This window comes from Sciurus vulgaris (assembly GCF_902686455.1).
Source record: "Sciurus vulgaris genome assembly, chromosome: 5".
In the NCBI taxonomy this organism is placed as follows: domain Eukaryota; kingdom Metazoa; phylum Chordata; class Mammalia; order Rodentia; family Sciuridae; genus Sciurus; species Sciurus vulgaris.
In genome coordinates, this window is record NC_136465.1 from 133351290 (window position 1) to 133483544 (window position 132255).

The 132255-nt window shown below is 35.3% G+C and overlaps 3 protein-coding genes across 5 annotated transcripts; 2 read left to right on the top strand and 1 right to left on the bottom strand.

Moving 5' to 3' along the window:
• Positions 1 to 8426: 8426 nt before the first annotated feature.
• Positions 8427 to 60559, bottom strand: ZFC3H1 (zinc finger C3H1-type containing). Of its 2 annotated transcripts, none has more exons than XM_079142403.1 (35): positions 59684 to 60559; positions 54717 to 55133; positions 50235 to 50299; positions 48241 to 48436; positions 47795 to 48018; positions 45933 to 46056; positions 44208 to 44305; positions 42011 to 42220; positions 41653 to 41817; positions 40993 to 41130; positions 40300 to 40421; positions 39775 to 39924; positions 37205 to 37379; positions 36883 to 37014; positions 35977 to 36519; positions 35780 to 35889; positions 34829 to 34960; positions 34608 to 34729; positions 33094 to 33195; positions 32737 to 32856; positions 31199 to 31382; positions 29862 to 30048; positions 28104 to 28292; positions 27265 to 27502; positions 18142 to 18247; positions 17861 to 18059; positions 17250 to 17344; positions 13884 to 13994; positions 13519 to 13623; positions 13239 to 13404; positions 12042 to 12142; positions 10499 to 10600; positions 9809 to 9848; positions 9478 to 9540; positions 8427 to 9348 (listed from the first exon to the last, which is right to left on the bottom strand). In XM_079142403.1, exons 1-35 carry the CDS (start codon positions 60279 to 60281, stop codon positions 9211 to 9213), a joined length of 5967 nt encoding a protein of 1988 aa, XP_078998529.1. In that variant the 5' UTR covers positions 60282 to 60559; the 3' UTR covers positions 8427 to 9210. The 2 variants fall into 2 exon arrangements, with proteins under 2 accessions (XP_078998529.1, XP_078998528.1); XM_079142402.1 differs by having other exon boundaries at positions 48241 to 48439; positions 59684 to 60557.
• A 209-nt stretch (positions 60560 to 60768) lies between these two features.
• Positions 60769 to 76878, top strand: THAP2 (THAP domain containing 2). 2 transcript variants are annotated; one of them, XR_013764149.1, is made up of 4 exons: positions 60769 to 61207; positions 67383 to 67578; positions 69768 to 70225; positions 76746 to 76878. XR_013764149.1 is itself a non-coding variant. In XM_079142414.1 (3 exons), the coding sequence occupies exons 1-3, from the start codon at positions 61137 to 61139 to the stop codon at positions 70155 to 70157; spliced, it is 657 nt and encodes a 218-aa protein (XP_078998540.1). In that variant the 5' UTR covers positions 60769 to 61136; the 3' UTR covers positions 70158 to 72795. The 2 variants fall into 2 exon arrangements, 1 of the variants encoding a protein (XP_078998540.1); XM_079142414.1 differs by lacking the exon at positions 76746 to 76878 and having other exon boundaries at positions 69768 to 72795.
• TMEM19 (transmembrane protein 19) lies at positions 76763 to 92689 on the top strand. The gene is given in 11 exon segments (XM_079142415.1): positions 76763 to 76896; positions 79541 to 79654; positions 85411 to 85434; positions 85437 to 85471; positions 85473 to 85548; positions 85934 to 85966; positions 85969 to 86187; positions 87759 to 87941; positions 87944 to 87966; positions 89908 to 89974; positions 89977 to 92689. Coding segments are annotated over 11 exon segments (999 nt in total). The 5' UTR covers positions 76763 to 76766; the 3' UTR covers positions 90072 to 92689.
• Positions 92690 to 132255: the final 39566 nt, after the last annotated feature.

A 132255-nucleotide genomic window follows, 5' to 3' on the forward strand; every position in this document is an offset into this window, starting at 1 on the left:
AAATATGTGACTTGAGCTGGGCATGGTGTTGCATGCCTGGAATCCCAGCCGCTTGGTAGGCTGAGACAAAAGAACTCTCAGGAGTTCAAAGCCAGCCTCAGCAACTTATAGAGGCCTGCGGCAACTTAATGAGACTATCTCAAAATAAAATATAAAAAGGGCTGGGGATGTGGCTTAGTGGTTAAGAACCTCTGGGTACAATCCCCAGTACCCCACCCCCCAAAAAAGAAAACTATGTGACTTGTAGCTATTGCATTTCAGACATTAAAATAGATGTCCAGTGATTTAGGACACTTCTTCATTCTTTTCTAGTTTAAATGATGGAATCCATGCATTTATCACTAGCCTACAACAGTGTTTTTGAAACTTTAATGTGTGTAAAATCACATGGGGTACTTATTAAAATATAATTCTAATTCAGTAGGTCAGTGTAGGGCCTAAGATTATGTATTTCTAGCAAATTCCCAGAAGTCCCTGTAGATACAAAAGATAAGCAACAAAGGCCTAGATTACTGTAATCTTTTCCCTTAGCACATTCCCTACACTGAGGTATCTTCAATGGAAAAAACTTGTATTCTCTTTTCATCTCTTTGCATCCTCCTCCTCCATCAACACAACATTGTTTCCAAAGTTTTCTTAGAACTTTCATTTGCCAGATAAATATTGGTTCAAATGAAATTTACTTGATTAATTTTCTGTCTCTACTTGTTCTTCAGGTCTTCATCTAATGAAGTTTTATCAAGTAATCAGACTCTGCCATCCTATCTTTTCTTATTATACCAAAATACTCCCCTAACCCACATTTTCGAGTCATCCTTCTTCAAACAGCTTCTATAATCACACATCCAGTATGGCCAATTATAGCTGTTATTTATCATGTTCCAGTTAGATACTGTGCTAAGTCCTTTACCTGTATGCTATTATGTCCTCAAAACTCCAAGTGAGACAAGGACTAGTATTAACCCATTATTAGAAATTAAGAGTTGTTAAGTGAACTTTTTCATGATCATGTAATCCAAGGGGAACCTGAAGTAAAAGAATTTAGGCACAATAAAAAATCTTCTCAGCTCTACCCACTGTGTATCTAAATATACAACTCTTTCCTTGCCCATTCTTCCACATTTCTCACCTTCAACAGAAAATTATTACTTCAATTTCCTAATTAATGTAGCTGTAAGAACATATTCCTTTTTTGTCCTCAGCAACGTTATTCCTTAGGCATAGACCCACAGGTGTTTAGCTGAATTAACTTAGTGTTTCACAGGACAAGAACCTCTACTGAATTTCAGAGGCTCAATTTTTAAGAAGGGAGGTAGTTGATGAGAATGTTAAATATCTGAAAAACCCAGGGGTATCTGATTTCAGACACAGTGAGTCCAGCTGTTTCCACAAATATGTCTCTTTTCAACTCTTAACTCTGCTTTCCTCTTGGGTCTCTCTCAGAAGGGGTCTAACAGCACTGTGGAGGCACCACTGTCCTAACAGTATATAAGCTCCAGGCTTACATACTATTAGTTTGATAATAAAGAGTGAGTCCCTTTATCAATAATTCCCTCAAAGGTCTTATTTATTGAACCAATTTTACTCTAGGGGTTTTAAGTTACCAATTAAGGGCACACATTCAGGACTCAGGGTTTGTCACTTACTATCTTTGTGACTTGGTTACTTAACTTCTTGTGACTCTATTTACGTCTGTAAAACGAATTCAAAACAACATCTTGTTGGGTTGTGAAAATTTAAATGTTAGCAAACCTCAAGCACTTGGAACAGTGTTCCATATGCTGTGAAATCTCAACAGTGTTGGTTCTTAAATGCCCATTCTTGAGTCTGTCTGACCAGCTAAGTCTAGGAAATGTGCTTCCAGCTTTACTATTCCAAACTAAAGAACTGGAAACTTACAGAATGGAAGGGATTTTAATGGTTCACCATTTTTTTTTTTTTTTTTCTGATCTAGAGCTCAGAACAAGCTAGGCTCAAGTTGTTAACTTCACTGTATAGTCTGTTTACCTGATGATGGCATGGCAGATATTTAGTTGACCCACAAATATGTATTCTTTTACATACTTCAATTATTATTGTCTACATAGCACCTAAGACAAAGACTACATTTCCAAATTGTAACCAAGTCTTTGTTCTGAGCAACAGAACAAAAGCCCATGTGGCATATCAAGCTTCTGAAAGCACTTATGTGTATAAACCCAGGGCTTCACATATGCAAGGCAAGTATTCTATCACTGAGCTACATCCCCAGGCCCTAAAATACTCTTGAGATGGGGGTGGTGTGTTTTCATTTTCCCTTCCATAGAATGTACCAAAAGGACTGGCCCTGGAGAACCTCCTAGAATCATGACTACCAACCCATATGGAGCTGTTATGCCTTTGAGAAAAGGGCCCACCCCTACCACAGAACTTGAGAGTTCAAGCAGCCACTTTGTGCACTCAGAAAATGTCCTTTTTCTGCCATGTTCATTTTTCCAGTGCCCAAGAGTGCCTGATGAGCTGATCAAGGGCTTAATTTCAGTTCCATTTTAACCTTTCGGCTACGTAACCTTGGGTAGAATTCTTGTGACTGGTGCAACCATATGTAGCAGCCCTTTTGGGAATGGAGGTCACATAGGACAGAGCAAGAATCTAGGTCTTTCATCATGGAATGCCACAGCAGGCAGCCCTGGTCCACTGACTTGGGGCATTCATTTCATGACAGAAACTGTTGAACCACTGTTATTTTCATTTTTTTTAGTCTAATATAGAAGGCTCCTTTACAGGAAGCCCTGGATTTATTCTAGGCCAGTTTGATTCATATTCCACCCCCAGGTAGATCATACTGCTTTTATTGAGAACCACATTAATCAAGTAAATACTACAAATTACCCTTTGCTCTCTGCATTCTGTGATTTTTATCGTTTTCCATCACTGGAATCACAGCTTCCGCCAGGTTTGGCCTAATTACAATAAAAATCATAGTTTAAATTAGGAAACAAAAGGCAATTTTTTTCAAAGTATGCTCCTAGGACGTTATCTTAAATATAAACTTTATGCAAGTCCTCTTGTCTGATGAGGTCATTTTATGACTTCTGCCTGCAAGAATAAGTAAGTTTAAAATGGTCAATACTGCCATGCCCTTTGACAACTCCAATAAAGTGTTGAGAACAGCTTGGGTGATTGGTTGCTCTTTTGAGTACTGTATTAAAGGGTTGCTTTTATCCTTTATTACATGCAAAAAGAGTATAGCTAGCTCAGAATTCTCAGAATTGAAAACAGGGACAAGATTTTCATAGATCCTTTGTCTTAAAAATCTAAGGTCAAAAGTATCTTTTAATAGATAATTTACACTGTTATATTTTGGGGAGTAATATAAGAAACAAGCCACTGAATTTAGATGGCAATTTTGTCTTGTTTAAGATGCTGGAAGTCAAACCCAGGGCCTTACCCAGGGCTAGTCAAGTGCTCTACCACTGAACTATATCCCCAGTTCCTGTTCTTTCCTGTACCCCTCTCCAGCCCCAGTACTGGATATTGAAACTGGTGTGGGGGTGGGATGTTCTACCATTGAGCTATATGCCCAGCCCTTTTAGTTAGTTGGTTTTGTTTTGTGTGTATATGTGTAGTGCTGGGGATTGAACCCAGGGTCACATACACACTAGGGAAGTACTTTACTGCTGAATTACACCCAGTCCTTTTATTCAATTTTGAGACAGGGTCTCACAAAGTTGCCCAGGCTGAGGCAAGCCTCAGCAGCCAGAGCAGTTGAATTATAGGTGTGTACCACCATACTCAGAACTTAGGCTTCTTAGAGATAGCAGCTAACTCATGCATGAACATTGGTAGGATCAACTGACAAGTGATGAAAATATATCCAGAGGAAGTAAACTGTTATTTTGTATCAACTCTGCCATTTTGGAAAATGATCCTGAACTCAAAACTTTTTTGATTTCTATTATATGATCTCTTAACATCCCTGAGGTTAAGTGCACATATTTCCATATTTTATAGATTTGGAGGTGGAAAAAGAGACAAGCAGCAAAGAAATGGCCTGTCATGATTATACAGTTAGGTAATGTAGAGCTAAATCAAACACCTATATCCTTGAGATGTACTTTTTCACCACATTGGTTGACTCTCCTGTATTTCCTGAAAGTATTTCTTTGTAGCTCCATTTCAACCAACATAAAATAAATGCCAAACCTATCCTCAGGCAGACTCTTAAATTTGACTGATGTGCCAAGTTGAATGTATGTTTTGGCCTTGGTAGTGGATACCCCAATTATTTCCAACAATGTAAACAGATTGCCAGTCCTCTATTGCTCAGTTCCTTTAGGCTGCTGGCTATGATTCTATTTCATATGGCTTACTTCACTAGGAAGAACATTTACATGTGTCAAAATGCATTCTACTGTCATGTATAACCAATTAGAACAAATAAATCTTTTTTAAAAGAACATTTACAAGATTTAATTTGCCCTTAATTTTGGCTAACCTGGTATTATTGAAGCTTCTGGATTACCCATTCAAGGGCAAAAGCAGTGTATGTTCTTTTAGAATGGATGTGATAGTAATTTTCACATTTGTATTTAGGTTTTAATTCATAGAAGTCATATTTATTTATATTTAGGATGGCTTTCACAATTTATTAGTCTTTCAAAATATACTGTTACTATGGCATTTAGAATACAATCGACTCATTCTGAATATTCTAATCCATTTCCCATGTAAAAAAATTTTGTCTTTAAACTAGATAAACAATGCAGACCCAGTAGCACTAATCAATCATATCACTTAAGACCAATCATACTGGGCTCAGATATTCTGGAACCTCTGCTTTCTTGATGACACCAGGAGGGCACATATTCCAAGCTGTGCACATTTTTTTGTTCCTCAACTGAACCATTTTATTCCTGGCTTTACTTAGATTCCAGTTAGTTGCAAACATTTCTGGTACTGTAAAACAGACCATTTGGAGAAATCAGTTTGAAACACTGAAGACACTGGGCAATCTCCAGGCAGTTCTTCATATAAATAGAAAAATAACCATGACTCTTCAGAAGAGTAATGGAAAACAACTGTGTAGCTTTCACAAAGCACTGAAATAGTGCTCTGTAAGTTGTAGATATTACTAAATGATGAAAACAACATATTATTCATGGATTATTCAAGAAGTCAGAGGGGAAAAAAAGTAAAGGCAGTAGCAGCAGTTGTAATTGCAATCAGACTTTCCATATCAGAGCTCTTTAAGCTGGGTCTAAGATTCCTCCTGAATGCATGGGGATTTCCAAGCACAAGTTGCCTCCAAGAGGACTCATTTCTAGACAGGCTGCTATGTGAGTTTTATTCATCTTACCTGTTATTGTATCTAACCAATTGTCAGTTGAGTGAAATCTGCAAAAAGTTTTTTAGAAAAAATTTTAAAACATGCACAAGTTTCTAAACGTGCAAATTCTTCTACAATACTCAGGTAGCAATGGTATGTAATTTTTAAAAGTAACATTATTGGCTTCAATTTTTCCTCCTTCATCATTTGGCCAATAATTCACTTGTTTTCAGGAAACCTTTCCCAACTTCCAACTCAAGTTAAGATACCCTTTGGCTGCTTCCTTGGCATATACTCTTCTGTTTCTGTTAGTCTGCAAGAACCTTGGGAAGCTCTTTATTCACCTCTGCATTTAGTGCCTAGCACACAGCTCATATGGACTTTGCGGAGAGGGAAATAATATGATTCTCTTCTCTGAGGACTCTGAAAAACATGTTATGAGGCCCCTCTTTTGACTAAATGAAAAGTAGAGATAAATGTTATGGCCATTTTACCACCTGTGGAAGAAGGACATAGCTTCCTGTTATCTACCTCAAAGGAGTCACACAGAAAAAGCTGAAAAATGTTTTCACATCTTTTGCAGGTATCTCCACCAAGCAGCATTCAAAAAACTCTGCATAACCATTACCGAAGAGGGTTATGTGAATGGTGGTGTAAGATGCAAGAGAGGGAGGGCAGGGCAACAAGCCCTCAGGTAGTCATTCACTGCCCCTCACTCTCAGTGAAATACAAGTGAGGAACACCTGCTGAAAGTAAGTGGACATACTTTTTGGTCGCCTATAGAACAGTCATAAAGAAGGACCACCACCCCCCCCCCGCCCCCCCCAGATCTGCTCTACCACCTACATTAAGGAGCACCAGTGCTTGGAAAGCTAAAGACCCAACTGTGAAATTGTGAGGGACAAAAAACAAAACAAAACTACAGCATCAGATTTTTTCCTTAGAAATCTAACATTTTGTTCCAAAATGTTCTGCATAATAATTACTGTTAATTTCTATGAGTGGCAATGATTAAATTGCAGGTATAATCCCAAAACATGAAAGATCATTAAAATTTTATTTGCCCCTTCTTTCCCTGAACTAATGTTAACACAAATATGAAAGCAGACTTAAGGAAATTATGACTTATCTGTGAACATAAGACAGCTTTAACTGAGAATATTGGCCCTGCTTTTCATTCTAATGACATGTTCCTACTTTTTCAATAACCCTGGAAAATAAATATTTGAACTACAATCTCCAATAAAGTCCCTCTATATTTGTTGTTAGTCTTAATCACCTTTTGCTTGTCTGCTTAGTGCCTTTAACTCTTAGATGTTGCACCTGGAAGATTGCAGCTTATTTTATGATGTAGGTTTATATGCCCTTTAATTGAAAGCAAACCGCCTTAGATAATCCTGTGACAACAATGTTACAAGGTCCACTTTCCGTTAAAAGGCAAATAGAAATATTAGGTCGTTTTCTAAAATGAAAAAAGAACACATAAAAATACACCATAATCTACTACTCCATTTCCTTCATCAGAGATAAAACCCCACAGCCTAAATGCTTCTTTTGTGTGTCTTTTTCCTCCAGTGAGGGCTGAGGGGTGCAAGGAAAGGAAATTATAATTCTCAATGACTATTGTTTTTCTCCCTGTACAACAGTTCTCTGCCCGAAGTTTTCAGTCATACAGTATGTTAAATGTTTTTATATTCAAGTTACTGTAATAATATCAACTTTAACCCAAAATTCTGCTTAATATTTTAATTATTACATATGAAAGCACTTCATTAAGAAACAAAACTAAATATGGAAAGATAACAGGAACATAATATTTACTCTTAAACAGTGTTTGCTATCTGTACATGGAGGTTAGAGTGTAAAATGACAGGGAAGAAAGGTGATAAAAGAGGATTTTTTAAGGCAATATAATTTTTATAAGATATCTTTACAGTTTTAAATAGCAACAAGACAACTACTGAAAATGAAACTGGACCTATTTCTGCATGACTGTGTATGACATGTGACTATCAAACCCTGGAATTCTTACAAGGTACAGCCTGCATGGATGGACTCTGGAATTTCACGCACCAATTCAAAGGACTCTTTATATAAGAAACAAAAAAACTCAGGCCAAGTAGTTATTGCTGATGGAACTGTTAGTGCAACAAAAGCTCAAAGCTTGGCACTATCTTCTAAAAACTAACACATTCCAGTTAATATCACAACTATTAAACCATGGGGAGACAGACTGCAAATATCTTTCTAAGCACCTAACTACAATTTTCAAACAGAAAGTTTAGAAACAGAGTAGAAAGAGCTATTAAGACTAAATATTTAAATACATACAATCCATTCCTCTGGGATTCCACCCAAATTTCTTCAATTTGAGAAAGATCAGTAAGTCTCCATGTCTTTTTCTGTTTAAACGAAAGACACTAGAAAAATAGTTTCCATTCTTAACCCCACCAAACAGCACTTACTAGACAAATTTCTACTGCTTGGTAAACATATGGTAATGCCTCAAAACCTGGTTTTATTTTAAGCATTATACAAATGAGAAGATGTGCAAGTTTGTCTGTCATGGGCTGCTACTCTGCCTCTAACAGACTACATGTAGCTAGCCGTATCAGATCTTAATAGTGTGTATTATTCTATTTTTCTGCCAAAGTTTAAACAACTCAATATACACTGAACAAAAGAAAAAGCAAGGTCTCCTTCACATCTGGCCATACCAATATTTAACACAAGATAGCATGTCCCTGAGCAAATCATTCAGACTATAGTTGGGAGATACTTTGTAAGCACAGATTTTGAGAGCAAGGGTTTAATGGTAGTCTAATCTAAACCTATCTATTCTGTCCTCAAACCAGAACAGGACCCATCCTCCCATTAATTAAAAAGTCACTGGAATTTTTTTTTTAAATGGGAAGTAGTTTCAGAGTTAAAGTATTGGTAGTTTCATTATGGTGAATGTCCATATCTCCTACTTTTAACCCATTCCCACCAGTATGAAAAGTGAATAAAGACAGCAACATGTTTTAAAAAGTTAACTTATATTAAAAATATTTTGTATATAAACAACTTTAATACTACAAAGTAGTATTTCAATACAAAGCAGTTCAAATATTAACTGTTCTTTAAACTGTTAAACTTTATTATAAATTAAAATTTCTTTACAAAAAAATTGCACATAATATTTGACCACTCTTAGGTTCTGATGCACTGGCATTTGCAATAGTTTCTTTAATCTTCAAGTTAAACAGTCTCGGCAAGGAGTCCAGAACGTAGAAAGGGCAATAAACAACCCTGTTAGAACATTCAAGTGCAACTAGCAGACTGTGGCCATGGAAGTTACACTTTCCTTAAGATGAACTGCTTAAGTTTTAAATCCTGAAATGAAGAATCTCAAAAGATTTAAAAAGGAAGAACTAAAAGGGACTGCCTGCTTTTTAACTGTAAACACAGCCCTGGAAATTAAATCCCAAACAAGAATCTCTCAGGCATCAGAGAGTGTCAAGTGAATCAGGAATAGCACAACATAAAGGGAGAAATTAAGAAAAAAAAAAAAAACAAAAAACAAAAAAACAAAAAAAAAACAAAAAAAACAAAAAAACAAAAAACAAAGTAAAATTAAAATAAATGTCAGTCACTTTGAGGAGCTATACTTACGTACATGATGTTATGAGAATCTGGAAGGGCCTAGAAGCAGGCCAAACAGGAAGTTCATTTATCCAACTGAAGAGGATCATGTTCATTGCTTCCGATTTTGAGGATAGGATATTTTATGGGACTTGAAATGATCAATAATGCTTGTCTGCCTTACACAGACCTTAGCCAGGGATCAGCCTAATCTTGAAGAATCATTCAAATAATTTTGGCAATTATTATAAGGACTTAGAACTGACTGCACCCAGTGTTCAGTGATTCTTGCTTTCTGTTTTGTTACTGTTTAAATTTAAGAGCTCATTTAGGCTGACTCCAATCTCTTGGCACTTGGAAACTAGTTTTCTCAGGTTATCAGTTTTACCTCCTTCTGATGCTTCAAACAAGAGTTGCTGTAAGAGACAGGGAAGTATAGAAGTAAGACAGAGCTAGAGTTTGGGCATTACCACATCAATGGATATGGCACATGCAGAAAATTTATAGGAAAACATCAAGGTAAAATAAAAGATAAAAAGTATTACATCTTTCCATAGTGATGCACAAAGAGGTAACTTCTGTAAGGCTCTCTGATATAAACGGTGGACCTATAAGATAGATACACACACAATTCCATCAGAAGACATAATGAAAAACTCCTTCATAATCCTATCTGTTTAAAAAGAGTGGTACTTAACAAAATACTAACACTCAAGACAAAATGGTTGTGTTGGGTTTGGGAGTTTCCAAACATTTAAGAGTTCTTGAAATGTTAATTTCTATGCCTTAATCCTTTTAAATTGAGAAGTCAGTAAAAGGGGCAGAACAGCTATAAGGAAAAAAGAGTGACCCATCTGATATTCAATTATAACTTACCTCTCTTTGCCCCTTTAGAACAATCTCAGCAGCAATGGCTCTAAGGAAAAAAAAAGGAATATAGAAAAAGGAAAAGAAAAATTTATATATCTTTGCACAAAATGAAACACCACTGGCAGAATACTGACTGTGGGAATCTGAGTACAAAACTTCCTGAAAGTAACAGGCTACACTTCCAAGGAGGGTAACCTACAGTGAAAAGAAAAATTCAACAATTTTTATCAACTTTACAAGAATAGAGCAGACCAAGTGTTTTGAACATCAATAACGTTCATGAAGAAAAAAGTATATATTCCTAATTACTAGTGAAAAAAAATCCCTGGCTCTAACACCTTTAAAAGAAAGAAGAAATCAGACAATAACAGGGGGAAACCCCCACAGTTGAAAGGAGATGGTCTTACAGTGTCTGTAATAGACTTATTCATTTGATAACAGTATTATTATCTAAATGTTCTCCCTCAAGGAAAATTGTTAAAAATATATCCTCCTTTTGCTTTTAGAAGCAGCTATCAATGAGCACTCACTCTCAGCATTAAATCATAGCAAGTGCCCAAAAACAATCTAAATTAGAGATCTGTCCAGGAAAAAAAAAAAAAAAATAGATGTCATTTCAAATGATTTACCTGTCTGGAGCAAACCTTATAAATAAAAGCAATAGCTATAAAAACATGTACATGATTGTTGCATTACATTTTCCAGGTGGCCAGGCATGTTGGGATATTATATGTAAACATCTTGGCTTGAAGTTTCAGAATCTGAACATTGCTTTCTTCCCATTCATGTTGAAGTAGCCTGTAAAGTATATTCAGGAAAATGAACAAAGCATTGAAAATGTAGGGAATCCTGTATGTGCTCTATGAGCAGAATTTCTGATGAGGTATAAAGTCTGGTTAAATTCCATCAAGGCATTAAGCAAATATTTGTAGAAGGCTTCTTATTACTCCAGGGACAGGAATGTGTCTAGGCTCATCTTAAACTAAAATGAGGGTGAGGGTGAACCACAGATGACCACAGAAAATAAGTACCAAAACACAAAAGTGGGAAGTTATCAACAAAACCAACAATCACCTGTATTCTAAAATGCCTACCATACTAAAAAGGTCAAAATAAAACCACATTTTGTTTCACATTTCATCAAAGATATTTCATAATTCAAATGTCTATTATTAGCTTCTGCAGATTAGCATGTTTGCTAAAAAATTTAATTACAAACACTGTAATTACTTCTGTCACAACTCAAGGCCTCTGAGTTTTTTTTTTTTTCAAACTCATACCATTTCTCCAACATATGTGCTAAGTGGTAGGCAAATACTTTAAAATATAAGGGAATATTTGGTAAATACTTTAAGTATATTATGAACCATAATAAACAAACTTATAAGATACAACTGACACAGTGGGAATTAGTGCACAAATAGAAGTTGAAGCATTAGCATGTTAAAGTTCCTTTTCAGAATTAAAAACAGTTGTTGAGGGTGAAAATAGGTTTACTCTATCAGGGCAGAAAAACTACAAAGAAATGCTCAGAAACCTTCTTATTTTAATTAAATGTATGAATCCCTAGATCAATGTTTCTCAAATGTGGTTTGAAGGTTCAAGTTTTGGAATTCACATTTTAAATGAGAATCCCAGAATTCCAGTGCATGCTAATATTTGAGATCAACTGACCTATGAAAATGTGAAAATATCCTAAGCTATTCCCTCTGCCACGTGAAACATGTTTATTGTTATAACACACATGTGAGGACAGGTTGGTGTGTGCTTGAAGAACACAGATGAACTTTCCTTAAATTATTTGTCCCCTTACAAACTGCAGTTTTCTGGTGAACAGGTTTTTACACTGGATTTTTTTTTTTTTTTTTTTTTTTTGCAAGGGAGTGTGGAGGGGGTGGGGAAGACCAGGGATTGAACCCAGAGGTGCTTAACCACTAAGTCACATCTCAATTCCTTTTTATTTTTTATTTTAAGACAGGGTCTTGCTAAGTTGCTGAGGCTGGCTTTCAATCTATGCTCCTCCTGCCTAAGCCTCCTGAGCCACTGGGATCACAAAAGCACACCACCACAACAAGCTACTTTGGATTTTGTATGTATAGATAAGATGGCTTAACAGGTCTGAAATTAAAGTAGTATATATCCATGACAAAACAAGTGGAAGTAAAGACTGTTTTATAAAGTTTTCAGGAATCATTTTAAAAGATGAGCTGAGGACCAAAAGAATTTTCTTTCTTCTTACCTCAGTGCAAGTCCAGAATTAGTTGGCATAACTGAGCAAAACCGTTCCAAGGTTTTGGAATGCTGGGTCTTTGGAACACAGCTCAAATAAAAGAAAATAACCTGTAAAGGTTGAGGGGGAGAAAAAAATGAACACAACCAAACTGTGAAATCCAATTACCTATGTGTTTTTTAATGAGAAACCAAAATGGTCTTTAAGACATGAATGTATAAATTATAATAATGTATGATGCTGTTACAGTTCCTACCATTAATTATATTAGTGACTTTCCAAATATGAATTAGGAAATATGGTCTAGTGATGAGAGCCATGGACAGAACACTGACAAGAAGCCAGGAGTCCGGGTTTTCATCCCTGAGTCTACCTTTACTTGTGGTATAGCTGGGCAAGTCATAGGGCTATTAATACCTGCCACATCTTGCTCATGGAATGCCCGAGTGTAAATGACTTAATGTCCATAAAGTGGTTTGAGATCCTGGGATAAAGAATGGCATAGAAGTACAAAGCATAATAATTGGTTATCCTGATTAGCAACAGAACCACCCCATAAAAAACAAAAACAAAAAAACACATATGTTCTAGTGTACACTGAGCTTTAGCAGGATCATCTGGTTTACATACACTGCACTACCTGAAAGGGATCTGTGAAAATAAGCAAAAAATCCTTGCTTCATTACCTACAGTAAGATACCCTTTTATAAATATATTATTAGTCAAATTCTCCTAAAATTTTAAACCACTTGATTTCAGCTTTCTTATGCTCTGTGTACAGTTATCTTTGCTTGACAAAATATTAACAGAAAGAGCAACTATAACAGATAAGCCCATTCTTATTTATTTTGAAGTTTCAAAATTTTTCATTCAGTAAAATTTTCATCTACTCAAGCAAAACATTAAGATATTATCACCACAGAATCCTTGGTTTGATCTTTCAAATGTTAGCATCCTTCAATTTTGCTTCAATGTTAAATTTTCTTCAATACAAGACAATCATTATGCACATTTATCTTAAGTGAATCTTAAAGGACACTGTTCCTAAATTTTGAAGAAATAAGAATCATAGTCAAGAGCAGTAATTGCTAGGAAAGTGGTCCTAAGAAAAGCTCTCTTAATATAAAATGGTAGTCATTTTTAATTTTTAAAGTCCCTTGGCTCTGTACAAACATCTAGAGAAAAAAAAAAGTTTCAAGTTCTTACCCTATTATGAAATTCATAGTTGGACCAGTAATCAGCACTGCTAAAAGGAATAGGGTATCGGGCAGGGACTGTAACCAAACATCTATTCACTAAATCAGTAAAAAATTTGAATTCTTGGACTTTATTTCTGGATCCAGCAGCTCTATTATTGGCAAATACAAGATAACTGCCAAAAGAAAAATATAAATTTAGAAAAATTAAGCCAAAAAAAGCTAATCACCCTTTCCCCCACCCTATCCCCTTATTCCAAAATCCCAGTCTTAAGAGGAAAAAAACTTACTCCATCCAAATCTTCTGTACGATATCAGATCTCATGGCCACCCCTAAGGCTGCCTCATATGCTTCCACTGTCTCTTTAATACTTGATTGAAGAGGATGACAAAGGCTGTTTAAGAAAGGAAGGAAAATATATGTCTACAGGTCAATTCTATTAAGCTAAAGAAATAACAAAGTATATTTTAAATATTACTACAATGGAATCCTTCTTTTGCTCTTTCTTATTTAGTATGTAATAAACCATAGCATCTCTTCAATTGTGCTTCAGTGACTAACACCAGGTTAGTTCTAACCCAGTGTAATTTGGTAGTAAACGGCAAATGCAGGCCTAGAATGCAACATTTTTCTCCACAGTGGATAATGGCTCACCAGTAAATCAGCCACAAATAAGGAACTTGGTGGTTAAATATGTCATCATCAAAATTCCCTTTACATAAACGGGCTGGAATGTCAAGTGGTCCTGGGATATTTAAGAGATAGCTGAGAAAAAAACAAGAAAAACAAAAACCCAAATATTGTTTGAAATTATGCCTATGCAAACAAAGATTACAAATACTTTTTTTTAAACCCTAGGATTCAACTTAAATTAAACTGAAATATTTGAATAAAGGTATGAGACTTTCTTTTCATGCATATACCGTATCTCTTTGGTTACATCTCTAGGATCATATATTAACTCAGAATTTTACTGTTTTACACCTACATGAATAACTCCACCCCTAAAATGAAATTATTATTCTATCCTCAATATCAATATACCACCATAATCTAATTAAGCCTAAATTAAAATACAAAAGAACAAATGAAACTAGCTAGTATCCAAAATTTTCTCACAAAAATTTATGCTCTCTTGTGGAAAAAAAACTTAAGTATTTTAAAAGTTATAAAACGTGGTATATAAAAAAGGTCTCACACACACACACACACCCACGTAGGTTTAATTTTAGATACATCAAAGTATACTCTACAACATATTGATAAGGCACTTGTCAAAGAGAGGTCCATGAGCAAATAAAGTTAGAAAATGTTGTGCCTTATAGTCCCCTTTGGAAAACCACAATACATAACAGGATATTCAAGTTTCTAAGAAGCTGACTGGTTAAAAAAAAAAATCTGTTGGACTGATGAATTCAGCTTTACTCCCAATGTATATGAATCTGTGTATATGTAATACTTACCAGCATCTTCAATAACAATGTTTTTAAATGAAATACACTGGTCTTGAAAATAGAAATAAAGTACAATGATTTACCATGGATTTTTAAAAGACTGAAGGTAATGAGTTGTAATAGATTAGGCTGGGCTATGGGGGGGGGGGGCAATCACAAGAAACAGGACAGTAGAAGTCAGGTTGTCATCCTTACTTTATCATAACCAGTTATACTACCCTGGGTTAACCACTTGACTTCTATGGATTTTAGTTTCCTCAACTAAAAACTGAGTGAGTCAAAAGAAACAACTTCAAATCCAATTTATGAAAGACTAAATCTATTTCGTAGGCTAACTTTAGTAACATGAATTGATTTCAAGTTAATTTTTCTAGCTATTCTCTTAATCTTTAAATTGATTTGAAATACATGAAAATTACCCCATCCAGTTCTTTCTGCCTGTCATCTTTATACTACATGTCATATAGAAATAGTTGACAGAATTCAACTCCAGATAAATATTATAGTGCTAAGTATTTAGCTCTACAATTTCTACTCATAAAATTAAATATTTTAAGGGCTGGGAGGACAGTTCAGTGATACAGCACTTGCCTAGCATGTGTGAAACTCTGACTTTGATCCCCAGCACCTCCCCACAGAATAAAACTTAAAAAGTTTTTCAAATATTTTGAACCTCTTAAGAGCACTGACTTCTCCTATTATAAAAAGTAATTATATTTATACATTTTAAATATATATATGGACAAAAAGGCAATACCAAATAATATTTCCTCTATTGCCATTCTCCTCATATCTAATTCAAAAGACATCCCAAATTAATTGAAATGCACTATTTTTGTATGGACAAGAGCTAGAGTATTGCCTAAATAAACTAAGCATTGGCTTTTTCTAACTCTTAGTGAATTATGAATTATACTATTTTACAAAAGAATGACTTAGTAATGATAAATTATTAATAAACAATGTTTGGAGGTAATCTATTTTCAAATCATTATTGACACCATTATTTACTCTGCCTAATTAAGCTGACATCAAGAAGATCTGAAGATCTTTGATTAGTTACCAAAGCAGAAATTGGCAGCATCTTCTTTTAAGCTAAACCAATTACCTCCATGCCCAAGGGAAAACCAGAACCAGCAAGTCTGTGAAGAGTTTGGTTCAGCCTTGAATTAGTCCTTTGCCTAAATTTCAGAAGTTAAAGCAATCTAATTTAAACAAGGGAGAAACTGGGTATCAGAAAGGTGAACAATCTCTAAATTCCTTATAGAATAGTTTAATTCTTTCCCATTAATTTGCATTTAAAATCATCTTTTTTGTAACATGTTAATCTGGATGTAGAGCAGAATTTCAAGAAGAACAACTAAAATCACTGTCAATTAAACTGGTTACCAAAAGAGGACAGATATAGAGATTTGAGTCCAAAAAGTAACACTGACCTCAAATCTCAAAATAAAATTTCCACATTCACAAAAAAAATCTAGGGTAGAATGACCACTTAACAAAATCTGGGTAATTTTTTACATCTGCTTTTACCTAACACAGCTATACAGGGTAGGGTATGGTGGGGAGGGAAGGCTAGGAAGGTAGAAGGACCTAAGAAAAATGTTTGCAAGCATCAGACTTGCTAAGGTTTTATTTTTACTCATCAGGAATTTCATTAAGAAAAAAAAAATTTAGGAGACAGCCAGTTTAGATGTTCCCTGTTTCAGTTCTTCCTAACATAAAGTAGTAGAATAAATCATAACAACATATTTTCCTTTTGATGCATTTTACTTTAAGAGTAATGAACTATGCCTATTTTTGTAAATCAAATTTTACTGGAACATAGCCATGCCTGTCATTTACATATTACCTGTGGCTGCTTACTCACTACAACAGCATGGCTGAGTAATGCTGAAAAACCACAGGGCCTTACGCTTAAAAACTTACTTTCTGGCTCTTAAGGATGTTTGCTGACCCCTACAGAGAGAAGAGGAAGGAAAGAGAACTTTAAGAACCTCTCCTAAAAATCATTCTTTGTGATCTTTTGTGGCCTCTTAATGTTGGAACAAGAACTCTCAGCAAAGCAAAGACAGTAAATACAAAGTTCTATAATGAGATACTGAGAAACTGATGGTTGAGAAAAGAATTCTCTAAAACTTCTTACTCAATATTTCCAGAGGCTAAAGCAGTTCTTTTTAGAATTAAAAAGAAAGAAAAGGTATATATATTATTTAAATCCACTTTAGATTGTCAAATAAATTATACCTCATTTTTTCAAAAATCAGAGATCGTTCAGGATAATTAGTTGCTATACACTAGAGTATTAAGTGCTAAAATTAACAATAACAAGTTACCTTAAGCCTTACTTTGTACAGTGCCTTTATTCTGAAGAATGTAGAAATACTTTACATCTCATCTCAATTTTATTATTCTATTTATTCTAATGCCCTCATATTAGTTGTGTAAGTGGGTGTTTAAGTATAAAAATCAGTCTAATATATAATCTGTTCACACACAAAAAAATCACCTTTCCACTGAGCTATAATCTCTCATTTATCTACAAAACAAGAGTTCTACAACTTACCGAAACAGATCCAAGTTACTATACTTCTCAAAACCAGGCTTAAAGAAGGATGCAATAAATTTCCGCAAAAATGGAAGAAGATTATCGCCTCGATTCTATTTAAAAAAGAGGGAGGGGGATATAGATCAGGTTTACAGTGTTTAATTAAAATGTTTCAAAGGAGAAGAAGGCCTTTAAAAAAATCACTAAGTTTCTTCTTGAATTGATAGGGGTAGAGTTAAGTTTGGGATACATTCAGCTAACTTGTATATTCTAATCTCTGAATTAAATTAAACTAACCATTAAGTAGTATATCATCCAATACTACCAGAGGGTCAAATCTCTTCTGCCAAAAATCTATTGAAGAGATTATCACGTTTGACAGATGTTAGGGCTATAAATATGAATAAGACATAGTTCTTGCCCTCAACGAGTTCTTAGCGTAGTATATAAATCAGCTATAAACAAAATTACAAAGCACTGTAGTAAGTGCAATGGAAGAACTATGGGAAAGACAATGAATACCTGATACAACTTGCAAAGGGCAAGAGGAACAGGAAATGCTTCCTGGAGAAGTTATTGATAAAGAAATTTCAAAAAACACACTTTAAGAATTATGAGTCATTTTTTACCTGCAAGATGAAGAATTTGCACATATGATAAAAAATCTCTGCATTCTGAGGAAATTTTTCAAATGCAGTAAGCCACACTGTTCTGGCTCTGTCATGCTGATCTGTTTGCAAATATAAAGCAGCAAGGGCTTCTAATAACTGGCAGTTCGTGGGACATGATTCCAATAAACATTTACAAAGCTCCATTGCAGCCTCATACCTTAACAACAAAAAAAAATGTCTAAACACATGAAAAGATTAATTTTTAACATAGGGTTAACTGCCTTTCAATTAAGTTTTACCTCTCTAGGAGCTGGTGCAGAGCAATCATGTTTGTGTAAAGTGGAAGGCAGACTTCTATTCTTTCCTCAATGGTAAGGCTCTCATCTGTACAAGCTTTCACCGCATCTACCCAAAAACATCATAACATGAATCAAATACAAAATCAGTTTTACTGTTATTTTTAACTCTAAGAGACCAAAGGGAGAAGATGTCCCATCTCTTTGCTTGCCCATTTTCTTTTACATCAAAACTGCCGCCTTTTATCTGAAGTATTTCAGATTATCTCCAAACTCTTAAAATTCAATACATTACCCTTACGTTCCTGGTAAGAATAGAACCTTCCACATGAACTCTTGCTCATATGTTTTCACTTAAACAAGTATCTCTGCAATTACCCTAAATTTCTTAAAATTCATCTCAAAGGGAAAAAAACAAAACCCAACACATAATGACTTTTCATCTTTCCCTGATCACTTCAAAGGAAGTCTTTCTCTGCTGTTCCACAGCCATTAAATATCTTCCCTAACTTAGATTTTTCCTTTACTCCATCAAAACACACTTTTCCCTTTTAAGAGTTCCTTACTTACAACTTCTTATAAAATACTACAATGTTTTACTTTTGACAGTTGTCACCATTTCCTCCTTCCCCAATGGTGATATAACTTCTTCGATTTGCAGAGTTAAGTGAACATCATTATTCAATATCTGAGCTCTTGAAATTCACATATAAAGATTCGCATCTAACCAAACCTTTAAAACATCACCATATCTACTCTTTGATAAACACGTGACAATATTCTTCTTCTCCTTCTAATTTCTTCTTGCCTTTGCTTTAAAGAGATTGATTATATTTCTTGTTAAGTCTCATTCACTGACTTTATTCTCCCTTTTACTCCTTACTGCTATGCTCTTAAATCTTGTATCCTCAGAAAAAAATATCTCATAGCTTCAGCTCCAGGTTGAGTATCCCGAAGTATCACAAGTGTTTTAAATTTGGATTTTGGGGGGTTTTAGAATATTTGCAAGTATATAATGAGAAACCTTGGGGATGGGACCTTTGTTTAATCATGAAATTCATTTATGTTTCATATACATATTATACACATAACCTGAAGTTAATTTTATACAGTATTTTTTTAATGCTCCTGCATTTTGACTATGACCCATCACATAAAATCAGTTGTGAAATTTTCCATTTGTGCTGTCTTCTTGGTGCTCAAAGCACTTTGGATTTTGGAACATTTCATATTTTGATCAAATCAGGGCTGCTCTATCAGTACTGAATAATTTATTTTAAGAGCACATTAAAAACTGCCACGTACTTTTTAATACAAAAAATTCTGTACTAATAGCTCTCACATCCATTTATCTATCCATAAGTGTCCTTCTGAAGTCAACTTTCTCATTTCCATCTGCCAAGAATCATTTCCACTTGGATGACCAATTACTATTCACAACTGCTAATACACATACTTAGTAGTTGTCTATTAATGTCACTTTTATATTCTCAGTCATTTTTAAATTTACATTTAATTTTGTGTGCATGTGTTCTTTTCTTCTTCTTTTCCAGATTTTCTTATTGGTGCATTATAAATTATGTGTAATAGAATTCATTTTTACTTATTTCTACATGCATATGATAGCTTTTCTAAGTCTTAAAACGTTTTAAATCATCTGGGATTGTTCCTTTTCTCCTCTTCTCTGACATTTATTCTCTCTCCCACATCTCTGTGATAACTTAAAATGTCTCTAACAAATACTTTGGTTTTGAATGTTACTTTTCTTCTCAGTTACAGCCACCAGTTTCTGGTGAGTTTTCCTACCTGTAGTAAAATTTCTCTTCAGTCACATTCCCTCTTCCTTCAAGAACCAATACTGCCAATTATATCTACAACACTTTCAAAGTCATCTGATACCATTTCACTTACCAAGATTAATCCCTCTACTGTCTAGCACAAAATTCTCACTTTATAGGAACTCTATTCTTCAAATTTCTCTTCAAATCCACTACACAAATTGCTATTTACTTGTTATATTTATTTAGCTCCTCTAACATAAATGTTCTTTCTTTTCTCTTTTTTCACTGGGCTATTCAACAAGAATTTACAAAACTTACAAATATATCATAGGGGCTTAATAAATAGGGATTCATCATAGGTCCCTAGAAAATACAGATATAAATAAGACAACCATCTTTGAGAAGGCCCACTATGTCCAATTCTTCTGTAAAGTTTTTCTGATCATATTAACTTACAACAATCTCTTCTCTTTCCTTGTATCAAATAATTCTATAAATCACAGATCCTAGTTTCTTTGGCAGCACACAATTTATACTATAAACTAATACAGAGCTAGATGGCAATGTATATTTAATAATTATGGCAAACGTATGGCTTTTATCTTCTGATCAAAAACTGTTTAGGAAGAAAAGGCTCTATGCCCTATATCTGTTCAACAGCAGATACATCATTTAGAATACAATGGCAATGAAACTCTTTGATTGATGGTGGAAATATGAATTAGTTGAAAAGAAGAGACCTATCTTTTAAAACTTTCACCTTAATAAACTGCTTTTAAAAAAAGCACCTAGGTTCTCTTAGGCAATCAATGCATCAAACCTATGTAATCTATACTACCTATATACTTAACTCATCTCCTTCACCATATTCAGAAATGTGAAGTTTAAGATGCCAGTGCCTGTGGGACTAGGGTTGCGTGGCTCAGTGGCAGAGCACTTGTCTAGCATGTGTGAGGCACTGGGTTCAATTCTAGTACCACATATAAATAAATGAATAAAATAAAGGACTATCAACATGTAAAAAATATTTTTAAAAAAAGATGCCGAGCCAGACCACCAATCCCCAGCCAAAGTAGGATACCATCGCACAGAGCGAGCCAGCCCACCTGCCCCAAACCGAGGTAGGACTCCATCGCGCAGAGCTACTCAGCCCCCCGACCCCTACACCAAGGTTGGACACTATTGCTGAGCCTGCCTGCCTGCCCCCCTACTGCTGAGGGACACTGCACTTGCCTCTGTGCTGACTCAGCGCACCCTCGCTGGGGCTCCCCAGAAGCTGGGGCTTCTTTGGAGGCTGGTGCAGGCATTTGGAATTATTCCTGAGGGCATGGTCATCATCATCGGAAGGGTGGCTCCCTTCCTGAGACACCTACAGGTGACTGGAGGCCCTAGACAGGACTCAGGATTCAAGAAGAGGAGGTATTGAAAGACTCAGGACCAACTCAGAGCCATCGGGTGAGTCTCTCCCACTGGGCGAGGCTCCCTAGACGGGTCAGTAGTCCCGGAATGCAGGGAACTTCGCGGAGTACAGTTGCCCAGTGAGACTCCTCCACTGGAGCCCTGAACCTGGACAACCAGGAGCACTGTAGAGGAGGACCACACAGTAGGAGACTTCAGTGCAGAGTGAGAGTCCCAGGCCTGGGCAGTAGGTCCGGTACCCAGGGAATGTCGCAGAGGAGGGTCCCTCAGAGAGAAAGTCCCTGGCAGGGCCAGGCCCCACAGGCCCAGCGGTAGTTCTGGGCCCCAGGAACATGGTAGAGGAGGGCTGCCCAGCCCAGGTGGTAGTTCTGGACCAAAGGGATCTTCTTGGAGGAGAGCTGCTTGGTGAGACATCCCCACTGGGTTAGTCTTCCCCACAGGGTGCGGCTTTCCCACGAGGGCAATAGAACCAGAGACACAGGCCCAGACCAGCAATGCCCCAGCCCGCAGTGTAGTCCCCCTTTTGAATGACCATTGGTCAGCAAGTGGAGGTGCCTCTGCCCACCAACAAGAAATATACCCCACCTGAAGGCCACCATCCCTAGAGGGGCAGCTTCCTTGTGGAGCACTGCATTATCAAGTTCCTCCAAGACTTCAGGCTACTGAAGGGGAGGAGGTGAATTATTGGAAATCTACAGGGACACTATAAATCAACAGAGGAAATCTGTAATATCTCAGTTTCACTACTAGAGAAGTAGATACCTGACCAATATGAGAAAAAAAGGGAAGAAAATGCCCCAAACAAACCTAGATGCTACATCAAGAAAATCCAAAGACAGCATGGCAGAAGAAATGTCAGAAAGTGAATTCAGAATGTACATAACTAAAATGATCAGAGAAGCAAATGAAAAGATGAAAGAGCAAATGCAGGCTTTGAATGATCACACAAATCAACAGTTAAAAGAGCAAATAAGGGAAGCAAAAGATCATTTAAATAAAAAGAGATACTGAAAAAAAAAAAAAAACCAGAAATCCTAGAAATGAAGGGAACAATAAACCAAATTAAAAACTCCATAGAAAGCATAACCAATAGGATAGAACAACTGGAAGTCAGAACCTCAGACATTGAAGACAAAAAATTTAATCTTAAAAACAAAGTTGTCCAAACAGAGAAGATGGTAAGAAATCATGAACAGAATCTACAAGAATTATGGGATATCATGAACATGCCAAATTTAAGAATTATTGGGATTGAAGAAGGCACAGAGAAACAAACGAAAGGAATGAACAATCTATTCAATGAAATAATACAAAAAAATTTCCCAAATCTGAAGAATGAAATGGAAAATCAAGGAAAAGAGGCTTACAGAACTCCAAATATACAAAATTTTAATAAACCCACACCAACGCACATTGTAATGAAAATATCTAACATACAAAATAAACACAGAATTTTAAAGGCTGTGAGAGAAAAAAATCAAATTACATTCAGGGGAAAACCAATATGGATATCAGCAGATTTTTCAACCCAGACCCTATAAGCTAAAGGGCCTGGAATAACATTTTTCAAGCTCTGAAAGAAAATGGGTGCCAACCAAGAATCTTATACCCAGCAAAACTTACCTTCAGATTTGATGACAAAATAAAATCTTTCCATGATAAACAAAAGCTAAAAGAATTTACAAAAAGAAAGCCAGCACTACAGAACATTCTCAGCAAAATATTCCATGAGGAAAAGATGAAAAACAATGATGTAAATCAGCAAAGGGAGAAACTACCCTAAAGGAATAGCCAAATAAACGAGAAACCAAGTCATGTCAAAAACAAAAATGAGACAAATGACCGGGAATACAAATCATATCTCAATAATAACCCTGAATGTTAAAGGCCTGAATTCATCAATCAAAAGACACAGACTGGCAGATTGGATTAAAAAGAAAGATCCAACAATATGCTGTCTGCAAGAGACTCATCTCATAGAAAGAGATATCCACAGACTAAAGGTGAAAGGATGGGAAAAAACATACCATGCACATGGACTCAGCAAAAAAGCCAGAGTATCCATCCTCATATCAGATAATGAGGACTTCAAGTCAAAGTTAGTCAGAAGGGATAAAGAAGGACATTTCATACTGCTTAAGGGAAGCATAAATCAGCAAGACATAACAATCATAAATATTTATGTCCCAAACATTGGCTCATCCATGAATATCAAACAAATCCTTCTCAATTCCAGGAATCAAATAGACCATAACACAATACTAGGTGACTATAACACACCTCTCTCCCCACTGGACAGATCTTCCAAACAAAAATTAAATAAAGAAACCACAGATCTCAATAACACTATCAATAATTTAGACTTAACAGACATATATAGAATATACCATACAAGAAAAAGCAAATACACTTTCTTCTCAGTAGCACATGGATCCTTCTCTAAAATAGACCATATTCTATGCCACAAAGCTACTCTTAGCAAATACAAGAAGATAGAGATACTACCTTGTATTATATCAGATCATAATGGATTGAAATTAGAAATAAATGACAATAAAAAACAGAAACTACTCCAACACCTGGAGAGTAAATAATATGCTATTGTATGATGAATGGATGACAGAAGACATCAGGAGGGAAATAAAAAAGTGCTTAGAGGTAAACGAGAACAAAGATACATCATATCAAAATCTCTGGGACACTATGAACGTTTTTTTTTTTTTTTTTTTGGTGGTGTTGGGGATCAAACCCAGGGCCTTGTGCTTGCAAGTCAAGCACTCTACTGACTGAGCTATCTCCTCAGCCCTCTGGGACACTATGAAAGCAGTACATAGAGGAAAATTTATTTCATGGAGCACATTCAATAAAAGAAGAAAAAAATCAAATAAATGACCTAACAGTACAGCTCAAAGCCCTAGAAAAAGAACAACAGAGCAACACCAAAAGTAGTAGAAGACAGGAAATAGTTAAAATCAGGGCTGAAATCAATGAAATTGAAACAAGAAACAATCAAAAATATTGACAAAATAGTGGCTGGTTCTTTGAAAAATTAAACAAAATTGATAAACCCTTAGACACACTAACAAGAAAAGGAGAGAAAACTCAAATTACTAAAATTCGGAATGAACAAAGAAATATTACAACAGACACAAGTGAAATACAAAACATAATTAGAAGCTATTTTGAAAATCTATACTCCAACAAAATAGAAAATCTCGAAGATATCAACAGGTCTCTAGAGACATATGAATTACCGAAACTGAACCACAATTTAAATAGATCTATTTCAAGTAATGAAATAGAAGAAGTCATCAAAAGCCTACCGGGACCAGATGGGTTCTCAGCCAAGTTCTACAAAACCTTTAAAGAAGAGGTCATTCCAATACTCCTCAAAGTATTCCATGAAATGAGGAGGGAACTCTTCTAAACTCATTCTATGAAGTCAGTATCACCCTGATAACTAAACCACACAGAGACACATTGAGGAAAGAAAATTTCAGATCAATATCCTTAATGAACATTGATGTAAAAATTCCCAACAAAATTTTAGCAAATCGCATACAAAAATATATTAAAAAGGTAGTGCACCACGATATAGTGGGTTTTATCCCAGGGATGCAAGGTTGGTTCAACATCCGGAAATCAATAAATGTAATTCACCATATCAACAGATTTAAAGTCAAGAATCACATGATTATTTTGATAGATGCAGAAAAAGCATTTGATATAATACACCATCCCTTCATGCTCAAAACACTAGAAAAAATAGGGATAGTGGGAACATTCCTTAACATTGTAAAGGCCATCTATGCTAAGCTCATGGCTAATATCATTCTAAATGGTGAGAACCTGAAAGCATTTCCCCTAAAAACTGGAATAAGGCAGGGATGCCCTCTTTCACCACTTCTATTCAACATTGTCCTCGAAACTCTAGCCAGAACAATTAGACAGGCCTAAGAAATTAAAGGGATACGAATAGGAAAAGAAGAACTCAAAATATCCCTATTTGCTGATGACATGATTAAATATTTAGAGGAAATGGGAAATACCACCAGAAAACTTTTAGAACTCTAAGTGAATTCAGTAAAGTAGCAGGATATAAAAGCAATGCTTATAAACTAATTCATTTTTATACATAAGTGATGAATCTTCAGAAAGAGAAGTTAGGAAAACTACCCCATTCACAATAGCCTCAAAAAAAAAAAAAAAAACAAAACTTGGGAATCAATCTAACAAAAGAGGTGAAAGACCTCTATAATGAAAACTACAGAACACTAAAGAAAGAAATTAAAGACAACCATGGAAGATGGAAAGAGCTCCCATGTTCTTGGATAGGCAGAGTCAATATTGTAAAATGGCCATACTACCAAAAGTGCTATACAGATTAAATGAAATTCCAATTAAAAATCCCAATGACATAGCTCTCAGAAATAGAGCAAGCAATCATGAAATTCATCTGGAAGATTAAGAAACCCAGAATAGCTAAAGCAATCCTTAGCAGGAAGAGTGAAGCAGTGGGTATCAAAATACCAGAACTTCAACTAAACTACAAAGCAATAGTGACAAAAACCGCATGGTATTGGCACCAGAATGGGTAGACCAATGGTACTAATAGAAGACACAGAGACAAACATATGAATACAGTTATTTCGTACTAGAAAGAGGTGCCAGAAACATACAATGGAGAAAGATAGCCTTTTCAACAAATGGTGCTGGGAAAACTGGAAATCCATATGCAGCAAAATGGAAATAAACCCCTATCTCTCATCCTGCACAAAACTCAACTCTAAATAGATCAAGGACCTTGGAATCAGACCACAGACCCTGCATCTTATAGAAGAAAAAGTAGGTCCAAATCTTCAACATGTCAGCTTAGGATCAGACTTCCTTAACAGGACTCCCATACACAAGAAATAAAAGCAAGAATCAACAACTGGGATAGATTCAAACTAAAAAGTTTTCTCTCAGCAAAGGAAACTATCAGTAATGTGAAGAGAGAGCCTACAGAGTGGGAGAAAATCTTTGCCACTCATACTTCAGACAGAGCACTAATTTCCAAAATCTATAAAGAACTCGAAAAACTCTACATGAAGAATGCAAATAACCCAATCGACAAATGGGCTAAGGAAATGAATAGACACTTCACAGAAGAAGATCTACAAGCAATCAACAGATATATGAAAAAATGTTCAACATCTCTAGTAATAAGAGAAATGCAAATCAAAACTACCCTAAGATTCCATCTCACCCCAATTAGAATGGCAATTATCAAGAATACAAGCAACAATAGGTGTTGGTGAGGATGTGGGGGAAAAGGTACATTCATATATTGCTAGTGGGGTTGCAAATTAGTGCAGCCACTCTGGAAAGCAGTATGGAGATTCCTTAGAAAACTTGGAATGGAACCACCATTTGACCCAGCTATCCCACTCCTTGGACTATACCCAAATGACTTAAAATCAGCATACTACAGAGATACAGCCATATCAATGTTCATAGTTGCTCAACTCAGAATAGCCAGATTATGGAACCAACCTAAATGTCCCTCAATTGATGAATGGATAAAGAAACTGTGGTATATATATACAATGGAATATTAGTCATAAAGAATAATAAAATTATGGCATTTACAGGAAAATGGATGAAACTGGAGACAAATGGTATGCCTCTACTTCATGTACAGAGAAACAAGATGTATTCCATTTGTTTACACTAAAAATAAATTTAAAAAAAAAAGATGCCAATGTTCATCTTATCCAATTCAATCTTTTTAGAAATTAACATAATAAATTTTGAAACTAAAACTTAAAATATGCAAATTTATTCTATTTAATTTTTGAAGAATCACGAGTAAATTGATATTCTAAAGATTGATGTTCTAAATTTATAACAGCTGATATTATAACTTTTAAACATTTATACTTACCTTCAAAAACTGCTAACAACAGGTCTGGATTAGTCTTTACATCTTCAACTGCTTGCCATGGCATTACAAATGGTTCTGTGTTAACAATTCTTGAAGGATTTGCATTACATGGATCATAAAATTTTGAAGGGAGAATGTTGAATTCAATAAGATGTATGTAGGCCAACCACGCCAAACATCGATCACTTGTTTTAAGGTATTCAGCTACTATTTCATCATTAGCCAATTTTAATGCATTCTAGGTTAAAAAAAAAAAAATTGAATGTACTTTTTTTAATTACTCCAATTTACTATAAGATTCAAATGCAAAGAATAAAACAGTTAATTTTTTTGAAGGCATTCTTAAATACCTAAACATTTTGATAATCACCAAATTTTTGATGAAAAATCTCTTTTGAGATATCAATACTAGATAAACATAATTTTTACTATCTTAAAGTTTATGGCATAATGAATGATAAAAGATCAAATTTATCTGTACAATTTTAAGTGCTTAATACTTAAAATCTAGTAAGATAAAGACAAAACAGTAAAAGTACATCCCAAAACACATATGCATATAGATGATTTTCATTATGGATTGATTTTTCTCTTACGACTTGAATTCTGAAATTTATCTGGTGGGTATCTAACATACAATCTTTCCATTTGCACATTATGAACACTATATAGAGAAACTATTCTCATCAAATCCAGTTGTACAACTTACTAGTAAAAAGCAAAACAAAGATTCAAATCCAAAGCCTGTCCTCCCACCATTAGAGAAAGCTACCCATAATGTGTCAGATCTTTAAAAAATTGTCTCCAAAATGAAATTAAATACGATAATAAATGTTTACCTGTAAAATTGCAAGTGCACTTTGGCATCTTCCAGTAAATATGTGCAGCTGAACTCTAAACAAAAGAGCCTCTAAAAGCTGAAAGGACAGAATATCTGATGTTTCACGCTTGGCTGCTCCCATCAGAAACTCCACCATTCTCTCACACACGTAATCTTTTTCTTCGAAGGTGTTTTCTAGGTGTAGAAACTGCCCAAAGGGGTTTCATATAATTAATCCTACTTTATAGAAATAAACTAAACCTACAGATTTTTCACATTTCATTAAGAAACTGTTTCATATCAAATCTTCAATTTCTGCAAAAGGAAAATTATAAAAATGTATAAACCATCTTCCAGTACTATTACCCAGATTTCCCCTTCTATCACATCTTGGAAAGTAAACTGAGTTAAAAATTAAAACAATATGGATGTACTCTCAGAGTCAGCACTGAAACAATTTCATCTCTTTCCTAAATCAATAAGTAAATTGCAGTAAAGCCAGTGATTGATATTCAAAAGCTCACATTTATGATCACATACAATGTGCATTGCTTAGTTGTGTTTAACTGTCTCTGAGAATAGCATCTGTATTAGAAATGCATGGCAAAACAAAATAAAGATCACACAATTTCAAAAAAAAAATCGCATCTTTAGAATACTCCACACTGTATAAAATCTTGTGGTGATCAACAGCATCAATTGTGGTTAGAAGCCTCCAGGACAAAAATCAAGCGTCTTTATTGTGTAAATATGTAATGAAGAATCCCACCATAAGTCATAATTATAATACACCAATAAAAATTTTTAATAAGTAAAAATGGAACACAAAAATTTTTTAAAATAATAAATACAAAATAAAATCAAGAAACCTTAACTATGCAACTCTACTTCAGTACCTGAACTCGGAGAGTAAAAGCAGTTCATTCCTTGAAGAGTACCATGATTACCTTTGTGGGTGTCAATTCCAGTTAGAAAGTAAATAACAAATCTGGGCCACGGTGATGCCTGACTATAGCCCCAGCTACTTGGGAGGCTGCTTGAGTCCAGGAGTTTAAAGCTAGCCTAGGCCACATATTAAGACCCCATAAGGAAACTAGCAAATAGTAATACTGTGGGACTAAGGAAGTAGCTCAGGGATAAAGTGTGTACTTAGCATATGCAAGCCCCTGGTGTCAATCTCCAGCACATTAAAAATAAACAAACATATAAATGAATAGACCTGATACCAAAAGATCTATCTGGAAAGGTATATGAATCTGAGTTCAGCTGATAAAAGTTCAGATATTACTAAATACATTTTCATTTTGCAAATGGATTAATATCATTTAAAGTCTGGATAAGAAAAATCTCATTCTCTAAGAGAAAGAAAGAAAAGTATAAAATGCTTCCTGACATTCATGACAACTTTACAGATGCCTTGAAATTTAAAAGAAAAAAAAAATTGAGATGCTTTGCAAAAACTGCACATAACTTTGCTCAAACCAAAACTGGAATAGATAGTAATAGATAGTTGCAAAATATTTAATAATTTTATATTTCTTCCTTACCAACAAACAACAAGTCACATCTTCATTAAATATTTTCTTCTTATGTGGTCTAAATCAATCCTGTCCCATAAGAAGTTGCTTTGAGATTACTAGAAACTGAAAGTAAGGTTATTTTATCTATATCCAGATAAAGCATATAATCTATTAAACTATATAGCAATTTTTAAGATTCCCAAAAGAATTATGAACACACAAACATACCATACAACTATGTTATCTTTTCTACTCACAGTCCAAAAGCTCTGATAATCAGGAGCATATTCAACAGCTGTTTCACACATTTCCTGCACCTCCTCCTTGGTTCCTCTTTTTGAGAACAATCTGAGGTAATGGCACCAAATTTCTGGATTGTCTTTGTTGTTTTCCAATGCTCGAGCCAGTACATTTAAAGCAGAATCCAAAGATTCGGAACACAGTCTATATGTTTAAAAGAAGAGTGTTTTTAGAAAAATGCCTGAAATTTTAAATAGGCTTGAGTCAATTTTTAATTCCACTTCCTATCAGAACCTACCAAGAAGCCAGAATCACTACAACAGAGAGTAATACATTAGGATTTTAAATCGCATCTGTTAAAAGTACTGATTTCCCACAGACAATTCCTTTTTAAGTGGATGTTCAGTTTACCAGATAAAAACAAAGTGTTATAAAACCACTAAGATTATCAAGTTCAAATGTCCTCTACATCCATATTCAGCAATACCTTTTATGATTTACACTGTTTGGGAACAGGAAAAGTTAAACAATTCTCTCTCAAGGCCAGCTACTGCAAGCACAAAATATCAAAGTATTTTTAACTTTGATTTTATAGTTCTTTACAACAGTCAAGGGCTTGCTATCTCTTGGAGATGATAATTCTCTCTCATGATCCTATTCATAAAATACTGTACAGTTCTTTTGGCCTTCACTCAGTAAATGAGTCAGAAAAGAAAACATGGTAACTTATGCCACAAGCATGGAAACAACACACAAGGGAAGTTAAATAAGCACCATATTCAGGCACCTGTTTAGGGGCACTCTGCAGTGATGCTTTATTAAAAGCTTTTATATTAAATTTTAGGATTAGGATAATCTATTTTAAAAATCCTGAATTATTCTAGTCTACAATTATAGTTATAGTGCTGGGGATGTAGTTCAGTGATAGAGCACTTGCCAAACACGTGCAAAGTACTGGGTTCAATACTCAGCACTGCAAAAAAATTAATCTAAAAAAATTTACAATAATATAGAATTCAAGCTGTTTTAGTTACTTTAACATAATTTAAGAAATTATGAATACTTGACTTCTAAAATTTCTTTCACCATTCAGAATTTACTCTTTTAACCTAAACCCACTTTGAAGTAACATTCTAAAAACTTTAGAATAATTTATTACCTATACATAAATGTAAGACCTAAATCTTAAGCTTTCTGTAATGACTTTTAAAAACAAAATACTTTTTGTCATGGTCAAAAAACAAAGACTCCTATGACACTAGGAAAACCTGATTACCATAGGTGAAATAAACCTCAAACATAAAAATATACATGTGAAACACTTTAAATTAATAAAGATTTGAAGCTGACCTACCCCTCATTTTGATTCAAGTACTTGTATGCAAGCTTGAGCCAAAGTTGTACATGAGAAGGATTTTCAAGTACACTTGCTTCTAAATTAGCAATGTCATCAGTTTCATTCGTAAAATATCTGACATCATCTGGAGTGACAACCGTATCCAAAGCTGGAACATTTATTTGGTTCTCTGGCCGGAAGGCTATGAGGAAAAGTGTCATTCATTAGCTTCATACTCTATTTTATCTACATACCCAAGAAAACAACCAGTTTCATTTTTTTAAATAATATAAAATCCTAAAGAATCTAATAACATGTAATGGGGAACAATATTAACTGAATTAATTGCTATATTGTGCGCATGTACAATTATATAAAAACAAATTCCAATATTATGTACAATTATAATGTAGCAATAAAAATTATAGGAAAAAATTCTAATGACATTTAATAAAACATAGCTTTAGAGTGGAGTTCTAGAGTGGAGTTCTCATATAATGTATCTTCAAAAGGTGGACATCTCTGAGAGTGAAAAAATGGTGCTATTAAAAATTACATCAGAAAAACAGAATAAATTAGGACTCTGCTGGTAAACTAGAATTATGGCTCCCATTTTTAATGGTAAATGGTAACTGATAATTCATTAACTGTAAATCATAATTAAGAAACTAACAAGTTAAAATTTATAAAGATGACTTCTACCATATCTAGGGAAGTATTGCATTAACTCAAATAAGTACATGAGAGTATACTTGGGAATATACTTGGATAGGATATTTGCTAATCCGCAAATAGTAAATAAATCATCCAAACCTGAAATAAGAATGTAAGATATGCTTGACAATAAGGTACCATTCATATGTTATTTTGTTCATTTATTCATTTTGTGAGTCTATTAGATGTCAAAATACAGACTGAAAGGAAAACAGAATACCTGTCTTCTAGGAAGGATACCAGCCAGGCAGTGGTTCTCAAATGAGAGCAATACTATTACCCTCACCCCACTCAAGTATTTTTGGAAATACATGTAGAGTCATGTTTACTAAGGAGCACTCCTTACATTTACTGGACAGAGGCCATGGATATAAAATATCCTTCAGCCAGGCATGGGGGCACATGCCTGTAATCCCAGCAACTCAGGAGGCTGAGGCAGAGGATTCCAAGTTCAAGGCCAGCCTCAGCAACTCAGCAAGGTCCTAAGCAACTTAGTGAGATCCTGTCTTAAAATAAAAAATTAAAAGGACTGGCTGGGGATGTGAATCAGTGGTTGAGTGCTTCTGGGTTTAATCCCTGGTACCAAAAAAAAAACAAAGAAAGAAAGAAACCCTTCAACCTTCAATATCAGGAACAATTCACAATGAATAACTACACTGCAAACACCAATGGCATTGATATTTTTAAAAAACTTAAGAACACCAATGGCCTCAGTTTTAAGAAAATTAACTAAAAAAAAAAAAAAACAAGGCTAACAGATACACTGAAAGATTAGCCAAGTGTTTGAACAAAGATGCACCACAGTTTAGAAATTCTGGATCTTAAATTACATGACTTCTTACCATACTTAATTGGTCCTGTAGACTGTTCGTCATCACTACTAAAGCTATTCTCTGAAATAGGTTTTCTCCAAAACTTTGGCTTCCATTTTCTTTTATCTTTGTAGGTTGTAAATGGAGGTGCTAAAGTAGACAGGAGAAGACTGTTAACTGACATGACTAGGTTTTTCTTAAAAAATGTTTTGAAGGCTACTCAAACAATACTTGAGAAGTACTCCTGCACATACTCTATTGTTAGAAATGACCTTCATTTTATATTAACATAATGCCAAAAACTTTGCTGTCATATGGAAACTAAAAGGTCTCTTTTAGATACACACACCTACACACACACACACACACAAACACATATATACTTACTATGACCTTTACTTTCATTGATATTGCTAACAAGGAGAACAGCCATCTGGTCCATTGACATTCGATCTTTGTTTACTCCAAAAAGTTTCTCAACGTATTTTTCTGAAATAAGAGCAATGTTACTTTCATGAAAGAAAAAACATGGATTGCAACAACTACACTAATTAAAGAGTACGAAACAAAGAACAACTTAAGAATTAAATACATAAAGTACTAGTCAATAACACCAATGACCTTTGAGAGGGCAAAGCCCACATTAGCTTAACTACTATGGCAAATTCTACCACATTATATACCCAATTTGGACTAAGAAAAAAGGTATTTCCTAAAATGAACTTTATTTAGATAATTAAATAAAATCTTAAGTCCCAAACTAGGAATAAATAAAAGTTTAAGTCCCAAACTAGGAATGATAATTCACTGTGTTTATCAGCATTAGAACTATTGTGACAACACTAAATTTAGTACATATCAATTAATTCCCTATGATTTATTAGTTGGCACCAAAATCTGTAGAAAAGCTTAACAAAGCATACTTACTCACAATGACTGACAGTAATCTATACTTTCTACAATGTTAAAGATGATTCTATTAAATTATAGAATTTGAAACTATAGCCATCTTAACTTCTAGTCTGCTTCTATTTTTATTTTTCTCCTTTTTTAAAATTAGTGCTTTATAGTTATACATTGCCCCTATTTTTTTTTTTTTTTTTAAATTTAATTTCTGGTACCAGGGACTGAACCTAGGGGTGCTTAACCACTGAGCCACATCCGTTTTTATATTTTATTTAGAGAGAGGATCTCACGGAGTTGGTGAGTGCCTTGCTAATCTGTTCAGGCTGGCTTTAAAAACTCTTAATCCTTCTGCCTGTCTCAGAGCTGCTGGGATTACAGAAGTGCAACACATGCCCAGTTATACATTGTCCCTATTTATTTTTTAATATTTTTTAGTTGTAGATGAATACAATACCTTTATTATATTTATTTATTTTTATGTGGTGCTGAAGATCGAACCCAGTGCCTCACATGTGCTAAGCAAGTGCTCTACCACTGAGCTACAACCTCAGACCCACTGCCCCTATTTTTAATAAATAAAAAAAAATAGGGTTCTAAGTTAAAAATCTTTAGTAAAATGTCTATACAAGTAGGTCAATATTTTCTTCTAAATAAACTGAACTACTTAGATGACCTCTGTCCAAAGATCTCTCTGTAATGATGGAAATGTCTTAAATCTCTGTTGTTCTATTGGTAAACACTTACCACACATGGTTGCTGAAATGTGGCTAGTGTGACTAAGGAAGTAAATTTTATTTTTATTTAATTTTAATTAATATAAACTTAAAGAGCAACATGTGGTTAGTAGTTACTATATTGCACACAGAAAATCTAGGGAAGGGGTCATAAATGAATGTACTGAATTATTAGTTAAAGAGATCAACAACAACTATATATAAAAGTTTATATTTTCTAAACTCAAATTTTCACTTGGGGAAGAAGAAGTCTTTAAAAACCTGCTGCAGAAGAAATTTCTTCATCAGTGCTTGTCTCTGAACAACCAATTAAAGACAGATTATATGACAGAATGTCCTGGAATAGCTGTTTTCGGCTAAGAGTGTAGTCTTGTGTATGCTGCCTAAAATAAAATAACAGAAAGATATGATATATATCTCAAAGTTCAGCAATCAAGACTTTCTTTTGAATTATTAAATGTTCACAAATAAAAACTACTCACCACTGACAATCATCATCATTACATGTTCCCGTTAAGTCAAATCGGCAGAAACACTGATCTGGTTCAATCATATTACTGTAAGATACTGAGCTTAGAGGAAGTTTTTCCTTTGTTCGATAATATGGGCTAAATCTAAGAAGAAAATGAACAGGTGCATTATGCTCCATGAAGTTCTTTGGAAAACTAGAAAATTTGTCTTTCTGAATTAAAATTTCTGAACTTTGAGCATACTATTTTGCTAATTAAATTAATACCAAAACTAATTCTAAAAACAAAATACAAAGTGGTAGGAATAAGATACTTTTATACTGAAAGCATAACAAGATTTGAAATAAAAGATAAAAAACCAAAATATTCTAAAAGTACTGTTTGTTTACCACATGTTAAAATACTACAGGACACTGGTATTTCTTGTACACATAACTAGTCAAACTATAAAACCAGGAAAAGAGTCTATACTACCTAATTTGTGCTCTAAAAATGTACCATTAAAAAAAAAAAAAAAAAAAGATCACACCCATTAACAGTTACACAACTTCGAGTAGTGTGAAACATTTTGGGACAACCTCCCACAGAGTTAACCATCTGAGAATGCCAATCAATTTAATGAAGCCTAACTAATGCACTACTTGGATTAAAGAGTAGTATAATTCAAAACTCAAAATTTAAAAACCTGTAGAAGACCCCAATTATTTTTTCCAAAAATCCTTAAATGACAGAAATCCAGAATCTACATTCTACCAGTAGTCAGAAACTGGACTAAGAACTGAGAAGCCAAAGAGTGAGCTAGGCATCACTTCCTAATATGGTTTAAACACAAGACTTTCCTAAAAGGACAAGTCCATTTTTCAGTGGCCATGATTCAATTGCTTTTTACATTATCATTAAAGGTATAATATTATAAGAACCAAGAAAATTGAAACTTAAGCTTATTGACTCTTTCCTTTATACCTGTAGGACTTAAAAACTAGAAGAGGGCTATGGTAGGGACTAAAAGGACATGGTTTTACTTCTGTTGTTTTACTCTGTGCTGTGACAAAATCCACATCCAAAGAAATCTCCTACAAAACAAATAAAAACAATTCTATTAAGGCAAATAAGGGTAGGTTAATTCTAGATTTTATAAAGAATATGAGATGTTCACTTACCTGACCACACAAATGTTTTTCTGTAATGCCTGTGGTGGTTTTTAAAATCAATTGCTTTAAGCTGTCAGCTTTTGAATACAGTTTTTGCAATTCACCAATTTTTAACCCTAGAAAAAGTTCTGGCTTTTCAACAGTATTTTTAGTAAGTTTATTTATACATTCTTTGTTAGGTGTATCAGTGTGCTTAAGGTTAGGTTTAGTAAAAGCATTAGATTCTAGGAAGGATCTTCTTCGTTCTCTGTTTGAGCCAGACAAGATTTCATCATCACCATCATTTTCTTCAGTGTCCAGGGTTAACTTATCTTGTGTCAAATCATGAAGCGAGGGCTGAGGTAAAGAAAATTCAGGTTCTTCTTCCACAACTGATGCAATATTTTGTTGTTCCTTTGCTTTAAGGGCTCGGGCTTCTTTTAATTTTTGAATTTTCAGAGCATATTCATACTCTAGCTTTTGTAATCGTCTTTTTTCCATAGCAATTAGTTCTGCTGAATGCTTCCTTGGACTTGATATGGGAGAATTGTCCAGTCTCATCATTTTGTTTGGCTGAGGGAGAAAAATGATATAAATAGTTTATACTGCTGTGATTTTATAAACAATTTTTGGCAAGATAACTATCCCATCCCAATAATACAATGCCAACATTACAAAGCTAAGTTAATAAGAGAATAAAACAGTTTACTATTAAGTTTTCAACAGTTTTGCTAGCTAATTTATGATCTACAAAAAACTAGTCAAGACAAAATAAATGAAAAGTAAGCACCCAAAAATGTTTATGTCATTTAAAAACAGCTTTAATATTATCTCTGAATTTTCAGGAAAAAGTTTGAATTACTTTATATATCTTTTAGCCTCAGAAGCATCATAAAAACCTTCTGTTTTCCAAAAACATTTCTACAAGCAACTTACTCCAAGGCGATCTTGTTCCAGTTTACGTTTTCCTATTTCTTTACTAGCAACTGCCTTTGCCCGAGCAAGCTCTTCTCCATATTTCAGAGTCAAAGCTTTCTTAATTGTAACACGTTGCTGAACTTTGTGAATCTGAAAATACAAAAAAATTTCAAGATATAAATAAAAATCCTGGGAGAGGAAATACTTTCTCAAACACAGAAGCTTTAGAGTATTAAACTGAAAATAAAAATATTCCAAAATTATGTCTCAATGGAAAACTAAAGGTTACACATATTTTGATAGCTTTATTAAAAAGGAGGGGCAGGGGAGGGACCATTACTTGTTCCTGAAGTTTCTTCAAAAACATTTTGTTAACACTGAGAATTTTCTCAGTTGCCTGAAGCTGTTCTGTAAGTTTTGTGATTTTTGTTTCAGCATTTCGAACAGATTCTTTCTTCTTGGCTTCTTGTTGTACTAGATTCTTTAAAACAGATTCGTCTTTCATCAAGAGAATCCTAAGTGGAGAATAACAAAATTCTTACCAATGGTTTCTAAACTGGCATACTAACCATCAAAACAAAAATTTCAAAGTAGCATATTTTAAAAAACGTTATCTATGACGCCTAACTGAAAACATACAGGGATATTTTTATTTTCATCAATAACACAGGTATTCAAATAGGTAGTTTCATTTTATGAAAACCACAGAGTGATCTTTTAAGAAATCATTTAAGACAGAGTTAATGTGAATTACAACTGAAAAGCTTATACTAAATGTTCAATGTTGGCTGAATCTGACTCTATAAAGAACCTCATGAGGACTTGAGAAAGTAACTATGTTTAGCTTCATTAATACTCCTCATATACACATACCACAACATCTAATAAACATAATTAAGTACATTTAATAAACTAATAAATCTCTAATGCATTTTATCTAAAGCAAGGATGTGAAGAAGGGATGTCTAATCTTTAAAGGATCATACAGATACATAGAAATTTCAAACTAAAAAAGTAAAACCAGAACAAAAAAAATTCATGGCTATGAATAAATTTAGAATAGACTTTGAACCTTTTAAACTACTGAACATCATGTTTAAAATTAAAAAAAAGGAGTATCTTCCCATAAAGACCAAATTCAACAGTCACAACTACTGACATTAGAATGAATCATACAGAGACTATTAACAGAGAGGATGGGGGTAGAAGGAAAGATGCATGCGCATAAAGTTTTAAAAACACTTTTCATTTATAAAAGTCATCACAGTCTAGAAAGATTTTTTCTTTTAGTTCTACATAAAATGGTGGCACATCTTAGATGTAATGACATACAGTACCGCAAGAATATAACCAAAACTGAGTGTATTTATAAATACTTTTTAAATGCATTTTATTTTGTTCTGAATACTTAATATCTAATGTCTTGCTCAAAAATGGAAAACACACCTGTATACTTAATAAAACCTTATATAGTCACTATCTCCTTGAGATGTCTACGTTGCCTTATAAAAACATCCCAAATTACCTTCTTTCATGATTTAAGAAAAACCACTGTGGTGGCTATAATATTAGAAATGAGGCCCTAAATTCTACTCCTTTTTATTAATTAACTACCCATGAACAAATTTCTAAAGATTATTTTACAAGTTATTGAACTGCTTAAATATAAACTGTATTAACATTAAAGTTAATCCATCACTGCACTTTTTGCTATCATAGTTTAAAATTCAAGAACTGGTTGGCAGTCAGTTACTAAAAAGTCCTACTATTTTTGCATAAAACTTCACTATTATATTTGCAAACCTAAAAGTGAACTGACAGAACAAAGTTCAGAAATACTGAAGGTAATTAAAACAATTCTGCTGTTCATCAACTGATGATTTCAGGGTAGTTAAAGCAGAAAAAATACATACCCATAGGAAGATACAATTATTTCTATCAAAAACATGCTAATTAATTCAAAATGTACTTTTTTATTTTAGGGTTTTGTTTGAAGTTTTTTTTTTTTTTTTTTTTAATTGTTCCTTTAAAAAAAATTTTTTTTAGTTGTAGATGAACACAATACCTTTATTTATTTATTTATTTTTATGTGGTACTGAGGATCAAACCCAGTGCCTCACATGTGCAAGGCAAGTGCTCCCTGCCTGAATTACAACCCCAGCCCTGTTTTGGAGTTTTTATTTTGTTTTGTTTTGCAGTACTGGGAATAGAACTCAGGGACACATTACCACTGAATTACATCCCCATCTGTTGTTTAAAAATTCTGAGTCAGGGTCATGCAAGTCACTGAGGCTGGACTCAAACTTGGCAATCCTCCTGCCTCATCCTCCCCAATAGCTAGGATTACAGGTATGCATCACCACACATGGCCATTCAAGTGAATTCTACCCACAACATGTTACTCCTGAGAGGTTTTACACATATTCTCAGCAACAAGCAATTTCACTAAACATATAAGAAATTTGTGATCATAACTTCATATTCACAATTCATAAAAACACCACAATTTGACCCTATATCTTACTGATCAGACTAGACCATGACTATTTCCAACAATCAAAGCTTATCTTTAATAATTAAAATGCACTTTCAATGAAGTATTTTAAAAAATATGACAGAGGTTTTAAAGAAAACTTCCAAAACAAGAGTTTTATAAATGCTTTTAGCAATGACTAAGCCATGTGTAAATTCAAAAGGGATAATTTTCCTTTGAGGACATGGTATTTTTATTTAAATGTTAATTCTATTATTTTATGTATAATTAAATGATATACTGTTATAATTCTACCAAGCATAAGAATTTGTAATTCTATAGTATGCTTATTAATGACATACACATCACAAAATATATTCCTCTTAATATAGGAACATTTTAGATAATGAAGTATTTAATCAGATAATGAGACTCACCTGTGTTTTTTAAGTTTTGCCTCTGCATCTGTAACCTGCTTAGTTACCATTGCTATTCTGCCAATTCCGTCAATTTCCACATCAGAGTTTGCTGGTGAAGATGAACTTGTTTTCAGCTGATCTGATTTAATCAAACGCTGCTTCTCACGACTAAAATAATATAGATGCATTATACCAAAGACTGAAGCTATTTTTCTTTAAATTATGTTTCAAAAAATAAAAATATTAATCACATTAATTATAATGATGACCAATATGTAGGCTCCAAGTTTGCATTCAAGAATAGTATAGTTCTTTGTTGACTGCTTTTATCTTTTCCTAAGATATCTCAGTGGCTCACTGCATTTAACTCTAAAGATGATTATCTGGCTCCCCCATCTGTGCAAGTTACAAAACCATTTAACTTTTTTAATGGATGAAAATTACCATCACTAATTTCCCAGCACCAATAAAGTTTATATAGACAAAAGGAAGTTTGATTAACAGCATGTACTTTAAAGCTGAATTACATAAAATGCTACTTACTTGGCAATCTCTTCCTTTAACAATCTATATTCAATCTTTTTTTCTTCAGGCAAAGCTTCAGGTGTTCGCAAAGGATCATTTTCTTTTTCAGATTTTGGAGGTACTTTCGGTTTTGAAGCTTGCTAAAACATTTGAAGTCAACCAGATCAATAGTTTTCAAAGATTCATGCAAGATTTATATTTTGCACTGCAATTCAGTGTATACTAACGTATTTAGGAATAACTTAAGATCTTCACCATTTTCTATTCATTTTTTGAGAAACAATGCTGGTTATTAACTAACCAATTAAATTATAATTTGTCAAATACTCAAGACCTTTAGTTTGAAAATCATTTAATTAAATCACATTTAAATAACTGTTGCAGCAGAAAAAATGATAAACATTGTATTTAGAACATAAACCTTAATAAAAATTGTTTGGATAACATAATTAAATTCGTGAACAAGTCTCCTTAGTACGCAGGATAATTACTCAATTTTACTCTACTGAATAGGGACTTGTTAATTGGAAACACACATAAAGGGGATTTACACATGATTCATTTTATAAAGCACACATAAAGAGCACAAATTTTTTTTTCTCAAATAAGTATATTAAAATTCCTTAACTCTAAGATCTAATTTTCAGGAAAAAAATAAATTTTAATGACTATGAACAAATTCTTTCTTTTCTCCTTTCATTATGAACTTACCTCAGCAGTTCGTCTTGCTTCTTTAATCATGGACTCTAATCCACCAAAAACACTATTTGTTGACTTGGAAGTCTCTCCATCAGATTCACTATCATCTGAATCATTTAGTGTTACAACCACTGACTTATGTTTTGGAAGCTACAAAGACAATGAATTTATTACTTTAGATAATAAAAGTCTATTCTTCCAACAAGTAGACATGTGGCCTTAAACAATTCATTTAATTTCTTTGGATTTAAATACACAAAAATAACTAATGACACCAGGTAGATAGTCTTTTCAGTTATATTAAAAAATTTCTGTGTCCCAGTCTACCAGTACTGGCTATATGCCAAAAAACATAAAACATAAAATATTCTATATTTTTAGTCTTTCCAGACTTTACTATGATCACCTTCCTCACTAACTTTTATCTTTCTCTAAAGAAGCATAATGTAGGGCTGGTGAAGCAGCTCAGCGGTAGAGCACTTCCCTATTGTGATAAGGCCCTGGGTTCAATTCTAAACACTACAAATAAAATAAAGAACCATAATGCCATCTAAATAATTTCCCAAACACACTATCACCAAATAAACTATAGGGTGGGGAACAGGACAGCAGCCTTCATACAAATACCTCACAGGTTATTTGAATAAAAGTAACATTTGTGTTTGTTTTTACCGAGATAACAGTTCGTGGGAGACGAGGTCCTCTGTGAAACTTTGGATTCTGTATCCTGGGCTGAGATACTGTATTAATACTGACTATTGATAGATTGCTTCTTGGCACAGGCTGTGAATTGTTCAGAAGTGGAGGTGAAGGTGGGTCACTATTACTGGATGTTTCCTAAATAAGGAAGAGATATGAAATACTTCCAAATAAAAAGACATTCTGTATCTTTAAAGATCTCAAGTATATTATTATTAGGCTTATACCTACTTTGCTGAAAAGTCTAATAAATCCCAAATAACCAGAAAAAAGGTAGGACTATATTAAAACAAAGCTCAATGGCGCCACCTAGCGGTTCAGGCTACGTTACCTCTGGCTTAAAAGCTCTTTTATTTGCTAGTGATTTAAGCAACTCTTCTCGAAGTAGCATTTCTTCCTCCTCCTCCTCATCTGCAAAGGGTGGTTTTGGAGGCTGTTCTGGATCTTCAGGTGGGAGAGGTGGCAAAGGTGGCAGAGGAGGTAGAGGTTCAAGAGAAACACACAAGCCCTCTACATAAGGCTGGCTCAAAGGTGGCATAGACTATTTTTTAAAAAGAAGAAATAATAATTAAAACAAAAATTTTTCAACTCTAAATGTTTATCTCTGGAGCAATTAAATTAGAAAAAAGCAAACTTTAGTGTTATTATTGTAGCTGTAAGTATAGTAAACCAAACAAACTGTTCATCTCAAATCAACCTAGAGTTCAACATTCAACTATGAAAAAGTGTTATTTTTGCAATTAAAAAAAATCAACAATATTTGAAACATTTATAAACTTCAAGGTAATTATACAAACCTCTCTGTTCCTGCTCTTATCTCCATTTAACACTCTAGAAGATACAGGAATCAAATTATACAGTGTTGAGGTTGGGGATATAACTCAGTGATAAAGTACCTGGGTTTAATCCCTAGCACCACCCTCCACCCCATCAAAAAAGGCTTCAATTACACAGTGTTGTTTCTTCTAGATGAAAATAAGTAGAAACATCAAAACCAAAATTCATATAATATATAAATAAGAATTAAAATTATAAAATTTTAAGAACTAAAAACAAAGTAGGAACCAAGGTGATTCTAGGAATAACAGTTCAGAGTAACTTAAATGTCAAGAAGAATCATCATTACTCTCTTAAAGCCTTATAAAATGGATTCGTAAGAATTTATCCATAAAGGAAACTAATTTTACACAAATCCCTGAATTTGGAATCATTTTTGCTTCAGACACCTTTCAGTATTTCTCTTGTTATTTAGCTTGTCCATTCCCCACTTCCCAAAAGAAAACATTTCAAGGAAGAAAGGAAAAAAAATGTACTTTTTGTCTCCCTCTTTTCTCTAATATTCCCCTCACTCACTGTAAGCATTCTAGGAAGATACTAGAGATCTACCTAAGAAATGAAAAATGGAAAGGTTCCCTCTTACCTATTGAAAAATCTCTTAAGTTCTCTCAATCTAGAAATTACTTTAGAACTTCTACTTTGTGATTCTCTCACTTTTATTTTTTTTCCCTTTTCCTTATTGTTTAAAGAAATTGGCAGTTCTTTTAAGAGGAAGACAGGGAAAAGAAATTAACTTCCATAGACAATGCTTTTGCTGGGTTTTCAAATTTAAAATAACTGTATTCATCAGAAGAGGAGAAGGAACAGAATCAATATTTGGAAGCATCCTATCACATTTAAATCCCAATTCCTAAAAAGAGAGAGAATCTGTACAGTGGATAATTTTATTTTGCTTCGGAAAAAAATTTCTGAGTAACTACTAGGTGAGAAGCTGAGAAGAAAGAAGGAACATGCTAGTACTTAAAAAAGAAAGTCAACATGCAATTAAAAATTAGCTATTTAAAAAGAAAATCTAAGCCTGTACAGTGGAGCATGCCTGTAATTCCAGTTACTTGGGAGGTTGAGGCAAAAGGATCACAGGTTCTAGGCCAGCTCTAGCAACTTAGCAAGAGCCTGTCTCAAAATAAATTTAAAAATTTTTTAAATTAAAATAAAAAAAAAGGAGGAGGAGGAGGAAGAAAGAAAGGGCTGATGATACAGTACAGCACAGTGATAGAGGTCCCTGGTGTGTGTAGGGGGTTCAATCCCCATTATGGCAGGGGGTTGGGGGAGAATAATAATCAACTAAATGGATGCTTGCCAGTTTAAAAAAAAAAAAAAAAAACCAACTGTTTCTTCTATGTATTTCTAGCTACTAATTCTAATAAGCAACTATGATCGGCTATTTGGTAGATTTTTTATTTTTTTTCTTTTCGGTACTGGGGATTGAGCCAAGGGGTACTCTACCACTGAGGTACAACCCTAGTCCTTTCTATTTGGAGACAGGATCATGCTAAATTGCTGAGGCCTCGAACTCTCAATCCCCCTGCCTCAGCTTCTCACTTTTTTGGGATTTGTGCCACTGCACCCAACTACAACTTTGGTTTTTTAAGCATTCTCCAAACCTAACTATTCAAGTCAGTTCTTCAAAATAATTGAGAAAAGACATAGACAATACATTTTCTTAGAAATAACTATCAATTCAGACTTACAGAAACCTGAGGTGGTGGGGGCAAAGAAATAGATGGTGCTGAAGAAAAATACCCCAATGAACATTCAGAGAAGAATGGTGGTTGTACTGGTGAAGGTGCTGTAAAAAATGTTTTTGGTAAGAGTTTAGTAACACAAATACTTAACATAAATATATTAAATGTATGTTTGAAGAAATACAAATATACCTAGGTAGACTGAAAATTATACTTTATTAATCTCTGATAAAAATCATAATTACCACGTTTTCTACCCATTTAAAAATGTCATATCATAAAGTCAGATATTCACATTAAGTTGATTAAACCCTCTTAACTCTCACTTTGTTCCACTTTTCACCTAATGACAGCAGAAACAGCATGCTAAAAAAGCATACTTCTTTTCCTTAAAGAACACTTTTAAGAAATAATGAAAAGAAAAATTCCTTTAAATCCTGCCCAAGTGTTGTCCTACCTGCCCAAAAACAAAAAACAAAAGCTAGAAATAACAACACCTTAAATTTAAACAATTTTTTCATATTTTAGATTAATCTAATATTTCTTCTTTATCCCACTTGTCTCATGAATGAGTAGAGACACTATCCACATGCCTTATATGGAGCTGACTGGAGGCCCAAACATAAGTGGTTAATATAGTAAAAAGTTAAAATCTGCCAAAGCTGAAAGTATGTTCTCTGTATAAATTTTAAAGAACAATTTAAAATGCATAGACCATAAAGTAGTTTAATAGAAATACAAGAGTATTGATAATATTGTCAGTATTTGGGAATTGCAATGAATCATCTCCAAGAACTTGAAAATAAAAAAATTAAGAATTGACCAAAGAATTAAATTACAAAATAAAGACATAATCTAATGTAAATTATCAAACACTAGCCTAAAATGATAATCTGAAAATGAGCACCTTTGATAAAATTACCTAAATCATATGCATTTTATTTTGTCTCTAGTCTAGACACACAACAAACTCAAATTCCAATTTTTTTTTTTTTTTTTTTTTTTGCGATTGAACCCAGGGCTTTGTACTTGGAAGGCAAGCACTCTACCAATTGAGCTATCTCCCCAGTCCTCAAATCCCAATTTTTATGACAAGGAGAAATATACTGATCAATCAAGTGATCTTCCAAATACTCCAGTTCCTGGAATACCAAATGCATTCTATAATTTAACTCAGACTTAAGTGTTTTAAATTAGTAAAAGAACAGGTCTCTCACAGCCAATCACCTCTAAATCTCAAAAAAAAGCCAGGTCTACTTTGGTCCTCAAGGACAGAGACAATTCTAGACTGTGCAACCTAATTCAGGTAGAGCACTGACCAGATTGACCTGTACTAACCAGCCTTTCCACTTCAAATTCCTACAAAGAATCATCACTATTAGTCTAAAAACATAAAGATCTATTTAAAAAAATTTTTTTTTTTTAACTGAAGCAGAATGAATCTTGGTTCTAAAGATCAAGGGGTGCCTGTCATTGTTTTAAGAGTAATATTCTCATCATTCCCACAATCTTCACTTTTTAGATCAAACAGTTAACATAGAGTTTAAAGAATCCTTTTCATTTAAATGCTATGTAGAATGAAACACTTGGAAATAAAAGTTAATATACATTTGAGGCTTGCTCAACACTAAATGTCTATGATTATTATATAACTCATTAGCAAATCTTATTTTCATTACACATTTCTTCAATAGTTTTGCACAGGAAAATGTTTCAAATTTTTGATCATACCTGGAGAATTGGTTTCACTATCTGTATCCATAGCAACTTCTTCATAGTTATCATATTGATATATGCCTCCTCCACTATCGGTAGTTTGCTTATCTAAGGATCGCCTCAAGTCAGGATCTGAAGACTAAGTAAGACATGCCTTTCTTAGTTTCAAACCATCTTCTGTCTTAGGCTATTATTAGACTATAAATCACAAAAAAAACCTGATAATTATCTTCTAGAGAACAGTATCCAAAAAATCATGATTCAGTTAGGCCTCCTACCACATCAGATTTGGGAAATTTAATCTACAAGACAGGTACACTCTGGGGGATGCTTTATGGCACCAGACAGATAATGAAATCTAACAGTTGAAATTTCCCATAGTTAGCTGAGCCACTAATTATTACTCCATAATAAGATCATGCTGAATGAAAGGGGGGATGGGATTAAGAAAGAATGGAATGAATCAGACATAACTTTCCTATGTTCATATAAGTATACATGAGCAGTTTATCTTCACATCATGTACAACCACAAGAATGGGAAGTTATATTCCATGTTGTATAGTATGTCAAAATACAGTCTACTGTTACACATATCTAAAAAGAACAGCAACTAAAAAAAAGAACAACTCAAGTTTTTTTCATTTTGTTTTGTTTTTTCTTTTTCTTTTCTGGTACTGAGGATTGAACCCAGCGACACTTTGTCACTGAGCTACATTCCCTTTTCTATTTTTATTTTAAGATGGTGTCTCACTAAGTTGCTGAGACTGGCCTTGAACTTGCAATTCTGTCTCAGCCTCCCAATCTGCTGGGATTGCAGTTCATGTGCCACCACACATGGCAACACCAAGCTCTTTAAGACTTAAGCCTTCTCTATATGAATAAATGCCATTCTTATGTCATCAAGAACTGAACTAGAAAGTTCCCCAAAATCTAATAACATTTTAATTATGTGTAAAGTAATAATATCTGGAAACTATAAACTCTGGGTTAATGTGTTAATGTATTACTTGTTGTTTTCTTTTTACTGCTTAAAATGTTGAGCTCACAGGGACAGTCCTACAAAATAAAAACGAGCAAAACCTATCCAGATGTAGATAAAAGGATATTGTGAAAATAATATTTATCTCCAATGAAAGACTATTCCCAAAGTATTCTATAAAAATTCAAAGTATGAATATTTATTACATTTCTAGCTTAAGCAAACATAACTCCTATCTCCCTCCAATAAAAGAACTTATTCTTTAATTTCCCTCTATTTTTCATTTTAAACCCACATTCACAAGTGTGTTTTTAAAGTTCAAAATTAAAAAAAAACCCATTTTTGATACCACCATTAGATCAATATAAAATCTCCAGTGAACTTCCAAACACCATCCATAGACAGTCATTTCCATTGACTTATACACAATAGTGCACAACAAATGCTTAATGATTAAATACAAAGCAGCCACAAGCACTAAATTAATTACATGATTTAACATTCTTTAAAATAGCCCATATCAATTAATCACAACATACTTCTCATTCTACATTACTGAGCAATGAAAAACTAATAAAATCCTGTATTTAAGGAACACTTTTAGAACAAGTCCTCACCACAATTTAGTAATCTTACTTTCTTCTAAGTAGGAAGTGATCAAAAAGCTAAAAGCAGTCTTTGATAACCAAAATTTTATCTTTTCATTTCTTCAACTATTAATATCTGTGACTACAAAAGATTCATTCTCAATAATACCTTCTTTTTTCCCCCAAGTTATTTATATAAAGAAGTTCCAACCCAAACTACTTAGTATTCCTTAGGTGACTGAGTATATGAAGTAAGACCATAAGGACACTTAAATTTCAGCAATGTTTTTATATTATTGCATTCCTTACTTTACTTCTTGATCTCCTCTTTCCACCAACCAATTTCATAAATCGATTGTACTGCTCTTCCTGATTTGATAGATCTCGAATCTTTCTGATTTCTTCTTCTCTTTTCCTTCTCTCTTCTTCTTCAGCTTGCTTCCGCTGATCCTCTTCTTTCTGTCTTTCCTGTTCTTTTTGTTGTTGCAGTTTCTTCCATGCCTTTGTTTGCTGCTTCCTCAATGCCTGTTTAGCTTTAAATGAAAAATACAGAAACATCAGAGGCTAAAAGAGCTTTAAAAATTCTTTTCATTATCATTGACCCATGTACACAGTTGCTCCTCTAAGTTCTGTTTTCACAAGACTGTCCTTTACTTTAGGACCTTAAAATTCCCCAAATTCAAAACTTTCTAAATTAAAACCCAGAAACTAATGATGCATGAATTCAATTAAAAGAGTTCAATAAAAATAATCACCTGTTGTGCTAACTTTTTTGGCTGAGTGTGTTTTTGTACTGGTTTTAACTTTTTGCTGTACAGTTTTGGTCTTAGTCAATTTTTCTTTGCTTTCTTTCATCACCTGCTGTTCCTTTTGTTGCCATTTTTTACTTGCTGACTGAAGAGCCAAAAGACGAAGTTGTAACTCAGATAGTTCCTCTTCATCTTCACCGAGCTTCTTTAAAAAAAAAAAAAAAAAGTTTAAATTCTATTATTTAATAAACACTTCAGCAAGTCAAATTGATCAACCTTTCTTCAACCCTTCTTTTGTGAGATCATTTTAAAAAATTAATTCTTTTGTGAGATCATTTTAAAAAATTAATTCATTCTACCCATTTTAACTACAACAAACTAAAAATGCCAGGTTTCCAAGCAGAGGTTCCTAATTAAGAGTTCATGGATTGGGATGGGTTGGGTTAGGATGGTAATTATATTTTTTTCCAAAATTCAATTAAATTATTTCTATTCCTAAGCATAAAGAAAATAGTGGATCCTACCTAATTGTTTAAATTAATATTTGCTACATTAAGTCTAACTGAACTACTGTCATATACTTTTGTACTTCCATTTAACCAAACCAGAATACATTTACCCTTTCCACTACTGGGAAATACATGTAAATAATACATTTTAAAATTATCAAAATTCTTCTTAACTCTAAGTCACTAAAAAATACCAAATTCTATTGCTTTGTACTTAAGTTCTATAGCTGTACTGTCTAGTATGGCAGCACTGAGCCAAATGTGGTTATTTAAACTTAAAGCTAAATTTAAAATTTTGTACCTAAGCCACATCAATCATATTTCAGTTTCTTAATAATTATATGTGACTCATAATTATCACTGGAATGCAACTATAAAACATTTCCATTATAGAAAATTGTATTGAAGGGCAGGGTTGTGGCTCAGTAATAGAGCACTTGCCTAGTAAGTGTGAGGCACTGGGTTTGATCCTCAGCACCACATAAAAATAAATTCATAAAATAAAGGCCTATCAACTCTAAAAAAAAATTTAAATTGTGTTGAAAAATACTGATCTACAGTTTAATACTACTCCATTGAGACTGATTATTCTTTGCAGCTGCTTAATTTAGAATTAAAAAAAAAAAAAAAAAAAAAAGAATTACTGATCCCATCACACAACTACGTGCTACCAAGAGCACTGAACTAGGAGTCAGAGAACCTAATTCAATTCTTGCTTTTTCTATGTAACTTTAAACAAGTCATTTTATCTACCAAAATGAATTTCACTATAAAACAATGTAATGTCAACTTGCTTTGCAGAATTATTCTAATGATTAAAAGTGTTTAAGAGTGTGTGTCTGTGTATATATACATATGCACACCCATATGTGTCATTCCTAAATTCAGAACCATCTTTCCTAAAGTTCCTAGGTTAATCATTTCAATTTACTCATAACAACAACTGAAGTCTCAATAGAAGAAATTACATATATTTCAGGTCTCTAATTCAACAAAAAGGCTTAAGTTATTGAGTGCCTATTACTATTTTAAACACAGTGTGTGATGTTTCTGTACTTTATTGTACTAAAGCTTCATGACAACACAGGGGACACATGACATTAAACCCCTTAAGTAGAAAAGAAGGCAAGCGAAGGCCAAAAAAGGAGCTTACTCAGTTGACAGATCATTCAGCTAGTAATAGGGAGCAGCTAGAATTCAATACCATGTCAAGGTCTAACTAATGCCAAAGCTTTCCTACATGGGATAATACACAACAAAAAATAGGAAAAGATTATCATCAAAATTAAAAGTTTCAAAAACTAAACCATAAACAAACAAGAAAATTATCTACCAATGTGTATAACACTTCTATGTAACATAATTTGCATAACCTAGTGGAAAGAGACTCCAAGACATCTCTACACATTTCATCTTAAAACTTATGTCCAAATAGATGCAGAAATGATTTTAAAAGAAGAGAGATATCCAATTCCACAAGGTATACCTTACCTTTTCAGACAGAATATCTGAGGTACTAATTCTTCTTGTTAAATTTTGTTCTTTATCTTCTAATCCTTTAAAATAAAACAGCATCTTTTAAATATTCTAAAAGACAACCACAGTCAATCTGAAATAAAACAATGAAAATCTCACCAAACATCTGTATCATACTCATTCTGAAAGTTATGAGGTAAAATAATTCAAGTATTAAATAAAGCTTCCAAACTAAAATTATTTTAAATTAACAAAATTGCCCAAAAATCCCACTTTCAATAGCAAAGAGATAATTCACACTGACAGCAAATTACACACTGACAGCAAATTACAATGAGTAAGTTAATTTAGTTCTCTAAAACTGCAATGACATTTAGAGATTATACTGGATTTATGCATTATAAAATTGATTTTCTATTTATCTAGACAAGCACCAGCAGAAACAATTTAAGTATCATCAAAATTAAATCCATTTACACATTTTCCCAGAATTTTGGCTTTGGGCCCAGATTTTTGAAGTACCAAACTTTACATATGTATTATCTAATCTATAACAGCTTTAAAAATCACATCATACAGCATACGTTTATAGCAGTACAGATATACATAATTTTTTTGTTAAAACAGATGAAGTAAAAAATTCAGAAATCTTTCAAGATGACAAACTTAAGTTGCAAAGGTAAAATCTGAACTAGTATAAACTCCAAGCCTAGTATTTTCTTCATAATATCACACCTGTCAGTGTTCCAAACATCCTAATTTGATTGTACAAGTGGGCCTACTTGAGAAAAAATTTGCAGTTCATTCAATAAATTGAGAAATAACTAACCAAGCACACTAGACAAAAAAAAAAAAAAAGAAGGCAATCATCAAATTTTGAGATAGGTAAATTCTGCTATAAGGTTTACTCTGGAAATGTGAATTCATCACAATATGATTAATACATTAAAAAATAATTGGAGCATAACACAAGTTTCACATCTACATGTGTGATTTGTTTCAGTGAAACACTAAGTGACACAGAAAACTATATTTAAGTGACATTTAGAAATACAAAAAGCACACACATTAGCCTCTACCAGATATCTTGGCTCATTATGTATGTTATGAGCCATCCACATCCACATCCAGTGTGACAACTTACTAATTTCAAGTAAAGCTTTTTGTCCCACTTCACAACAACAACGCTTAAGGGCAAACCTTCCGTATCTACAAGCATACTTTAATAGGTTTTTTCCCCCCAAGGTTAAGTGAAATGTTTATTAGAATATTTCATATATTTTAAATTCATTTTATGTGTAAAGCTATGCTATTATTTTATCTTTTTTCATATGCCACTGACGAAGTTTTTGAGATTATTCCCTGAGTTCCATTTTTCCCCATAATCTGTGGTTTGTATTTTATGAATTTGTAGTATGGTGATTTTTTAGGAATTTATATGCCCCATTACAACAAAACTGATTATAGTTCAAATACTAAAACAGAAATAACTACTGGACAAAAATGGAGCAAAATAAAAAGACATAAAAAGCATTCCAATAATATGTATTGAAAGCACTGGATTTTTCTTCTGCATGAGAAATCTACTAGTTTATTAAGATCTCACTTGTCTAGATAAAGTGGCACCTCCCTTTAATGAGCATCAAAGCATGAACCTGTTAGGAATATTATGAGCAAAATGACACCTTAAAAACAAGTACAAACTAAAAATTTCAGACATAAAATTTTACACACAGGTTATTGTTTAAATTGACCAACTGGGTAGTTAGGCATTCTCCTGCCACTACCATGGGTCTATACAATAAAATTATTTCTGCTTTTACTCAAAACCTCCAAAATGCAAATAGATCTTTGTATAGTCACACAGTATTTAAACAATTATTAACTAAAAATTCTTAAATAAGTTGTTAATAAGAGCCATCAGCATATAGATGATAGTTAAAACCATAACAATAAAAATATCCTTGGGGCTGGGGTCATGGCTCAGTGGTAGAGCAATGGCCTAGCACACATGGGGCTCTGGTTTGCTCCTTAGCATCACATAAAAATAAAATAAAGATATTGTGTCCACCTACAACTAAAACAAAATATTTTTTTAAAAAAGACAATAGACATAGTTTTCCACTTAAGAGTTACACATTTTAAAAATTCTAAAGAATGTATTTAAGCAGGGGCTGGAGTTGGAGGTCAGTGATAGAGCGCTTCCCTAGCATGCATGAGGCACTGGGTTTGATCCTCAGCACCACATAAAAATAAATAGAATAAAGGTATTGTGTCCATCTACAACTAAAAAATATTTTAAAAAAAGAAAAGAATGTATTTAAGCATAAGTGATTCTAGATATATATCAAAGAATAAGCTAGGAGAATGCTAAATATAAGGACAAAGCTATACACTTTTTTCTTTTCATTTTTTGGTGGTGCTGGGGATCAAACTCAGGGCTCTGCACATGCTAGGCAAGTACTCTACAACAGAATTACATCCTCAAACCAGTTCTTCTATTTTAGGCAGAGAATAAAGATCTTGACTGACTTTAAACATGTGAATCTTAAAAATTTGTGTTATGCTTGGAGTATAGTTCAGTGGTAGAGCACTTGCCTAGCATGGAGTCCCTGGGTTCCATTCCTAGGATTGCGGGGGAAAAAAAATTAAAATTCATGTTACAATTTCTAGATGAACTGATGAGACCAAAAATGTAATAACTAACTTCCAAACTAGCAAAAGAAAGAAAAGTATATGGAGAAAAAAAAAAGAGGCAGAAAGAAAAAACAAATCAAAATATCAATAATCATAAAAAATATGAATGAACTATATGTTATACCTAAAAAACAAAGACTCTCAGGCTAAATTCCAAATTAAATTCAGCTTTATACTATAGACAAATGACATGAGATATGAAGAAAGTGAAATGATAAAAAATAATATGCATTATATATACTTATCAAGAGATAGCGTAATTATTAATGGAAGGTAGACTGTCAGACAAAAATATTACTAGGAATAAAGTCACTATATAATATTAATTCTGCAACCTCAAAGTATTTGAAGCAAAAACTGATAAACAATCCAGCATCGAGGGTTGGGAATATAGCTAATGTATAAATTTTATGGATTAAAATGACTTTAGTAAGAAAGAGGTCAAAAATTAAGGAATTATAAATCTATGGACTTATTTTCAGGGAAATTAATTAAAGCAGAAAAACAGGAAGAAGACAAAACTTATGGATGCTTTTTATAGGTAATAAATAGGTTAAAGATTCTTAAAATAACTTCATAATTTTTAGAATTTACAGGAAATAAAAACATTGCTAAACATACACACACATACATTTTTTTTCTTAAAAAGCTAATACCTGACACTTTACATAAATTGCCTTAGCAACAACAGAAAATATGAACAGTCAGTAACATAAGAGAGTCCCATGGATTGGGGGGCATAGCTCAATGGTAGAGCACTTGACTAGCAGGTATGAGGGCCTGAACTAAAATTTCCAGAATTACAAAAAAAAAAAAAAAAAAAAAAAGGCCCAGAAAAAACTCCATTTAAGCTCCCAAAGGCTTACCCAAGTTCAAGATCAACCTCTGCAACTTAACAAGTCTATATTTCAAACTAAAAATAATAACAGATGGGGATACAACTCAGTGGTAGAGCCCTTGCCTGACATAAGCAAGGCTCTGGGTTCAAAACTCAGTTCCTCAAGGAAAAAAACAAAAAGCAATACATATTTGTAATATTCTGGAAAAGGCAAAACTACAAGGAAAGAATAGTGGTTACCAGGTCAGCTAAGTGTTGAGGGAGGGGTTAACTATAAAAGGGCATTTGTTAGAGCTTAATAGAACTCCTCTGTATCTTAATTGTAGTGGTTAGTGAAGATTACAGATACCCAAACTGTCCGCATTTGTCAAAATCTGAAGAACTATACACTAAAAAGAGTATATTCTAATGCATATAAATTATATTCATGAAAAAGAGGAAAAGAAATCAAATCCACAAATTAAAAATGACTTTTCATGGACTATTTAACCCAGGCATACAAGGGTGATTTAAAACTAAAAAAATTCATTGAAGGAGATAATGCTCATCTCAGTAATAGAGAGGAGAAAAAAATAAAAGTGATAAACTTCAACATCCATTCATGCTGAAAAATCTCAAAACTGGAAATGGGGGCCGGGGGGTGTCCTTTACCCAATAAAGCTTAAAAACTTACAAACCTACAAAAAACTTAAAATACCACGCTTAATGGTAAATGTTAAAAGTATTCCCTTTAAGTTAGCAAACAAAGGTGCCCACAATTATCACCTATGTTCAAAACTATTATAACCCCTGGTCAGCATAAGCAGGAAATGAAACGTTATTAAATAATATGAACACCTACAAAAAGTACAGAAAAATTACAGCTAATTAGAATCATTTTAATGAAGTGCAATTTCAAAACAATTATTTACTCCTTTGGAGAAAGAAGTGTTATCACTAATTAAAATATTGAATTCCATTACCTTGACTAGATTCAGTAGTGTCAGATTTCATAGAAAGTTGTTTTGCTCCATCTTTAACTTTTTTTAATCGGTTCTTATCTCCTGGTAAAGTCAATTTTTGCCTGAGTGGTTTTAATTCAAATGCCTGAAAAGTTTTGACCTGTGTTTTCTCCTCAGGAGCTACTTCTTTACTTGAGTCTTTTGTAATACTGACAGAATCAGTGCTTGTTTGGTCCTCAAAGTTCAATGTTTTAGGATCTTCCTGTACATTCTCTTCTTTGTTACTCAAGGCTAGTTTTTCATCCTTATTGATGCATTCTAGTTCCAACTGTATCTGCTTATATTTTAAAAGTAAATCTTCAAAAGTCTCTTCCCCACAGTTTTCACTCTTTGATGAATAATTTTGTTTTCTTGATGGAGATCTTCCAAAACTTTTGGCTGAACAGCATATTAAGGAAACCAGTTTCCCAAATGTTCCAGTTAAATTAAAAAAAAAAAAAAAAAAAAAAAAAACTTGCTACAGATGAATTTTCTTCCTTATTAATTTTTTAAGAGGAATTGATATTAAATTACTGTTTCATTTAATATATGTGCTAATGCCTATTAGCACATATATTCATTATGTGCCTATATTTCAATTTAACAAGTATCCATATAAATAGTCCACTTACAAAACCATTAGTGTCAGTAATTAACAGTAATATCCACAGCTAGTCCACCTAGTTAGATTATAGCATCCTTCCTTCTGTAGGTCCCCAGAAGAGCCCACAACAAACTGGATGTTAAAGGTTCTTTTCTGAAGAAGGGAGAAACTGAATGGTTTGGTGCAGATGTGGATAATTTACACTTCAGATAATCAGGAAGAAATGTTTTTTTAGTTTCTTCTCACATCTCAAAAAAAAAAAATAATAAGAAGAAATGAACACTTAGCAATTAGTTAGACCAATTTATGAATAAAAGATGTTTTCTTTTTCTTTGGCACCAGGGAATGAACTCAGAGATGCTTAACCACTAAGCCACATCCTCATATATATATATATATATATATATATATATATTTTTTTTTTTTTTTTTTTAATTTTTATTTTGAGCCATAGTCTTGCTAAGTTGGTTAGGACCTCACTAAGTTGCTGAGGCTGGCTTTAAACTTACCATCCTCCTGCCTCAGCCTTCTGACCTGCTAGGATTACAGGCAAGTACATTTTCTTAAAAAACTAATACATAACAAGTTCAAAGCTCATCAAATATACTAACCTTCAATGTATGAACAACTTGAATAATCATGAGTTACATAATTAAAAAAAAAAAAGGAAACCCTTAAATAGCACTCAAAATCTATTTTCTAATTTCAAACCGTACATTCATATGAAAACTTTTACACCTTTTTCCAGCCTGGAAATTACCAAGAGAAAAGACAAACATCTTTTGTAGTTTTAATACAATAAATCATTTACAGATTATTTTGTATGGGTTAGAATATAAACATTATAGTTCCCTAAATTACAGTCACTGGACAAGCAGTCAGCAAAGATTTTTAAACTCCCCTGATGACCATTTCAAGAATGAGAATCACCACCAAATATGAGAAAATAAGTTTTACAAGTGAAAATCTACTGCAGCAAAACTATTGTAACAAATCTTTGGTTCTCTGATCTCTTCAGTACCAAGTTTCTTAAAGAATACAAGTGTTTCAATGGCTTTCTTACCTATGCTTCAACCAAACAGAATCTGGCTTGTCTCAGTAATTCAACAGAAGCTGCTCTGGCTGTTTATCCACCAATGTTTTCAAGTCTTATTTTACCTGACCTCTCTTTTGACACTATAAACCATTGCTCTCTTGGCTTACATAACTTCCACTTCTTCTTCTGTTGCTCTGCCTTTTTTAAGTCTTCATAATTTCTTTCTCTCCAACTAATAACGTGCTCTCCAGTGAATTCTACTAAGATATTCTCTTTTCATTTGGAACACTCTAAAGTACTCCCGTGGTTTTAGCTGCCACAAGAGTTTGGCCTGGTAAGACACTTGGGTTCTCTAACGCCCACAAACTGTGACCCACACTGCTGCCAGGGTAATCTTTCCAGAAAACAAATATAATCAGATCTCTCCCCTTGCTTAAATTTCATTTAGAGTCCAAAATCCTTAGCATGAATATGATGCCTTTATGTATGATCTGATCTATGCTTATCTTTCCAGTATTAACTTTTTCCTGCTCATTACAATTTATGCAGTTTTATATCTACATTTCGTTTCACAACTTGACAACAATAAATCAAAACTATTTATTCTTCCCTTCCCATTCCTATGCACTCTTTGTACACAAATCCTGCAATTATCTACATTTATGGCTGGCTTTTCAATGGGGCCATCTAAAGGCACAAATGAGAAATAAAACAAAAATTAAAGACCTTGGAAACATTTGCAAAGGGGAAAGATTCACTCTACTACCAAAAATAAAATAACTAAATAGAAAAATGAGGAAACAAAATTGAGTTATGACTGTAACTGACGAATTTTCAATACTAAAGGAAATATCCTATCCTTGTCTGCTCAATATAGCTAGGGATCAAACCAACACCAGATCTAATTTTAAGCTTATTAAGATGCAATTTCTATTTGAAAATTTTAAAAAGAACTGCTTTCAAAAAGCAGGTATTAAAACCTGGTTTAAAAAAAAAAAGATTGCTAGTCAACCTTTTCTGCCACAGCTGAAAATTCACTGACTTTTTACTGATGAGAGACACTCGGCTAAATATGTTAGCTCTCATCTGATTTGAAAGTTTAAAGCAGTAGTCAACCAAGGAAAACAGGCTAAGACTGACAAAGTGTCTTATCATTATAAATAAATAAAAATGAATGAAAATGAAGAGCTGCAATAGAATCAGGTTTATTCTGTTTCTTTAAAGTTGAAACTAGCATATTTTAATTATTACAAAAAAGAAACTATCACCCCCCAATTTAAAAAAACCCTATATTCAGACTACCTCATTTCTAGATTAGTGAAATGAGCCATAGAATTACTTTCATTCTTTATACAATATTTGTAAAATCAAGTCATTTTCACAACCACGTTTGAAATATGAATTAAACTGAGTAAAACACTGATATTAAAGGAAGGAATTTAAAGGTTTATATTACAAATGTTGTTAATTCACATTACACCAGAGTGGCTGGGAACTGTTTTCCTTGTCAAAATCTTATAAAGACCACGACTTCTAGGATGGATTAATGATACTTCTTGAGAAAAACAATGAACAAAAGATCAAAACAAGCATCCTTTTCTTAAAGTGCAACATCTGTGAAAAGAAAAACAGCAAGGTAGCTTGTTTCTAACAAGTCATTACAGAAAACAGTCACACAGGAAAACTGGATGCTTCCCTATACTTATTTTGCCTATTATTAAAAACATGTAAACAGAAAAATTAGCAAAGGCAAATGGCAGAGGTCCAAACTGGTACCAAATGAGCAGAAAGAAGACAAAGATGATGGGTGTGGTGGCACATGCCTGTAATCCCAGTGACTTGGGAGGCTAAGGCAGGAGGATTGCAAGTTCGAGGCCAGCCTAAGCTAAGCAACTTGGCTAGATCCTAAGCAAAGATAGGAGGTGGATGAACACTCTCCTCTTCCCTATTTTCTAATATAGAATAGATTTTTATCAGTGTCTATACTTTTTATATAACTCAACTTGAACTTTTTTACTAAACTATATTTTAATTTGTCTCTCCAACAAAAATACAGTTTCATTTGTATCCTTAAATAGCCCTTTTGTTTTTGGATTCAGAATAAACAAATGTAGAGCGAAATAAAAATCTTGAGCACGGGTTTTCTAATCTTCTTGAAAAAACATTCACTGTCTTTTAAAAGGTTAAATACCTACATGATTTTTCTCTGAAACAATCTTAAAATATCCCTAACCCAATGTCTGATTGCAGAAACAATTTTTTCAGGGCACCAACACCAGAATCTATTGTTTCTTACCTAAACATTTCTTTCCCCTTTTCATCATGACATCTGGGGAAGACCACACAGGCCCAAAGTATTCTATAAAAATAATTTTAAAGGTTTTTCAATTAAATATTATATATAAATTTTATATATAATGAAGATACTAAAAAATCATTACACCATGAGAATTACAATTAGTCACGAAAATTCTTAATTATTTTAGTTAGTTATCACAGAGAGTTAAGACACAGTTGTATAAAACAAGGAAACTTCAGATGATCAATTTCTCAGTATAAATCCTAACTCTACAGTGTTAAAAATCACTGAGAATAAGGTTAGAGGGAATAAAAAAAATCTTGGGTATTTTGCTGTTTTCCTTCTTGGCTTTCCATAATCTACACAATCACTCACTCTAATATATTAAAATGAAAATGCTGGCAAGTTTATTTTTCTCCTGGTCCACATTTAGACAGCACTGTCTGAGTTATAAAACGTCCAAAAGTGAGCAGAGGCAAAGACACTGAGTCCTTCCCCCCACCCCTTTTCCACTTTAAAAGGTAGCAATGGGGAAGAATAATTCAAGAAAGGCTTTAAAAAAAAAAAAAAAGGAATTATCAGAACAGAATTATACGGAATGAAACTTCATGATTTCCAATGTCAAAGTGCAATACAAGTAACAGCATTCTCCAAACTGTTTACTATTTTTCCTCCAATAATCTTAAGTCAACTTCACTTTAAATACTGTATTAGTAAAAAACAAATGCTAATGAAAACTTGTGCTTCTGATGTACTAGTACAGACTGGCTTAACTTTATTAGATTCCATAATTTATCTCAATCCATAACATATTTAACAAGCAATCTACTCAAAAAAGCAATCTAAGAAACACCGCTATAGTGTGACACATGGAAATTATCCAACAACTTTAAATGTACTGACACAAGAACAAATAAGCGGTTCTGAAAAGTTACACTCATAGACCTAGTAATGACGCTAAAGGGAACTTTGAGTGACACACCCAGGGCAGACCGCCACGTTAAGGATACAGCTCTTCCGAGGTGGAGAGGGCTCTCGCCAGCTCTGACTGCTGCTGAATCCGGATCCTGTTCCTCCTCCCAGAGGAGGTCTGCCCCCCGGCTTGCCGCCTCGGTCACCCACGCCTCGCCCCCGACTCCAGCGACTCCCACCCCGGTAAGGCCTGCCTCGAAAGCGGAAACGGTCCAAGGCGATGTGGCTCCGCTCCCAGAAGGACGGCCGCGGGCTGCTTTCGGACAGTGAACTCGAAGGCATCCGCACCGAGGGCGGATGAGACCGGAATGGTTCTTTGGGTCGGTAGCTGCTGTGTCCCCTGAGGTGGCCCCGTTCAGAGACGTGCCGCGAGCGTGAGAAATTCCTCAGCTGCTGCTGAGAAGAGGACGATGACGAGGAAGAGCCACCGCCTCCGCCGGATCCACCACCCCGGGCCGGGTGAGGAGGCCTTCTCCGCGGATACGGTAACAGTCCGCCGCCACTACTGCTGCTGCTGCTCCGGCTCCGTGTCTGGCTGTTGTTATCGTCATCGCTGATCTCCCCATCTTCAAGCTCCCCTTCTTCCTTCGGCGAGAGGCCACTGGAGGCCGGGGCCGAAGTATCTGCGGTCGCCATCCGGGGAGCAGCGCCTTCCACACAACCTTAGCCCTCCGTCCGGGGATCCGCCCGACAACTGCCTTCCTCCTCGGCTCCTTTCTTTACTAACGGACCCGATAGGTGCGGCCTTACCGTACTCGGACACCTAGCGGGCTCTGCTCCCCAACTTCCCCGCACCCAAGCGCTTTCTCGCCGGACCGTCGCAAGCCAGTTCCCTCTCCTAGCGCCCCCTTGCTCCTCCGCGATCAGGGTTCTTCCGCCTCGCGAGAAAGGAGCCGTGGAAGCGGCGGTGTCCGAGACGTCACTTCCTACCACACGCAGGAAATGAGACTCCCAGCTCACGCGATACTGACGACTAACGCAGTGCTCGCCGAGATTTGTAGTCTCTCACCTGTCATCGGGTTAGCCCTTCCGATATACGACTCACACCCACCCCAGGCTTGGGATTGGGACGACTGGGTTCGTGTCGGGGTGGGCGGACCTGCTTAGTTGCAGATGTCAGAGCGTTTCATGGTAACCCGAAGAGAAAACGCCTCTTTCAGTTTTACCAAGGACCACTGCCAAAGACACGCAGACCTACACCCTTCAGAGAACCGGGGAGTGGGGTCCGCCATATTGGTGAAGCAGACGAAAGTGTCTAGAGCTCCTGGATGGTTGGCTCTGAGGGCGCAAATCCGCCATATTATTAAAGAGAAAGGAAAGGTTGACCCTCCTTTGCAACCCTCCTCTCTATACACACCCCTTTTTCCCACCCTGCTCTCGCGACTAAGCTTGCTGGGCCCTTCGCCTGCCTCAGTTGTCTAGCCTTTGCCCGAAGGAAGCTTAGCAGCTCAGAACAGGCTTGAGATAGCGCCGAATGAGGGGGAAAGGGAAATGCCGACCAATTGCGCCGCAGCGGGCTGTGCTACTACCTACAACAAGCACATTAACATCAGCTTCCACAGGTAACCTGGGGAGGGAGTGGGGGTGACGGAAATGGGAGATGCTAGTCTGAGTATTGCTTGTGTGGAAAGAACAAGAGGATTCTACTAATTTTTACTAACTTTCCCAGGTAGTAACAGGGAAGACATCATTTTGGTCCTTTGTGTTTCTCAAATCTGTCCCAATTTTTCTCTCAGGGAAAGTTTTACTCATTTTCTAAAAGAAATCCAAGTACTGTACGGTGACTACTCCTTAGCGAAAGTGACAGGAGGATACCTTAATTTTCTGCTCTTTTGCTCCTAAATATTAGCCCCTGTCTTGATATGAATGACGCCATAAGGAAGAGGATGTTACTCGCTTCCAGTCAACAGTCGCCTTTTGAAAAGCCTGCTATGTTCACGTTAAGACTGGGGAAATCTCACTACCTGAACTGACAAGGGGAGCATTTAATTTCTAATAGTCACACGCCAAGTAACTGCGGAGAACTGAGCCATCATTGATATCTGTAGAATGAAGCAATGTTAGTGAAAGTAAAAAAGATAAGCTTGGTCGTCTTACTTAACAGAGTAATAGAAAGAACCTAGGCTTTATTTTCCCCTTCGTTTGCTGGAAAAGCAATCAAAATTATTTAGCTCTGTCAAATCAGAACTCTTGAAGGCACTTTGAACACTGCCTGGAATATAAAGGTACTTGGTACATGTTCATCTTCTCTTCAGGTGCCTTCCACCTGCCCAAAGAAAATAAATATTAAAAAGTTAAATGAAAACAATTCTGATTTTATATACCTCACAACTTACATGATCTCTGTATATAGAAAGTGATATCTTTAATCTTTTCCCTACCTCACTATGACTAAAAGCACCCCCTTACTAAAGCTACCATTTAAAAAAAAAAAAAAAATCCTTGTGATGTTTGTTTCTACACTACTTAGTGCAAATGTAGTGCTTTATTCATTCATCCATCCAGTATGTACTGAATTCCTAATTGCCTAACATTGTATTTAGGATTCAGAAGGTTCTTACCCTTCTGGAGTTTAGAATTGAATGGGGAAGAAAGACATAAATAATTACTTTGTGCCCCCACCCCAAAATTTTTTTCAGAGACCTAACTTAGCCTTGGAAAGAACACTTCTCAAAGGATGTGACATTTGAAATGAGACCAAAGGATGACAGACTTGGTCCTGTATGTTACTTCAGTATTCTACTTTATTCTAAGAGTACTTGAGAAGTCATGGAGAGTTTAACATAAATAATGGCATGATTAGATTTGCATATTAAAAAGCTCTCTGCAGTAGAGAGCTCTCTGCAATTAGAGTTACTTAACATGCTAGTCAAGCATTGTTAGTGATGAATTTGATGAGAAAGCAGCATATTGTAGAATATTAATTTACCTACTGTTTCCTTCACAAGGAAATCCTGCTACAATGTCAAATGAACTAAATGCTACCACTTAGTTTACTAACACAAGTAGTGCTAGATAGAGGAAGTGAGAGTTTATAGCCACAAATTAAACTGTAGTAAACAACAGGAGTCTACCCAGTGGCCTAGGAAGATTTGCATGGTATATTGACAGTAGGGATGGAGAGAATTGGACAGATTTGTGAAACACTTGAGGAGAAATTACTGTATTTGGTAGTTTAATATGGAAGATGAGAGGGAGAAGTTCAGGCACTACTTATGGTTTAAGAGATACATGATGGTATGATAATGTGCGTATCATTAGTCATGAAATTAACATTTTCATGTGTAACCTGAGAAATTCAGGTCTTAAAGTAGAATTAACTATAATAAAAATAAATTCCTGTTTCATAAATAAAATTAATCCACTCTTTTCCACCCAGGACATTATAGCAGGTGTCTTTATTCCCATGTACAAATGATGTTGCCTAAGTTTACTGTCTCCATTTTTCTTACCTCTTAGCCTACTCCAATCTAAGTCTCCCTGATAATCTGAAACTTCCCTTGCTACCTGTCTGTCTCTACATTCATTTCTCATGACGTGTAATAATTTCCTCCTTGAAATACTCTCTACTTTTAGACTGCTGACTAATAATTTTGTGTGATTTTCTTCTTTGGCTAATCTTCAAATCTCTTCTGCTACCCCTTTTCCCTCCCTTATCTAGGTCTTTACACTCTTATCTCCTGGCAGTCCAGCAGATTCAATATCCATAGTGAATTTCCAATCCCACAAACAAATCCCACTCCAGTATTCTGATTTTCAGTAAATGGAAACACCATCTACCTGGATATTTAGAAGTCAGCCTCTCTTCTCACATTTCTTCTTGATCCAGTTATTACTACAGCCTCTTAACTGATTCAGTGATTTCATTCATGCACTTCTGACCACTCTAATATAATCAGTGGTGTGTAGCTAAATGTTTAACAACTGGCTGTCCCAGGAAGTGGAAAGGCCTGATTCATAGTATTTACCCAACTTCCTTGAACGTTGGTTTCAAGCTGCCAATATGATATAACTGACATGAAGTTGAGAAGAGATGTGCAATATACTATTCCAGGGCTTTCTGCTTCTAAGGCAAGCACTCTACCAACTGAGCTATATCCCCAGCCCCCACAAGATACTCTTAACACTCTTTTCTACACCCATTTAGCTTTACTAACTATTCCTACTCTTTTAAGGGTTTTTTGTCTGTTTTTGTACTGAGGTACTTTACTACTGAGCTACATCCCCAGTTCTTTTTATTTTTTATTTTGAGACAAAGTCACGCTAAGTTGCTGAAGTTGGCCCTGAACTTGCCATCCTTCAGCCTCCGCTCTGGAGTTGCTAGGATTACAGGGGTGTGCCACTGTGCCCAGGTTGAGGGCTCCAGACTGATCAGCTCTTTCTGTTTTATGATTCTGTACTTAGACTTTTTATAATATTCATAATACTTGTTAATTACTCTTACAATAGCCTTTAGTATTTACCATACACTATGCATTGGCTAGGCATTTATATTTTCTTGTTTAATTGTTAGAGCCATTTTTACCTTACTTTATAAATGATAAAGAGAAAAACTAAAAGGGCTAACTAAAGTCTTCTAGCTATTATTGTGAAGAGCAAGGACTGGAGTCCTGGTTTGTCCAGAGACACTGTTGTCAACCATTCGTTGTCTACTTCTATTGGATTCTCTACCCCATTACAGTATACACTCAGAGGACAGACATCTCAACTGTTTTGTTTACAACCTTGTCATCAGTGCCAAGGACAGTGCTTGGAATGTAAGATGCAGTCAACTATTTATTAAAGATGCAAGGAAGATAGCCATTATTCGATATATCAAGTGATTTCCAAAACATCTAATGTTCATGAAAGCCTGGTTCTATTGTTCAGTAGCTAAGAATATGTTACCACCATGTTAACATTTTAATATTTATAGGATGGTTTATTATTACTTAAATTTGGCTGATGGCTACATCTCCTACCCTTTAAATATACTGTGAAAAATCCTGACAACACATACAAAACATGATTAAGATTAATGCTATATAAAAATATTATAGCAAAATCAAATATAAAATTGATTATTCTGTTTCAGCACAGATAATCTAAAGATTATTTGATAATGCCAAATTAACCCCATTAGTTCATTTACTCATTGATTCAGAAAAATTCAAGTGCTTAAGAGGCACTATGGTAGATAACAATGATAGATCCAGAGATAAAGTAGTCAAAAATGTAGACCCTGCCCTGCAGAAACTTAAAAATCTAGTGGGGAGACAGCAATGTAAACAATTAGAATATGGTAATTTCAGTGATACAGCAACATCTAACCCAGTCTTCTGATAATGAAAAATGTTCTTAGTAAAATGGGATTTCTAAACAGTCTTGAAAGAAGCAAGTAGAATATGGTCAAGTTAAGGTTCCATTTGACGCACTGGTTTCATAATTAAGGAACCAGTTTTAAAACAGGGCTTTAAGAAAGAGAATAAGCAGCTGAGCTGGGCACCATGGCACAGGCCTGTAATCCCACTGGCTGGGGATGTGGCTCAGTGTTTAAGTGCCCCTGGGTTCAATGCCTGGTACCAAAAACAAACAAACAAAACCAGCTGAAAAATAACATCTGAAAGACAGTCTTTCTGTATTTGAAGAAGCTTTATACAAACAACAATATAATGATAATATTTATTTGTTCTGAGTCTTCACTGAGGCCCCAAGAACTTAACTAAGGTCCGATTTTTAGCTTGGGCATTAGGAAACATTTCCAAACCATTGAAACAATGAAAGAGAGATTCCCTGCCACCCCCCAGTTTTGTACTAGGGATTGAACCCAGGGGTGCTTAACCACTGAACCATATCCCCAGCTTTTAAAAATATTTTTATTTAGAGACAAAGTCTTGTTAAGTTGCTGAGACTGGCCTTGAAGACAAGAGATGGGAGGTGTTTCCTGGAAATTTGAACTTTCATCTCTTTGTGTCCATCACCACTAGCAATGTAAAACTAGAACTGTATATGCCATAGTGTAAAATCTGTTAACTTCTCAGGTTTGACTTGGGAGCTTCTGACCCACATTTTCTGATGTGGATTATACAGTTCCTTTTTTTTTTGTTTTTTTTTCAGTGCTGGGGATCAAACCCAGGGCCTCACACGTGCTAGACAAGTGCTCAATCATTGACCTATAATGGTTCTTTTTGTTGTTGTTATTTTTATACACAAGTCAGTTCATAATTAAACTAAAGAAGAGTTGAACTCAAACTAATGCTGATTTTTATATTTCCAAGTCAGTCATCACAGTTTTTCGTTTTTTTAGAGACAGCCCCTTATAGTTGTCTCTTCCTTAACAGGTATACATTGGGTGCATATCAGTTATTTTGCTTTTAAAAGAAATATTAAGGGGAAAACATTGCTAAATGGCATTTTGCATTTTTTGTAATTATACTTCCTAGTGCACTATATAAATTGAGTTGATTTTTAAAAAAAATATATGCAGAGCTGGGGTCGTGGCTCAGTGGTAGAGCACTCACCTAGCACGGGTGGGGCACTGGGTTTGATCCTCAGCATTACATAAAAATAAAGGTATTGTTTCTACCTACAACTAAAAGCTATGTTTATAATGTATATATGCAGTTTAGCTAAATGCAAATAATACAGTGAACTAATTGAATTATGTATTCAGCTGGGCACCATGGCACATGCTTATAGTCCCAGTACTTTGGAGGCTAAGGCAGGAGGATCACAAGTTCCAGGCCAACCCCAGCAACTGAGCGAAAGCCTGTCTCAAAAAATAAAGCAGGCAGGGTGGTGCACACCTATAATCCCAGCTGCTATGAAGGCTGAGGCAGGAAGATTGCAAGTTCAAAGCCAGCCTCAAGTAACTTAGGGAGGTCCTAAGCAACTTAGTGAGCTCCTGTCTCAAAACTAAAATATGTAAAATTTTATATATATAAATTTTAAATATATAAAAAGGGCTGGGAAAGTGGCTCAGTGGTTAAGCACCCCTGGGTGCAATCTGCATTTGCATAAAAAATATAAAAATCTGTATTCATATTAACATAGCAAATTTTTGCTGAGTTCCTTCTATTTGCAAGGTACTATGTTGTCTAAGATAAATAAAAATATAATAATGATCCCTATTTTCAAAAAACAATTTATTTCACTGGAAATTTATTAAAATGGAAAAATTACAAAATACTGTTGTATCGTAATTAAGGAACACAGGATGGAGTGCCAGAATCTTCCCAGACTTTCCTTGTTAAAATTTAATCTTGGGCTGGGGTTGTAGCTCAGTGGTAGAGTGCTTAGCATGTTTAAGGTACTGGGTTTGATTCTCAGCACTGCATATAGATAAATAAATAAAAACAAAGGTCCATTGACAACTAAAAAAATATTTAAAAAAAAATTAATCTTTGTGTACCCAGCAGCAAATCAAAGCATTATGAACTTGCTGCTGCTTGTAATAGTTCTACATAAAATTTATCTAGATCAGTTTAGTCATGTTTTATTTTACTGTCCATGTTAAGAACTGGTAAGAAATGTCTCTTTTAAAAGTCTGTGAACATAAAGCCACTCAATCTGTTTATGATTTTTTAAAACAATTTATAAAAATCAGCATGAATTGGTTTCTTTTCCATATCTGGATATTGAGTTTAAATTTTTTTAATGTAAATGGGAGTCACTTTTAAATTTCTTTTAACCATTTAGGTACAGCCAGAAGTATGATAGTTGGAATTTGAGCTGCCTTTTTGGTTTGTTTGTTTTAAGGTTTCCTTTGGATCCTAAAAGAAGAAAAGAATGGGTTCGCCTAGTTAGACGCAAAAACTTTGTACCAGGAAAACACACTTTTCTTTGTTCAAAGCACTTTGAAGCCTCCTGTTTTGACCTAACAGGACAAACTCGACGACTTAAAATGGATGCTGTTCCAACCATTTTTGATTTTTGTACCCATATAAAGTCTATGGTAGGTAATGTTACTTTTTAAAAAAAAAGTATTCCCTTTTATTTATAGAAGAGCACAATTCAGACTATAGAAAAATTCACATACAGTGATAGACCTCAAGAAAGTGACAGACCTTCCTCTTATGTAATAAAGGTGCAGGGTAGTATTAGAACTCAGATCTCCTGATTCCAATATTATTTCACCAAACCAAATTGTTTTACTATCCAGATTGAGCCACCCTAATGTGAATTTTTGGGTTTAGGATGCTTAACTGGTAAAGTCTATGGAATATTCCAAAATCTGAAAAAGCTCTGAAATTTGAAACGCTTCTGATCCAAAGCATTTCTAAAAAGGGACACTCAATCTGTATTGGAATTTTACCAATTATTGTACTACAACTGATTATAAATATACCATTGGTGGAACTGAGAAATAGTAGTAATACAACTCCAGCAGCATTCTGCTCCAATTTAAGATGACATAATAGGTGCTAAGTGTTTTAAGAGCAACAAATTCTGACTTATACCAAAAGGATATGCCTCCCTTTTTTCAGAGGGAGGTATGACAGAAAACTTTATATAGAGCTCATGCTCTAGACTTGAGGACTTAAGAGTTTGGAACTTAGGAGGTTTTTGACCTTGTACAGAACAATTATAATTGAAACTAAGAACAAAAGCCATTGGGTTGAAGGATGAGTGGGAAGTTATCAAATATTGAAAGTGATATTTTAAAGAAAGAAGGGAATCAAGCAAGGTACAGGATGAATCAATGAATTTTTATTGAGTTAGGGAAGATCTGATCAAAGAAGAAAAACTGAGGTCACCAAAAAAAAAAAAAAAAAAAAAAAAAAAGAGTAGAGTGAACACAAATAGGGGTTTCCCTTTGAAAAGGACATCTTTTCTTTGGAAAGGAAAAACAACTTTTCCTGAGGTATTTGTGATACTTAAATTTTTAAGTGGACATGAGTATCTAAATGATTAAGGAGATTGTGGTTTCCTAACATCACAGATGTTGACAAGCTCCAGAAGGGCAAGAACTTTTTCACTTCTTTCTTCAACACTTAAGAATCTCTCACTGCCTGGGACATAATATGTACTTAAATATTTACTAAATTCAAAATGTTCCTTATTTCATTCTTTTCCACACCCTACTCCTAAGTATTGGGATTGTACACAGGTGTGTTCTACCCACTGATCTACATCCCACATTTCCCTTCTCCTTTTTTTGTTTTTTTGAGACAAGGTCTCACTAAGTTGCTAAGGCAACTAAGTCACTAAGTTGGTCTCAAATTTGCAATCCTCCTGCTTCAGCCTCTCAAGTTGTTGGGATTACAGGTATGTGCCACTACGTATGGCAAAATGTACCTTATTTCTTATATTTTGATCATTTATTCATCCAATAAATAATCTAAGATAGATGCCAGAAACATAAAGAGCAAAAAAGAAAGTCCCTACAAATTCCCTATGTAGAGAGATCAACTGCAGTTTTAATGTGGTCAGGAATCACATTTGTCTTATTTATTCACCATTGTTTCCCCAGGAATTCATAACTGTTTCAGTAAGTGAATGAAAGATACAGTGTTATGAAGATATAATGTGAGAACCATAACTGATTTAATATTCTTAGCATATATTGGACAAAAGGTCCTGAGCTTTCTGATTTAGGCAAAAAGTTCCTAGCCAGATTTTAAATCCATGAAGATATAATTGTGAACAACTAATAGTCTATTCAGAAGCTTGATACAAGAATGCATTCCTATGGATCCTTAAATTTTTATTTAAGTAAATTCAGTTTTGAATATTTATCAAATTGAGAGAATAATGTTTAAAGAGAGGATCAAAGCAATTATCACATATAAACAAATTGTCTACATTCTAAATTAGCCTTAGTAAGAAAATTGCAAAGGATTTTTAAAGTCTCCACAGAATCATGCTCAGTAATTTGGAAGATACCTTGGAAGTCCACTATTTATTTCAAAATGAATGTTTGATTATCTCTGGAGAGAAAAGACAAAAGGTGACTAGAGTTCATTCAGCCTGTTGAGAAACCTGATCCATGATTATATGAAAAAGCCTTGCTGTTTTCCCATCACACTTTTAAATCAGTTCTTAAAAGTATAATTTAAATACTGTTATCCAAAACTGGACAATATTTATTTACTTGTGATATTCCATAATTTATGTTCAACTCTCTAATTTTATTTGACTCAGAAACTCAAGTCAAGGAATCTTTTGAAGAAAAACAACAGTTGTACTCCAGCTGGACCATCTAATTTAAAATCAAACATTAGCAGTCAACAAGTACTACTTGAACACAGTTATGCCTTTAGGAATCCAATGGAGGCAAAAAAGAGGATAATTAAACTGGAAAAGGAAATAGCAAGCTTAAGAAGAAAAATGAAAACTTGCCTACAAAAAGAACGTCGAGCAACTCGAAGATGGATCAAAGCCACATGCTTGGTGAAGAATTTAGAAGCAAATAACATGTTACCTAAGGGCACATCAGAACATGTTTTACCAACTGCCTTAAGCAATCTTCCTTTGGAAGATTTCAAGATTGTTGAACACAATCAACAAGATAAAACATTACCAATTCTCTAAATCTAAACAGACCAAGATTACCTTTATCTTCCAGAGAACTTGATGACCATCCTTCATTCTTTTCAGAGGTAAAGATACTTATGGCAATTATGCCAAAATTGAGTATTTAATAAAGTTTTACTTGAAGTAACATAATTACTGTATAACTTATGAAAACTTGATTACAAAAGAAAATAGATAACTTTTTATGAAACTTTTATTTGAGAATGAATGGAAGTGCCTTACATGAGAATTATGTATTTAGAAATTCTGGTAGGAAATCGTGTGTTTGCAAGGTGGGTTTTTTTTTTGTTGTTGTTGTTAACTACTGTTAAAGAACAGCCTATGACAAATATGTTTATGTTAGAAAAAAAATTTTTCCTGTACCAAAGTTGGGATATTACATTCTAAAGAAGATGCTTGAGGGAATTGTTACATTAAATGTGACTTTGAAACTGCAGAATTTGTATTAATTAAATTATGACTGGCACTGTTTTAAAATTTATACAACAAAACCTGAGGTACAGGGCATTCTTTTATTTATTTTTATTCCTGTATTTTTCCCTTATTTTTCCCTTTTCTTACCAGTAGAAGTAAGTTTATCATGGCCTCTCTTAAAGGAGTAGACTTTAAAATAGGTTGTAAAATGTTTTTAAAAGTTATTTTTTGAAAGTGAAGTATTTTTGAGTCATCCAGATCATGAATGAGGCCTCACGTACCTCACAGTAGTAAAAACTGGTATCTAATTATACTCACCTTCTAAGAAAACATGTTGTAAAATAATGGAATATTCAAGATCTAGTTTGTTCTTAATAAAACAAATAGATACATGTGTACTACTTTTTTCTTGTAATAAAAATATTACATTTCCAGCTTCAAAGCTGATGCATTAATAAGCAAATATTACCAAGTTCCCTATTCAGCATACCCCTCTGCTTCCATGTGTGTTAACAGCAAATTCTTGAAACTTGTTTTTTAACTACTTTTAAATTCTTCTGTATCTCAGAAATGCATATGAATATGGTTGGCTTTTCTTCCTTCTTTGTAAACATACAGTAAAATATAATCTCAGAAAAGTATTTACCATTTTATATCTTCACAATTTACAATTTAAAATGGAATCAATTTATCTTGCACACCAGCTTGCTTTTTATTTCTTTAAGTGAGTCAAACAGAGCAACTATACTTCATAAGGAAATGTAATTCTCTATAAAAAATACATGTACACCTGTGATAAAACTATCCAAGTGCTTATTTATTTATAAAATATTAGATAGAACTATTCGTATGGTTGCCACTTGAACAATGAAAGGGTCTACCTTATTTCATCAAATTTTTAAAAGAACCCTTTTCCAAAGCTTTTGTCAAATCATGTAAAATTTATTAATATATGATAGTTATTTAATCTTACTTCAAGCTTCTGATACTACCATAAGAAAGTAGCATATATATAATCATAAATTTTTATAAATCTTTCCTATAAAGAAATTACTTTTTTTCTTTTGCCAATTGTTTGGATTGCCTTTTCTATTTTTTCTTTTTTTTAATAATGACACTAGTCATTTAAAAAGTCTCTTAGTTTGAGCCAGGAGTGGTGGCTTGACTCCTGTAATCCCAGAAATTCAGGAAGCTGAGGCAGGAGGATCAGAAATTCAAGGCCAGCCTTAGCAAAATTAAAAATAAAAAGGGGTGGTGATATAGCTGTGGTTAAGTGCCCCTGAGTTCAATCCTCAGTACCCCCCCAAAAAAAAGTATTAGTTCTCATACAGTACTTATGAGAAGTATTTATGAAAATCCTTTTGAAGATGGTATAAACTTTTGAGTCAGTATAAGTGTTGGATATAATTCCTTAGAATTATCACTTCATTGTTTTTTCCTAATATTTTGATTCCTTTATATAATCCCAGTATCGGTAATATAATCTCAAGTATCAGTATATAATCATCAACAAACACACACTGATCATATTTACTTTTAACTCAAAGTTAGGTAAATAACCATTTTAACATAAATTATATTTTCCAAGTATAGAATCTCATGTAGTTCACCTCCCATTCGAAATATAAATCAAAGCATTAATGCAACCTGTTTCTATCCACAGTATGTTGATAACATTTTTAAAAAATCATAAAAATAAAATAAAATTACAACAAGTGTTTAGCAAAGGTTATCATCATTCACTGTTATTTGACACCATTGAAATTAACTACCACTCAGTGTTTTCACCTTATAATTTTCATGTTCCTATACTGGTAACACGCTCGAAATCCTTCCTGCATCATATTGTTTTATTAACGTACATCTGTTCACCTTAAAACAAACTTCATTCATTGAGAAAAACCTACAAAAGAATGTTGAAATCCTGTTTTCAGTTTTTTTAGCACTCAAATATACACCATAGAACGATTAATCAAAATTGTAACTTTCTCCAGCTGCATGCAACACAGATCCTATGTTCATTCATTGTGTTTACTGGCCATTAACCAAACAGCCAAAGGCTATGATATAAAGGTGAATATTGAGCTGGCGGTATAGCTCTGTAGTTAGTAGAGTATGCTTAGCTTGCAAAAGGTCCTATGTTAAATTTAAAAAAAAAAAAAAATTAAATGGATGAATATAAGTGATCTTCTGCCCTTAAGTTGCTCAAAATCTCCTGAAATATTTAAAATACAATATGAAAATGCTATAAAAGGTATGAAGTGCTTTGAAAAACACTTGATAAGAACATACAAATTTTAGATCTTTTTTATAATAAAATTATTTTCTTTTGGAATGAAACTGTTTTTTTTTTTTTTTTTTTTTTTTTTTTTTTCTTTTTTTGACATTGGGGTCTTGCTATGTTGCCCAGGCTGGTCTTAAAACCTCCTGAATTCAAGGGATCCTCCAAGGGTTGAGACTACAGGCTACCACACGCAGCTCAGATTTCTTCCTACAGACTTACCAAAGGAGGTAGAAGGACAATGGTGTCTGAACTGAATGACAGTGTTATGTGAGCATTTTTACCCTTTAAAATGAACACTGATCAAATTTGTAATAGTATCTTTGCTAAAAGGAAAACAGCTATTAAGAACATACTACATCAAAGCCAAGTACCAGAGTTTATTTAAAATAATGTAACTCAGTCTTTACAAAATAGTTGGCATCCATTTGTTCTTGTGGTTTTTCTTTATAAACTGTGTGGTAGGTGGTATTATCTGATTTACATAAGAAGAAATCTGTTAACTTATTTATTCAGACATTTAGTGCACCAACTTACACTAGAAATAGAAATGCCTGTGGTCTAGAAAGTTCTAGGATGAACACAGGTCTTCTGCTTCCAAAGCCTCTCTGCTCTCCACATTCTAACCCTTTAACATAAATCTTGTTATTAAAATAATACAAATAATGTCTCAAAAAAACAAAAATAAGATAAAATTTTATGTGTATACACAGATAATCTATGGGTCATTGTTCTTTTCTTGGTAGACTACAATGTTTTATCTCATTTCTCAGTGTTAGAATACGGGTCAATTTTAGTTTTGGTTTGATATGGAAAATGGTTCATCTTTATACAAGAAATAGGATTCTTTTGATATTTGGACAGTTGGAAACTTTCTAAATTAAGGATTTTGTACTGTATGTTAAACAACTGCATATTGTATGCACAAAAATGTATTTGAAGTATGTTGATATTAAATAATTTTTTCCAAGGAAATTACTGTTGTTATTTCTATAAAAGACAAACATTTCTAAGTTCTTCTCCAATATGACCCACTCAGATTTCTGCAGAATTCCATCTCCCTAAATTGAAGCAAACTGTAAAACAATGATATGTGAAGCATTGAAGAGGAATTAATTTCACATTTGTTGCTCAAGTTATATATAAATGTACATTATAGTTTATTTGCACTGTTTTAAATGCTGTTTATACAATCTAGACACATTAAGAGCTATAAAAATGCTCTTTCTAGGCATCTATTCTGATAATTTGAGGCTCTCACAAAGATTTAATTGTAGCTATGACTATAAAAGCATTATTTTAACAACAAAAAGATTGTGATCTTAAAATATTTTTCTGATTATAAAAATAATTCACAAAATACTAACTTAACATTGGCTAAAAGATATAGAACAAACAAGGATGAACCAAATAGATGTATCCCTGTCCTCAAGACTATTTTCAAAACATTGTTTGCTTATGCCCATCTTCACTGTTGCCCCTAACCTTTGGATTGTGTTTTGGTTGTTTTTTTGGGGGGGGGTTTGCTTGTTTGTTTTTGTTTTGCAGTACTGGGGACTGAGCCCAGTGGTGCTTTGCTACTGAGCTATGTCCCAGTTCCTGTCCTTTTTATTTTTTGAGACAGGGTCCCACCAATTGTGGAGGCTGGCTTTGAACCTGCAAAAAAAAAATATTTTTAAGATTGGCCAAGTCTATAAAACCTATGACTGCAAAATCATGACTTTCTTATAGAATAAGTATATTTTAACTACTTCAATTCCCCCAAATTCTTTTAGTCTTAAGCCAAGAGCTTGTTTTATGGAGACAAACATGAATACTTGAACCCTGGAGAAAAAATGGAGGAGAAATATCCATTTGAAGGATCAGTTCACTGGCACTATGATTTAATATGCAATTTTAACCAGATCTTACAGTTATGAGAAAGAGTGGAAACTGACTTGACACAGATAGATCTCAGTGTTTTTAAGGGAATGGCCTGTTGATTACAGGTAGTGGTTTTCTCAGAACACCCACTGATGGACAAGGTCACTCTGACTGTGATGAAGGCAAAAAAACCAAGACCAATTCATAATTTTGTCTAAGGAGAGACCAAAAACAACAACAAGGTCACTGCAAGTCATAAAAACATCAGGTTTTATTACTATTATTTAATAGTAACTAAATAGTCTGTAGTCTGATAACAAGGATACTGGTCAGGTAATTCAGTAAGGTAATCTGATTATTTACCTATGGAGTGCAGACAAAAATAAGGTGGGCACATAATGAATTTCTATAGAAGGAACATATACAGTCCAATAAGTGAAAGCCACTACTATTAAGACCTATTAAACAGATTGAGGTCTTAGCTGACTAGCTAATTAGATGTGCTACTACAGGAAAAACATTTAAAATGCATGCATTTTTTAAAAAGTAATTACTGTTAGTGGAAATAATATGAGTTTTTAAAAAGTAACTACTGGGTTAAATCACCATTGTGTACTGTCCAAACCGGACTTCGCTCTTCTTATACCATCAGCAATTAACTGAAAAAAATTCAGAAATTATCCGTAAGTTACTATTAACTCAGGCAAACAAAAGTTAAATGCAAATAAAATGTAAAATCAGCCAAGATGAACTGCTAATGCTAAGAAGACTTTTTGCTTTTTAAATAAATTGACTGAACTGAATGCATATACTTTAAATATGGGGGGGGTGAGGGCATACATTTTCACGATGTTAAGTGGTGGTATTAAAATAATTATGTGAGAATCTAATAGGAAGTTTAGCATTATCTTTAGAGTCTGGCCCACATAGGGACGAATCCGTGTTTATTACTTTATTACAGCATTAATTTCATTTATATGCCGTACTGACATTCAACCCAGGGGCACTTCACCATTGAGCTCCATCCACAACCTTTTTTTACTCTGGATTTTGAGACAGGGTTTCGCTAAATTGTCAAGGTTGGCCTCCCACATGCAGTCATTCTGCTCAGCCTTCTGAATGGCTGGGATTATAGGCGTGTGCCAACCGCCCCCAGTTAAACTGTGTTTTAGATGCTTTCCTAAGCCACAAAACTCCGTTTCTACAACACAACATATTCTCCTCCCCCCAAATATTCATAACATTATTTAGCATGCCTTCATAAAATATTCGAATACTATGCTTGAAATGGACTAACTGGTTCTAAAATCACTTGCATCTCGTTATTCTACTACTACCCTGTTGGTGGTTTCACTTTACCCGGTCTAGGATAGGAGTACCGCGGAGGAAACGCGCCAGGCCGTGTTTCCAGCACCTTCCCAAGGCTTCCCCTTTAAATGCTCACGTGGGCGAAGCGGGCTAGTGAAGGACTGCGGCGCATGCGCACAGGAGCGAGCCGCAAGAGGGGAAAAAAAGCGCGGTGAAGCACGAGCTGGAGTCCAGGGCTTTTGGCCCTGGCAGGCTGGACTTGGACGCTGGGGTAGCGTAGGCGGCTGTCACGACGTGTCGGCGTTAGGCCACCTAGGGCTCGGCTCCCCGACTCGCCCAGGTTCGGGAGCCCCATTCTGCCTGTTTGTGGCTGGGGACCTACCCTGTTCAAAGGCTTGCGGGAGGACTGCGACGGGAGGTGGGCGGAGCTCGCCAGACCGACCGCCGATTGGCTGCCTCGCTTTCCTTTCCGCCTTCCTGGTCTTGGAGTCCAAGCGTTTGGAGACCCCCGCCCCAGAGGGTGCGCTTTTCTCTGACAGTGAGCATTTTCTCGCCCAAACGAGTTGGAGCTCTCCATCAGCACGTTTTTGGAGGGAGTTTGAGTTTATATTTCTTTTTGTGTTGGTGGAAGATGTTGGCATCTATATTTGCCTCTACATGAATGTTTTGCTGGCAATTTAAATGACTTTCTCTGAGAAACGTTCTGTTTTCTCCTTCAGGTGCTCATATCCTTATTTTCCATGACAGATCTTGATGACACTATATGCAAAAGATACATGAAGATGATTACAAACATAGTAATATTGAGCCTGATCATTTGCATTTCCTTGGCTTTCTGGATCATGTCAATGACTGCAAGCACCTATTATGGTAAGTAGGAATGTTATAAATTGTTTTTCTGTAGTTGGTAGAATTTAAAACTGTACTTTTGTAAAATCCAAAACTCACCTCGTGAGTGAGCTATGACATTAACATAGACCAGACACAATATCAGAATTTATTGAATAACAAATTCACAAGCTACATAACTTTCATCAGCATTAATTCACCAGAAATAGTCATGGTTTACTTAGTCTCATAACTGAGACAAGCACAAAGTCTTTTATTCCATTCCAATCTTTATTAATATCTCTAACACTCAAGTCACACATCTCACTTTATGCAATGCCATATAATTTCCAGAAAGGTTAAGGAAGGATTAACGGTAACAAGGGTTTAAGGAGGCAGCATTGAGTGCAAAGCAGAGAGCAGATGCAAGTACAAAGAGTCACTGCAGGTTGTCATATAAAATTATAAACCTACCAAAGAATTTATTCAGAGTGAAGAGCTGTCAAGTTCAGAACTTATTCTAGGCAGTTTCAAATGGGCTATGGCAAGCAGGGAGATCAAATTGAGCTGCAGCTCTGGAGGCAGTCAGGAGTTTGGTTACCTGTCAACCTCTTGATGTGTTGAGATGGTGTGATGAGGGACTCAGTGTGTCCCATGCCACTAGGTTCTCTTCTTTTTATGTGAGGGGGTGGTAACTAGTGAAACTGATAAATTCACAGGCATGCCTGGTTTCTGTGATATGAGTTTGATACGCCTGTGCACCATGTGCTGATTTAAATGAATAAATTCACCAGTGGTCATATTTTATTAGCACAATTAATGTATCAGTTTGTACTTCATGATTGTTTTGTGCATCCGGGGGTTATTCTTTTCACTCAGTCCTGTGTGTACAATATCTGTGGTTACCTATTTGCCCAGACAAATTACCAAGTCTTTCTGCCTGAGCACTTGTACTTAAAATGGCATAGCCCGTGACAAACTGCTGCTTTATAAAATGGAGTAACTCAGGGCTAGGCACTGCAGTTCTATACAGCATGGAGTAACTCAGAGCAGGACACCCCTGCTCTCCACACACATATCCTCTGAATAGTTATGAACGTTAAGGTGTCTTACCTTTGATAGCCTGAATTTAGTTTACTAACCTGATAATATAAACAGTTCCATGAACATTTTAAAATCTTCAGTAAATGCTCTTTATGATAATATTCTTTATACATAACTCAAAATGTCTATGTTTCATGTATTTATTTTACCCACTTTGGTGAAAAAATAGCATCATAAAACATTTTGTGAAGCAATTTCAGTGCTATTTTAATTTTGATGAAAATATTAGTAACATAATTTATCAGTTTTGTGTATCCTGTACTAAAAATTAAAAGCAGTATAATCTTTACATTTGGAAATTTGAAGGATTTAACTGCAGTTTGATAACTTCAAAGAACAAACTCGAGGGTAGGAGTATAATCTCTTGATCTTAGAATGCTTGCCTAGTAGACAGAGGCCCTGCGTTTGGTCCCCAGCACCACTAAATAAAAGGTCTCCCTTTTAAAGCCTGAAGCCACTTTGCACAAATATAAGGTACTTTGCATTCAGATCCTAAAAATATAAAACTACCTTAGCGCTTTAAAGTATATAAAAACTTTATATACTTTGTGTATATACCTAAATACACAAAATTCCTTGATACTCCTATAAAAACAGCACTGGTCAATTCATAACAAAGGAAAAAGTAGTAAGGAGTGTGAGATAGTGAACTCATATATGGTTGAACTCATGTTATGGTTATGTGATTGTGACTGCCATTTCAGAACTTAGTCCTTGTGCAAAAAGACATGAATAATCAGATAGGTATTTGTTGTACAGAAGCTTTCAGGGCTGTTTATTCATAATGGTGTACAATAGGAGAGAGGGTTTCAGAGAAGGGAGATGATAAGAAGCTTCTTGTCTAACTAAATAGAAAGAACCAGAATTTCTAAGCTGATGTGTCCCCCTGGGGCCAAGTGCCTGATGCAAATGAAGGAAGCTGTGCAGATTTTTGCATATTAGACATGGGTCAATAGTTTTCACATCCAGAAATAAGATTTTCCTATGTTATATGGTTCATTTGGCTTTCTTTTCTTTTCTTTTCCCATTTTTGATAAAAACATGGACACAAGCAATTATTCATGTTTTTCTTTGCCATAAAGAAATCACTCAGCCTTAGTGTTCAGGAGTATCAGTGGTGGATATTTTCAATAGGAAGGTTATGGCACAACTAATGGAGGTGGCTTGTCTTCTCTTTTAGTTGCTTCTACCATATAGATCAGTTTCTCTTTTAAACAAAAAATTAAAAATAGGAATTTTTATATGAAATTTCCTCATCTTTAAATATTGCCTCAAATTATTTGAAAATACTATGCTAGTCAAACAAAATATCTGTGACCTGGATGCAACCTTTGGGAAAATGTTGGCAACACCCTTTATCATAAATATCTGTAAAAGATTCCAAACATTTCAGAATGTTCCCCAGGAAGATTGTCCCTCTGAAAATACACAAGTCTCAACATAAATGTTCTACTTTGATGACTTATATCAGTTCCTCTACTTAGGACAGTATTTGATCCAGAATGCTGTCATCAAAGCTGATTCCCAGAACTAACCTAGGCAGACTTCACATGACTCATGTTATATATTTATAATTTTTCAGGTAACTTACGGCCTATTTCTCCCTGGCGTTGGCTGTTTTCAGTTGTTGTTCCTGTTTTGATCGTCTCTAATGGCTTTAAAAAGAAAAGTCTAGATCACAGTGGGGCTTTGGGAGGTATGTATTTATTTAGAATGTTTAAAGTAACTATATAATAAGTGTTTATATATTATAAACTCATGTTTTCTAAATTCTGAATATAAAACTATAAATCTAAATGTTACATATTTTAGACAATGATAAAGTTATGCATTGCTCTATATTCCTGTTCTGTCAGAATTCAGGAACAAACATATACTTTAGAGTAACATGCAAATTTAACTTCAAAATTGATGTAAATTTATAGGATAGAATTTCAAGGACCTTGACTATTGTGCTCCTTTTGTTGTATTAATCTTTGTCACTCCTTTTAGGTATAAATGGAGGATTTGGAAAGAATAGCTATTGAAAATTGCTTGAGTAATTTCAAGCAAATCAGTTCAAACCTGGTGTTCTTAGTGATCTAGATTAATTTTTCACAACTGAGTTGTGACAGTTTATTCTCTTTTTAGGCACTGGGGTTTGAACTTGGGCCCTATACCATTGAGCTACATCCCTAGTCATTTTATTTTTATTTTGAGGCAGAGTCTCATTGGCCTTCTAACGTGCAATCCTCCTGCCTCAGCCTCCTGCGTAGCTAGGACTATAGACGTTAGTCACCTTGTCGAACTCATTTATTTATTCTTTCAGCAAATGCTTAGTACTTACTACTATGTACTAGTGTTCTAGAAACTGGGGTATAGCTGTGAACAGGACAAGGCTTGTCTTATTATCATATGACTTGCAGTTCTCATCAGGGAAGACATAACAAATGATATAGGTTTGATCCTATGTGATCCCCTCAAAAGGAGTTGCTATAAGCATAAGGAAAGTGCACAGCAAGGTGAGGTGCTACTGGGAAAGCCCTGCAGTGATACTCTGCTTTGTCTCACAAGGGTGCATTACCTGTTTTTAGTCACTGCAATTCAGGTCTGGTGTTCAGTCTCTCTAAAGTAGTAACCTTGCTATGTCAGGTTCCTAGAATTGATCTAGCCAAGAAAACTAAATGGGTTGTGCTCATTCTCATAAAAGCCAGAGTGCCACATTATTAATCTGATAGAATGGGAACTACCAGGCAAACTGGAATATAAAAATCACTGTTCAGGCATGCCCCATTCTTATAGTCAGGCTATGTGAGAAGTCAGATAATTAGAAGATTGCTTTGGTGAGTGCAAAGTCTGAGAAACAGTAATGCAAGTCCACAGGTCAAGGGCCACTTGGCAGGGTTCAACAAGTCTGCTAACCTCTGTTTCTTTTGGCCTTCACATTCCACATTTGGGGCTAAGTAGGCTTCTTTGTATCCTCACAATTTTACTCTAGCCAGATTATGTATTAAACAATAGAATTCAGTTTATTAAATTACTGTGATACTTCAGTCCTGCCTTTCCCTTTTTTGCCTCCTAGAGATTACTCAGATTACCTTGATTTGAATTTGGAGTGTTACTCAATTTCCACTATCAGACACTTGTGACAGTGTTGTTTTCCTCCCCCAGATGACATCTTTGGGTACAGAATTACCAATTTTAGGCTCAGAAAGACAGCAGCCATAATCCTTAATGTTTCAAATTCTTTGTAGCACCTATTGTTGTATATATGAATCTCTTATTAATGAGAATTACAGATTCCTGGGGTAGAACAGGGAAGGTGACCTAGACATGAACAGAAGATGGCAGCTACTAGTCGAAAAATTCATACATAGCCTGGGAGTTGCCAAAAATCAAAGCTATTTTTATGCTACATGGAAAAAACCATTCCTTCAAAGTGTGTCTTAAATTTATTTCTTCAATCTGAACCTGATATCATCATGAACATGAATCACTTCGTGTAGTATTTTAGGATGATCAAAGTGAAAGGATATCGATACCTTTTGTAGGCATTGTTACAATCTGCCTAGGTCATTTTAGAGCCATTCCACTTTGGACAGAGCAACAGATTCTTTATAGTAAACTGTTTATGAAGGAGTGAGGGGAGATACTTTGTCTTTCACTTATATTTCTTATGTTTTGACTTACCCTTCCAATAGCCATGTACTACTTTTGTAATGTTTTAAAAATCAATGGAAGAAAATTAAAGGTTGAATACAATGAGACAGTATTATCATTATTGTTGGTGGAGCCACTGAAACTGTAGTTGCTGTTATTACCACTGACATTAGTTAACATTTATTGAGGGCTTCTTACATCCTAGGTAGAATAATAAGCATATTCCAAAATTATCTGTAACATTCACAGCAAACATTGAATTAGGAAATATTATTCTCATTCTACCAATGTGAAGTTGAGACTTGAGGCAGTTTGGTCCCTTTTCCTAGTCACACAGAGGGCAAGTGGAGCAGCCAAAGCCTCAACTCCAGACAGTTCAGTTCCAGAGATGAAACCCTATTATTGCTTTATTCCAAGTTACCCTGTTTCTTGAACTCACAATTAAAATGCACTAACCTTAAGTAAAATACTAGTAATTAAGCATCTCTGGATGAATCAGTGAATAACTACCTAATTATAGTACTTGAACCTTGAGCTAAGCATGGTGAAAGAGATTATAATAGAAATTGGAACCTGTCCCCTGTTACATATTTAACAGAATGTTATTTGTTTAGTACTTGTTTATTAAATGAATAGATTTATTAAATATTAAAATGATTTAATACCTATTATGTTATCTGTTATGTAATAGAATATTATTTAATGTACTCAGTTGGCTAAACCAAATATATTTATCTTGAGAATTACAAGAACAGAAATTGTCAACCATAGAGTCAACAAGGTTAGAACAGTTTGTAGTAAAAAATGAAATAGACAAAATATGGGGCAGGGGTTGGATATAGCTCAGTGGTAGAGCACACGTTCAACATACTGGAGGCCCTGGTTCAAACCCCAACAGAGGGAGAGAGAGAGAGAGAGAGAGAAGAAAAGGGCTGGGGGTGGGGGGGGCGGAGAGAATGCTACCCTTTGGATAAAAAGGAAGGGAAAATTTAAAGGCATGGATGTGTCAGCTCATCTTTATAAAAGAACACAAGAATAACAAACTAATATGATATAAACAAACACAGGAAGGAAAATAATACAGTTGGTACATACAAGGGGACTCATGGGATACTGGAGGAAGTAACATCAATACCTTTTCTATGAGTTCAACTTTAGGACACATGTTAATATTTTACATATTTAAGAAACAAAACTAGTAAGGATGGGCAGTGAGAAAAATTTAAACTGGAAGTGACTGAACAAACCAATTACATTTCAAATGAATAAGTACATTGAAAGGAAAAAAAGAAGAGTGAAGTACAGTGTTTATGTAAACTATGTTTCCTTAGGTCTTAGTTTGAAAAGAATGGAAAACTATAAACAAATAGGCTATTTACAGTAGGCATTTTTGTTTTAGTTGGGTGAAGCAGTTCTGAGACAATCGTAAATCAATATAGGATCAAGGTATGAGTGAATTCATCATTTTTCTGGAACCAAGGTCCTTATTAAGGACAAAAAAAAAAAAAAACATAGCAAGGAATGGAAAGGCAAGAGAGAACCTGTAGGGATAGATTAGAATAGATGGTGATCTTGTGATCTCTAAAATACGTATGTATGAGTGTATATACTTATGTATGCAGTTGTTTGTATAATTATATGTGCATGTGTATTCATTTACCCTCTCCACAAATGGCAGAGATACTCTAGTAACTGTGAGAGTAAATTGAGAGCCTAGATCTTGGTCTCATTGCCTACTAAAATTAACCAACTTCTCAGAGAAATGACTGCTTCCAAGGCTGGGGCAAGGTAGGTTTGGGATGAGCCTAAAATAACTTTTTATGCCAGGAGGAAAAAAAGAAAAAAAAGTGGGGGTCCTGTCAAAAAAGCATAGTAGCTAGCTTAAAGGGACTCCTGCTGGACAAATCTGAGACAATTTGAGCACCAAGAGTAGTACAATAATTTGCTATATTTTTACTTGTATGAGCAATTACATTCTCAAAATTGACAGTGTCATAAAAGAAAGTGTTTTGTATAATGGTCTGCACTAAAAGAGACTATATCCATCTGTTAACATACATTTTTCTTTTTTTTTTTTTTTTTTGATACCAGAGATTGAACTCAAAGTGCTTAAACCACTGAGCCACATCCCCAGCTGTGTGTGTGTGTGTGTGTGTGTGTGTGTGTGTAGTGGGGGAAGAGGGAGACAGGGTCTTGCTGAGTTGTTAAGGCTGGCTTTGAACTTTTGATCCTCCTGCTTTTAGCCTCTGAGCTACTGGAAATACAGGCATGTGCCACTAGGCCCAGCTATTAGCACACTCTTCAAATGGAAAGTGATATTCATTTGAGTTAAGATGTTCTCAGGACAGTCACATCCCAATCTGACTTCCTGGGGTCACCTTGATTGAATTTGGTGTACCCTTAAGATTCACACACTGTTCTGTTCTGTTTTGTCATTTTTATAGATGACTAATTTCACTTATTATATTTTAACTCATTTCATAGGATTAACTAACTATTATAAGAGATACGAAGGTACTTTGCCCCCTCTACCACCAAATTTTATTCTCAAGAACATTTTCAAATTTTGTAACTAAAGGCCCTTAAGGATAACCCATTTCAGGATATGTTTGCATTTTCCCTATGAAAAGCTTTATAACCTTTCCTATAAAACCCACAGCAAATACTAGGAATAGAACACAGGGCACTCTTAACACTGAGCTCCATCCCAGTCCTTTTTTGTTTTTTATTTGACACAGGGCCTCACTAAGCTATGAGGCTGGCCTTGAACTTGTGATCCTCCTGTTTTAGCCTTCCTAGGTTACAATCTGGGTTTACAATCTTTCTTTTGCCTTTATTTTATTTTTTTTTTCCCTCTCTCTCTGTACTGTGTCATGAACTATAAGCTTCCTTCTTTGTTTTCCATGTTGAACTGCAGATTGTATAGACTTCTTACAATTGGTCACCCTTGAAAAATGAATGAATGAAGGCTGCTTTCTTCGTTTGCCTCAACAAAATCTAGAGACAGTGATGCATGATAGCTTACATCTGTAATCACAGCGACTTAGGAGGCTGAGACAGGAGGGTTGCAAGTTTGAGACCCTGTTTCAAAATAAATAAAAACGACTGGGGATTAACTCAGTGGTTGAGCATCCCTGGGTTCAATCTGCCCTACTGGGGGAAAAAAAATTTAAAGAAACAGAAAAGTAAAAATATAAAATACATTCACAGAACATATTTTATTTTTAGGTGCACATGACATTTTATGGATTTACATAGGGCAGTTTAGCTAAGAAAAACTACCCCTCACCATAGTTTATGAGGATTAGAGGAGAACATATGAAGATTTTTGCAAAGTATAAAAAGGTTAACTTTCTTTGAATTTTCCTCTGTAAAGCAGAAAAAAATTCCAGGCTATAGGAATTTTCAAATTAGAAACTTGAAAAAACTATAATCTTTACAACCTCAAAGAGGGCCACAGTAATTTGGAAATTCTTAGATTAGCCTTCTATTCAAACTGTGTGTGTGTATGTATAATATGTATTGTTTAATAATAAAATCACTACCATTCATTCTGTTTTGCAATTTGATTATAATACAGTTGTCTAAAATAACATATAACATTGAAAGAGATTAAAATATATGGCAAAATTTATCAATACATTAAAATGACTTTCAGTTTATTATTTGTTAATAACTTAGTTGGTAAATTGCAAATGTGTATTGGAAATGTACATTCAAGTTTTAATATGAAAATAACTGAAAAACTCCAATGTTTTTCAGCATTACTGTATGAACTAAGTATTATTCTTTGTCTATATATGTTTCTTTCAGGGCTGGTGGTTGGATTTATCCTAACGTTGCAAATTTCAGCTTTTTTACTTCTTTACTGATGTTTTTTCCTTTCTTCTTCAAAACTCACGAAATGGAAGGGAGAAACAAAGAAGCGTCTAGATTCAGAATATAAAGAAGGTAAAATTAATTACATTTGACATTACTCAAAATATAATAAAACTTTTTTTATCCTAACATAAGCTTTTAATCAGAACATGTTGAGACTATCAAACAGATCAATTTGAGAGTTATTTTAGTAGCCTAATTTAGTTTATCATTTATTTTACCACAATAGGAAGTAAAACAGCAGCATTTTAAAAGCTGTAGAGCCTGTCAATTATTTTAGATTATTAATACCAGCATAAAATGAGGGTAAAGGTGCCATACTACTTTTAAAACTTTTTAAAATTTTTTAATCATTTTTATTTTTCTAAACTTCAAAATATAAGTTCCTATAATTGCATACTTTTCCTTTTGAGAAGAAAACATTTCTTATGCTTTTCGTCTGCTTCTTTGTTTCCAGGAGGGCAAAGGAACTGGATTCAGGTGTTCTGTAATGAGCTGTGCCCACTGAGTTGGCCCTACTATACATGATAGAAAATGGCCCCGGGGAAATGCCAATTGATTTTTCTAAGCAGTACACTGCTTCCTGGATGTGTTTATCTCTCTTGGCTGCACTGGCCTGCTCTGCTGGAGACACCTGGGCTTCAGAAGTTGGCACAGTACTGAGTAAGAGCCCGCCAAGGCTAATAACAACCTGGGAGAAAGTTCCAGTGGGTGAGTCTTGATATGAGTTTCAAAACAAAAACAAAAACACCCTTCTTAATGTATTTCTTATTTAAGTGCCTTTTAAGAGTTTTATTTGGTCTTTTTTTTTTTTTTTTTTTTTTTTTCTTTTGTGGTACTGGGTATTGAACCCAGGGCCTTGTGCATGCAAGGCAAGCACTCTACCAACTGAGCTATATCCCCAACCCTTATTTGGTCTTCTTAATTGGAAAATTGCTGTAGGATATTAAATTACTGATATTAACTAATATTTGATGGAAAATGTTAACAGGACCTGGATATACAGTACAAGAAAAAAGGGATAAACCCACAGACTTATCAGTGTGAAAGGAAAAGATAAGGAATAGAGTTTTTCTCAAGAACCTGTTATGTAATTAGTTTTTAACATAGTTCTTCAAATCCAGTTTTCCACCTATAGTGGATTAAAACTATCTAAAGAAAAATCAATTTTGTCTGTTCTGATTTTCTTTACAGATTTTTTCTTACAATTCCTAAATACTACAGTATAACAGTATTTACATATTTGTGTAGTGTTAGTATTTGTTTTTAAGTAATTGAGAGATCATTTGAGTATGTGGAAGATAGGACATGCATAGGTTACATTCAAATACTACACCATTTTATGCGAGGGACTGATCATCCAAGGGTTTTGGTATAACCAATCCCCTGTGGATACATACTTATATATGTATATCTCAGTTTCCTATTACCATTAGCAACTGCTTCTTTTAAAATCTTCTCTCTTCCTTTCTTTCCCACCTTCTAGTCTTCCTTTTTTATTCTTCCTCTTCATCATCATCATCCTTATAACAGCTTACATTTTGAATACCTACTATGTGCAAAGTACTATCCTGACTGCTTTACATGAAATAGCACTTAGTACTCCTAATAATCATATTAATTTATTTTATTTCTTGTTTATTGTAAAAACAAGGAAACTAAGGCACAGAGAAGAAACATTCTAGCTCCACTGAACCATCTGGTTCACTGCTAGAATGTTGAGATTTACTGAAGAAAAAGGACTATTTTCTAAGTAGGCTATAGTCTTGAGATTACATTAAAGAGAACTCTTTCTGACAAGTACCACATGATCTCACTTATATTTGGAATCCACAATAGTAGACATTATAGAAGTTGAGATTAGAATGGTGGTTACTAGAGTTTGGGGCAAATAGGGGAAGAGAATGGGGAAGTTTATTACTAGGGACTGTTATAGTTAAATAAGAGCAAGAACTTCTGCTGTTTTATTGCATAGTAAGGTGACTAGAGTTAATAATATACTATATGTTTAAAAGCTAGAAGAGAGGATTTTGAATGTTTTCCTTTCAAACATGATAAGATGATTAATGTTTGAGGAGATAGTTGTACCCTGAAATGAACACTACCCAGTGTTTAGATGTATCAAAATATCACATGGTACTTCATAAATACATATATTAAATTTCTCTAAATTAAAAAGAGAACTCTTTTAAGTTAATGTTTATCACATAACTTTCAATATTTTGCTTTCTTTTATGTTTGCTGATTATTAACCAGATGATTTTACTTATGTTTCTTCTTAGGGACCAATGGAGGTGTTACAATGGTGGGACTTGCCTCAAGTCTCCTTGGTGGTACCTTTGTGGGCATTGCATACTTCCTCACACAGTTGGTTTTTGTGAGTGATTTAGACATTTCTGCTCCACAGTGGCCCATTATTGCATTTGGAGGTCTAGCCGGATTACTAGGATCAATTGTGGACTCATACTAGGGGCAACAATGCAATTTACTGTAAGATCATTACCTTATTAGTGCAACTTACTGGCTTTTCAAAGGACTGGGGGAAGAAATAGAGGATTTTTGTTTTAAAGATGTAAAAGGAAAACAAACCCAAAGATACAGAATTGTTGAGGGACCAAAAATGACAAGGCAGAATCTCTTCTACAGTTTTGTTTTCTTATTCTTTTGTGTTAAATTAATTGAAAGAGAATGAGTTCTGCAGAGCACTGATTAGAGGGGTGGATGCATTCATGCAAGGAACAGACACTTTTGATTTTGAGCTATCTAATTCCAGGAAAGTAAGACATTTTGGATCAGCTCATTTTAATGCATCTCCTTCCATTTGTTTTCTCCAAGTCCATTTGAATAGATAATTATTGTACTAATCTGACTACACATACATTACCTGCTTTCTTACTGTGATATTGTGCTTGCTGTCTCACCATTGAGTTTTGGAGTTTGTTTTATTTGAAGTGGTATTTAACTGTGCGTCCCAGGCTAGCCTCAACTCCTGGGCTCAAGTGATCTCAAGCTCAGCCTCCCAAGTAGCCTGGGCTACAGATGCATGCCACCATTTCACTATTGAGTTTTAAGGCCCACTCAAGATAAATGGGAGAGTCAATTTTCCTCAAAATTTTCTGTGTCTTGCTTCTGGGGCTCTCCTGCCCTTTCATTCTACTGATATATCTGGTTAGGTGTGTATTTGCTGTACATTCTCACCAACTATGATTTTTCCTTGATTGACATCAGAAGAAGCTGGAGGCTAGAGAAGGGTCCCTGAATTCAGTCCTCCCTGTACTCTTCATACTCCAAGATAATCTACTTATCCTTTCACTCCCCTTCCTACTTGTCCGAATGTTTGTTCTCTCAGTTTTATTAATTTCATTTAGATCTAAGGAAGAAGCAAACTAAGGGCTGGGGAGATAGCTCAGTTGGTAGAGTGCTTGCCTTGCAAGCACGAGGCCCTGGGTTCGATCCCCAGCACCACAAAAAAAAAAAAAAAAAAGAAGAAGCAATCTAGTTTTAATTTATACTAAAGAGTCAGAGACTCTCTACACAATAGTACATGCATTTTTTTAAAGAAGCCTACGTTTTATTTGAAATGGGTTCTAGAAGGGGAAGCTTCTTATATTGAGTGGGTTGAAAAATAAAATGTGGGCAGTGGTGGTGGTTAATTCATTTCCTAAGTCTTTGTGTGCCTCTGTTTTAGTCTGTACTGCTGTGAAAAATGCCTTAGATTGGGTAATATGCAAAGAGGACAATAAAGTAATTTACTTGTCATAGTTTTAGAGTCTGGGAAGTTCAAAAGCAAGACCTGCTCTCTTTCTGCTCCCAACATGGTGCCTTGTTGCTACATCCTTACATGGAGGAAGGCAAACAGGCAAAAGGGTCAGGCAGCTCTCAGGAGCCTCCTGTATAAGGGCATTAATCCCATTCTTGAGTGGATCCCTCATGACTTGTTCCTTTCTCCAAAGGTCCCAACTCTTAATTCTGTCACTTTGGGTCTTAGATTCCAACATGTATCTTGGAGGGACACAAACATTCAAACCGTAGCATTCTCCTTCGTCCAACACCATGCTGGGATCTATCTGTCCAGTGCTGAGGCCACAGATTGACCCCTGTTCGTAGGTGCCTCACAGTTTGGTTTGAAGGGAAACTACTAGGAAGGCAGGCCCAGCCTGCCAGTTTCATGCCACCTTTCCTTTTCTTGTCTTCCTTCTCCTTCTGAAACAACTCCAGAGGTATTGAGAGAACATCATTGAGATGTGCTGAAACTTATTTATTCAAAGAGGCCTTTTGTGATCAAAGGTTCCATGTATTTCACCATATGACCTTAGTTATTTACAAGTCACTGAGAGTTTTTCAAAGGTGGTCTCCTTTGGAGGAAAAAGCTAATTTGTTCTTTTTTTAATCTAGTATTTGAATTTTCTCATTTCCTTCTTTTCTACTCCAGGTTTGGATGAAAGCACTGGCATGGTGGTCAACAACCCTACAAATAAGGCAAAGCACATAGCAGGGAAACTATTCTTGATAACAATGCAGTGAATCTGTTTTCTTCTGTTCTTATTGCCCTCTTGCTCCCAACAGCTGCATGGGGGTTTTGGCCCAGAGAGTGAACTTTATTTCATTTCCACTGGTTGAAACTGGTGAGTCAACTATATTTGCAATTCCAAGTTTTGTCCTAACAGTAATAATAATCGTAATGTTCAAGTGAAAATATGAACTCTTTTCATATTCCATTGTGATCGAATTCCACATTTTGGTTTCATCAACTTCCTTTAACAGATGATATCTTCCTAGTGAAAGAGAAGATTGCATAGAACTTAAGCATATTATTCTTCTGCTTCAATGTAGTTCCTCGATCAGGGGAGCTACATTTTCTCTATATATTGCTGTACATTGAACTGAAAGATCTACATAGTCAATATAAGTTTTATTTTGCTTTGTTTAATCCAGTGTCAGGATTAAGAGTGATGACATTTAAATGGTTCCCAGTTGTAGCATAAAAGTGCCACTGTACCAGTTGTCCAATGTTATATTCATTTAAATGATTTAAGCTGTTTTGTGTGGAAACCTAAGTAAGCGTATTATCCTGATCTTCTCTCATTATCTTGCCAGTCACAAGTAATTGTGAAAAGTGTAAGACTGGTCTCTAGTGAATTATGTGGTCTACTCCACACTACTCTTCCTCACTCCAGGTTAATGATGAAAAAAGGTAAATGTATTTTTCACAATGACCATTAGAAAGTGTGAAAACATTTTTTAATTAAAAACAAAATTATCTAAAAAAAGTGCATCTTATATATATTTAAGTTGTGAACTGAACCAAAACTGTATTGAATTCAATATTTTTTTGTCTTTCCATATTTTACTGGTGCATTGTAGTTGTACACAATGATGGGATTTGTTGTTAAACATTCTTACATGAACATAGTTAAAGTATAATTTGGCCAATATCACTTTCTATCACTTTCCCTCTCCCTCCCTTCCTTTTACTCTCACCCAAAGCATTAGTTTTTGCCGTTTTATTAGAGCATTATAGTTACACACAGTAGTTGGGTCCATCCTGACAAAATCGTACATGCATGGAGTTTGATTTCAGTTCTCAGTCTTCCCTCTCCTCCCCAATTCTCCTTCCTCTACTCTGCTAGACTTCCTTTCATTTACCTATTTATTTTTTATTATTTCTCTTTACTTATACATAAAGGTGATTTTTGATGCATTTTCTAGCTTTCTTTGAAATACGTATAGGAATCTGTGTTAACATTGGTATCTGGAACCATTAGTCACTGGAAAATAATTGTAATTATTTTTTAATTTATTATTTAAAAGTGACTGGAAAAATACTACAATTTCCTATTATGTATCTTCTCAGTTGTGCTCTCCTTTACATTGTAGCTTTAAAGTGAATTTTGCTTTTCAAATGTTTTTCACTGTGACCTACCATGTGCTAAAAGTTTTAGCAAGGAACAAAGTATTTTACCAAATATATCTTAAGATGTTTCTCATGTCTTTCTGTACCATTGCTCTCCTACCCCTTAAAGAAGTTGGGAAAGGACTCCATGAGTAAGCCAACAGAGAGTAGAGATAGCTTAAAATTATTCATTGGTGACCCTTCTATAGTGATTATTTATAACTGACTGGTTTAGGAAGGAAAACAAAATAGTTCACACCTTTAATTCTTAAGTCAGTCAACTCAGCTGATCATGACCCTTGATTTTGAATTTGGGTATACATTGGAAGCACCTGGGCAATTTTTTTATGTTTTTTTGTTTGTTTTGTTTTGTTTTGTTTTTTGCTTTTTTGGTTTTGGTTTTGGTTTTTGGTACTAGCATTCAATACTCCAGACCACTTTACACCCCTAGCCTTTTTTTTTTTTCCAATTTTGAGACAGGGTCTCACTAAGTTGTTGAGGCCGGCCTCTAATTTGAAGTCCTCCTGCCTCAGTCTCCAAGGATTATAAGTATGTGCCATTGCATCTGGCCACTGTGTTTTTAAAAACCAAAACTGTGTTAAGTTCCATGCCCCCAATTCTGATTAAACCGATCTAGGATATAACCTGGAGATTTAGAGTTCATAAGGCTTTGGCTGCACATGAGAATCATGTAGGGAATTTAAAAAAAAAAAAAAAAAAAAAAAAAAAAAAAAAAAAAACTCTTGTTACCAAGGCCCCTTTCTAAACCAAGTAAATCAAAATGTCTTAAAATGAGTCCCATGCTCTCATTTTATGTGGCCTGCTCCACATTTGGATATTTTTAGAAAACCCTCTGGTAGATTTTAATGTCTAGCCAGATTGAGAACCCCAGAATTAAGAATATCCGAAAGCAGTATGTCCAAAGGAAGCTTCAGAAGAATGGAACTTCTCATTTTTAGGGAGATAACAGTCAGCAGCAGCATTCTGCGCTGTCTTGCTGGGTTGATAGTTACTGGTACTTGCATGCTGTCTTGCAGTTGCATCTCTTGTCATTGCTTTGTCGTTTTTTCATGCAGCCCACATGGTGTGTTAACACGCCTTTCCTCTTTTCCTGGAGGTTCATCCTCATGATGTTCTAAGGGACAAAAGTACTTACTGGGACCAGCTTTCAAATTGGTAGAGTCACCATGTCATTAACACTGTGGAGAGATATTACTATACAATCTTTGTTTGAAAACCTAGAGCTTAGTTGTGTTTTGGAATCAAAATCTTTCAGAATTTAGAAAACTAATAGGGTCTACATAAAATATTTCACTCAAACTACTAAAAAAATTACAGGGTAGAAACCCATTATCAAATACACTCCTACTTTTGTGATCAGTTATGAATGGCCATACTGAAAGTGATGACTAAAGGCTGTAAAGAGCCTCAGATTAAGTCATGTCAGATTTTGTCACCAAACTTGTGAAGAAACTGAATCCATAGTTCTTGGGTATGAAAACTACAGATAAAGAATTGAGGTTCTGGGCTGGGGTTGTGGCTCAGTGGTAGAGCACTTGCCTGGCATGTGTGAGGCCCTGGGCTCCATCCTCAGCACCACATAAAAACAAACACATAAAATAAAGGTCCATTGACAACTAAAAATATATTTTAAAATTTTTGAGGTTCTATCCTTTTTTCTTTTTTTAATCCTACATGTATTTTACTGTAACATCTTTTGTAATTGGATATTTAATTTAACTATCCTCTTGGCTGGGTGGGCAGTTATGTTGAAAACACTTTCATGGAGAGAGCTCCATGTAACAATATAATAAAATATTATGTGCTCCTGCTTAGGTAGCATAAAGGTGTATCATTTCTTATTATACTGTAACATAATAGAGGACAGCAAAGTCTGTGTGGCGCAGGGTAGCTTCTGAAGGAGACTTCTAGAAGACACACACATGGGACCACCAGGAGAACACAGACTTGACACAGGTCATTCCATCCTTAGCTTTTCTCCCTTCTTGAGTTACTTAAGCTTCATATCTCTTTCTTGTTTCTAGCTGCTGTAATACAGAATGCTGGCTGCAGAAATGCAAACTCCACCTCAATTAGAAAAAAGATCTTATTAAAGAGAAAAAAATGTGAAATGGGATGTTTTAAACTTTCTCCACCTCCCTGCGGTATGAACAGCTGCTGACTATTAATGCATAGTAAATACACGAGGGCCCAGTCATCTTATATTCCCAGTACCAATACAATGAGGATGAACTGTGGAAACCACCAAATCCCAGAGGAATTTATGTGCTTTAAAAGTGAAAACACAGGACTGAGTATGCAGCAGTGGTAGAGTACTTACTTGCTCAGCATGCAGAGAGTTCTGGGTTCAATTCCCTGCATTTCCAAAAAAAAAAAAAAAAAGAAGAAGAAAACAATTATGCAACTTAATTATTTAATCTCCTTAGGAAGTATATGTGGCTACAACTCCAAGTGGTCCTGAATATTTTAAAAATACGTAAGTGTTTAATATGTGTTTGTTGAATTAAGTTGTTGGACTAATCAGTGTTTCCCTTCAGAGTCTCTGAAAGTCAACCAGAAACATATTCCTCAAGGGAAATAAAAAATTTTAAAAAACAGTTTGGTTAATTGAATTTTTGAGGACTGTGATGATTCCAGCATTGCTCAATCATGTGAAACTAGTAATGGTTTTGGAACCAATGAGTCAGGAAATTATTGTACAGGGAGTAAAAGAGTGGCAGAATAGAACTCCTGAAATTATTCTCCCTGCCAAGACTAAATGTCAGTTCTCTTCCATTTACCATAACCACCCCCTTTAAAATTTATTTTATAAATATGGCAACTCTTCTTTATATTTAGATATTTTTCTTTTTTTATTAGTGTTTAACTTAGTATAAACTGAATCTGTTGTGTTTGTTTTTGATTTTGCAAAGCTAGTGATTAAAACCCAGGGCCTTGCACATGCTAGGCAAGCACTTTATCACTGAGCCACATCCCCCCAGCCTTGAATCTGTTCTTTTTTAATCATTAAAGATAAAACTAAAATATTATTTTGTCCTTTTATTATTTTACCCTTTTAATAACCTGACCCCTTTGTATTTCTTCAAGATAATCACTGGTAGAAATTTGGGGTGGTTTTTTAAAAAATATTTGTTTAGGAGTATTTTAACATATTTTTAAATGAATTATTATAATTAGTAATGTCTTTTTGCTACTTGGAGCAGGTTGCTCATATCAAATAAAAATCTAAAAAAAAAGATGAGAAGAACATATATCAAAATATCAGTATGTTATCTGGTAAGATTACATGTTTTAAATATTTCTTGAAATAATTTTAAGTATATAATGTATATCTCATTAAAGATGTTAAAAATACTTACACAGGGCTGGGGTATAGCTCAGTAGCAGAACACTTACCTATCATACTTGAGGGCCTGGGTTCCATCCCCAGTACTAGGGGAAAAGAAAATATAAAACTGATTTTAAGTACTTTTCTAAAAGGTCATCAATGAAATGTGGGTTTTTTCTCTGAATTAAGAAAAAGGCTGAAAGTAAACCAATTAATATGGTAATTACCCCTCTTTCCCATTCATCCCTCCCATTATTATTATTTGGTTGGTGGGGGGGGGGGTACTAGGGATTAAACTCAGGGACACTCAACCATTGAGCCACATCCTCAGCCCTATTTTGTATTTTATTCAGAGACAGGGTCTCAATGGCTTAGAGCTTCGCTGTTGCTGAAGCTGGTTTTGAACTCATGATCCTCTTGCCTCAAGCAAGAGGCAACACCGCACCCGACCCATTATTATTTTTAAATGCCACTCTTTCTTTATAAACTATCTTATTAGCAACGAACTAAAAGAATAAAATGGAATTTTAGTGTAACATAGTAAAAAGCAAGGGTAGATATTGAAACAACCTCTTGACACCCTCACTCAGATTGCTGCAAAAATTAATGTATCACATGTATTTGTGCCTGTGTAGTAAATCTTGCTTGAGACGATTTTTTTCAGATTTTTCAAATTCTTCAGCTCTTGCTTAGCTATTTGCATTTGGAATTTTATATGGCAAACACCTTAATACAGGTCATAGAATTCTAGAACAAGAATCTTAAGTTAACTTTCCCAGACCATTGCCCAGACACAAAGCTACAAAATACATACATATCTCATATAAGTGAATATATTCTTCTCTAGCATTTTAATGCTTGCTTCCTTTTGCATACACTGTTGTGCCTGGTATTCTCTCATACTGTTTTCCCTTACCAATCCTACAAAAATCACCTCAGTGGCACTTTCTCTAAGAAGCTTTTCCAGACTAATTATATATATATATATATATATATATATAGTATATATATATATATATAATATATCCCCTACACTTTCACTATAGCAGTTATAAACACAATGAGCATTTATTAAATAACTTCAGTGTACTAATATTTAATCTGTTTCTTTAAATTACCAATGTCCCCATTGTAGACAATAGCCAAAACTTTCTTCATAACTAAACATGGTTTTAAAGTACATTCACAGGGCTAGAATAATATAGCATTGTATTATATCTTCTCAATCTCCTCAAGCTAGGGTTTTTAAAATGATGATACCTCATTCTAAATCAAATGTATTTCTATGTGTAAGTGACAAATCCACTGCAAGAGAATTAGGAAAACTTCCCCATTCACAATAACCTCAAAAAAATAAAATACTGGGAATCCATCTAACAAAAAGAAGTAAAAGACCTCTGCAATGAAAACTATAGAACACTAAAGAAAGAAATTAAAGAAAACCATAGAAGATGGAAAGATCTCCCATGTTCTTGGATAGGCAGAATTAATGTGTCAAAATGGCCATACTACCAAAGTGCTATACAGATTCAATGTAATTCCAATTAAAATCCCGATGACATTCCTCATAGAAATAGAGAAAACAATCATGAAATTCATTTGGAAGAATAAGAGACCCAGAATAGCCAAAGCAGCCCTTAGCAGGAATGAAGCAGGAGGTATCACAATACCAGACCTTAAACAATACTAGAGAGCAATAGTAACAAAAATGGCATGGTATTGGCACCAGAATGGGTAGACCAGTGGTACAAATAGAAGACACAGAGACAAACACATAAATACAGTTATTTTGTACTAGAAAGAGGTGCCAGAAAAATACAATGGAGAAAAGATAGCCTTTTCAACAAATGGTTCTGGGAAAACTGGAAATCCATATGCAGCAAAATGGAATTAAACCCCTATCTCTCACCCTGCACAAAACCCAACTCAAAGTGGATCAAGGACCTAGGAGTTAGACTAGAGACCCTGCACTAAATAGGAGGAAAAGTAGGCTCATCATGTAAGCTTAGAACCAGACTTCCTTAACAAGACTCCCAAAGCACAAGAAATAAAAGCAAGAATCAATAAGTGGGATAGATTCAAACTAAAAAACTTCTTCTCCGCAAAGGAACCAATTAATAATGTGAAGAAAGAGCCTACAGAGTGGGAGAAAATCTTTATCACACACACTTCAGATAGAGCTCTAATCTCCAGAATTTATAAAGAACTCACTTTGCAATAAAAATACAAAGAATCCGATCACTAAATGGGCTAAGGAACTGAGCAGACACTTTAGAGAAGATCTACAAGCAATCAACAGATATATGAAAAAAATGTTCAACATCTCTAGTAATAAGAGAAATGTAAATCAAAACCACCCTAAGATTTTATCTCACTGCAATTACAATGACTGTTAGCAAGAATACAAGCAACAATAGATGTTGACTGAGGATGTGGGGAAAAAGGTACACTCATACACTGCTGGTGGGATTACAAATTGGTGCAACCACTCTGGAAAGCAGTATGGAGATCCCCTTAAGAAATTTGGAGTGGAACCACCATTTGACCCAGCTATCCCACTCCTTGGCCTATACCCAAAGGTCTTAAAATCAACATACTATAGTGACACAGCTACATCAATGTTTATAGCAGCTCAATTCACAATAGCTAGATTGTGGAACCAACCTAAATACCCTTCAGTAGATGAATGGATAAAGAAACTGTTATATATACACAATGAAATATTAGCCATAAAGAAGAAATAAAATTATGGCATTTGCAGGTATATGGATGGAGCTGGAGAATATTATGCTAAGTGAAATAAGCCAATCCCAAAAAACTTTTCTCTAATAACTGTATGCTGATACCTAATGGTGGGGAGGGGATAAGAGAAGAATGGAGGAATATTGGATTGTGTAGAGGGAATTGAGGGGTGGAGAGGGGGCGGGGGTAGGAAAGATCGTGGACCGAGACAAACATCATTACCCTATGGACATGTATGATTACGTGAATGGTGTGACTCTACATTGTGTACCACCAGAGAAATGAAAGGTCGTGTCCTTCTTGTGTACAGTAAATCAAAATGCATTTTGCTGTCATATATAACTAAATAGAACAAACAAATAAATTAAAAAATAAAAATGATACCATCTAAGATTGTAGAAATATACTTATTAAAAATGTGCATTTTAAGTACAGATTTTCACAGACCTGTTGTGCTCATATATGGAGTGTTATTTGTAGTAACTCTATTATAGTTGCAATAAAATTCGATCCTAAAATTGTCTTTATAGTAGACTACTAAGATATTATTTAACAAAATTAATTTCTGTGCATATGGCTCAGGTTCAATCCCCAGAGCGAGGGGAATTCATCAATGTTTCTTTAAAGTAATGTAGTACATTGTGTCCAAATACTGACCATTCACCAAATACATTTGCTCAACTATTGGCAAACAATTTCAGTTACATAACCCTATGCCCTGTTATATATAAAAATAAATCTTGAAATAAACTTCTTTTCATATTTTCAGTAGTACTTTTGATTATATAAATTTAGAAAATAGAGTAAGAAGAGGGAAGGTTTCATAATTTTACAACTCAAAGACAGGCATAGTTAATATTTTAATATATCCCCACCCCCTTTTTTCTTTCAGCACTGGGGGTTGAACCCAGAACTTCACACATGCTAGGCAGTGCTCTATCACAACTACATCCTCGGCCTTTTTAAAATTTTATTTTGAGACGGGGTCTCACTAAATTGTTCAGGCTGTCCTTGAACTTTGTCTTACCTCCACCTCCTAAGTGATTGAGATTACAGGTGAGCACCACCATTCCCGGCTATTTTTCCCATGTTTATATGAGTTTTTTAAACATAAAAGTATCAAACTATATTTAGTTTTACATCTTGCTCTCATTACTTAACCCTATTGAATAAGCATTTTCTCTTGCCATTAAAAATTATGTGAGTTGTGTCACTGTAGTATACTCATTTTAAATCTGTTGGATAAAGGAAATGTATAAATATATCTATATATATAGATATATACATACATATATATATACGCACACAGTAAAATATTACTCAGCCCTAAAAAATAATGACTTTATAACTTTTGCCAGTAAGTGGATGGATCTGGAGACTATCATGCTAAGTAAAATAAGCCAGTCCCAAAAAACCAAAGACTGAATGTCCTCTCTGATATGCAGATGCTAATATACAATAAGGGGGAGGAGGGAAGAAGAGAAGTTCAGTGGATTAGATAAAGGGAAATGAAGGAAAGGGATGGGAATAGAAAAGATAGTAGAATGAACGGGACATAAACTTTCCTATGTCATATATGATATACACCAGTGAAACTCCATATCACGTACAGCCACAAGCAGGGTTTCATTAGAATAGGTATATATGTGTAATGTGTCAAAACACACTCTACTGCTATGTATATCTAAAACAAATTTAACATTCAGATTTAAAAGAAAACAGTTATTTGGGCCAGCATGGTGGCACATTCCTATAATCCCTGTGGCTTGGGAGGCTGAGGCAGGAGGTTCATGAGTTCAAAGCCAGCCTCAGCAACTTAGGCCCTGAGCAACTCAGTAAGACCCTGTCACTAAGTAAAATATTAAAGAAGATCTGGGGTTGTTGCTCAGTGGTTAAACGCCCCTGGGTTTAATTCCTGGTACCAAAGCTGGGGCGGGGGAGTTATTTGAATACATTTCTAATGACTGGGAATTCCAGCTTAGAAATCATCATACTTTAATTTCTTTGGGGGACTTTTGGGTTTTTTCCCAAATGTGTCATAAATGGCACAGTGATATCTGCTATGTGAAAAAGTCTTTGACTATTTTGTGCATCAAAGTCTGTTAAAGAGCATTACCTAACTGCTCTTTGGAAAGATTTTTAGATTTCCAGAACCATCACCAATACTAGCATGGAATTGTCATTGTTTCCTTAATCTTTGCCATTTAGATTTTAAAAGTTGCAGGGGAAGTCATTTTTTTAACTTATGTGAACCTTGAAGGACATAGAAACCTATATCATCTATGTCATTCTCCAGAGGAAAAGCATTTTGAAATAGTAATTTCCTCTGTTCCAGGTATTGTTTTAAACATCAACTAATTTAATTCCCTTAACAATCCCATGAAGTAGTTAAGTTATTCATTTTTATAGAGAAACTGAGCTCAACAAAGTTAAATGATGAGCAGGGGATACAGCTCAGTGTTGGAACCTATTCCTAACATGCACAAGGTGTTGCAAAACACAAACACACACACACGAATGATAAAGTGGAGGTGATAAACATTCGTGTTAAAGATAGAACTCTAAGAACTTGGGAATTATTATTTGTGCTGTGATAGCAAAACTAGAGCTTGTTGAGAAAATTCAATGAGATTTTTCAAGAGAAGAAGAAAAACCAACAGGCAACTGTGCTATGGAATAGTATGAAACTTGAGCTATTGCCAATCAACAGCCTTACTAATTGCTCTCTGAGGTTTTTGTTTTTATCTAAAGTGATTGTCACAAGTTTCAAAATTTTCACTTTCGCATTCACAAATCTAGTTAGACATCTTTAAGAGGAGAAGGGCCAAGAGAAACCAGTCGTGTCAAAATACTTAGGAGTTGGGAAATACAATATAAAAAGGAATAACATTCAGCTCTAAAGATATCTTATTAGAAATTGTCTAGGTGAGACTGAAAAAAATATATTTTAGATATTTGTTGACATCAAAAATATTCATGATATATTAAGTAGAAAGTATTTTAAAACCAGAATTGACATTATGATCCCATTTCAATTTTAAAAATATTTGTAGGCATACAGTCATAGAAGAAAACATCAGGATATATATACACTAATTATACCTAGGAGATGAGATTGTTGGGGTTTTAACATTTTATTTTTTATATTTTTTACATTTTCTACAATGAATATCTTGTTATTGAAATTTAATGGCCATTACTTATGCAGACAAGGAAGAGGGGAAGGAAAGTGGTCATTTGATTGTTATAGTTCGGTACAGAGGGGACACAGTGGTCCTTTTAGTAAGTAGTACTGAGTTTTTACACTTTCTTCATACCACACAGGAAATCAATTATCAGATCTAAATATGAAAGGTTAAGCAATAATGTTTTTGAGAAAAATATGGAACAATTTTCTAACCATGGAGTAGGAGAAAGATTTCTTAAATGGGGCACAAAAGTGCTAAGCAGAAGGAAAGGAAGTTGGACTATAGTAAGATTAGTAATTTCTGTTCATCAAAACTCTTATTAAGAGTTAAAAAGCAGCCAGGTGCGGTGGTGCACACTTGTAATCCTAGTGGCTCAGGAGGCTGAGGCAGGAGGATCTCGAGTTCAAAGCCAACCTCAGCAAAACTGAGGCGCTAAGCAACTCAGTGAAATCCTATCTTAAATAAAGTACAAAAAAAGGGCTGAGGATGTGGCTGGCTCAGTAGTCAAGTGTCTGAGTCCAATCCCCTGTACCAAAATAAATAAATAAAAAGCAATCCACAGAATAGTAGATACTTGCAGCATGTGTATCCAATACAAGATTCATATTCCAAATATACGTAAGTTTTTAAAGCCTGCAAATCAATAAGAGAAGATGATCAACTCAGAAGAAAACTGGACAAAAGTCCAAAAAAGCCACTTTGTAAAGAGAATATACAAATGGCCAATAAATACCTGAAAAAATGTTTAACTGCTTTTAGTCATCAGGAAAATATAAATCAAAAGTGCATTGGGGGCTGGAGTTGTGACTTAGTGGTAGAGCACTTGTAGCATGTGTAAGGCACTGGGTTTCACTCTCAGCACCACATATAAATAAATGAATAAAATAAAGGTCTGTCAACATCTAAAAAAAAATTGAAAAAAGCACATTGAATGGCTACCAGAATGTTAGACTGAGATCAGAAAATACTAAATTGGTGAACATGTACAGCTAAAACTTATACTTCTGCAGGGAATAGCAATATCTACCAAAGTTGCACATATACTACTCTTTGACCCACTGATTCAATGCCAAGGACATATACTCAAAAGAATATTTATTACCTGCTCTCTTCACAGTAATCTCAAATTGAAAAACCCAAATACTTCAGAAGTCTCACAATGTCATTTTTTGCTGTGATTATTGGTTTTAAAAGCCACAAGCCCAGTCAGATTCAACTGGTAGGAAATGTATTCCACATCTTGATGGAAGGAGTAGCAAAGTTACATTGCAGCAGAGAAAGGTGACAGAGATGTGATGGATTGAGTGTGATTATTCTAATACCTTGCCACTTTGTTACTTCTCAGCTCCTAGATGTCTAAAGTTCTTTCTGCTAGATAGTCTCACTTCTCAGGCAGTGCTGTTGGAAGGATTCAAAACAACCTCATGATAGGGCTTCCCCAGGTCATCTACTTATTCCTTGTCTCCTTCTATGAAAAAGAACTAGTACTTTCTTTTCCACCCTATTGTTGATATTAATGTGGAAGTTCTTGAAGGAACTGTGTATAGTACACATAATAATGGTCCCACATCTCAAATCTCAGAAAGAATAAATATTTACCTTATATGACAAAGAGGACTTGCAAATGTGATAAAGGTTAAGTACCTTAAAATGGGGAGATTGTCTTGAACTCTCCAGATGGGCCCAAACTAATTACATGAGTCCTTAAAAGCAAAGAACCAGTCAGCAAGATGGTGGACTAGGAATCTACACATCCACTTTCCACAGAGACACCAAGTTGATAACAGTATATTGACCATAATACCTCTGTGGGAAGACTAGAGACTGGTTAAGAAGGGGCTAGGGTTGTGGCTCAATGATCGAATACTTGCCTAGCATGTGTGAGGTTCTGGGTTTGATTCTCAGCACCACATATAAATAAATGGATAAAATAAAGGTCTATTAACATCTAAATTTTTTTTTTTTTAAATCAAGGGGTGCCAGTGGAAAAGATAGGAAGATTCTCAGGGTTTGGTATGGCAATTCATGCCCCTCCCCCTCAGTAGCATAGACATGTGTAACTGGGAGGAAAACTTCTTGGAATGGAAACAAGTAGACCATGTGTCCAACATTCTGGATTGTCTGGGGACTGCATGAATGACTGGTTTCTGTCTCATCTGACTTGGAATTGACAAACTGACACTAGAGTTTAGAAGCCATGGAAAATAGAAGTGAGTACCATATTTAAGCTATAATTCTGAAGACAGGTGCCAGGGGAAGAAAGAGATCAAATAAGGTTTGGGAGGTTCTAGAACTTCCAGCTAGGCTGTTTGGTGAAGGTCTTCCCCTTCATCAAGTTTCTTAAGAGATTGATGTTGCTTTCAGTTTAAAACAATGCTATTTCTTTAAGATGTTTTATATAATTGTAATGATAACCACAAATAAAATATCTGTAGAATATGCACAAAAGGAAATATGAAGGGAATCAAATCATTCACTGCAAAAGAGAAAGAAAAGGAAATAGTAAAGGAGGGACAAAAATGCTAGTAGACAAATAAAACAAAATGACAATAATAACTCCTTCCCTGTAAGTAATAACTTTGAATGTAAATGGACTAACACAATCAAAAGACATATTGACTTAACAGATTAAAACAAAAGGGGATCCAACTATATGTTCTTTATAACAAACTTTTTATATCTAAGGACACACAAGTTGAAAGCAAAAGGATGGTAGAAGATAATCCACACATTACGCCATGTACAAACAGAGAAACAACATGTATCCCATTTGTTTACAATAAAAAAAAAAAAAAAGAAAAAAAAAAAAAAGAAGATAATCCACACAAATGGTAACTAAGGACATAAATGATAACATCAGTGAAAGCAGACTTTAAATAAAAACAAAGAAGGACACTATCTACTGATAAAAGGACAAATGCTCAAAACAAACAAACAAACAAAAAAAAACAGTTTATGCACCAAACATCAAATTTCCTAAATAGGTAAAGCAAGCAGGGTGTGGTTGCTCTTGTCTGTAATCCCAGTGGTTCGGGAGGCTGAGTCAGGAGAATCACAAGTTCAAGACCAGCTTCAGCAACTTAGCAAGGACCTAAGCAATTTAGCATGACACTATCTCAAAAAATAAAAAGGACTGGGGATGTGGCTCAGTGGTTAAGTGCCCCTAGGTTCAATTCCAAGTACCAAAAAAAAAAAAAGCAAACTTGACAGAATTGGAGGTAGAAACAAAAAAAAAAAAAAAAAATAGTAGGAAATTTCAGTCCCGTTTGCAATACTAGAACAACTAAACAGAAAATCAGTAAGGCAATGGAAGAGATGAACAATGCTATAGACCAATCAGACCTAATAGATATATACAGAACACCCCACCCCAACAGGAGCAGAATATACCTTCTTTTCTAGTGTACATAGAACATCTGCCAGGATAAACCACGTTAGGCCACAAGGCAAGTCTCAACAAACTCAGGAGAACTGAAACTATACAAAGTATCTTTACTAAATATAATGGAATAAAACTGGAATCAAGAGCACAGAGAAAACTGGAAAACCCAGAACTATGTGAAAATTAAGCAACACTAACAACTACAGGGTCAAAGAAATCACAAGGGAAATTAGAAAATACCTTGAGACAAAAGAAAATGGAAACACATTGTACCAAAACTTTTGAGATGCAACAGAAGTAGTACTAAGGGAAAAGTTCATAGCTGTAAATGGTCCATTTTCAAAAGACCTCAAATGACCAACCTAACTTCATACCTCAAGAAACTAGAAAAAGAACAAACTAAACTCAAAGCTAGCAGAAAAAAGAGAATGACAAAGGTTAAAGATAGAGACCAGAAAAACAATACAGAATATCAACAAAAATGAGTTTTTTTAAAAGAACAACAAAATTGAAAAACCCCTATCTAGTTTAAAAATAAAAGAATTAAAATCATAAAGAACCAATGCCAAAGACATAAAAAGAATTAGAATACTATGAGCAATTATACACCTACATATTGGATAATAGAAAAGAAATGGATCAATTTCTGGAAACATACACCTTACCAAGTTTGAATCATGAAGAAATAGAAAATCGGAGGACAAATAATGAATAAGAAGACTGAATCAGAATCAAAAAACCTCTCAGCAAAGAAAATAAATAAATGAATAAACCCAGGACTAGATGGCCTCATTGGTAGAATCTACCAAATATTTAAAGGATTGATACTGATTCTTCTCAAACTCTTTCAAATAATTGAAGTGGGCCAGGTATGGTGGAGCACACCTACAATCTCAACAACTTTAGAGGCTGAGGAAGGAGGCTTGCAAGTTGACAACTTAGTGAGATCCCAGCTCAAAATTAAAATTAAAAAGGGTTGAAGGTGTACCTCAGTGGTAGAATGCCTCTGGGTTAAATTCCCAGTACCACACCAAAAATTTAATAAATAAGAGGAAGTAATACTTCCAAGCTCAACCTGTGAGACTAACTTTACCCAGACACCAATAAGGAAATACACTATAAGAAAAGAAAAACTACACAACATGAACAATGAATATTGATGCAAACATCTTCTACAAATGCTCACAGAATTCAATAGCACATTAATTCCTGTAATGCAAAGATGTTTTGTATGTGAAAACCAGTCAATGTCAAATACCATTTTAACATAGCAAAGGACAAAACTACATAATTATCTTGCTGCAGAAAAGCATTTGACAAGATTCTACACTCTTTGATAATGAGACACTCAATAAATCAGGAATAGAAGAAAATCACCTGCACATAATAAAGACCATTGCTAAAAAGGCTACAGTATACATTATATTCAGTGGTGAAAACTGAGAACTTTCCCTCTCAAATCAGGAATGAGACCAGGATGCCCTCTCAGGTCACTTCTATTCAATATAATGTAGGAAATCCTAACCAAAGTAATTGAGCAAGAAAAGAAACCCAAAGTATTCAAATTAGAGAAGAAAATGTGCAATTATCTCTGTTTGCAATTGATAAGGTCTTACATGTAGAAAATCATAGAGTTCACCTCCCCCCCCCAAAAAAAACCTGTTAGAATTAATGAATTCATCAAATTGTAGGATATAAAATCACATACAAAACTCAATTGCACTAAATGGATATGGTGGCACATACCTATAATCCCAGCAACTTGGAATGCCAAAGCAGGATCACAAGTTTGAGGCCAGTCTCAGCAACTTAACAAGATTCTATCTCAAAATAAGGGCTTCAGATATAGCTCAATGATAGAACATGCCTAGATTAAATCCTCTGCACTGCTGAAATGAAAAAGGTGATAAATTTTATGGGTTTTGTTTTTAACCACAAGTCAGATAAACAAGTAAATGAAGCAGAGAATTTTTCCTTGCTATAGTCAGAGAAAGAGGTGTTACAACAGAAGAGGAATTTTTTTGAACTCCATGGACTAAGGAGTATGAGTGGCCTCAAGAAGCAGGGAAAAGCAAAGAGACATTCTTCTATGTAGCCTCCAGAAAGGAAGGAACATAGCCTTGCTGCTGCCTTGATTTTAGAACTTCTGACCCCCAGAACTGTAAGATGAGTTTGTGTTGTTTTAAGCAACTGAATTTGTGAAAACTTATTACAGCAGCCACAGAAAACTGACACCTCATGTCAGCTTTGAAAGGCAATGTAACACTAGTCTGTGAGGGTTCAAATCCTAGCTCTGCTACTCTCTAGCTTCACGACCCTGTTTACTTAGCCTCTCTGTGTCTCAGATTCTTCATCTATAAATTGGGGCCACTAAATAATACCTAGCTCATGAAGGATCATACGTCGTAAGTCATCTGGTATGTGTTAAGTTAAGCCAGTGTTAGCGTTAGTTACTATTTGACATGACTTAAATGCCATGCAGCTGCAGGGTACTTCTACTCCTTTCACATTTATTATTGTTATTAGTCTACGGGGAAGAAAGATCACTATTAAACAAAAATCAACTGTGTTCACATAATTCATTTTGCAAGATGTAAGGAAGATAATTACTTTACACCAAACTGTATTAATGAAAACCTCATTCTTAAACTTTTGGGATCCTTTTTTTCCTAATGAAACAGTGAGTGCCTACTAATAGGCACTGAAAGCAACCAGAAACCACTCCAGACACAGGAGCTCACACAAGAGATTTTATTAAGTGGACAGCCAGAGTGTCTGCCTGCAGGGTGAGGGAGAGAGAAAATGAGAGAGAGAGAGAGAGAAAGAGGAAGAGAGAGAGAAAAAAATAATGGTGGTGGAGCTGTTCTTAAGTAGTGGAATTTTGCAGACTAATAACAACGGACCAATGACTGGTGAAGAGGTTTGCAGGCTAGCAATCTAGGTTGTAAAATGGTATGGGGGAGGCAGAACAATGGCAGCAGCAAAATGGCAGATCCGATGCCAATATTCCTCCCTTTTTGTTTTTATAGATACCTGGGGTGGGATGATTATCTTTCTTCAGTAGCTTCTTCCTGCTGATTAGGGGCGAAGAGTCTCATTCCTGTAAAAAAAAAAGGGGGGGGGGGAATTAGGGAGGGTTTTAGGTGGGAGCAGAGTTTTTGGAGCTGGAGGTATCAATAGTGAATCACATGTCTCAGCTTTGGGTGTCAGGGGCTGGTAGTCTTGAAGGAGAAGCAGTTGATTGACCGATTGGCTGGTGAACTTGTGTATCTAATCTTGTAGGAACTTCTGTAGGCAATTTAACAGGCATAATCCTATTTAGGAAGATCTGTAGACCTTAAAATAACCAAAAATTTCTGTCTCTGGCAGTTTCTCTTGATAGTTATCAGGTACTCCTACCTGATAGAATCTCTTTTGTAGCCCCCAATCTTACTTATTCTTGGGGATAACACAAGTGTAGGTCTTAAGTTCCAATAAAGGAACTATTGTCTTCCCTTTTAAACTCAGTTATGGCTGTATTTTGGTTATAACTGTTTTTGCTAGGTGTTCAAGACCAAGCTGGTCAAATTGACCCTGTTCCTAGCTGCTGTTAAGGGTCAGCTGAATTCCCACAGGGATTACTCACAGACAACTTGAGAGTAGCTTCTAAGCTCCTTTAGTGTCATTTACTAGGTAGGGTCTCCTTGATGAGGTGGTTTCCTTTGGAAGCATCAGGGATGTCTCCCTTTTTCAATGACCCTCCTCTTTGCAGCAGGTGCACTGATTGGCTTTTCATCCTCTAGTGATCTCATTAAGCTCCCTGATTGGGAGGTCATGTGACCCAGAGTTGCAAAGCTCCTTAGAGAAGTTCTCTCATTCCCTGGGTTCCTGCTGAATTAGAGGGCAAGAACCAAATATTGGTTTTCTTGGTCCCTGTATTTTTTTATTTTAATTAAAAATCATAAATTTACATAGGGCAATGTTGTTTGATTCATTCTGTTATTTTTTCCCTTCCCCCCCACCCCCCCCCCCCCCTCCCACCCCTCTTTTACCTCTACACAGTCCTTCCTTCCTCCATTCTTACCACCCTCCTTATCCCTAACCCTAAACCTAACCCTAACCCTAACGCTAACCCCTCCTACCCCCCCTTATATGTCCTCATCCGCTTATCAGCGAGATCATTCGTCCTTTAGTTTTTTGAGATTGGCTTATCTCACTTAGCATGATATCCTCCAATTTCATCCATTTGCCTGCAAATGCCATAATTTTATCATTCTTCATGGCGGAGTAATATTCCATTGTATATATATGCCACAGTTTCTTTATCCATTCATCAACTGAAGGGCATCTAGGTGGTTCCACAATCTGGCTATAGTGAATTGAGCAGCTATGAACATTGATTGTGGCTGTATCTCTGTAGTATGCTGATTTTAAGTCCTTTGGGTATAGGCCAAGGAGTGGGATAGCTGGGTCAAATGGTGGTTCCATTCCAAGCTTTCTGAGGAATCTCCATACTGCTTTCCAGAGTGGCTGCACTAATTTGCAACCCCACTAGCAATGACAAATGACTGACTAGGAAGTTTGCGGGCTAACCCTTAAAGCCCTTGAAGGAAGAAACAGGTGGTAATACAAAAAGTTGAAAATCCTCTCTGAATGTGCAGATCACTTTGGTCCTTATTCGGCTTCTCTCTGGTAGAAGAAAGGAAAAGTCAACTGGATTTCTAAAACACGTGGTCATTGAGCTATCTCTGTGCCAGGCTTTCTGTCCCACTTGCTATGAGCTAGATGGGTTTCACCAATTTTTACATAACTGATATAACAGATGAGAATGGGCTTTTGGATTTTTTATTTACCACCCACCTACCAACAACTGATTTTTGTCTTCCCAGGCTTGTCGAGGTGGCCTGACCCTTATGTGCAATTTATATTGCAGACTTCACAAGCTATAAATGCTCTTAAAATTAACATTGTAAAACCAAAGGGAAACAAACTTTTACACAAGGGAATGGAAGCTTATTACAGAAAGCAAAAAGTCTGCTTCTAATTTTAGTTGACTTTTGGTGGTGTAGTATTTTTATTTTGTATTTTGGAATTTTCAAAATATAAAATGATCAGAATAATATAATAAGCACTGATAAATCCATGACCCATTTTCATCAATTATGGACATTCTGCTATTATTTTGTATCTGTATGGCCACTTGTTCCTAATCCCCACTTAATTTCATCTTATATTTTGTGAGATAAATGTTTCTACATTTAAATCACAAATATATTTAACTGCACAACTTTGACAGACAATAGGCCTATCAAGCACCCTTATAAAGTTATAGAATGTTTCTCTCACCCCAGAAATTCCCTTTTGTCATTTCCTATCAATTCCTTCCCTTTCCAGGGGTAAAACCATAGTTTTGCTTATTCTAGAACGTCATATAAATGAAAATACTCTACACTTAGGCGGGAGGAGTCTGGCTTTCTTTTTTCACTATAACTGAGCTTTGTGCACATGGTTGCATGTACAAGTAATTCATTTCTTCTTATTTCCAAAAATATATTCTCTTATTTGATGATATAAACAACCTCCAGAAGGAATCTTGGTTTAGTCCCCTCCTGAACTGAATAAGGCTGGCCTGTGTTATCAATATGATATTGAGAAGATTACAGTGACTTCTGAGCCATAAAAGACATTGCAGCTTTCATATTCCTTTCTCATGGATTACTCATTCTGGGACATGACACACATTCTGTCGTGAGGACATTGAACAGTCAACAAAAAGGTCCATATGAGGAGAAATTGAGCCCTCCTTTTGCCAGCAATCAGCAGCATGGGAACTGATCCTCCAACCTCTGTCAAGCCTTCAACCTAGCAAAAAATCTTTACTGCAAATTCATGAGGGATTGCTTCCAAGCCAGAATCAACCAGCTAAGCTACTTCTGAATTCCTGACCATCAGAAACCATGTAAGGCCTGTGGTTTTCCTTGTAATGTCTTTGTCTGATTTGGCATTAGGGTAATGCTGACTCAAACAGTGAGTTGGGAAGTGTTCTCTCTGCTTTTATTTTGTAACAGATTATGGAGAATCTATATCTTCTGTTTCTTAAATGTTTGGTAGAATGCACCAATGAACTCATCTGAGTCTGGTGGTTTCTGTTTTGGAAGGTTTTAAATTATTGATTCAATTTTTATTTGATGATTTTATTCAGATTATCTACTTTTTGTGATTTTGGGGAGATTATATCTTCAAGGAATTGGTCTATTTGATCTAACTTATCAAATTTGTGGCAATAGAGTTGTTGATATTTCCTTATTATCTTTTCATTGTCTGCAGGATCAGTAACGATGGTCCCTCTTTCTTTTATTAGTAATATTTGTGTGTTTGCTTTATTTTTTTATTTTCAGTTAGCCTAGTACCAGCTCGGGCCTTTGGAATCAAGTTTTGGTTTTGTTGATCTTCTGTATTTTCCTCTTTTCAATTTCACGACTTCTGCTCTGATTTTTATTATTGATTTTCTATTTCTTTCTTACTTTAAACCTAATTGCTTTTTCCCCCCTAGTTTTCTTAAAATGGAAGCTTAGATTTTTTTATTTTTCTTCATAATGTGTGCATTCAATGCTGTAAATTTCCCTCTGCTGATTTCTCTAGAACCACCGATTTTTTTTTGAGGCGGGTGTACTGGAGATTGAATTCAGGGACATTCAACCACTGAGACACATCCCCAGCCCTATTTTGTATTTTATTTACAGACAGGGTTTCACTGAGCTGTTTAGCACCTCACTTTTGCTGAGGCTGACTTTGAACTCATGATCCTCCTATCTCAACCTCCTAAGCTACTGGGATTACAAGTGTGCGCCATCAGGCCCCACTAGAACCCCCAAATTTTTGACAGATTATATTTTCATTACACTTAAAATGTTTTAAAGTTCTTTTGTGACTTCTCCTTTGACCCATGTGCTATTTCAAAGTATATTTAATCTCTAAGTATTTGAGGACATTCTAGCTCTATCTCTTATTGACTTCTAGCTTAACTCCATTGTGTCTAAGAATACACTTTTTATGCTATCTAGTCTAATAAGTTCAAGCTGTGTTTTATTCCCCAGATTGTGATGTGTCTTGGAGAATGTTCCATGTGAACTTGAGAAGAATCTATATTCTGTTGTTGTTTGATGAAGTGTTACATCAATGTCAATTAAATCCATTGATTGATGGTACTATTCAGTTCAACCTTCTCCCTATTGATTTTCTGTCTACTGGATCTGTCAATTACTGGTAGAGGGAATAAATCCAACTATAATATTGGATTTATCTATTTTTCCTTGCAGTCCTATCAGTTTTGACCCCACATGTCTTTCTAGCTCACTGATTGTTTTCTTAGTCTTGTTCTGTCTGCTGATGAGCCTACCAAAGTCATTTTTCATTTGTTTTACTGTTTTTTTTTTTTATTTCTGGCATTTTCTTTGGATTCTTTCTTAGTGTTTCCATCTCTCTGCTTATATTATTCATCCATTCTTCCATGTTGTTCACTTTTTCCACTAAAGCTCTTAGCTCATCAATTATTATTACCTTAAATTCTTGGTTTCATAATTCTAAAATCTCAACCACATCTAAATCTAAATATCTCTCTTTCCCTACCCACTCCTCCTCTTCCCTCCCCCTTTCTCTTCCTTCTCCTTTCCCCTCCCCTCCCCATCCCCACTTCCTCTCCCCTTCTCTTCTTCCCTTCCTTCCCCTTCCCCTCTCCCCTTCTTCCCCCCTTCCCTCCCTTCTTTCAGGGCAGGGTCTTGCTATATTGCCCCAGCTGACCCCAAACTCCTGGGTTCAAACAATTCTTCTTCCTCAGACTCTTGAGTAACTGGGACTACAGGTATGCATCACCATGCCCAGCCATATCCAAGTCTGGTTCTGATACTTGTTTCATCTCTTCAGACTGGTTTTTGCCTTATAACTTGCCTTCTAAGTTTTTGTTGAAAGCCAGAGTCCCTATTTCAGTTAATAAGACCTGAAGAAGATAAGCTTTTAGTGCTAAGTTTTAGGTTTATCTGGCTAATACTTAAACTGTGCTTACTCTTTGTCAAAGGCTAAAATTTCCTACAGTGTCTTGTTTTTGTCTCCCCTGTTGTCTTTGGGTTTTCCTAGAATAAGATTTTAAAAGTAAATGCTAAGGCTTGCAGTTCTTTTGGCTGTGGTCCTCCTAGACAGGATCTCTGTTGATGGTAAGGTATGGGAGGAAGTGAAGTATTCTATAATCCTGCAGGAAGGGTCTCAGTCTTTTAGTGAACCTGAGTTGGGTATCTGTTTCTACAAGCCAAAGGCTAGTGCTGTGGCTGGAATTGGGTACTTCCCTTCCCCTTGGTCAGTTACACTTTGATAAAATCCCAGTTGGTTAGGCTCTGGTAAAATCGTTTTCCTGGAGGGAAAACCTTGTTAAGGAGACCAGAAGGCTCTGGGTCTATTTCCAAATGGTTATAGTTCCCTTCTTCATCTAGAGATTTTTTCTGATCTTCACAGAGAGAACATGGTATGACTCATGGACATAAAGTTTGAGAAATATTATTACTCCCCTAATCTTGGGTTCTCTTGAATTTTTAATTCTCAAGCCAATCTACACATGAGCCTTCAGTCCAATTGATATTTCATCTCCTGTACTCCTCCATGTGAGCTGTGAGTCTCTATATCATGTATCTCTCCACTTCTTTTGGGCAGCAGTTTGTCCTTTGACCTTAGTTCTCTAACAGATGTAAGAAGAGTTATCGATTTTCCATTTATCCAGCTTTTTCCATGTTGTGAGGGTGGAAAAGACAACTTCTAAGCTCTTTCCATTTCAAATGAGAAACTGGATGTCACCAGGGTGGTTTTTAATCCTGATGTCACCATTCATGAACTATGGGCCTCATATTCTCATCTATAAATAGTTATACCTACTTTGCAAACTTGCAAGTAGATATAGGTTTTGTGTATGTAATCTCTTGGTATGACATAGGAATTCAATGAGTATAGGTAGCTTTATAATTGATTGATGGCACACTTTATTGAGGAAATGGGCATGCTCCAAACAGTAATCTAATCTGGATTGAGAATTATGAATCTTTCATGATAGTTAATCCAGACCTTTATTTATTCACTTTTGGTTTTACTTGAAAACCAAAACTCAGTTCAGTTTTTAATTCTTTCTATATATATACATCTATTTTATATTGCTAGCAACACAATATCACAATATCACAAATTGGGTAAATTATAAAGAGATTTATTTTGACTCACAGTTCTGGAGGTCCCAGGTTGAGAGACTGCATCTAGGTATAGTTTTGTTGTTTGTTTATTTTTGCAGTGCTGAGGATTGAACCCAGGACCTTGTGCATAGTAGACAAATGCTCTACCACTGAGCTACATACCTAGGGGCCGCTTCTAGGGATGGCCTTCTAGCTGCCAGAGTACCAAGACAGTGCAGAGCATCACATGAGGAGAGGCAGGGAGTATACATGTATATTTGTGTCTCTTCGGGTCTCTCTCTTTCTAAGCTACCTGGATTGGTTCATGGAGGCTGTACCCTGATGACTTTATCTACTCCTAATAAACTCCCGAAGACCCCCTTTTGCCCCATACACCATAGTCAGATTTAAGTTTCCACCCTCTTAATATCTTAAATTGGGATTAAATTTCAATATGTGAATCCTTGGGGGATACACTCAACTATATCCAATGTTCACTTTACATAACTGTACAGTAAAAAAATTTTTTTCTGAATGATGACTATATTAAATCTTCATTCATTCCATATATCAGTGTTCTTTGTTAATCTTCTGGTTTTATACCAGTGGTAGCAAATTATTTAGTATTAGAAAGTTCAATAGAGGGCTGGGGATATAGCTCAGTTGGTAGAGTGCTGGCCTTGCATGCACAAGGCCCTGGGTTCAATCCCCAGCACTGAAAAAAAAAAAAAAAAAAAAAGTTCACTAGACTGAGAATTAGAAGAAGTGAGCCTGAAATCTTCTAATTCCATAATTAATTAGGTGAATGATTTTGATCCCTTAAATACTCAGGTGTCAGTTTCTTCATCAATACCAAAGTCTGACCCAGATAATCAAAATACCCTTTTCAAGACTAAATTTCAATCTATTATTTAGTTATTAGAGTGACGAACTAACAACTTTCCACTTATTCATTAAATATTCATGAACTACTGGATATATTGCATAATATTGGGCATAAGGCATTATGATAAGGAAGTAGAACAAAGCTTATAGTCTAGCTAGGAGTTAGGCATTTAGCCAATAATCACATAAATGAATAAATAACTACACATCATGATAGCCATTGTGAAAGAAACTATGTAGAAGAACGAATGTAATAGAGGGTCCTAGAAAAACCGAATTTTACTGAAAGGTTAAGGGACATTTTCCCAAGGAAGTGATAGTAGGCAATGGCCAGAAAAAGGGTGGTAGCTAAAGGTAAGGAGTAGAGAGTATTCCTGGAAGAAACATCCATTCAAAAAGCCATGACTCAGAAAAGGGCTGGTATGTTAAAGAGAAAAGTGGCTGTCTTGGCTGAAGCTTAGTGAGCAGGGGACATGGGAGACAGAGTCAAGAGCCATGGCAGACAGGGACCCAAGGAGCCTTGCCTTCTCTGAATTTCCATTTGTATACCCTAGGGCAGTGGCAATCACTGAAAGCTTTTCCAAATTTCCTTGAATCTAAGATTTAGCTGCACTCTGAAGACCTCTCTCTAAAGTTTGCATTCTGCAAAGCAAAAGAACCTGTCTGAGGAAATTAAACTGCAGTGACTAATGCAAGAATAGATCAACAGGCAAATGCTTAATTTTCTCAGGAATGGGGATGAAAACAATGGTTCTTGATGCTGGCTGCAGAATAGAAATCACTAGGGGAGTTGTGAAAACTCCTGTTACCTTGGTCCTTCCTTTTTGAGTCATGATCTAACTGGTCTAAGATAAGGAAGGAGGATTTCTGATTGCTTCTCAGTGAAAACCATTAGAAACCATTAGAAGGGAAAGCTAAAATCTTGAAGTTTTAATAGTTTTTATTCTACCACAGTGACATTCATTTTAGAAGAAATTTTTTAAATAGCCAATATGTTTGTCAGGAACTGCTGTCCATGCTTCACAAAAATAGACTTTTCTAGTTCTCATAACCCCACAAGAATTTTCTTATTATTTTAACCATTGGAAAGATAAGGAAATTGAGACATAGGGTTTGCATAACTTGCCCAAGCCCACATTGCTAGTAAATAAAAGAGCTGGCATTTAAACTCAGGAGGTTTGGCTCCAAAGTCCTCATTCTCACCTATTTTGTTACAAAACCTCTTGTTTGTTGAGTCATGAAGGAGGTAACAATCTTCCTGCTTTCTACATTGTCATCACACAGGTAAAGAACTTCTTAGTATTTCAGGACCTCCAAACACCAAGCTGATATCCTAATAAGAAAAATAAGATGAAGGAAAGAAGGGAGGGAGGAAAGAAAGGTGGGAAAAACTGTGTATATAGTAAGAGCAGAAAGAAAAGTCATAAAATAACCCTTTCCAAAAAATAATAAATTACATCTTTTTTAAAAACACAATGAAATTTAAGTCCTATAAAAAAAATCACTAGAAATATAAAAGACGTTAATCACCCAACTAAATGTTTACAGAAAATTTGGAAGAGATGTTGATCACCATATTGGTTTAGAAGGAACTTCTTAAGATAGTCTGGGCTTCTTTGTCTCCTCTGAGAGCAAGATGTCCTTCAAGGCATTACCTGGTGAATCACATTGCCTCTGAGGTATATAACACAGAGCAGCTTCCCTGCAGGGTCCCTAAGCTCCAGTGCAAGTGAGGCACACGTAGTTGAGACTCTGTCTGCCCTGGCAGCTTTTTTTTTTTTTTTTTTTTTTTTTTTCTTTTTTTTTGGCGGTGCTAGGGATCGAACTCAGGGAGGTGAGCTTGCAATGCAAGTACTCTACCGACTGAGCTATCTCCCCAGCCTGCTCTGGCAGCTTTCTGAGCCATGGAAAACCAGTTCACATTAGACCCTAGGCTTCTTTTGTCCATTGCTGCCTATCTATAATTAATATAGCTGCTTCTCATAACTTGTTGTATGTTAATGTTTTCTCTATACAGACTCAGGCAATTGTAAAACTACAACTCAAGGTTGTGGAAGGAAGTATTTGGATTCCTGTTTTGGGAGGTTAATATAGTGATGATCTTTGCTATCTCCCATCCAGTGGGAGGCCTCCCTTCTGCTTCACAGAATTTTCATGGAAAGCAAGGTCTGATTTCATGGAACCATGCTCATTGGTGAAGCAGGAGGGGTGATACCTCCCAGTATCTGGATAAGATGGAGACATCAGCCTGGAAGCACAGGAAATAGATATGTTTTCAGGCTGCATGGACCAAGACAAAGAGAGAGGAAGATAGGAATATGTACACAATTTAGTTGGGAATTCCTGTCTTTTGGGTACTTAGGTTATCAGTCCTTCCCTGGACAGAGAGCTCAGGAAGTGGGTACTCAGATGGGCCCTCGGCACCTGAGAAGAAACCAACATGTACAATGAAGGTCTTCATAGAAAAGGAGACTTACCAGTTTCAGAGATATATCGATAATGGGAAAAAACCAGGAAAGAACATGCTATATGGCTATTTCACATAGTTTATGAATAAGGATAGAACATGTGTCTGTTCTGAAAGTAATAGCACAATTAAGAATGGGACTAAGGTCTCCAGGTCACCACAGGAGGCCAGTGGCCCTCCACTAATGTCAAGATAAAAGGGAAAGCTAGGTGTTCTCTGTTGCATGCCTGTAATTCTAGTGACTTGGGAGGCTGAGGAAGGAGTATGGCAACTTTAAGACCAGGCTCAGCAACTTAGCAAGTCCCTGTCTTAAAATAAAAAATAAAAAGGGCTGTGGATGTAGCTAAGTGGTTAAGTGCCTCTGGGTTCAATCCCTAGTGCCAAAAAATAAATAAATAAATAAATAAATAAATAAATAAATAAATAAATAAATAAATAAATAAATAAATAAATAAAATAAAAGGAGAAAAGTTAAAATTAAATTAAATTTCTAAAAGTTATGAATTTCAGAGAAAACATGATAACTTGTGGCACTTACATTCCTTTGAGGTTAATCTGTGGGTGGAGCCCTTTAAACTATTCCAGGTGCAGATAACTGGTTGCCACCACTGAGTGCATTGTAAGCACTGACATGTTAGCTGCCTGTGACACAGAACATCACCACCACTTAAGGGGATATGCCTTCTCACAGCTAAGAACTCAAGCCATAGCAGTGGTATAAATACACTCCCAAGCACCTAAGCTACTTAAACTCCAATTGGTTATTCAACAAAAGCAATGCTACCTGCTAAATAGAGAACTAGAAATTATTGAGTTAATTCAAAACATTAGAGAAAAAATGTTACAGCCCACTTTCACAAAGTAAAAGCCCAGTTTGACTGGCCCAAAAGAACTTTGAGGGGATTGTAAAAGTAGCTCAGAAGCAGAGCATATGCTTAGCATGTGGGAGGCCCTGAGTTCAACCCCCAGCGTGCACACACACACATACAAATCCTTCAAGGTTTTGAGGTTTGAAAACTGAAATAGACTGTTAGAGGCTGAATGCCAAGGCCACTTGACCAGAACCCATCCCCAACCAAATAAATAAATAGTGCCTTGGATATAGTCAAGCAAAAGTTTTTAACCCTGGCAGCCTGTAGGAATAAAAAGGAGATCCAGTAGGCTCTTGCTAGGACTAGAGATTGTGTGCACCCTTCCCATGTATTTCTTGGTCCCCTTAATCAAGGTGACCAACAGAGCTGCCAACTTTGGGGCCTTCTGCAACAGTAGGTGTTCAAAGATTTTCAACAAGCTATTATCCAGGCACCACTGCTTTTAGAACCCTGAGAGCTGCCAGCCTGATAAAATTACTGGTGACCCCAACTTCATGTATGCTGATGGGGATATGTGGCAACAGAATACTGTCACTGGTGTAGAATGACCACTGAGATCTTGGAAACATAAGATGCCTGAGGCAGCCATCAAATATACCTCTTTTGAATGGCAACTCCTTGCTTGTTATTGAAACTGAGCATCTTATGACCAGGCTGCCAAATGTAACACTGCAACTTGACCTGCCCCTTCTCAGTGGATGCTCACAACCCCGACCAATACAATGGTACAGACTCAAGAGAACCCAGTAATAAAGTGGGAATGATATATTCAAGATTGAGCTCAGCAATATAAATTAAACTTCATCATGTATGATTTTGTCAAAATAAACCCAACTACTGTGTATAACTATAATGTACTAATAAAAGCAGAGAAAAAAATTAGACTGAAGGGGACCAGGGACCTCTAGGCTCCATGAACAACTGGTTTGCAGAAGGGACCAAGCAACCCTCCAGGGGTGATTTGGCTTCTCCTATGACCACTCGGAGCCAAAGACTCAGAAATGTGCCTACTGAAAGCATGATATGATTTTACTTATAACTGTAAAATGGCAAACAGTTGGAGTCCCCTGGGCTGCAGATGCCATCTAGCCAACATCTGACCATCTTTTGACTGAGACTAAACATGGATATTCTGTCCATGGGCAAGCTAGATGCAGTGGCAATGGCTATACAGTCCATCTCTCCCACCATATCTTGATACATTTTCACCAACATGTACAACTATTGTCACCAGTCTAAGCCATCTGGTCAGGAGAATGGCAACCGAATTTACTGGACTATTAAAGGACCCCCTTTGTGAAGACAAGGACTATGGTAACAGCTTGCTATCTGAGAAGGACAAATATATGTCACTGAGATGGATGCTAGGACTGCCCTTGAGAGGAACCTTAGGTCATATTTCGGAATCTCTGTGGGACTTTACTCTGACCAAAGAATATCCTTCACTGTCCCACTAACACAGCAATGAGCACACTGCCATGACTCCAATAGACTTTGCAAGAACCCTGTCATTCTCACACTAACGGAGCTATTACGTGATGGAAAAACTGATTCACAAAACAACTGAAGAAATGCTGTCTTGACATCAAAACATCTTGGTAGAAAGATGGTATTGCTAGTATGGACACTAAACATTGCACTCCAACACAAGGGAACAACACCATAATACATGAGATTGGTGGGGAGGGAGGTGGAACAGGCAGCTGCCTAATCAGGCTGCACCTGTGAAATCCCAATTCCAATGTTCCTAACCTTTCCCTTTAGAGGGAGAGTCTCAGGAAGGTTTGTGGTTCAGGCACCATAGTGCTCTGACACAGTAACTCTAATCTGGTGGCATTGCTTCCCAGGTATCACCCCTCTGTAGGATACCATAAGGATGAGTGATGTTATATCTGTGGAGTTTTTATAGATTGTGACCTGTCTTTCTGGATTGGATGACTGAAGCCAAAAGGTCTGGATCAAGCTGCAAGGATAACATATGCCTGAAGAAGTAGCAGCCTCAAGACAGAAACAGAATGGGTAGCTACAACAACTAATTCCAACCCTTATCTGATAAGCAGAGAACATCTGAGACCCATAGGAATTGTGGCGGCACTAACCTGTCAATGTGTTCTTTCTACAGGATGACAGGAGCAGAGGCCTGGAAGTGTAACACCTTTGTTAGACTTTCTCAAACTGTGGCCACCTTGGAAAACTTGACATTGTGTTGAATTTATCATCCAAGATCTCACTCTGTCACTGACCAGAGCTGACCAGAGTAACCCCCTTGACCTGCTAGTGGTCAGCTATGCCAGCATGCTGAATGCAATGATCCTAGGCTGCTTTTATCCCTCTATACCTATCTTTAAATAATACATCTATGTGCTATAACTTGCTGCATGTTAGTGTGTTCTGTCTCACCAGGCTCTAGCAGTTGGTAACACTGCAGCCCAGGGTGGAGTGGGTGGATGTGTTTAGACTCCTATCCTGGTGGTTGGCATAGTGATGGTCTTTGCTAACCTCTGTGCAGTGGTAAGCCTCCCTTGGGATTGGCTATTTGTGAATATACTCACAGAAGATATATGGACATTAAAGGAAATTCTGGTGACAGATCTAGTAGGAAAGAGGGAGGCTGGACAGAAAGTGCCCATCTGTTTTTTTTTTTTTTTTTGGTACAAGAGATTAAATCCAGGGGTGCTTAACCACTGAATTACATCTCTAGCCCTTCTTTTCATTTTCTTTTCTTTTCTTTCTTTTTTTTTTTTTTTTACTGTAAACAAATGGGATACATCTTGTTTCTCTGTTTGTACATGAAGTAGAGGCATACCATTTGTGTAATCATAAATTTACATAGGATAATGGTGTTTGATTCATTCTGTTATTTTTTCCTTCCCCCTCACCCCTCCCACCCCTCTTTTCCCTCTATACAGTCCCTCCTTCCTCCATTCTCGCCTCCCTCCCACCCCCCATTATGTATCATCATCCACTTATCAGCAAGATAATTCAACCTTTGGTTTTTTGAGATTGGCTTATCTCACTTAGCATGATATTCTGCAATTTCATCCATTTGCCTACAAAGGCCATAATTTTATACTTCTTTATAGCTGAGTAATATTCCATTGTGTGTATATATATATATATATATATATATATATATATATGTATATATCACAGTTTCTTTATCCATTCATCAATTGAGGGGCATCTAGGTTGGTTCCACAATCTGGCTATTGTCAACTGAGCAGCTATGAACTTTGATGTGGCTGCATCACTGTAGTATGCTGATTTTAAGTCCTTTGGGTATTGGCCAAGGGGTGGGATAACTGGGTCAAATGGTGGTTCCATTCCAGGTTTTCTAAGGAATCTCCACACTGCTTTCCCGAGTGGCTGCACTAATTTGCAACCCCACCAGCAGTGTATGAGTGTACCTTTTTCCCCACATCCTCAGTCAACACCTATTGTTGCTTGTGTTCTTGCTAACAGTCATTCTAATTGGGGTGAGATTGAATCTTAGGGTAGTTTTGATTTGCATTTCTCTTATTACTAGAGATGTTGAACATTTTCATATATCTGTTGATTGCTTGTAGATCTTCTTCTGTGACGTGTTATGTTCATTTCTTTAGCCCATTTGTTGATTGGGTTATTTGTATTCTTGGTTTAAAGTTTTTTGAGTTCTTTATATATTCTGGAAATTAGTGCTCTATCTGAAGTATGAGTGGCAAAGATTTTCTCCCACTCTGGAGGCTCTCTCTTCACATTGCTGATAGTTTCCTTTGCTGAGAGAAAACTTTTTAGTTTGAATCTATCCCAGTTATTGATTCTTGCTTTTATTTCTTGTGCTATGGGAGTCCTGTTAAGGAAGTCTGATTCTAAGCCGACATGTTGAAGATTTGGACCTACTTTTTCTTCTATAAGATGCAGGGTCTGTGGTCTGATTCCAAGGTCCTTGATCCTTTAGAGTTGAGTTTTGTGCAGGGTGAGAGATAGGGGTTTAATTCCATTTTGCTACATATGGATTTCCAGTTTTCCCAGCACCATTTGTTGGAAAGGCTATCTTTACTCCACTGTATGTTTCTGGCACCTCTTTCTAGTACAAAATAACTTTATTTATGTGTTTGTCTCTGTGTCTTCTATTTGTACCATTGGTCTACCCATTCTGGTGCCAATTCCATGCTGTTTTTGTCACTATTGCTTTGTAGTATAGTTGAAGTTCTGGTATTGTGATACCCCCTGCTTCACTAATCCTGCTAAGGATCGCTTTAGTTATTCTGGGTTTCTTAATCTTCCAGATGAATTTCATGATTGCTTACTCTATTTCTGAGAGCTACATCATTGGGATTTTAATTGGAATTTCATTGAATCTGTATAGCACTTTTGGCAGTATGGCCATTTTGACAATATTGATTTTGCCTATCCAAGAACATGGGAGATCTTTCCATCTTCTATGGTTTTCTTTAATTTCTTTCTTTAGTGTTCTGTAGTTCTCATTGTAGAGGTCTTTCACCTCTTTTGTTAGATTGATTCCCAAGTATTTTATTTTTTTTTGAGGCTTTAATGGGGTACTTTTCCTAACTTCTCTTTCTGAAGATTCATCACTTATGTATAAAAATGCATTAGATTATAAGCATTGCTCTTATATCCTGCTACTTTACTGAATTCACTTATGAGTTCTAATGCAGTCACTGCGAGTCCAAACAACCCACCACGCTCCTCCTCCTCCTCCTCCTCCTACTCCTCCTGGCAGGCCCCGGTGTTCAGAAGTGGTCTGAGTCCAAACAGCTCGCCACGCAGCCCTTCCTCTGGCAACCGCCTGTAGCTCTGGTGTAGTCACTCTGAATCCAAGTGGCCACGCTCCTCTTCCTCCTCCTCGTCCTCAGCGCAGGCCCCGGGGTTCAGAAGCAGTAGTTCTGAGTCCAAACAGCTCGCCGCGGAGCTTCTCCTCTGGCAACCACCTGTAGCTCTGGTGCAGTCACTCCGAATCCAAGTGGCCACGTTCCTCCTCCTCCTCCTCAGGGCAGGCCCCGGTGTCCTGAGTCCACACAGCTCTCCTCGCCACTCCTCCCCTGGGCAGCCACCAGAGCCCCAGTGGTTGCTCCGAGTCCCAGCACTGTGCCGAGCAGCCTCCTTTACGGCACTCCCAGTTGTCCGAGTTTACTACTCCAGCGGGGGGAGGGGTGTCTCGCCGGCAGCTCTACTTCACAAAGTTCCCTGCGTTGCGGGACCACAGTCCCATCCGGGACACCTTCCCAACGGGTGAGAGTCACCCGGCTGCTTTGAGTTGGTCCCAAGTGTCTCAATATCTCCTCTTTTGAATCCTGAGTCCTGGAGCAACATGAAATGCAGCCACCCTCTAGGCCGCCATCTTGAAACCCCTCTGCCAATTTAAAAATTATTTTTGTGTCTAGGGTTATGAGGAATATTGACCTATAAGATTTTTGTTTTGTTTTGTTCTCTTATAATGTCTACCTAGTTTTGATGTTAGAGTAATAATAGCATCATAAAATTAGTTGCAAAATGTTCCCTCTACCTTAATTTTCTGAAAGACTTTGTGTGGGATTGGTATTATTTCTCCCTTTAAATATTTGATAAAAATTCACTAGTGAAGGAATCAAGTCCTTAAATTTTCTTTGATTAAAGTCCATAAATTATAAATTCATTTTATTTAATTGCCAAAGGTTATTATTTTCTATTTTTTCAAATCATTTGTAATTTGTTTTTTTAAAGGAATTTTCCATTTCATATAAGCATTAGTTCACATAAAATTTTCTTTCATAAGATTTTTCATGATCTGATTTTATTTCTCATATTCAAAATTGGAACTTTCTTCCCTAGGTTTGTCAGTTATTCGAATATTTTCAGGGGCAACCCTTTTAGATTAGTGATAATTGGAATAATTATCTTTGAAAGCTATTAAAGTTTAAAAAAAATAAGTTCAAAATTTACTGTATCTTTCTCATTCATGGTATTCTCCATGCCTTTGCATTGGTCTATGTTCCCATAATTATTTTTATTCTGCCTGCAAAATTTCCTTATAGGGCAAGTCAGCTTGCAATGAATTATATCAGCTTTTGTTGATCAAGAAAAATCATCACTTTGACACTTTGACTTCATGTCTGAAAGACATTTTCACATGATAGAAAATTATAGTTTGAGTGCTTTTTCTTTCAGTATTTTAAAGGTGTCATTCTATTTTTTTCTGGTCTGCATAGTTTCTCATGAGAAAATGTTGTTGTTGTTGTTTTATTCTTTATTCTTCTGGTTGCTTGAAGATTTTCTTTTTTCCACTTATTTTTTTAATATTTTTGTAGTTGTAGGTGGACACGACATCTTTATTTTATTTCTTTATTTTTATGTGGTGCTGAGGATGGAACCCAGTGCCTCACCCATGCTAGGCAAGTGCTGTACCACTGAGTCACAACTCCAGTCCCTCTACTTGTTTTTTATTTTTTTATTTTTTTTATTAGAGCTTTATAGTTATACATGGTCTTTGGATTTATCCTGACAAACTCATACATGCATAGAATTCCATTTCAGTTCATAATCCCCACTTTTCCCTCCCCTCTTCCATTCTCCTTCCTCTACCAGACTTCTTTTGCTCATCTATTTATTTATAGTTGATTGGTTCTTTCTACCTATGCATAAAGATGAAGTTCCCTCTGGTATATTGATATATGCACATAACATGGTTTTTAAAGAATTCATTCTTCTGTCTGAAGTATGTATGATAAAGATTTTCTCCCACTCTGTAGGCTTTCTCTTCACGTTGTTGATTGTTTCCTTTGCTGAGAAAAAGCATTTTAGTTTGAATTCATCCCATTTATTAATTCTTGTTTTAGTTCTTCTACTTTGGGAGAAGAAATACTTTTTCTTCTATTTGGTGCAGGGTCTCTGGTCTAATTCCTAGGTTCTTGATTAATTTTGAGTTGAGTTTTGTGCAGGGTGAGAGACGGGTTTAATTTCTCACAATGGTACAGCCCCATTGTGAGATATATATCTCAAAATTTCTTAATCCATTCATCTATTGATTTCTGTCATTTTCAACCATGTGAATCTGTTGTCCTCATAGTTTTCTATACGCTGCTTCTGTTTTGGGTTTGCCTTTCTTGGGTCTCAAGATTGATAGTTTTATTGAGTTTAGAAACTACTTTGCCAAACATTTTAGCTTCTTATCTCTTTTTTCAATCCCACCTAAATACAGGTTACACCACTTGGCATTGTCCCATGGCTTAGTTCATTAATACTTGGTCTTTTTTTTTTTTTTTTTTTTCTCCTTTGTGCTCTATTTTGTTTTTACTGTTGAGTCTTCAAGCTCACTGATTGTTTCTTTGATGACTAATGGATTATTCCTTCCATCCAGTGTACTTTTATCTAACATCTTTTTCTCTTAAAATGCAGTAACCTCTTATATCTTTCATTTATCCATTTTTTCTCCTTATGTTTATATTTTCCTTCATTCTGTGAACACATTTAAAATTTGTAATAGCTGTTAATGTCTTTGAAAATTCCATTCTCTCCATTATTTCTGGTTTATTGGTTAATTTTTCTCTTAATTATGGATCATATTTTCAGCTTCTTTTTGTGCCTAATACTTTTATATTAAATACTGGTGAAAATGTCAAATTTTGTTGTAGCTTTTAAAGTGTATCGGGTTTTGTTCTGTTGCTCAGTTAAATATTCTTGAAGATTAGCTTGATCTATTTGAGGTTTTTTTATAGCAGGTTCTGAGGTGACTTTGCTCTGGTGTACTTACCTGTGACTCTTGTGAGGAATGTACCCAATACCCTGCATATGGTGAGATCTCGCCCCTATGACTGGTGGGAACACAACTTATTCCCTGTACAATTGTCAGTAAATGTTCTGCTTACTCCTATCCAGTGTCTGTTGCCAAGATTCCTCTCACTCATGTGCAAATCAGTATTCAGTCAAATTTTAAGGGATGCCTGTAGAGTGCTACAGAATTCCCTGTGTGCAATGTCCTACTCACCAGTTCTCTGTCATAATTTCTAGCAGCCTCGTGGAGTTTCACCCTTCACACATACACACTGGAATTCAGTCTCAAGAGATCAAGAGAGGGGCCCTATTAGCAAATTTACAGTTATGTATGTAGCTCCTTTATCTCCTAATTGCTGTTCCACAAGTTTTAGCTGCCTTGGAATCCCTGAACCTAATCTCCACCTTTTCATCTTAATCTCATCTTTTCATCCTGCACTATGGTGAGACCCTGTCCCTAGACAGAAACCCGGGGTGCTCATAGTGTTCACCTAGGTTGTTGCTTTCACTCAGAAAACAGAGTTCTGAGATGCCTGTTGTCCAGTTGTTTCATTTGATTCCCTAGTTTTCTAGTTGTGTATAGATGGGGGAGGTGAGTCTGAGAGTAGTTATTCCATCATGATTGGAAACAGAGGCCTGGCTTTGATTTAATAGTCAAACTGACTCTTTGTAGCAGTCCCCGATGTTCTTGAACTTAGGGTCTGAAAATGGGTAATGAAAGTTGCTTTGCTTCTGAACTTCAATAAACTCCATGAGCATGGAGGCAGTAAAGATGTTACTAATGCTGTCAACTCTATAATTCACAGAAAGTTGTTTTTCTAATGAAAGTCACACTGGGGGAGGTTTTTATAAGGCCATAAAGAAGACAAATTAGTTAATTTGGTTTTTAATACTCCTACAGAGTATTTGTTAATTTCCTTTTTACTGCTCCTACAGAGTATCCTAAGGGGTTCCATTGGAGAAGAGAATAGTTGAGTTTTAGCCAAGTTTAACCTCCTTCTTATTCCATCATAATAAATAATGTAGCTCATAAAATCTGTGCCTTGAGTGGTTTTCGTATTTTCCTCTGTAGAAGTGACAACAAATAATATACCCATTCTCAGTAAATGGGTTTCAATTACTCAGAGATTTGACAAAATATTTTTTAATACCTACAATGTGTGATACACTGTGATAGGTACTAAACGTGCAAAGATAAACAAGAAACAGTCTAATGTCAGGAAGCTTATGACATGGTGAACAGACAAGCTCCTTGTATTAATTTTTACTGCTGTGACAAATTACTGTGATTTTAGTGACTGAAAACACAAATTTATTATCTCACAGTTCTATAGGTAAGAAGTTTAACACAGATCTCAATAGGCTAAAATTAACGTATAGGAAAAGATGCACTCCCATCTAGAAGATCCAGGGGAGTCTCCTTTTCTTTTTCTTTTCCAGCTTCCGGAGGCCACCCAGATTCCTTAGCTCATGGTTCCCTTCCTATATCTTCAAAGCTGGCAACCATGAATCACATCACTCTGACCTTACTTTTGTCATTTGACTTCTTTGCCTCTCACTTCCACTTTTAAGGATTCTTCTGATTACATTAGCCCACCTGAATAATCTAGGATAATATCATGTTTTAAAGTCAGATCACTAGCCTGTATTAGTCAGTTTTGCATAGCTGTACCCAAAATACCTGACATAGAAAACTTAGAGGACAACTGGGAGGTAGTCACATCCTTAAAATTGACATTTTTGGCATCTTTATTTATCCTATTTTTTTAAAATATTGAGATTATATATTTTTAGCACAAATTTGTAAGGCCTGAGAATCTGCGCATTTGATTTAAATTCCTTCTTTGAGAAGAAACATGTTAAGTTTCTTGAAACACTTTAGGTTAACATCTGTTACTTTAAGGATAAATGGCTTGCTCCACCCCTATGTCTTTTGGAATATTATTTTTTAAAAATAATCCAGAAGAAAATCTTTGTATTATGTCCTTCTTTTTAATGTTGAAGAACATCCTAATGATGCAGCCTTAAATGGATGTTGGGCTACCTGGTAAATTTCGCTGAGCTGCTGGTGCCCCCTTGTGATCAGTGCTTATGGTTACAGCTCAGTTTTGTTTGCCTGTGCGGAGCATTTCAACTGTTGCTTCAGGTAGAGGAATAATGACTTTTAAAAACAGCAAGAACCACAAGGACATGAGATTAGAAGGCATCAGAAGCTGTAGGCACTTGAGCTGCACCAGAGAATGTGGATACCTGAGCAGGAAGTGAATTCTGATGGAATGAGAAGGGGGTATGGATCCTGGGTTGCCATCAAACATCACCACTACACCTTACTGTAATCGTTTCCCTGTTGTTTCTCACACAAGAATATGAGGACCATGAAGGCAGAGACAACTTGTCTGGCAGTCAGTGAAGGGTGTTGAGTGACTAAGCAAATAAAGGAATGAAAAGGATTAATTCATAGAAACTTCACGAGTTGAAAGCTATTGTTCTTTCTATTGTTAATTACTCTTATTACATGCTTCGAATGGAAAATGTTTGGAGAAAATTCTTTTTTTTTTTTTTTTCTTTTCTTTTTTTGTTGCAGCACTAGGGATTGAGCCCAGGTGCTCTACTACTGAACCATTTTGAGACAGGGTCTCACTAAATTGCTGAGGCTGGCCTTACACTTGTGATCCTCCTGCCTGAACCTCCCAAGTCGCTGAGATATATGAGTATGTCATGGCACCTGACTACTTTGATAAAAAATAGTCTATTTAATAAAGCCCCAAATATCCAAGAGCATTTCTCAAATCTCATATCCAATACACAGCATTTTATTTAATTTTTAAATTTCTTTTTAGTTATATATCACAGTAGAGTGTATTTTGACATGTCATAAATACTTGAGTTTAACTTCCCATTCTTGTGGGTGTACATGATGTGGAGTTACACTGGTTGTGTATTCATACATGAATAAAGGAAAGTTATGTCCAATTCATTCTACTGTCTTTCCCATTCCCATCCCCCAACACTTCCCCCCATCTCTCCCAATCCAGTGAACCTCCACTCTCCCCACACATTGTGAATCAGCATCTGCATATCAGAGAGAACATTTGGCCTTTGCTTTTTTTAGGATTGGCTTATTTCACTTATCATGACAGTTTCCAGGTCCAGCAAATGCCATAAATCTTTATGACTGAATAATATTCCATTGGGTATATTCTTTGTCCATATAGCATGCTGATTTTAAGTCCTTTGAGTATATGCCAAGGAGTGGATAACTGGGGCAAATCGTGATTCCATTCCAAGTTTTCTGAGGAATCTCCATTCTGTTTTCCAGAGTGGTTGCACCAATTTGCAGTTCCACCAGCAATATATGAGTGTACCTTTTTTCCCACATCCTCACCAACATTTATTGTTACTTGTATTCTTGATAATCACCATTCTGACTGGAGTGACATGGAATTTCTGTGTGGTTTTGATTTGCATTTCTTTAATTGCTAGTGATGTTGAACATGTTTTCATATATCTGTTGAAAAAATGTACTTCTTCTGTGAAGTTCCTTTGCCCATTTATTGATTGGGTTATTTGGGTTTTTTTGGTGTTTCCTTTTTTTTTTTTTTTTTTTTTTAGTTCTTTATATACCCTGGAGAATAATGCTCTATCTGAGGTGTAAGTGGTAAAGATTTTCCTCCATTCCATAGGCTCTTTCTTCATGTTCTTTTTTTTTTTTTTTGGTGAACAATAAATTTATTAAAATTTTTAATCAAATCAGTAGTAATCAAATACATACAATTTTATCAAAATTAGTGAGGCATCATTTTTATTAGTTTGCTATTTCAAAAAGACTTAATGGCAAAGATCACAGAGACTTTGGGGAAATTCAATTTTATACACTTTGGAGAGAGTATAAATTACTGCAGCCTATCTTACAGAAATTTATAATACTACTAGCAATACAATATGATCTAATGGAGATGTACTGGTAGAACTTGTATTCTGTTCAATTGACCATGTTTTCTGATTTATTGTAAAATGCTGTATTTTTATTACAATTACTTATCATTAGTAAAGTATGGGTTTGGGTAAGGAAACCACAGCATCATTGTCTTTTATCATATTTACATACTCTTCATTATGCTCTCAGACTTCATTTTCTAGATTAAATACAGTATTAATTTATGAAAGTTTAAGAATCTTGTATTACTTTGATATTACATTAAGTATTCTTTTTTTATTGTAAACAAATGGGATACATGTTGTTTCTCTGTACATGGCGCAAAGGCATACCATTTGTGTAATCATAAATTTATATAGAGTAATGTTGTTTGATTCATTGTTATTTTTTCCCTTCCCCCCACCCCTCCCACCCCTCTTTACCCTCTATACAGTACTTCCTTCTTCCATACTTGCCCCCCTCCCTAACCCTAACTCTAACCCTAACACTAACCCTTCCCTCCCCCCCATTATGTGTCATCCTCCACTTATTAGCGATATCATTCGTCCTTTGGCTTTTTGAGATTGGCTTATCTCACTTAGCATGATATTCTCCAATTTCATCCATTTGCCTGCAAATGCCATAATTTTATCATTCTTTATGGCTGAGTAAAATTCCATTGTATATATATACCACAGTTTCTTTATCCACTCATCAATTGAAGGGCATCTAGGTTGGTTCCACAGTCTGGCTATTGTGAATTGAGCACCTATGAACATTGATGTGGCTATATCTCTGTAGTATGCTAATTTTAAGTCCTTTGGGTATAGGCCAAGGAGTGGGATAGCTGGGTCAAATGGAGGGTCCATTCCAAGTTTTCTAAGGAATCTCCACACTGCTTTCCAGAGTGGCTGCACTAATTTGCAGTCCCACCAGCAATGTATGAGTGTACCTTTCTCCCCACATCCTCGCCAACACCTGTTGTTGCTCATATTCTTGATAATCACCATTCTAATTGGGGTGAGATGGAATCTTAGGGTGGTTTGATTTGCATTTCTCTTATTACTAGAGATGTTGAACATTTTTCCATATGTTTGTTGATTGCTTGTAGATCTTCTTCTATGAAGTGTCTATTCATTTCCTTAGCCCATTTGTCGACTGGATTATTTGAATTCTTGGAGTAGAGTTTTTTGAGTTCTTTATAGATTCTGGAGATTAGTGCTCTATCTGAAGTATGAGTGGCAAAGATTTTCTCCCACTCTGTAGGCTCTTTCTTCGCATTGCTGATAGTTTCCTTTGCTGAGAGAAAGCTTTTTAGTTTGAATCTATCCCAGTGGTTGATTCTAGCTTTTATTTCTTGTGCTATGGGAGTCCTGTTAAGGAAGTCTGATCCTAGACCAACAAGGTGAAGATTTGGACCTACTTTTTCTTCTATAATCTGCAGGGTCTCTGGTCTGATTCCGAGGTCCTTAATCCATTTTGAGTTTAGTTTCGTGCATGGTGAGAGATATGGGTTTAGTTTCATTCTGTTGCATATGGATTTCCAATTCTCCCAGCACCATTTGTTGAAGAGGCTATCTTTTCTCCATTGCATATTTTTGGTCCCTTTGTCTAGTATGAGAAAATTGTATTTATTTGGGTTTGTGTCCGTGTCCTCTATTCTGTACCATTGATCTACCTTTCTATTTTGGTACCAATACCATGCCGTTTTTGTTACTATTGCTTTGTAGTAGAGTTGAAGATCTGGTATTGCAATACCCCCTGTTTCACTCTTCTTGCTAAGGATTGCTTTAGCTATTCTGGGTTTCTTATTCTTCCAGATGAATTTCATAATTGCTTGCTCTATTTCTGTAAGGTACGTCATTGGGATTTTAATTGGAATTGCATTGAATTTGTATAGCACTTTAGGTAGTATGGCCATTTTGACAATGTTAATTCTGCCTATCCAAGAACATGGAAGATCTTTCCATTTTCTAAGGTGTTCTTTAATTTCTTTCTTTAGTGTTCTGTAGCTCTCATTGTAGAGGTCTTTCACCTCTTTTGTGAGATTGATTCCCAAGTATTTTATTTTTTTCAAGGCTATTGGGAATGGGGTAGTTTTCCTAATTTCTCTTTCTGAAGATTCATCACTTATGTATAAAAATGCGTTGGATTTATGGACATTGATCTTGTAACCTGCTACTTTACTGAATTCACTTATGAATTCTAAGAGTTTTCTGGTGGAATTTCCAGGTTCCTCTAAATATATAATCATGTCATCAGCAAACAGGGATAGTTTGAGTTCTTCTTTCCCAATTCGTATCCCTTTAATTTCTTTGGTTTGTCTAATTGCTCTGGCCAGAGTCTCAAGAACGATGTTGAATAGAAGTGGTGAAAGAGGGCATCCCTGCCTTGTTCCAGTTTTTAGGGGGAATGCTTTCAGTTTTTCACCATTTAGAATGATATTAGCCATGGGCTTAGCATAAATGGCCTTTACAATGTTAAGGAATGTTCCCACTGTCCCTATTTTTTTCTAGTGTTTTGAGCATGAAGGGGTGCTGTATTTTATCAAATGCTTTTTCTGCATCTATTGAAATAATCATGTGATTCTTGACTTTAAGTCTATTAATATGGTGAATTGCGTTTATTGATTTCCTGATGTTGAACCAACCTTGCATACCTGGGATGAAGCCCACTTGATCATGGTGCACTATCTTTTTAATATGTTTTTGTATGCGATTTGCTAAAATTTTGTTGAGAATTTTTGCGTCGATGTTCATTAAGGATATTGGTCTGAAATTTTCTTTCCTTGATGAGTCTCTGTCTGGTTTAGGTATCAGTGTGATATTGGCTTCATAGAATGAGTTTGGGAGGGTTCCCTCCTCTTCTATTTTATGGAATACTTTGAGAAGTATTGGAATGAGCTCTTCTTTAAAGGTTTTGTAGAACTCAGCTGAGAACCCATCTGGTCCCGGACTTTTCTTTGTTGGTAGGCTTTTGATGACTTCTTCTATTTCAGTACTTGAAATTGGTCTATTTAAATTGTGTATGTCCTCCTCGTTCAGTTTAGGCAATTCATATGTCTCTAGAAACCTGTTGATGTCTTCGAAATTTTCTATTTTGTTGGAGTATAGATTTTCAAAATAGCTTCTAATTATGTTTTGTATTTCAG

Excerpts from the sequence above, each read along its gene's own strand:
- ZFC3H1 (XM_079142402.1), bottom strand. The coding sequence starts at position 60,281 with ATGGCGACCGCAGATACTTCGGCCCCGGCCTCCAGTGGCCTCTCGCCG. Across the intron at positions 55,134-59,683 it reads CTCTCCACCTCGGAAGAGCT|CCAAAAGTTTTGGAAGATCT; the intron begins GTATCCTTAACG and ends TATGCTGTTCAG. Across the intron at positions 37,380-39,774 it reads GCAAAACTTAAAAAACACAG|GATTCTCTTGATGAAAGACG; the intron begins GTGAGTCTCATT and ends TTCTCCACTTAG.
- THAP2 (XM_079142414.1), top strand. The coding sequence starts at position 61,137 with ATGCCGACCAATTGCGCCGCAGCGGGCTGTGCTACTACCTACAACAAG. Across the intron at positions 61,208-67,382 it reads ATTAACATCAGCTTCCACAG|GTTTCCTTTGGATCCTAAAA; the intron begins GTAACCTGGGGA and ends GTTTGTTTTAAG. Across the intron at positions 67,579-69,767 it reads GTACCCATATAAAGTCTATG|AAACTCAAGTCAAGGAATCT; the intron begins GTAGGTAATGTT and ends TATTTGACTCAG.